Here is a 143,609-nt window from a genome sequence, read left to right on the forward strand (position 1 = left end):
GGAGGGATTGGTAGAGAGGGGTGGAGGACACTGAATGGAGGTCAGTGGAGGGATTGGTAGAGAGGGGTGGAGGACACTGAATGGAGGCCAGTGGAGGGATTGGTAGAGAGGGGTGGAGGACACTGAATGGAGGCCAGTGGAGGGATTGGTAGAGAGGGGTGGAGGACACTGAATGGAGGTCAGTGAGTGGATTGGTAGAGAGGGGTGGAGGACACTGAATGGAGGTCAGTGAGTGGATTGGTAGAGAGGGGTGGAGGACACTGAATGGAGGTCAGTGAGTGGATTGGTAGAGAGGGGTGGAGGACACTGAGTGGAGGTCAGTGGAGGGATTGGTAGAGAGGGGTGGAGGACACTGAATGGAGGTCAGTGGAGGGATTGGTAGAGAGGGGTGGAGGACACTGAATGGAGGTCAGTGGAGGGATTGGTAGAGAGGGGTGGAGGACACTGAATGGAGGTCAGTGGAGGGATTAGTAGAGAGGGGTGGAGGACACTGAATGGAGATCAGTGGAGGGATTGGTAGAGAGGGGTGGAGGACACTGAATGAAGGTCAGTGGAGGGATTGGTAGAGAGGGGTGGAGGACACTGAATGGAGGTCAGTGGAGGGATTGGTAGAGAGGGGTGGAGGACACTGAATGGAGATCAGTGGAGGGATTGGTAGAGAGGGGTGGAGGACACTGAATGGAGGTCGGTGGAGGGATTGGTAGAGAGGGGTGGAGGACACTGAATGGAGGTCAGTGGAGGGATTGGTAGAGAGGGGTGGAGGACACTGAATGGAGGTCAGTGGAGGGATTGGTAGAGAGGGGTGGAGGACACTGAATGGAGATCAGTGGAGGGATTGGCAGAGAGGGGTGGAGGACACTGAATGGAGGTCAGTGGAGGGATTGGTAGAGAGGGGTGGAGGACACTGAATGGAGGTCAGTGGAGGGATTGGTAGAGAGGGGTGGAGGACACTGAATGGAGGTCAGTGGAGGGATTGGTAGAGAGGGGTGGAGGACACTGAATGTAGGTCAGTGGAGGGATTGGTAGAGAGGGGTGGAGGACACTGAATGGAGGTCAGTGGAGGGATTGGTAGAGAGAGGTGGAGGACACTGAATGGAGGTCAGTGGAGGGATTGGTAGAGAGGGGTAGAGGACACTGAATGGAGGTCAGTGGAGGGATTGGTAGAGAGAGGTGGAGGACACTGAATGGAGGTCAGTGGAGGGATTGGTAGAGAGGGGGGGAGGACACTGAATGGAGATCAGTGGAGGGATTGGTAGAGAGGGGTGGAGGACACTGAATGGAGGCCAGTGGAGGGATTGGTAGAGAGGGGTGGAGGACACTGAATGGAGGTCAGTGGAGGGATTGGTAGAGAGGGGTGGAGGACACTGAATGGAGGCCAGTGGAGGGATTGGTAGAGAGGGGTGGAGGACACTGAATGGAGGTCAGTGGAGGGATTGGTAGAGAGGGGTGGAGGACACTGAATGGAGGTCAGTGGAGGGATTGGTAGAAAGGGGTGGAGGACACTGAATGGAGGTCAGTGGAGGGATTGGTAGAGAGGGGTGGAGGACACTGAATGGAGGCCAGTGGAGGGATTGGTAGAGAGGGGTGGAGGACACTGAATGGAGGCCAGTGGAGGGATTGGTAGAGAGGGGTGGAGGACACTGAATGGAGGTCAGTGGAGGGATTGGTAGAGAGGGGTGGAGGACACTGAATGGAGATCAGTGGAGGGATTGGCAGAGAGGGGTGGAGGACACTGAATGGAGGTCAGTGGAGGGATTGGTAGAGAGGGGTGGAGGACACTGAATGGAGGTCAGTGGAGGGATTGGTAGAGAGGGGTGGAGGACACTGAATGGAGGCCAGTGGAGGGATTGGTAGAGAGGGGTGGAGGACACTGAATGGAGGTCAGTGGAGGGATTGGTAGAGAGGGGTGGAGGACACTGAATGGAGACCAGTGGAGGGATTGGTAGAGAGGGGTGGAGGACACTGAATGGAGATCAGTGGAGGGATTGGCAGAGAGGGGTGGAGGACACTGAATGGAGGTCAGTGGAGGGATTGGTAGAGAGGGGTGGAGGACACTGAATGGAGGTCAGTGGAGGGATTGGTAGAGAGGGGTGGAGGACACTGAATGGAGGCCAGTGGAGGGATTGGTAGAGAGGGGTGGAGGACACTGAATGGAGGCCAGTGGAGGGATTGGTAGAGAGGGGTGGAGGACACTGAATGGAGGTCAGTGGAGGGATTGGTAGAGAGGGGTGGAGGACACTGAATGGAGATCAGTGGAGGGATTGGCAGAGAGGGGTGGAGGACACTGAATGGAGGTCAGTGGAGGGATTGGTAGAGAGGGGTGGAGGACACTGAATGGAGGTCAGTGGAGGGATTGGTAGAGAGGGGTGGAGGACACTGAATGGAGGTCAGTGGAGGGATTGGTAGAGAGGGGTGGAGGACACTGAATGGAGACCAGTGGAGGGATCGGTAGAGAGGGGTGGAGGACACTGAATGGAGGTCAGTGGAGGGATTGGTAGAGAGGGGGGGAGGACACTGAATGGAGGCCAGTGGAGGGATTGGCAGAGAGGGGTGGAGGACACTGAATGGAGGTCAGTGGAGGGATTGGTAGAGAGGGGTGGAGGACACTGAATGGAGGTCAGTGGAGGGATTGGTAGAGAGGGGTGGAGGACACTGAATGGAGGTCAGTGGAGGGATTGGTAGAGAGGGGTGGAGGACACTGAATGGAGGTCGGTGGAGGGATTGGTAGAGAGGGGGGGAGGACACTGAATGGAGGCCAGTGGAGGGATTGGTAGAGAGGGGTGGAGGACACTGAATGGAGGCCAGTGGAGGGATTGGTAGAGAGGGGGGGAGGACACTGAATGGAGATCAGTGGAGGGATTGGTAGAGAGGGGTGGAGGACACTGAATGGAGGCCAGTGGAGGGATTGGCAGAGAGGGGTGGAGGACACTGAATGGAGGTCAGTGGAGGGATTGGTAGAGAGGGGTGGAGGACACTGAATGGAGGTCAGTGGAGGGATTGGTAGAGAGGGGTGGAGGACACTGAATGGTGGTCAGTGGAGGGATTGGTAGAGAGGGGTGGAGGACACTGAATGGAGATCAGTGGAGGGATTGGCAGAGAGGGGTGGAGGACACTGAATGGAGGTCAGTGGAGGGATTGGTAGAGAGGGGTGGAGGACACTGAATGGAGGCCAGTGGATGGATTGGTAGAGAGGGGTGGAGGACACTGAATGGAGATCACTGGAGGGATTGGCAGAGAGGGGTGGAGGACACTGAATGGAGGCCAGTGGAGGGATTGGTAGAGAGGGGTGGAGGACACTGAATGGAGGCCAGTGGAGGGATTGGTAGAGGGGGGTGGAGGACACTGAATGGAGGCCAGTGGAGGGATTGGTAGAGAGGGGTGGAGGACACTGAATGGAGGTCAGTGGAGGGATTGGTAGAGAGGGGTGGAGGACACTGAATGGAGGTCAGTGGAGGGATTGGTAGAGAGGGGTGGAGGACACTGAATGGAGATCAGTGGAGGGATTGGTAGAGAGGGGTGGAAGACACTGAATGGAGGTCAGTGGAGGGATTGGTAGAGAGGGGTGGAGGACACTGAATGGAGGTCAGTGGAGGGATTGGTAGAGAGGGGTGGAGGACACTGAATGGAGGTCAGTGGAGGGATTGGTAGAGAGGGGTGGAGGACACTGAATGGAGACCAGTGGAGGGATTGGTAGAGAGGGGTGGAAGACACTGAATGGAGGTCAGTGGAGGGATTGGTAGAGAGGGGTGGAGGACACTGAATGGAGGTCAGTGGAGGGATTGGTAGAGAGGGGTGGAGGACACTGAATGGTGGTCAGTGGAGGGATTGGTAGAGAGGGGTGGAGGACACTGAATGGAGGTCAGTGGAGGGATTGGTAGAGAGGGGTGGAGGACACTGAATGGAGGTCAGTGGAGGGATTGGCAAAGAGGGGTGGAGGACACTGAATGGAGGTCAGTGGAGGGATTGGTAGAGAGGGGTGGAGGACACTGAATGGAGGTCAGTGGAGGGATTGGTAGAGAGGGGTGGAGGACACTGAATGGAGGTCAGTGGAGGGATTGGTAGAGAGGGGTGGAGGACACTGAATGGAGGTCAGTGGAGGGATTGGTAGAGAGAGGTGGAGGACACTGAATGGAGGTCAGTGGAGGGATTGGTAGAGAGGGGTGGAGGACACTGAATGGAGGTCAGTGGAGGGATTGGTAGAGAGGGGTGGAGGACACTGAATGGAGGTCAGTGGAGGGATTGGTAGAGAGGGGTGGAGGACACTGAATGGAGGCCAGTGGAGGGATTGGTAGAGAGGGGTGGAGGACACTGAATGGAGGCCAGTGGAGGGATTGGTAGAGAGGGGTGGAGGACACTGAATAGAGGTCAGTGGAGGGATTGGCAAAGAGGGGTGGAGGACACTGAATGGAGGTCAGTGGAGGGATTGGTAGAGAGGGGTGGAGGACACTGAATGGAGGTCAGTGGAGGGATTGGTAGAGAGGGGTGGAGGACACTGAATGGAGGTCAGTGGAGGGATTGGTAGAGAGGGGTGGAGGACACTGAATGGAGGTCAGTGGAGGGATTGGTAGAGAGGGGTGGAGGACACTGAATGGAGGCCAGTGGAGGGATTGGTAGAGAGGGGTGGAGGACACTGAATGGAGGTCAGTGGAGGGATTGGTAGAGAGGGGTGGAGGACACTGAATGGAGGTCAGTGGAGGGATTGGTAGAGAGGGGTGGAGGACACTGAATGGAGGTCAGTGGAGGGATTGGTAGAGAGGGGTGGAGGACACTGAATGGAGGCCAGTGGAGGGATTGGTAGAGAGGGGTGGAGGACACTGAATGGAGGCCAGTGGAGGGATTGGTAGAGAGGGGTGGAGGACACTGAATAGAGGTCAGTGGAGGGATTGGCAAAGAGGGGTGGAGGACACTGAATGGAGGTCAGTGGAGGGATTGGTAGAGAGGGGTGGAGGACACTGAATGGAGGTCAGTGGAGGGATTGGTAGAGAAGGGTGGAGGACACTGAATGGAGGTCAGTGGAGGGATTGGTAGAGAGGGGTGGAGGACACTGAATGGAGGTCAGTGGAGGGATTGGTAGAGAGGGGTGGAGGACACTGAATGGAGGCCAGTGGAGGGATTGGTAGAGAGGGGTGGAGGACACTGAATGGAGGCCAGTGGAGGGATTGGTAGAGAGGGGTGGAGGACACTGAATGGAGGTCAGTGGAGGGATTGGCAAAGAGGGGTGGAGGACACTGAATGGAGGTCAGTGGAGGGATTGGTAGAGAGGGGTGGAGGACACTGAATGGAGGTCAGTGGAGGGATTGGTAGAGAGGGGTGGAGGACACTGAATGGAGGTCAGTGGAGGGATTGGTAGAGAGGGGTGGAGGACACTGAATGGAGGTCAGTGGAGGGATTGGTAGAGAGGGGTGGAGGACACTGAATGGAGGCCAGTGGAGGGATTGGTAGAGAGGGGTGGAGGACACTGAATGGAGGCCAGTGGAGGGATTGGTAGAGAGGGGTGGAGGACACTGAATGGAGGCCAGTGGAGGGATTGGTAGAGAGGGGTGGAGGACACTGAATGGAGGTCAGTGGAGGGATTGGTAGAGAGGGGTGGAGGACACTGAATGGAGATCAGTGGAGGGATTGGCAGAGAGGGGTGGAGGACACTGAATGGAGGTCAGTGGAGGGATTGGTAGAGAGGGGTGGAGGACACTGAATGGAGGTCAGTGGAGGGATTGGTAGAGAGGGGTGGAGGACACTGAATGGAGGTCAGTGGAGGGATTGGTAGAGAGGGGTGGAGGACACTGAATGGAGGCCAGTGGAGGGATTGGTAGAGAGGGGTGGAGGACACTGAATGGAGGTCAGTGGAGGGATTGGTAGAGAGGGGTGGAGGACACTGAATGGAGGTCAGTGGAGGGATTGGTAGAGAGGGGTGGAGGACACTGAATGGAGACCAGTGGAGGGATTGGTAGAGAGGGGTGGAGGACACTGAATGGAGATCAGTGGAGGGATTGGTAGAGAGGGGTGGAGGACACTGAATGGAGGTCAGTGGAGGGATTGGTAGAGAGGGGTGGAGGACACTGAATGGAGGTCAGTGGAGGGATTGGTAGAGAGGGGTGGAGGACACTGAATGTAGGCCAGTGGAGGGATTGGTAGAGAGGGGTAGAGGACACTGAATGGAGACCAGTGGAGGGATCGGTAGAGAGGGGTGGAGGACACTGAATGGAGGCCAGTGGAGGGATTGGTAGAGAGGGGTGGAGGACACTGAATGGAGGTCGGTGGAGGGATTGGTAGAGAGGGGGGGAGGACACTGAATGGAGATCAGTGGAGGGATTGGTAGAGAGGGGTGGAGGACACTGAATGGAGGTCAGTGGAGGGATTGGTAGAGAGGGGTGGAGGACACTGAATGGAGGTCAGTGGAGGGATTGGTAGAGAGGGGTGGAGGACACTGAATGGAGGTCAGTGGAGGGATTGGTAGATAGGGGTGGAGGACACTGAATGGAGACCAGTGGAGGGATTGGTAGAGAGGGGTGGAGGACACTGAATGGAGACCAGTGGAGGGATTAGTAGAGAGGGGTGGAGGACACTGAATGGAGGCCAGTGGAGGGATTGGTAGAGAGGGGTGGAGGACACTGAATGGAGGTCAGTGGAGGGATTGGTAGAGAGGGGTGGAGGACACTGAATGGAGGTCAGTGGAGGGATTGGTAGAGAGGGGTGGAGGACACTGAATGGAGGTCAGTGGAGGGATTGGTAGAGAGGGGTGGAGGACACTGAATGGAGGCCAGTGGAGGGATTGGTAGAGAGGGGTGGAGGACACTGAATGGAGGCCAGTGGAGGGATTGGTAGAGAGGGGTGGAGGACACTGAATGGAGGTCAGTGGAGGGATTGGTAGAGAGGGGTGGAGGACACTGAATGGAGATCAGTGGAGGGATTGGCAGAGAGGGGTGGAGGACACTGAATGGAGGTCAGTGGAGGGATTGGTAGAGAGGGGTGGAGGACACTGAATGGAGGTCAGTGGAGGGATTGGTAGAGAGGGGTGGAGGACACTGAATGGAGGCCAGTGGAGGGATTGGTAGAGAGGGGTGGAGGACACTGAATGGAGGCCAGTGGAGGGATTGGTAGAGAGGGGTGGAGGACACTGAATGGAGGTCAGTGGAGGGATTGGTAGAGAGGGGTGGAGGACACTGAATGGAGATCAGTGGAGGGATTGGTAGAGAGGGGTGGAGGACACTGAATGGAGGTCAGTGGAGGGATTGGCAGAGAGGGGTGGAGAACACTGAATGGAGGTCAGTGGAGGGATTGGTAGAGAGGGGTGGAGGACACTGAATGGAGGTCAGTGGAGGGATTGGTAGAGAGGGGTGGAGGACACTGAATGGAGGTCAGTGGAGGTTTTGGTAGAGAGGGGTGGAGGACACTGAATGGAGGTCAGTGGAGGGATTGGTAGAGAGGGGTGGAGGACACTGAATGGAGGTCAGTGGAGGGATTGGTAGAGAGGGGGGAAGGACACTGAATGGAGGCCAGTGGAGGGATTGGTAGAGAGGGGTGGAGGACACTGAATGGAGGCCAGTGGAGGGATTGGTAGAGAGGGGGGGAGGACACTGAATGGAGATCAGTGGAGGGATTGGTAGAGAGGGGTGGAGGACACTGAATGGAGGTCAGTGGAGGGATTGGTAGAGAGGGGTGGAGGACACTGAATGGAGGCCAGTGGAGGGATTGGCAGAGAGGGGTGGAGGACACTGAATGGACGTCAGTGGAGGGATTGGTAGAGAGGGGTGGAGGACACTGAATAGAGGTCAGTGGAGGGATTGGCAGAGAGGGGTGGAGGACACTGAATGGAGGTCAGTGGAGGGATTGGTAGAGAGGGGTGGAGGACACTGAATGGAGGCCAGTGGATGGATTGGTAGAGAGGGGTGGAGGACACTGAATGGAGATCACTGGAGGGATTGGCAGAGAGGGGTGGAGGACACTGAATGGAGGCCAGTGGAGGGATTGGTAGAGAGGGGTGGAGGACACTGAATGGAGGCCAGTGGAGGGATTGGTAGAGGGGGGTGGAGGACACTGAATGGAGATCAGTGGAGGGATTGGTAGAGAGGGGTGGAGGACACTGAATGGAGGCCAGTGGAGGGATTGGTAGAGAGGGGTGGAGGACACTGAATGGAGGCCAGTGGAGGGATTGGTAGAGGGGGGTGGAGGACACTGAGTAGAGGTCAGTGGAGGGATTGGTAGAGAGGGGTGGAGGACACTGAATGGAGACCAGTGGAGGGATTAGTAGAGAGGGGTGGAGGACACTGAATGGAGATCAGTGGAGGGATTGGTAGAGAGGGGTGGAGGACACTGAATGGAGGCCAGTGGAGGGATTGGTAGAGGGGGGTGGAGGACACTGAATGGAGGCCAGTGGAGGGATTGGTAGAGGGGGGTGGAGGACACTGAATAGAGGTCAGTGGAGGGATTGGTAGAGAGGGGTGGAGGACACTGAATGGAGACCAGTGGAGGGATTGGTAGAGAGGGATGGAGGACACTGAATGGAGGTCAGTGGAGGGATTGGTAGAGAGGGGTGGAGGACACTGAATGGAGTTCAGTGGAGGGATTGGTAGAGAGGGGTGGAGGACACTGAATGGAGACCAGTGGAAGGATTGGTAGAGAGGGGTGGAGGACACTGAATGGAGGCCAGTGGATGGATTGGTAGAGAGGAGTGGAGCACACTGGATGGAGGTCAGTGGGGGGATTGGTAGAGAGGGGTGGAGGACACTGAATGGAGGTCAGTGGAGGGATTGGTAGAGAGGGGTGGAGGACACTGAATGGAGATCAGTGGAGGGATTGGTAGAGAGGAGTGGAGGACACTGAATGGAGGTCAGTGGAGGGATTAGTAGAGAGGGGTGGAGGACACTGAATGGAGGCCAGTGGATGGATTGGTAGAGAGGAGTGGAGCACACTGGATGGAGGCCAGTGGAGGGATTGGTAGAGAGGGGTGGAGGACACTGAATGGAGGTCAGTGGAGGGATTGGTAGAGAGGGGTGGAGGACACTGAATGGAGATCAGTGGAGGGATTGGTAGAGAGGAGTGGAGGACACTGAATGGAGGCCAGTGGATGGATTGGTAGAGAGGAGTGGAGCACACTGGATGGAGGTCAGTGGGGGGATTGGTAGAGAGGGGTGGAGGACACTGAATGGAGGTCAGTGGAGGGATTGGTAGAGAGGAGTGGAGGACACTGAATGGAGGTCAGTGGAGGGATTAGTAGAGAGGGGTGGAGGACACTGAATGGAGGTCAGTGGAGGGATTAGTAGAGAGGGGTGGAGGACACTGAATGGAGGTCAGTGGAGGGATTGGCAAAGAGGGGTGGAGGACACTGAATGGAGACCAGTGGAGGGATTGGCAGAGAGGGGTGGAGGACACTGAATGGAGGCCAGTGGAGGGATTGGCAGAGAGGGGTGGAGGACACTGGATGGAGGCCAGTGGAGGGATTGGTAGAGAGGGGTGGAGGACCCTGAATGGAGACCAGTGGAGGGATTGGTAGAGAGGGGTGGAGGACACTGAATGGAGATCAGTGGAGGGATTGGTAGAGAGGGGTGGAGGACACTGAATGGAGACCAGTGGAGGGATTGGCAGAGAGGGGTGGAGGACACTGAATGGAGACCAGTGGAGGGATTGGCAGAGAGGGGTGGAGGACACTGGATGGAGGCCAGTGGAGGGATTGGTAGAGAGGGGTGGAGGACACTGAATGGAGATCAGTGGAGGGATTGGTAGAGAGGGGTGGAGGACACTGAATGGAGACCAGTGGAGGGATTGGTAGAGAGGGGTGGAGGACACTGAATGGAGGTCAGTGGAGGGATTGGCAGAGAGGGGTGGAGGACACTGAATGGAGGTCAGTGGAGGGATTGGTAGAGAGGGGTGGAGGACACTGAATGGAGGTCAGTGAAGGGATTGGCAGAGAGGGATGGAGGACACTGAATGGAGACCAGTGGAGGGATTGGCAGAGAGGGGTGGAGGACACTGAATGGAGGTCAGTGGAGGGATTGGTAGAGAGGGGTGGAGGACACTGAATGGAGGTCAGTGGAGGGATTGGCAGAGAGGGGTGGAGGACACTGAATGGAGGTCAGTGGAGGGATTGGTAGAGAGGGGTGGAGGACACTGGATGGAGGCCAGTGGAGGGATTGGTAGAGAGGGGTGGAGGACACTGAATGGAGGTCAGTGGTGGGATTGGTAGAGAGGGGTGGAGGACACTGAATGGAGATCAGTGGAGGGATTGGCAGAGAGGGGTGGAGGACACTGAATGGAGGTCAGTGGAGGGATTGGTAGAGAGGGATGGAGGACACTGAATGGAGGTCAGTGGAGGGATTGGTAGAGAGGGGTGGAGGACACTGAATGGAGGCCAGTGGAGGGATTGGTAGAGAGGGGTGGAGGACACTGAATGGAGGTCAGTGGGGGGATTGGCAGAGAGGGGTGGAGGGCACTGAATGGAGACCAGTGGGGGGATTGGTAGAGAGGGGTGGAGGGCACTGAATGGAGGTCAGTGGGGGGATTAGTAGAGAGGGGTGGAGGACACTGAATGGAGGTCAGTGGAGGGATTGGTAGAGAGGGGTGGAGGGCACTGAATGGAGGTCAGTGGGGGGATTAGTAGAGAGGGGTGGAGGACACTGAATGGAGGTCAGTGGAGGGATTGGTAGAGAGGGGTGGAGGGCACTGAATGGAGGTCAGTGGGGGGATTAGTAGAGAGGGGTGGAGGACAGTGAATGGAGGCCAGTGGAGGGATTGGTAGAGAGGGGTGGAGAACACCGAATGGAGGTCAGTGGAGGGATTGGTAGAGAGGGGTGGAGGACACTGAATGGAGGCCAGTGGAGGGATTGGCAGAGAGGGGTGGAGGACACTGAATGGAGACCAGTGGAGGGATTGGTAGAGAGGGGTGGAGGACACTGAATGGAGGTCAGTGGAGGGATTGGCAGAGAGGGATGGAGGACACTGAATGGAGACCAGTGGAGGGATTGGCAGAGAGGGGTGGAGGACACTGAATGGAGGTCAGTGGAGGGATTGGTAGAGAGAGATGGAGGACACTGAATGGAGACCAGTGGAGGGATTGGCAGAGAGGGGTGGAGGACACTGAATGGAGGTCAGTGGAGGGATTGGTAGAGAGGGGTGGAGGACACTGAATGGAGGTCAGTGGAGGGATTGGCAGAGAGGAGTGGAGGACACTGAATGGAGATCAGTGGAGGGATTGGCAGAGAGGGGTGGAGGACACTGAATGGAGGTCAGTGGAGGGATTGGTAGAGAGGGATGGAGGACACTGAATGGAGGTCAGTGGAGGGATTGGTAGAGAGGGGTGGAGGACACTGAATGGAGGCCAGTGGAGGGATTGGTAGAGAGGGGTGGAGGACACTGAATGGAGGTCAGTGGAGGGATTGGTAGAGAGGGGTGGAGGACACTGAATGGAGGCCAGTGGAGGGATTGGTAGAGAGGGGTGGAGAACACTGAATGGAGACCAGTGGGGGGATTGGCAGAGAGGGGTGGAGGGCACTGAATGGAGGTCAGTGGGGGGATTAGTAGAGAGGGGTGGAGGACAGTGAATGGAGGCCAGTGGAGGGATTGGTAGAGAGGGGTGGAGAACACTGAATGGAGGTCAGTGGAGGGATTGGTAGAGAGGGGTGGAGGACACTGAATGGAGGTCAGTGGAGGGATTGGCAGAGAGGGGTGGAGGACACTGAATGGAGACCAGTGGAGGGATTGGTAGAGAGGGGTGGAAGACACTGAATGGAGGTCAGTGGAGGGATTAGTAGAGAGGGGTGGAGGACACTGAATGGAGGTCAGTGGAGGGATTAGTAGAGAGGGGTGGAGGACACTGAATGGAGGTCAGTGGAGGGATTAGTAGAGAGGGGTGGAGGACACTGAATGGAGGTCAGTGGAGGGATTGGTAGAGAGAGGTGGAGGACACTGAATGGAGACCAGTGGAGGGATTGGCAGAGAGGGGTGGAGGACACTGAATGGAGGTCAGTGGAGGGATTGGTAGAGAGGGATGGAGGACACTGAATGGAGGTCAGTGGAGGGATTGGTAGAGAGGGGTGGAGGACACTGAATGGAGGCCAGTGGAGGGATTGGCAGAGAGGGGTGGAGGACACTGAATGGAGGTCAGTGGATGGATTGATAGAGAGGGGTGGAGGACACTGAATGGAGACCAGTGGAGAGATTGGTAGAGAGGAGTGGAGGACACTGAATGGAGGTCAGTGGGGGGATTGGTAGAGAGGGGTGGAGGACACTAAATGGAGGTCGGTGGAGGGATTGGTAGAGAGGGGTGGAGGACACTGAATGGAGGTCAGTGGAGGGATTGGTGGAGAGGGGTGGAGAACACTGAATGGAGGTCAGTGGAGGGATTGGTAGAGAGGGGTGGAGGACACTGAATGGAGGTCAGTGGAGGGATTGGTAGAGAGGGGTGGAGGACACTAAATGGAGGTCGGTGGAGGGATTGGTAGAGAGGGGTGGAGGACACTGAATGGAGGTCAGTGGAGGGATTGGTGGAGAGGGGTGGAGAACACTGAATGGAGGTCAGTGGAGGGATTGGTAGAGAGGGGTGGAGGACACTGAATGGAGGTCAGTGGAGGGATTGGTGGAGAGGGGTGGAGAACACTGAATGGAGGTCAGTGGAGGGATTGGTAGAGAGGGGTGGAGGACACTGAATGGAGGTCAGTGGAGGGATTGGTAGAGAGGGGTGGAGGACACTGAATGGAGATCAGTGGAGGGATTGGTAGAGAGGGGTGGAGGACACTGAATGGAGGTCAGTGGAGGGATTGGTAGAGAGGGGTGGAGGACACTGAATAGAGGTCAGTGGAGGGATTGGTAGAGAGGGGTGGAGGACACTGAATGGAGGCCAGTGGAGGGATTGGTAGAGAGGGGTGGAGGACACTGAATGGAGGCCAGTGGAGGGATTGGTAGAGGGGGGTGGAGGACACTGAATGGAGGTCAGTGGAGGGCTTGGTAGAGAGGGGTGGAGGACACTGAATGGAGACCAGTGGAGGGATTGGTAGAGAGGGGTGGAGGACACTGAATGGAGATCAGAGGAGGGATTGGTACAGAGGGGTGGAGGACACTGAATGGAGACCAGTGGAAGGATTGGTAGAGAGGGGTGGAGGACACTGAATGGAGGCCAGTGGATGGATTGGTAGAGAGGAGTGGAGGACACTGAATGGAGGTCAGTGGAGGGATTGGTAGAGAGGGGTGGAGGACACTGAATGGAGGTCAGTGGAGGGAGTGGTAGAGAGGGTTGGAGGACACTGAATGGAGGTCAGTGGAGGGATTGGTAGAGAGGGGTGGAGGACACTGAATGGAGGTCAGTGGAGGGATTGGCAGAGAGGGATGGAGGACACTGAATGGAGACCAGTGGAGGGATTGGCAGAGAGGGGTGGAGGACACTGAATGGAGGTCAGTGGAGGGATTGGTAGAGAGAGATGGAGGACACTGAATGGAGACCAGTGGAGGGATTGGCAGAGAGGGGTGGAGGACACTGAATGGAGGTCAGTGGAGGGATTGGTAGAGAGGGGTGGAGGACACTGAATGGAGGTCAGTGGAGGGATTGGCAGAGAGGAGTGGAGGACACTGAATGGAGATCAGTGGAGGGATTGGCAGAGAGGGGTGGAGGACACTGAATGGAGGTCAGTGGAGGGATTGGTAGAGAGGGATGGAGGACACTGAATGGAGGTCAGTGGAGGGATTGGTAGAGAGGGGTGGAGGACACTGAATGGAGGCCAGTGGAGGGATTGGTAGAGAGGGGTGGAGGACACTGAATGGAGGTCAGTGGAGGGATTGGTAGAGAGGGGTGGAGGACACTGAATGGAGGCCAGTGGAGGGATTGGTAGAGAGGGGTGGAGAACACTGAATGGAGACCAGTGGGGGGATTGGCAGAGAGGGGTGGAGGGCACTGAATGGAGGTCAGTGGGGGGATTAGTAGAGAGGGGTGGAGGACAGTGAATGGAGGCCAGTGGAGGGATTGGTAGAGAGGGGTGGAGAACACTGAATGGAGGTCAGTGGAGGGATTGGTAGAGAGGGGTGGAGGACACTGAATGGAGGTCAGTGGAGGGATTGGCAGAGAGGGGTGGAGGACACTGAATGGAGACCAGTGGAGGGATTGGTAGAGAGGGGTGGAAGACACTGAATGGAGGTCAGTGGAGGGATTAGTAGAGAGGGGTGGAGGACACTGAATGGAGGTCAGTGGAGGGATTAGTAGAGAGGGGTGGAGGACACTGAATGGAGGTCAGTGGAGGGATTAGTAGAGAGGGGTGGAGGACACTGAATGGAGGTCAGTGGAGGGATTGGTAGAGAGAGGTGGAGGACACTGAATGGAGACCAGTGGAGGGATTGGCAGAGAGGGGTGGAGGACACTGAATGGAGGTCAGTGGAGGGATTGGTAGAGAGGGATGGAGGACACTGAATGGAGGTCAGTGGAGGGATTGGTAGAGAGGGGTGGAGGACACTGAATGGAGGCCAGTGGAGGGATTGGCAGAGAGGGGTGGAGGACACTGAATGGAGGTCAGTGGATGGATTGATAGAGAGGGGTGGAGGACACTGAATGGAGACCAGTGGAGAGATTGGTAGAGAGGAGTGGAGGACACTGAATGGAGGTCAGTGGGGGGATTGGTAGAGAGGGGTGGAGGACACTAAATGGAGGTCGGTGGAGGGATTGGTAGAGAGGGGTGGAGGACACTGAATGGAGGTCAGTGGAGGGATTGGTGGAGAGGGGTGGAGAACACTGAATGGAGGTCAGTGGAGGGATTGGTAGAGAGGGGTGGAGGACACTGAATGGAGGTCAGTGGAGGGATTGGTAGAGAGGGGTGGAGGACACTAAATGGAGGTCGGTGGAGGGATTGGTAGAGAGGGGTGGAGGACACTGAATGGAGGTCAGTGGAGGGATTGGTGGAGAGGGGTGGAGAACACTGAATGGAGGTCAGTGGAGGGATTGGTAGAGAGGGGTGGAGGACACTGAATGGAGGTCAGTGGAGGGATTGGTGGAGAGGGGTGGAGAACACTGAATGGAGGTCAGTGGAGGGATTGGTAGAGAGGGGTGGAGGACACTGAATGGAGGTCAGTGGAGGGATTGGTAGAGAGGGGTGGAGGACACTGAATGGAGATCAGTGGAGGGATTGGTAGAGAGGGGTGGAGGACACTGAATGGAGGTCAGTGGAGGGATTGGTAGAGAGGGGTGGAGGACACTGAATAGAGGTCAGTGGAGGGATTGGTAGAGAGGGGTGGAGGACACTGAATGGAGGCCAGTGGAGGGATTGGTAGAGAGGGGTGGAGGACACTGAATGGAGGCCAGTGGAGGGATTGGTAGAGGGGGGTGGAGGACACTGAATGGAGGTCAGTGGAGGGCTTGGTAGAGAGGGGTGGAGGACACTGAATGGAGACCAGTGGAGGGATTGGTAGAGAGGGGTGGAGGACACTGAATGGAGATCAGAGGAGGGATTGGTACAGAGGGGTGGAGGACACTGAATGGAGACCAGTGGAAGGATTGGTAGAGAGGGGTGGAGGACACTGAATGGAGGCCAGTGGATGGATTGGTAGAGAGGAGTGGAGGACACTGAATGGAGGTCAGTGGAGGGATTGGTAGAGAGGGGTGGAGGACACTGAATGGAGGTCAGTGGAGGGAGTGGTAGAGAGGGTTGGAGGACACTGAATGGAGGTCAGTGGAGGGATTGGTAGAGAGGGGTGGAGGACACTGAATGGAGGTCAGTGGAGGGATTGGCAGAGAGGGGTGGAGCACACTGAATGGAGGCCAGTGGAGGGATTGGCAGAGAGGGGTGGAGGACACTGAATGGAGGTCAGTGGATGGATTGATAGAGAGGGGTGGAGGACACTGAATGGAGGTCAGTGAGTGGATTGGTAGAGAGGGGTGGAGGACACTGAATGGAGGTCAGTGAGTGGATTGGTAGAGAGGGGTGGAGGACACTGAATGGAGGTCAGTGGGGGGATTGGCAGAGAGGGGTGGAGGACACTAAATGGAGGTCGGTGGAGGGATTGGTAGAGAGGGGTGGAGGACACTGAATGGAGGTCGGTGGAGGGATTGGTAGAGAGGGGTGGAGGACACTGAATGGAGGCCAGTGGGTGGATTGGTAGAGAGGGGTGGAGGATATTGAATGGAGGTCAGTGGGGGGATTGGCAGAGAGGGGTGGAGGACACTAAATGGAGGTCGGTGGAGGGATTGGTAGAGAGGGGTGGAGGACACTGAATGGTGGTCAGTGGGGGGATTAGTAGAGAGGGAAGGAGGACATTGAATGGAGACCAGTGGAGAGATTGGTAGAGAGGGGTGGAGGACACTGAATGGAGGTCAGTGGGGGGATTGGCAGAGAGGGGTGGAGGGCACTGAATGGAGGTCAGTGGGGGGATTGGCAGAGAGGGGTGGAGGGCACTGAATGGAGACCAGTGGGGGGATTAGTAGAGAGGGGTTGAGGGCACTGAATGGAGGTCAGTGGGGGGATTAGTAGAGAGGGGTGGAGGACAGTGAATGGAGGCCAGTGGAGGGATTGGTAGAGAGGGGTGGAGAACACTGAATGGAGGTCAGTGGAGGGATTGGTAGAGAGGGGTGGAGGACACTGAATGGAGGCCAGTGGAGGGATTGGCAGAGAGGGGTGGAGGATACTGAATGGAGACCAGTGGAGGGATTGGCAGAGAGGGGTGGACGACACTGAATGGAGGTCAGTGGAGGGATTGGTAGAGAGGGGTGGAGGACACTGAATGGAGGTCAGTGGAGGGATTGGCAGAGAGGGGTGGAGGACACTGAATGGAGACCAGTGGAGGGATTGGTAGAGAGGGGTGGAGAACACTGAATGGAGGTCAGTGGAGGGATTGGTAGAGAGGGGTGGAGGACACTGAATGGAGGTCAGTGGAGGGATTGGTAGAGAGGGGTGGAGGACACTGAATGGAGGTCAGTGGAGGGATTGGTAGAGAGGGGTGGAGGACACTGAATGGAGGTCAGTGGGGGGATTGGTAGAGAGGGGTGGAGGGCACTGAATGGAGACCAGTGGAGGGATTGGTAGAGAGGGGTGGAGGGCATTGAATGGAGGTCAGTGGAGGGATTGGTAGAGAGGGGTGGAGGACACTGAATGGAGGTCGGTGGAGGGATTGGTAGAGAGGGGTGGAAGACACAGAATGGAGGGCAGTGGAGGGATTGGTAGAGAGGGGTGGAGGACACTGAATGGAGGTCAGTGGAGGGATTGGTAGAGAGAGGTGGAGGACACTGAATGGAGACCAGTGGAGGGATTGGTGGAGAGGGTTGGAGGACACTGAATGGAGGGCAGTGGAGGGATTGGTAGAGAGGGGTGGAGGACACTGAATGGAGGTCAGTGGAGGGATTGGTAGAGAGGGGTGGAGGACACTGAATGGAGGTCAGTGGAGGGATTGGCAGAGAGGAGTGGAGGACACTGAATGGAGGCCAGTGGAGGGATTGGTAGAGAGGGGTGGAGAACACTGAATGGAGGTCAGTGGAGGGATTGGTAGAGAGGGGTGGAGGACACTGAATGGAGGCCAGTGGAGGGATTGGCAGAGAGGGGTGGAGGATACTGAATGGAGACCAGTGGAGGGATTGGCAGAGAGGGGTGGACGACACTGAATGGAGGTCAGTGGAGGGATTGGTAGAGAGGGGTGGAGGACACTGAATGGAGGTCAGTGGAGGGATTGGCAGAGAGGGGTGGAGGACACTGAATGGAGACCAGTGGAGGGATTGGTAGAGAGGGGTGGAGAACACTGAATGGAGGTCAGTGGAGGGATTGGTAGAGAGGGGTGGAGGACACTGAATGGAGGTCAGTGGAGGGATTGGTAGAGAGGGGTGGAGGACACTGAATGGAGGTCAGTGGAGGGATTGGTAGAGAGGGGTGGAGGACACTGAATGGAGGTCAGTGGGGGGATTGGTAGAGAGGGGTGGAGGGCACTGAATGGAGACCAGTGGAGGGATTGGTAGAGAGGGGTGGAGGGCATTGAATGGAGGTCAGTGGAGGGATTGGTAGAGAGGGGTGGAGGACACTGAATGGAGGTCGGTGGAGGGATTGGTAGAGAGGGGTGGAAGACACAGAATGGAGGGCAGTGGAGGGATTGGTAGAGAGGGGTGGAGGACACTGAATGGAGGTCAGTGGAGGGATTGGTAGAGAGAGGTGGAGGACACTGAATGGAGACCAGTGGAGGGATTGGTGGAGAGGGTTGGAGGACACTGAATGGAGGGCAGTGGAGGGATTGGTAGAGAGGGGTGGAGGACACTGAATGGAGGTCAGTGGAGGGATTGGTAGAGAGGGGTGGAGGACACTGAATGGAGGTCAGTGGAGGGATTGGCAGAGAGGAGTGGAGGACACTGAATGGAGGTCAGTGGAGGGATTGGTAGAGAGGGGTGGAGGGCACTGAATGGAGATCAGTGGGGGGATTAGTAGAGAGGGATGGAGGGCACTGAATGGAGGTCAGTGGGGGGATTAGTAGAGAGGGGTGGAGGACAGTGAATGGAGGCCAGTGGAGGGATTGGTAGAGAGGGGTGGAGAACACTGAATGGAGGTCAGTGTAGGGATTGGCAGAGAGGGGTGGAGGACACTGAATGGAGACCAGTGGAGAGATTGGTAGAGAGGGGTGGAGGACACTGAATGGAGACCAGTGGAGGGATTGGTAGAGAGGGGTGGAAGACACAGAATGGAGGTCAGTGGAGGGATTAGTAGAGAGGGGTGGAGGACACTGAATGGAGGTCAGTGGAGGGATTAGTAGAGAGGGGTGGAGGACACTGAATGGAGACCAGTGGAGGGATTGGCAGAGAGGGGTGGAGGACACTGGATGGAGGCCAGTGGAGGGATTGGTAGAGAGGGGTGGAGGACACTGAATGGAGACCAGTGGAGGGATTGGTAGAGAGCGGTGGAGGACAATGAATGGAGGTCGGTGGAGGGATTGGTAGAGAGGGGTGGAGGACACTGAATGGAGGTCGTGGAGGGATTGGTAGAGAGGGGTGGAGGACACTGAATGGAGACCAGTGGAGGGATTGGCAGAGGGGGGGGGAAGAAAATGGATGGAGGCCAGTGGAGGGATTGGTAGAGAGGGGTGGAGGACACTGAATGGAGATCAGTGGAGGGATTGGTAGAGAGGGGTGGAGGACATTGAATGGAGATCAGTGGAGGGATTGGTAGAGAGGGGTGGAGGACACTGAATAGAGGTCAGTGGAGGGATTGGTAGAGAGGGGTGGAGGATACTGAGTGGAGGCCAGTGGAGGGATTGGCAGAGAGGGGTGGAGGACACTGAATGGAGGTCGGTGGAGGGATTGGTAGAGAGGGGTGGAGGACATTGAATGGAGATCAGTGGAGGGATTGGCAAAGAGGGGTGGAGGACACTGAATGGAGGTCAGTGGAGGGATTGGTAGAGAGGGGTGGAGGACACTGAATAGAGGTCAGTGGAGGGATTGGCAGAGAGGGGTGGAGGACACTGAATGGAGGTCAGTGGAGGGATTGGTAGAGAGGGGTGGAGGACACTGAATGGAGGTCGGTGGAGGGATTGGTAGAGAGGGGTGGAGGACACTGAATGGAGGTCGTGGAGGGATTGGTAGAGAGGGGTGGAGGACACTGAATGGAGGCCATTGGATGGATTGGTAGAGAGGGGTGGAGGACACTGAATGGAGATCAGTGGAGGGATTGGCAGAGAGGGGTGGAGGACACTGAATGGAGGCCAGTGGAGGGATTGGTAGAGAGGGGTGGGGGACACTGAATGGAGGCCAGTGGAGGGATTGGTAGAGAGGGATGGAGGACACTGAATGGAGATCAGTGGAGGGATTGGTAGAGAGGGGTGGAGGACACTGAATGGAGGTCAGTAGAGGGATTGGTAGAGAGGGGTGGAGGACACTGAATGGAGACCAGTGGAGGGATTGGTAGAGAGGGGTGGAGGACACTGAATGGAGGTCAGTGGAGGGATTGGTAGAGAGGGGTGGAGGACACTGAATGGAGGTCAGTAGAGGGATTGGTAGAGAGGGGTGGAGGACACTGAATGGAGACCAGTGGAGGGATTGGTAGAGAGGGGTGGAGGACACTGAATGGAGGTCAGTGGAGGGATTGGTAGAGAGGGGTGGAGGACACTGAATGGAGACCAGTGGAGGGATTGGCAGAGAGGAGTGGAGGACACTGAATGGAGGTCAGTGGAGGGATTGGTAGAGAGGGGTGGAGGACACTGAATGGAGACCAGTGGAGGGATTGGTAGAGGGGGGTGGAGGACACTGAATGGAGGTCAGTGGAGGGATTGGTAGAGAGGGGTGGAGGACACTGAATGGAGACCAGTGGAGGGATTGGTAGAGAAGGGTGGAGGACACTGAATGGAGGCCAGTGGAGGGATTGGTAGAGAGGGGTGGAGGACACTGAATGGAGGCCAGTGGAGGGATTGGTAGAGGGGGGTGGAGGACACTGAATGGAGGTCAGTGGAGGGCTTGGTAGAGAGGGGTGGAGGACACTGAATGGAGACCAGTGGAGGGATTGGTAGAGAGGGGTGGAGGACACTGAATGGAGATCAGTGGAGGGATTGGTACAGAGGGGTGGAGGACACTGAATGGAGACCAGTGGAAGGATTGGTAGAGAGGGGTGGAGGACACTGAATGGAGGCCAGTGGATGGATTGGTAGAGAGGAGTGGAGGACACTGAATGGAGGTCAGTGGAGGGATTGGTACAGAGGGGTGGAGGACACTGAATGGAGACCAGTGGAAGGATTGGTAGAGAGGGGTGGAGGACACTGAATGGAGGCCAGTGGATGGATTGGTAGAGAGGAGTGGAGGACACTGAATGGAGGTCAGTGGAGGGATTGGTAGAGAGGGGTGGAGGACACTGAATGGAGGTCAGTGGAGGGATTGGTAGAGAGGGGTGGAGGACACTGAATGGAGGTCAGTGGAGGGAGTGGTAGAGAGGGTTGGAGGACACTGAATGGAGGTCAGTGGAGGGATTGGTAGAGAGGGGTGGAGGACACTGAATGGAGGTCAGTGGAGGGATTGGCAGAGAGGGGTGGAGCACACTGAATGGAGGCCAGTGGAGGGATTGGCAGAGAGGGGTGGAGGACACTGAATGGAGGTCAGTGGATGGATTGATAGAGAGGGGTGGAGGACACTGAATGGAGGTCAGTGGGTGGATTGGTAGAGAGGGGTGGAGGATATTGAATGGAGGTCAGTGGGGGGATTGGCAGAGAGGGGTGGAGGACACTAAATGGAGGTCGGTGGAGGGATTGGTAGAGAGGGGTGGAGGACACTGAATGGAGGTCGGTGGTGGGATTGGTAGAGAGGGGAGGAGGACACTGAATGGAGGTCAGTGGAGGGATTGGTACAGAGGGGTGGAGGACAATGAATGGAGACCAGTGGAAGGATTGGTAGAGAGGGGTGGAGGACACTGAATGGAGGCCAGTGGATGGATTGGTAGAGAGGAGTGGAGGACACTGAATGGAGGTCAGTGGAGGGATTGGTACAGAGGGGTGGAGGACACTGAATGGAGACCAGTGGAAGGATTGGTAGAGAGGGGTGGAGGACACTGAATGGAGGCCAGTGGATGGATTGGTAGAGAGGAGTGGAGGACACTGAATGGAGGTCAGTGGAGGGATTGGTAGAGAGGGGTGGAGGACACTGAATGGAGGTCAGTGGAGGGAGTGGTAGAGAGGGTTGGAGGACACTGAATGGAGGTCAGTGGAGGGATTGGTAGAGAGGGGTGGAGGACACTGAATGGAGGTCAGTGGAGGGATTGGCAGAGAGGGGTGGAGCACACTGAATGGAGGCCAGTGGAGGGATTGGCAGAGAGGGGTGGAGGACACTGAATGGAGGTCAGTGGATGGATTGATAGAGAGGGGTGGAGGACACTGAATGGAGGTCAGTGGGTGGATTGGTAGAGAGGGGTGGAGGATATTGAATGGAGGTCAGTGGGGGGATTGGCAGAGAGGGGTGGAGGACACTAAATGGAGGTCGGTGGAGGGATTGGTAGAGAGGGGTGGAGGACACTGAATGGAGGTCGGTGGAGGGATTGGTAGAGAGGGGTGGAGGACACTGAATGGAGGCCAGTGGATGGATTGGTAGAGAGGGGTGGAGGACACTGAATGGAGGTCAGTGGAGGGATTGGTAGAGAGGGGTGGAGGACACTGAATGGAGGTCGGTGGAGGGATTGGTAGAGAGGGGTGGAGGACACTGAATGGAGGTCAGTGGAAGGATTGGTAGAGAGGGGTGGAGGACACTGAATGGAGATCAGTGGAGGGATTGGCAGAGAGGGGTGGAGGACACTGAATGGAGGCCAGTGGAGGGATTGGTAGAGAGGGGTGGAGGACACTGAATGGTGGTCAGTGGGGGGATTAGTAGAGAGGGGTGGAGGACATTGAATGGAGGTCAGTGGGGGGATTGGCAGAGAGGGGTGGAGAACACTGAATGGAGGTCAGTGGAGGGATTGGTAGAGAGGGGTGGAGGACACTGAATGGAGGCCAGTGGAGGGATTGGCAGAGAGGGGTGGAGGACACTGAATGGAGACCAGTGGAGGGATTGGTAGAGAGGGGTGGAAGACACTGAATGGAGGTCAGTGGGGGGATTAGTAGAGAGGGGTGGAGGACAGTGAATGGAGGCCAGTGGAGGGATTGGTAGAGAGGGGTGGAGAACACTGAATGGAGGTCAGTGGAGGGATTGGTAGAGAGGGGTGGAGGACACTGAATGGAGGCCAGTGGAGGGATTGGCAGAGAGGGGTGGAGGACACTGAATGGAGACCAGTGGAGGGATTGGTAGAGAGGGGTGGAAGACACTGAATGGAGGTCAGTGGAGGGATTAGTAGAGAGGGGTGGAGGACACTGAATGGAGGTCAGTGGAGGGATTAGTAGAGAGGGGTGGAGGACACTGAATGGAGGTCAATGGAGGGATTAGTAGAGAGGGGTGGAGGACACTGAATGGAGGTCAGTGGAGGGATTGGTAGAGAGAGGTGGAGGACACTGAATGGAGACCAGTGGAGGGATTGGCAGAGAGGGGTGGAGGACACTGAATGGAGGTCAGTGGAGGGATTTGTAGAGAGGGGTGGAGGACACTGAATGGAGGTCAGTGGAGGGATTGGTAGAGAGGGGTGGAGGACACTGAATGGAGGTCAGTGGAGGGATTGGCAGAGAGGAGTGGAGGACACTGAATGGAGATCAGTGGAGGGATTGGCAGAGAGGGGTGGAGGACACTGAATGGAGGTCAGTGGAGGGATTGGTAGAGAGGGATGGAGGACACTGAATGGAGACCAGTGGAGGGATTGGTAGAAAGGGATGGAGGACACTGAATGGAGACCAGTGGAGGGATTGGCAGAGAGGGGTGGAGGACACTGAATGGAGGTCAGTGGAGGGATTGGTAGAGAGGGGTGGAGGACACTGAATGGAGGTCAGTGGAGGGATTGGCAGAGAGGAGTGGAGGACACTGAATGGAGATCAGTGGAGGGATTGGCAGAGAGGGGTGGAGGACACTGAATGGAGGTCAGTGGAGGGATTGGTAGAGAGGGGTGGAGGACACTGAATGGAGGTCAGTGGAGGGATTGGTAGAGAGGGGTGGAGGACACTGAATGGAGACCAGTGGAGGGAATGGCAGAGAGGGGTGGAGGACACTGAATGGAGGTCAGTGGAGGGATTGGTAGAGAGGGGTGGAGGAAACTGAATGGAGGTCAGTGGAGGGATTGGTAGAGAGGGGTGGAGGACACTGAATGGAGGCCAGTGGAGGGAATGGCAGAGAGGGGTGGAGGACACTGAATGGAGGTCAGTGGATGGATTGATAGAGAGGGGTGGAGGACACTGAATGGAGATCAGTGGGGGGATTAGTAGAGAGGGGTTTAGGGCACTAAATGGAGGTCAGTGGGGGGATTAGTAGAGAGGGGTGGAGGACACTGAATGGAGGTCAGTGGAGGGATTGGCAGAGAGGAGTGGAGGACACTGAATGGAGGTCAGTGGAGGGATTGGCAGAGAGGGGTGGAGGACACTGAATGGAGGTCAGTGGAGGGATTGGTAGAGAGGGATGGAGGACACTGAATGGAGACCAGTGGAGGGATTGGTAGAGAGGGGTGGAGGACACTGAATGGAGGTCAGTGGAGGGATTGGCAGAGAGGGGTGGAGGACACTGAATGGAGGTCAGTGGAGGGATTGGTAGAGAGGGATGGAGGACACTGAATGGAGACCAGTGGAGGGATTGGCAGAGAGGGGTGGAGGACACTGAATGGAGGTCAGTGGAGGGATTGGTAGAGAGGGGTGGAGGACACTGAATGGAGATCAGTGGAGGGATTGGCAGAGAGGGGTGGAGGGCACTGAATGGAGGTTAGTGGGGGGATTAGTAGAGAGGGGTGGAGGACAGTGAATGGAGGCCAGTGGAGGGATTGGTAGAGAGGGGTGGAGAACACTGAATGGAGGTCAGTGGAGGGATTGGGAGAGAGGGGTGGAGGACACTGAATGGAGACCAGTGGAGAGATTGGCAGAGAGGGGTGGAGGACACTGAATGGAGGTCAGTGGAGGGATTGGTAGAGAGGGGTGGAGGACACTGAATGGAGGTCAGTGGAGGGATTGGCAGAGAGGAGTGGAGGACACTGAATGGAGATCAGTGGAGGGATTGGCAGAGAGGGGTGGAGGACACTGAATGGAGGTCAGTGGGTGGATTGGTAGAGAGGGGTGGAGGATATTGAATGGAGGTCAGTGGGGGGATTGGCAGAGAGGGGTGGAGGACACTAAATGGAGGTCGGTGGAGGGATTGGTAGAGAGGGGTGGAGGACACTGAATGGAGGTCGGTGGAGGGATTGGTAGAGAGGGGTGGAGAACACTGAATGGAGGTCAGTGGATGGATTGGTAGAGAGGGGTGGAGGACACTGAATGGAGATCAGTGGAGGGATTGGCAGAGAGGGGTGGAGGACACTGAATGGAGACCAGTGGAGGGATTGGTAGATAGGGGTGGAAGACACTGAATGGAGGTCAGTGGAGGGATTAGTAGAGAGGGGTGGAGGACACTGAATGGAGGTCAGTGGAGGGATTAGTAGAGAGGGGTGGAGGACACTGAATGGAGGTCAATGGAGGGATTAGTAGAGAGGGGTGGAGGACACTGAATGGAGGTCAGTGGAGGGATTGGTAGAGAGGGGTGGAGGACACTGAATGGAGGTCAGTGGAGGGATTGGTAGAGAGAGGTGGAGGACACTGAATGGAGACCAGTGGAGGGATTGGCAGAGAGGGGTGGAGGACACTGAATGGAGGTCAGTGGAGGGATTGGTAGAGAGGGGTGGAGGACACTGAATGGAGGTCAGTGGAGGGATTGGCAGAGAGGAGTGGAGGACACTGAATGGAGATCAGTGGAGGGATTGGCAGAGAGGGGTGGAGGACACTGAATGGAGGTCAGTGGAGGGATTGGTAGAGAGGGATGGAGCACACTGAATGGAGACCAGTGGAGGGATTGGTAGAGAGGGATGGAGGACACTGAATGGAGACCAGTGGAGGGATTGGCAGAGAGGGGTGGAGGACACTGAATGGAGGTCAGTGGAGGGATTGGCAGAGAGGGGTGGAGGACACTGGATGGAGGCCAGTGGAGGGATTGGTAGAGAGGGGTGGAGGACACTGAATGGAGGCCAGTGGAGGGATTGGTAGAGAGGGGTGGAGGACACTGAATGGAGACCAGTGGAGGGATTGGTAGAGAGGGGTGGAGGACACTGAATGGAGACCAGTGGAGGGATTGGCAGAGAGGGGTGGAGGACACTGAATGGAGATCAGTGGAGGGATTGGTAGAGAGGGTTGGAGGACACTGAATGGAGGTCAGTGGAGGGATTGGCAGAGAGGGGTGGAGGACACTGAATGGAGACCAGTGGAGGGATTGGCAGAGAGGGGTGGAGGACACTGGATGGAGGCCAGTGGAGGGATTGGTAGAGAGGGGTGGAGGACACTGAATGGAGATCAGTGGAGGGATTGGTAGAGAGGGGTGGAGGACACTGAATGGAGATCAGTGGAGGGATTGGTAGAGAGGGGTGGAGGACACTGAATGGAGGTCAGTGGGGGGATTAGTAGAGAGGGGTGGAGGACACTGAATGGAGGTCAGTGGAGGGATTGGTAGAGAGGGGTGGAGGACACTGAATAGAGGTCAGTGGAGGGATTGGTAGAGAGGGGTGGAGGATACTGAGTGGAGGCCAGTGGAGGGATTGGCAGAGAGGGGTGGAGGACACTGAATGGAGGTCGGTGGAGGGATTGGTAGAGAGGGGTGGAGGACATTGAATGGAGATCAGTGGAGGGATTGGCAAAGAGGGGTGGAGGACACTGAATGGAGGTCAGTGGAGGGATTGGTAGAGAGGGGTGGAGGACACTGAATAGAGGTCAGTGGAGGGATTGGCAGAGAGGGGTGGAGGACACTGAATGGAGGTCGGTGGAGGGATTGGTAGAGAGGGGTGGAGGACACTGAATGGAGGTCGTGGAGGGATTGGTAGAGAGGGGTGGAGGGCACTGAATGGAGGCCAGTGGATGGATTGGTAGAGAGGGGTGGAGGACACTGAATGGAGATCAGTGGAGGGATTGGCAGAGAGGGGTGGAGGACACTGAATGGAGGCCAGTGGATGGATTGGTAGAGAGGAGTGGAGGACACTGAATGGAGGTCAGTGGAGGGATTGGTAGAGAGGGGTGGAGGACACTGAATGGAGGTCAGTGGAGGGAGTGGTAGAGAGGGTTGGAGGACACTGAATGGAGGTCAGTGGAGGGATTGGTAGAGAGGGGTGGAGGACACTGAATGGAGGTCAGTGGAGGGATTGGCAGAGAGGGGTGGAGCACACTGAATGGAGGTCAGTGGAGGGATTGGCAGAGAGGGGTGGAGGACACTGAATGGAGGTCAGTGGATGAATTTATAGAGAGGGGTGGAGGACACTGAATGGAGGTCAGTGGGTGGATTGGTAGAGAGGGGTGGAGGATATTGAATGGAGGTCAGTGGGGGGATTGGCAGAGAGGGGTGGAGGACACTAAATGGAGGTCGGTGGAGGGATTGGTAGAGAGGGGTGGAGGACACTGAATGGAGGTCGGTGGATGGATTGGTAGAGAGGGGTGGAGGACACTGAATGGAGATCAGTGGAGGGATTGGCAGAGAGGGGTGGAGGACACTGAATGGAGGCCAGTGGAGGGATTGGTAGAGAGGGGTGGAGGACACTGAATGGTGGTCAGTGGGGGGATTGGTAGAGAGGGGTGGAGGACATTGAATGGAGGTCAGTGGGGGGATTGGCAGAGAGGGGTGGAGGGCACTGAATGGAGACCAGTGGGGGGATTAGTAGAGAGGGGTGGAGGGCACTGAATGGAGGTCAGTGGGGGGATTAGTAGAGAGGGGTGGAGGACAGTGAATGGAGGCCAGTGGAGGGATTGGTAGAGAGGGGTGGAGAACACTGAATGGAGGTCAGTGGAGGGATTGGTAGAGAGGGGTGGAGGACACTGAATGGAGGCCAGTGGAGGGATTGGCAGAGAGGGGTGGAGGACACTGAATGGAGGTCAGTGGAGGGATTAGTAGAGAGGGGTGGAGGACACTGAATGGAGGTCAATGGAGGGATTAGTAGAGAGGGGTGGAGGACACTGAATGGAGGTCAGTGGAGGGATTGGTAGAGAGAGGTGGAGGACACTGAATGGAGACCAGTGGAGGGATTGGCAGAGAGGGGTGGAGGACACTGAATGGAGGTCAGTGGAGGGATTTGTAGAGAGGGGTGGAGGACACTGAATGGAGGTCAGTGGAGGGATTGGTAGAGAGGGGTGGAGGACACTGAATGGAGGTCAGTGGAGGGATTGGCAGAGAGGAGTGGAGGACACTGAATGGAGATCAGTGGAGGGATTGGCAGAGAGGGGTGGAGGACACTGAATGGAGGTCAGTGGAGGGATTGGTAGAGAGGGATGGAGGACACTGAATGGAGACCAGTGGAGGGATTGGTAGAGAGGGATGGAGGACACTGAATGGAGACCAGTGGAGGGATTGGCAGAGAGGGGTGGAGGACACTGAATGGAGGTCAGTGGAGGGATTGGTAGAGAGGGGTGGAGGACACTGAATGGAGGTCAGTGGAGGGATTGGCAGAGAGGAGTGGAGGACACTGAATGGAGATCAGTGGAGGGATTGGCAGAGAGGGGTGGAGGACACTGAATGGAGGTCAGTGGAGGGATTGGTAGAGAGGGGTGGAGGACACTGAATGGAGATCAGTGGAGGGATTGGCAGAGAGGGGTGGAGGACACTGAATGGAGGTCAGTGGATGGATTGATAGAGAGGGGTGGAGGACACTGAATGGAGATCAGTGGGGGGATTAGTAGAGAGGGGTGGAGGGCACTAAATGGAGGTCAGTGGGGGGATTAGTAGAGAGGGGTGGAGGACACTGAATGGAGGTCAGTGGAGGGATTGGCAGAGAGGAGTGGAGGACACTGAATGGAGGTCAGTGGAGGGATTGGCAGAGAGGGGTGGAGGACACTGAATGGAGGTCAGTGGAGGGATTGGTAGAGAGGGATGGAGGACACTGAATGGAGACCAGTGGAGGGATTGGTAGAGAGGGGTGGAGGACACTGAATGGAGGTCAGTGGAGGGATTGGCAGAGAGGGGTGGAGGACACTGAATGGAGGTCAGTGGAGGGATTGGTAGAGAGGGATGGAGGACACTGAATGGAGACCAGTGGAGGGATTGGCAGAGAGGGGTGGAGGACACTGAATGGAGGTCAGTGGAGGGATTGGTAGAGAGGGGTGGAGGACACTGAATGGAGATCAGTGGAGGGATTGGCAGAGAGGGGTGGAGGGCACTGAATGGAGGTTAGTGGGGGGATTAGTAGAGAGGGGTGGAGGACAGTGAATGGAGGCCAGTGGAGGGATTGGTAGAGAGGGGTGGAGAACACTGAATGGAGGTCAGTGGAGGGATTGGTAGAGAGGGGTGGAGGACACTGAATGGAGGTCAGTGGAGGGATTGGTAGAGAGGGGTGGAGGACACTGAATGGAGGTCAGTGGAGGGATTGGCAGAGAGGAGTGGAGGACACTGAATGGAGATCAGTGGAGGGATTGGCAGAGAGGGGTGGAGGGCACTGAATGGAGGTTAGTGGGGGGATTAGTAGAGAGGGGTGGAGGACAGTGAATGGAGGCCAGTGGAGGGATTGGTAGAGAGGGGTGGAGAACACTGAATGGAGACCAGTGGAGGGATTGGTAGAGAGGGGTGGAGGACACTGAATGGAGGTCAGTGGAGGGATTGGTAGAGAGGGGTGGAGGACACTGAATGGAGGTCAGTGGAGGGATTGGGAGAGAGGGGTGGAGGACACTGAATGGAGACCAGTGGAGAGATTGGTAGAGAGGGGTGGAGGACACTGAATGGAGGTCAGTGGAGGGATTGGTAGAGAGGGGTGGAGGACACTGAATGGAGATCAGTGGAGGGATTGGCAGAGAGGGGTGGAGGACACTGAATGGAGGTCAGTGGAGGGATTGGTAGAGAGGGGTGGAGGACACTGAATGGAGGTCAGTGGAGGGATTGGTAGAGAGGGGTGGAGGACACTGAATGTAGGCCAGTGGAGGGATTGGTAGAGAGGGGTGGAGGACACTGAATGGAGACCAGTGGAGGGATCGGTAGAGAGGGGTGGAGGACACTGAATGGAGGCCAGTGGAGGGATTGGTAGAGAGGGGTGGAGGACACTGAATGGAGGTCAGTGGAGGGATTGGTAGAGAGGGGGGGAGGACACTGAATGGAGATCAGTGAAGGGATTGGTAGAGAGGGGTGGAGGACACTGAATGGAGGCCAGTGGAGGGATTGGTAGAGAGGGGTGGAGGACACTGAATGGAGGCCAGTGGAGGGATTGGTAGAGAGGGGGGGAGGACACTGAATGGAGATCAGTGGAGGGATTGGTAGAGAGGGGTGGAGGACACTGAATGGAGGTCAGTGGAGGGATTGGTAGAGAGGGGTGGAGGACACTGAATGGAGGTCAGTGGAGGGATTGGTAGAGAGGGGTGGAGGACACTGAATGGAGGCCAGTGGAGGGATTGGTAGAGAGGAGTGGAGGACACTGAATGGAGGTCAGTGGAGGGATTGGTAGAGAGGGGTGGAGGACACTGAATGGAGGTCAGTGGAGGGATTGGTAGAGAGGGGTGGAGGACACTGAATGGAGGTCAGTGGAGGGATTGGTAGAGAGGGGTGGAGGACACTGAATGGAGGCCAGTGGAGGGATTGGTAGAGAGGGGTGGAGGACACTGAATGGAGGCCAGTGGAGGGATTGGTAGAGAGGGGTGGAGGACACTGAATGGAGGTCAGTGGAGGGATTGGTAGAGAGGGGTGGAGGACACTGAATGGAGATCAGTGGAGGGATTGGCAGAGAGGGGTGGAGGACACTGAATGGAGGCCAGTGGAGGGATTGGTAGAGAGGGGTGGAGGACAATGAATGGAGGTCAGTGGAGGGATTGGTAGAGAGGGGTGGAGGACATTGAATGGAGATCAGTGGAGGGATTGGTAGAGAGGGGTGGAGGACACTGAATGGAGGTCAGTGGAGGGATTGGTAGAGAGGGGTGGAGGACACTGAATGGAGATCAGTGGAGGGATTGGCAGAGAGGGGTGGAAGACACTGAATGGAGACCAGTGGAGGGATTGGCAGAGAGGGGTGGAGGACACTGAATGGAGGTCAGTGGAGGGATTGGTAGAGAGGGGTGGAGGACACTGAATGGAGGTCAGTGGAGGGATTGGTAGAGAGGGGTGGAGGACACTGAATGGAGGTCAGTGGAGGGATTGGTAGAGAGGGGTGGAGGACACTGAATGGAGGCCAGTGGAGGGATTGGTAGAGAGGGGTGGAGGACACTGAATGGAGGCCAGTGGAGGGATTGGTAGAGAGGGGTGGAGGACACTGAATGGAGGTCAGTGGAGGGATTGGTAGAGAGGGGTGGAGGACACTGAATGGAGGTCAGTGGAGGGATTGGTAGAGAGGGGTGGAGGACACTGAATGGAGGTCAGTGGAGGGATTGGTAGAGAGGGGTGGAGGACACTGAATGGAGGCCAGTGGAGGGATTGGTAGAGAGGGGTGGAGGACACTGAATGGAAGCCAGTGGAGGGATTGGTAGAGAGGGGTGGAGGACACTGAATGGAGGTCAGTGGAGGGATTGGTAGAGAGGGGTGGAGGACACTGAATGGAGGTCAGTGGAGGTTTTGGTAGAGAGGGGTGGAGGACACTGAATGGAGGTCAGTGGAGGGATTGGTAGAGAGGGGTGGAGGACACTGAATGGAGGCCAGTGGAGGGATTGGCAGAGAGGGGTGGAGGACACTGAATGGACGTCAGTGGAGGGATTGGTAGAGAGGGGTGGAGGACACTGAATGGAGAACAGTGGAGGGATTGGTAGAGAGGGGTGGAGGACACTGAATGGAGGTCAGTGGAGGGATTGGCAGAGAGGGGTGGAGGACAATGAATGGAGGTCAGTGGAGGGATTGGTAGAGAGGGGTGGAGGACATTGAATGGAGATCAGTGGAGGGATTGGTAGAGAGGGGTGGAGGACACTGAATGGAGGTCAGTGGAGGGATTGGTAGAGAGGGGTGGAGGACACTGAATAGAGGTCAGTGGAGGGATTGGCAGAGAGGGGTGGAGGACACTGAATGGAGGTCAGTGGAGGGATTGGTAGAGAGGGGTGGAGGACACTGAATGGAGGCCAGTGGAGGGATTGGTAGAGAGGGGTGGAGGACACTGAATGGAGGCCAGTGGAGGGATTGGTAGAGGGGGGTGGAGGACACTGAATGGAGATCAGTGGAGGGATTGGTAGAGAGGGGTGGAGGACACTGAATGGAGGTCAGTGGAGGGATTGGTAGAGAGGGGTGGAGGACACTGAATGGAGACCAGTGGAGGGATTGGTAGAGAGGGGTGGAGGACACTGAATGGAGGCCAGTGGAGGGATTGGTAGAGAGGGGTGGAGGACACTGAATGGAGGCCAGTGGAGGGATTGGTAGAGGGGGGTGGAGGACACTGAATAGAGGTCAGTGGAGGGATTGGTAGAGAGGGGTGGAGGACACTGAATGGAGACCAGTGGAGGGATTGGTAGAGAGGGGTGGAGGACACTGAATGGAGATCAGTGGAGGGATTGGTAGAGAGGGGTGGAGGACACTGAATGGAGGCCAGTGGAGGGATTGGTAGAGGGGGGTGGAGGACACTGAATGGAGGCCAGTGGAGGGATTGGTAGAGGGGGGTGGAGGACACTGAATAGAGGTCAGTGGAGGGATTGGTAGAGAGGGGTGGAGGACACTGAATGGAGACCAGTGGAGGGATTGGTAGAGAGGGGTGGAGGACACTGAATGGAGATCAGTGGAGGGATTGGTAGAGAGGGGTGGAGGACACTGAATGGAGACCAGTGGAGGGATTGGTAGAGAGGGGTGGAGGACACTGAATGGAGGCCAGTGGATGGATTGGTAGAGAGGAGTGGAGGACACTGAATGGAGGTCAGTGGAGGGATTGGTAGAGAGGGGTGGAGGACACTGAATGGAGGTCAGTGGAGAGATTGGTAGAGAGGGGTGGAGGACACTGAATGGAGGTCAGTGGAGGGATTGGTAGAGAGGGGTGGAGGACACTGAATGGAGATCAGTGGAGGGATTGGCAGAGAGGGGTGGAGGACACTGAATGGAGACCAGTGGAGGGATTGGCAGAGAGGGGTGGAGGACACTGAATGGAGACCAGTGGAGGGATTGGCAGAGAGGGGTGGAGGACACTGAATGGAGACCAGTGGAGGGATTGGCAGAGAGGGGTGGAGGACACTGGATGGAGGCCAGTGGAGGGATTGGTAGAGAGGGGTGGAGGACACTGAATGGAGATCAGTGGAGGGATTGGCAGAGAGGGGTGGAGGACACTGAATGGAGATCAGTGGAGGGATTGGTAGAGAGGGGTGGAGGACACTGAATGGAGGTCAGTGGAGGGATTGGTAGAGAGGGGTTGAGGACATTGAATGGAGACCAGTGGAGGGATTGGTAGAGAGGGGTGGAGGACACTGAATGGAGGTCAGTGGGGGGATTAGTAGAGAGGGGTGGAGGACACTGAATGGAGGTCAGTGGAGGGATTGGTAGAGAGGGGTGGAGGACACTGAATAGAGGTCAGTGGAGGGATTGGTAGAGAGGGGTGGAGGATACTGAGTGGAGGCCAGTGGAGGGATTGGCAGAGAGGGGTGGAGGACACTGAATGGAGGTCAGTGGAGGGATTGGTAGAGAGGGGTGGAGGACATTGAATGGAGATCAGTGGAGGGATTGGCAGAGAGGGGTGGAGGACACTGAATGGAGGTCAGTGGAGGGATTGGTAGAGAGGGGTGGAGGACACTGAATAGAGGTCAGTGGAGGGATTGGCAGAGAGGGGTGGGGGACACTGAATGGAGGTCAGTGGAGGGATTGGTAGAGAGGGGTGGAGGACATTGAATGGAGATCAGTGGAGGGATTGGCAGAGAGGGGTGGAGGACACTGAATGGAGGTCAGTGGAGGGATTGGTAGAGAGGGGTGGAGGACACTGAATAGAGGTCAGTGGAGGGATTGGCAGAGAGGGGTGGAGGACACTGAATGGAGGTCGGTGGAGGAATTGGTAGAGAGGGGTGGAGGACACTGAATGGAGGTCGGTGGAGGGATTGGTAGAGAGGGGTGGAGGACACTGAATGGAGGTCGTGGAGGGATTGGTAGAGAGGGGTGGAGGACACTGAATGGAGGCCAGTGGATGGATTGGTAGAGAGGGGTGGAGGACACTGAATGGAGATCAGTGGAGGGATTGGCAGAGAGGGGTGGAGGACACTGAATGGAGGCCAGTGGAGGGATTGGTAGAGAGGGGTGGGGGGACACTGAATGGAGGCCAGTGGAGGGATTGGTAGAGGGGGGTGGAGGACACTGAATGGAGATCAGTGGAGGGATTGGTAGAGAGGGGTGGAGGACACTGAATGGAGGTCAGTGGAGGGATTGGTAGAGAGGGGTGGAGGACACTGAATGGAGACCAGTGGAGGGATTGGTAGAGAGGGGCGGAGGACACTGAATGGAGGCCAGTGGAGGGATTGGTAGAGGGGGGTGGAGGACACTGAATGGAGGTCAGTGGAGGGATTGGTAGAGAGGGGTGGAGGACACTGAATGGAGACCAGTGGAGGGATTGGTAGAGAGGGGTGGAGGACACTGAATGGAGGCCAGTGGAGGGATTGGTAGAGAGTGGTGGAGGACACTGAATGGAGGCCAGTGGAGGGATTGGTAGAGGGGGGTGGAGGACACTGAATGGAGGTCAGTGGAGGGATTGGTACAGAGGGGTGGAGGACACTGAATGGAGGTCAGTGGAGGGATTGGTAGAGAGGGGTGGAGGACACTGAATGGAGGTCAGTGGAGGGATTGGTAGAGAGGGGTGGAGGACACTGAGTGGAGGCCAGTGGAGGGATTGGTAGAGAGGTGTGGAGGACACTGAATGGAGACCAGTGGAAGGATTGGTAGAGAGGGGTGGAGGACACTGAATGGAGGCCAGTGGATGGATTGGTAGAGAGGGGTGGAGGACACTGAATGGAGGTCAGTGGAGGGATTGGCAGAGAGGGGTGGAGCACACTGAATGGAGGCCAGTGGAGGGATTGGCAGAGAGAGGTGGAGGACACTGAATGGAGGTCAGTGGATGGATTGATAGAGAGGGGTGGAGGACACTGAATGGAGGTCAGTGGGTGGATTGGTAGAGAGAGGTGGAGGATATTGAATGGAGGTCAGTGGGGGGATTAGTAGAGAGGGGTTGAGGACACTGAATGGAGATCAGTGGAGGGATTGGTAGAGAGGGGTGGAGGACACTGAATGGAGACCAGTGGGGGGATTAGTAGAGAGGGGTGGAGGACAGTGAATGGAGGGCAGTGGAGGGATTGGTAGAGAGGGGTGGAGAACACTGAATGGAGGTCAGTGGAGGGATTGGTAGAGAGGGGTGGAGGACACTGAATGGAGGCCAGTGGAGGGATTGGCAGAGAGGGGTGGAGGACACTGAATGGAGGTCAGTGGAGGGATTGGTAGAGAGAGGTGGAGGACACTGAATGGAGACCAGTGGAGGGATTGGCAGAGAGGGGTGGAGGACACTGAATGGAGGTCAGTGGAGGGATTGGTAGAGAGGGATGGAGGACACTGAATGGAGACCAGTGGAGGGATTGGCAGAGAGGGGTGGAGGACACTGAATGGAGGTCAGTGGAGGGATTGGTAGAGAGGGGTGGAGGACACTGAATGGAGGTCAGTGGAGGGATTGGCAGAGAGGAGTGGAGAACACTGAATGGAGATCAGTGGAGGGATTGGCAGAGAGGGGTGGAGGACACTGAATGGAGGTCAGTGGAGGGATTGGTAGAGAGGGATGGAGGACACTGAATGGAGGTCAGTGGAGGGATTGGTAGAGAGGGGTGGAGGACACTGAATGGAGGCCAGTGGAGGGATTGGTAGAGAGGGGTGGAGGACACTGAATGGAGGTCAGTGGGGGGATTGGCAGAGAGGGGTGGAGGGCACTGAATGGAGACCAGTGGGGGGATTAGTAGAGAGGGGTGGAGGGCACTGAATGGAGGTCAGTGGGGGGATTAGTAGAGAGGGGTGGAGGACACTGAATGGAGGTCAGTGGAGGGATTGGTAGAGAGGGATGGAGGACACTGAATGGAGGTCAGTGGAGGGATTGGTAGAGAGGGGTGGAGGACACTGAATGGAGGCCAGTGGAGGGATTGGCAGAGAGGGGTGGAGGACACTGAATGGAGGTCAGTGGATGGATTGATAGAGAGGGGTGGAGGACACTGAATGGAGGTCAGTGGGGGGATTGGTAGAGAGGGGTGGAGGACATTGAATGGAGGTCAGTGGGGGGATTGGCAGAGAGGGGTGGAGGGCACTGAATGGAGATCAGTGGGGGGATTAGTAGAGAGGGGTGGAGGGCACTGAATGGAGGTCAGTGGGGGGATTAGTAGAGAGGGGTGGAGGACAGTGAATGGAGGCCAGTGGAGGGATTGGCAGAGAGGGGTGGAGGACACTGAATGGAGGTCAGTGGGGGGATTAGTAGAGAGGGGTGGAGGACATTGAATGGAGGTCAGTGGGGGGATTGGCAGAGAGGGGTGGAGGGCACTGAATGGAGATCAGTGGGGGGATTAGTAGAGAGGGGTGGAGGGCACTGAATGGAGGTCAGTGGGGGGATTAGTAGAGAGGGGTGGAGGACAGTGAATGGAGGCCAGTGGAGGGATTGGTAGAGAGGGGTGGAGAACACTGAATGGAGGTCAGTGTAGGGATTGGCAGAGAGGGGTGGAGGACACTGAATGGAGACCAGTGGAGAGAATGGTAGAGAGGAGTGGAGGACACTGAATGGAGACCAGTGGAGGGATTGGTAGAGAGGGGTGGAAGACACTGAATGGAGGTCAGTGGAGGGATTAGTAGAGAGGGGTGGAGGACACTGAATGGAGGTCAGTGGAGGGATTAGTAGAGAGGGGTGGAGGACACTGAATGGAGACCAGTGGAGGGATTGGCAGAGAGGGGTGGAGGACACTGGATGGAGGCCAGTGGAGGGATTGGTAGAGAGGGGTGGAGGACACTGAATGGAGATCAGTGGAGGGATTGGTAGAGAGGGGTGGAGGACACTGAATGGAGACCAGTGGAGGGATTGGTAGAGAGGGGTGGAGGACACTGAATGGAGATCAGTGGAGGGATTGGTAGAGAGGGGTTGAGGACACTGAATGGAGACCAGTGGAGGGATTGGCAGAGAGGGGTGGAGGACACTGAATGGAGACCAGTGGAGGGATTGGCAGGGAGGGGTGGAGGACACTGGATGGAGGCCAGTGGAGGGATTGGTAGAGAGGGGTGGAGGACACTGAATGGAGGTCAGTGGAGGGATTGGTAGAGAGGGGTGGAGGACACTGAATGGAGACCAGTGGAGGGATTGGCAGAGAGGGGTGGAGGACACTGGATGGAGGCCAGTGGAGGGATTGGTAGAGAGGGGTGGAGGACACTGAATGGAGATCAGTGGAGGGATTGGTAGAGAGGGGTGGAGGACACTGAATGGAGATCAGTGGAGGGATTGGTAGAGAGGGGTTGAGGACATTGAATGGAGACCAGTGGAGGGATTGGTAGAGAGGGGTGGAGGACACTGAATGGAGACCAGTGGAGGGACTGGTAGAGAGGGGTGGAGGACACTGAATGGAGGTCAGTGGAGGGATTGGTAGAGAGGGGTGGAGGACACTGAATGGAGGTCAGTGGAGAGATTGGTAGAGAGGGGTGGAGGACACTGAATGGAGGCCAGTGGTGGGATTGGTAGAGAGGGCTGGAGGACACTGAATGGAGGTCAGTGGAGGGATTGGTAGAGAGGGGTGGAGGACACTGAATGGTGGTCAGTGGAGGGATTAGTAGAGAGGGGTGGAGGACACTGAATGGAGGTCAGTGGGGGGATTAGTAGAGAGGGGTGGAGGACACTGAATGGAGGTCAGTGGAGGGATTGGTAGAGAGGGGTGGAGGATACTGAGTGGAGGCCAGTGGAGGGATTGGCAGAGAGGGGTGGAGGACACTGAATGAAGGTCGGTGGAGGGATTGGTAGAGAGGGGTGGAAGACATTGAATGGAGATCAGTGGAGGGATTGGCAGAGAGGGGTGGAGGACACTGAATGGAGGTCAGTGGAGGGATTGGTAGAGAGGGGTGGAGGACACTGAATAGAGGTCAGTGGAGGGATTGGCAGAGAGGGGTGGAGGACACTGAATGGATGTCGGTGGAGGGATTGGTAGAGAGGGGTGGAGGACACTGAATGGAGGTCGTGGAGGGATTGGTAGAGAGGGGTGGAGGACACTGAATGGAGGCCAGTGGAGGGATTGGTAGAGAGGGGTGGGGGACACTGAATGGAGGCCAGTGGAGGGATTGGTAGAGAGGGATGGAGGACACTGAATGGAGATCAGTGGAGGGATTGGTAGAGAGGGGTGGAGGACACTGAATGGAGACCAGTGGAGGGATTGGTAGAGAGGGGTGGAGGACACTGAATGGAGGCCAGTGGAGGGATTGGTAGAGGGGGGTGGAGGACACTGAATGGAGGTCAGTGGAGGGATTGGTAGAGAGGGGTGGAGGACACTGAATGGAGACCAGTGGAGGGATTGGTAGAGAGGGGTGGAGGACACTGAATGGAGGCCAGTGGAGGGATTGGTAGAGAGGGGTGGATGACACTGAATGGAGGCCAGTGGAGGGATTGGTAGAGGGGGGTGGAGGACACTGAATGGAGGTCAGTGGAGGGCTTGGTAGAGAGGGGTGGAGGACACTGAATGGAGACCAGTGGAGGGATTGGTAGAGAGGGGTGGAGGACACTGAATGGAGGTCAGTGGAGGGATTGGTACAGAGGGGTGGAGGACACTGAATGGAGACCAGTGGAAGGATTGGTAGAGAGGGGTGGAGGACACTGAATGGAGGCCAGTGGATGGATTGGTAGAGAGGAGTGGAGGACACTGAATGGAGGTCAGTGGAGGGATTGGTAGAGAGGGGTGGAGGACACTGAATGGTGGTCAGTGGAGGGAGTGGTAGAGAGGGTTGGAGGACACTGAATGGAGGTCAGTGGAGGGATTGGCAGAGAGGGTTGGAGGACACTGAATGGAGGTCAGTGGAGGGATTGGCAGAGAGGGGTGGAGGACACTGAATGGAGGTCAGTGGAGGGATTGGCAGAGAGGGGTGGAGCACACTGAATGGAGGCCAGTGGAGGGATTGGCAGAGAGGGGTGGAGGACACTGAATGGAGGTCAGTGGATGGATTGATAGAGAGGGGTGGAGGACACTGAATGGAGGTCAGTGGGTGGATTGGTAGAGAGGGGTGGAGGATATTGAATGGAGGTCAGTGGGGGGATTGGCAGAGAGGGGTGGAGGACACTAAATGGAGGTCGGTGGAGGGATTGGTAGAGAGGGGTGGAGGACACTGAATGGAGGTCGGTGGAGGGATTGGTAGAGAGGGGTGGAGGACACTGAATGGAGGCCAGTGGGTGGATTGGTAGAGAGGGGTGGAGGATATTGAATGGAGGTCAGTGGGGGGATTGGCAGAGAGGGGTGGAGGACACTGAATGGTGGTCAGTGGGGGGATTAGTAGAGAGGGGTGGAGGGCACTGAATGGAGGTCAGTGGGGGGATTAGTAGAGAGGGGTGGAGGACACTAAATGGAGGTCGGTGGAGGGATTGGTAGAGAGGGGTGGAGGACACTGAATGGTGGTCAGTGGGGGGATTAGTAGAGAGGGGTGGAGGGCACTGAATGGAGGTCAGTGGGGGGATTAGTAGAGAGGGGTGGAGGACAGTGAATGGAGGCCAGTGGAGGGATTGTTAGAGAGGGGTGGAGAACACTGAATGGAGGTCAGTGGAGGGATTGGTAGAGAGGGGTGGAGGACACTGAATGGAGGCCAGTGGAGGGATTGGCAGAGAGGGGTGGAGGATACTGAATGGAGACCAGTGGAGGGATTGGTAGAGAGGGGTGGAAGACACTGAATGGAGGTCAGTGGAGGGATTAGTAGAGAGGGGTGGAGGACACTGAATGGAGGTCAGTGGAGGGATTAGTAGAGAGGGGTGGAGGACACTGAATGGAGGTCAGTGGAGGGATTGGCAGAGAGGAGTGGAGGACACTGAATGGAGGTCAGTGGAGGGATTGGTAGAGAGGGGTGGAGGACACTAAATGGAGGTCGGTGGAGGGATTGGTAGAGAGGGGTGGAGGACACTGAATGGTGGTCAGTGGGGGGATTAGTAGAGAGGGGTGGAGGGCACTGAATGGAGGTCAGTGGGGGGATTAGTAGAGAGGGGTGGAGGACAGTGAATGGAGGCCAGTGGAGGGATTGGTAGAGAGGGGTGGAGAACACTGAATGGAGGTCAGTGGAGGGATTGGTAGAGAGGGGTGGAGGACACTGAATGGAGGCCAGTGGAGGGATTGGCAGAGAGGGGTGGAGGATACTGAATGGAGACCAGTGGAGGGATTGGTAGAGAGGGGTGGAAGACACTGAATGGAGGTCAGTGGAGGGATTAGTAGAGAGGGGTGGAGGACACTGAATGGAGGTCAGTGGAGGGATTAGTAGAGAGGGGTGGAGGACACTGAATGGAGGTCAGTGGAGGGATTAGTAGAGAGGGGTGGAGGACACTGAATGGAGGTCAGTGGAGGGATTGGTAGAGAGAGGTGGAGGACACTGAATGGAGACCAGTGGAGGGATTGGCAGAGAGGGGTGGAGGACACTGAATGGAGGTCAGTGGAGGGATTGGTAGAGAGGGGTGGAGGACACTGAATGGAGGTCAGTGGAGGGATTGGCAGAGAGGAGTGGAGGACACTGAATGGAGGTCAGTTGAGGGATTGGTAGAGAGGGGTGGAGGACACTGAATGGAGGTCAGTGGAGGGATTGGTAGAGAGGGGTGGAGGGCACTGAATGGAGGTCAGTGGAGGGATTGGTAGAGAGGGGTGGAGGACACTGAATGGAGGTCAGTGGAGGGATTGGCAGAGAGGAGTGGAGGACACTGAATGGAGGTCAGTGGAGGGATTGGTAGAGAGGGGTGGAGGACACTGAATGGAGGTCAGTGGAGGGATTGGCAGAGAGGAGTGGAGGACACTGAATGGAGGTCAGTGGAGGGATTGGTAGAGAGGGGTGGAGGACACTGAATGGAGGTCAGTGGAGGGATTGGTAGAGAGGGGTGGAGGGCACTGAATGGAGGTCAGTGGAGGGATTGGTAGAGAGGGGTGGAGGACACTGAATGGAGGTCAGTGGAGGGATTGGTAGAGAGGGGTGGAGGGCACTGAATGGAGATCAGTGGGGGGATTAGTAGAGAGGGATGGAGGGCACTGAATGGAGGTCAGTGGGGGGATTAGTAGAGAGGGGTGGAGGACAGTGAATGGAGGTCAGTGGAGGGATTGGCAGAGAGGAGTGGAGGACACTGAATGGAGGTCAGTGGAGGGATTGGTAGAGAGGGGTGGAGGACACTGAATGGAGGTCAGTGGAGGGATTGGTAGAGAGGGGTGGAGGGCACTGAATGGAGATCAGTGGGGGGATTAGTAGAGAGGGGTGGAGGACAGTGAATGGAGGCCAGTGGAGGGATTGGTAGAGAGGGGTGGAGGACACTGAATGGAGGTCAGTGGGGGGATTAGTAGAGAGGGGTGGAGGACAGTGAATGGAGGCCAGTGGAGGGATTGGCAGAGAGGGGTGGAGGACACTGAATGGAGGGCAGTGGAGGGATTGGTAGAGAGGGGTGGAGGACACTGAATGGAGACCAGTGGAGGGATTGGTAGAGAGGGGTGGAAGACACTGAATGGAGGTCAGTGGAGGGATTAGTAGAGAGGGGTGGAGGACACTGAATGGAGGTCAGTGGAGGGATTGGCAGAGAGGGGTGGAGGACACTGGATGGAGGCCAGTGGAGGGATTGGTAGAGAGGGGTGGAGGACACTGAATGGAGACCAGTGGAGGGATTGGCAGAGAGGGGTGGAGGACACTGGATGGAGGCCAGTGGAGGGATTGGTAGAGAGGGGTGGAGGACACTGAATGGAGACCAGTGGAGGGATTGGTAGAGAGGGGTGGAGGACACTGAATGGAGGTCAGTGGAGGGATTGGTAGAGAGGGGTGGAGGACACTGAATGGAGATCAGTGGAGGGATTGGTAGAGAGGGTTGGAGGACACTGAATGGAGGTCAGTGGAGGGATTGGCAGAGAGGGGTGGAGGACACTGAATGGAGACCAGTGGAGGGATTGGCAGAGAGGGGTGGAGGACACTGGATGGAGGCCAGTGGAGGGATTGGTAGAGAGGGGTGGAGGACACTGAATGGAGATCAGTGGAGGGATTGGTAGAGAGGGGTGGAGGACACTGAATGGAGATCAGTGGAGGGATTGGTAGAGAGGGGTGGAGGACACTGAATGGAGGTCAGTGGGGGGATTAGTAGAGAGGGGTGGAGGACACTGAATGGAGGTCAGTGGAGGGATTGGTAGAGAGGGGTGGAGGACACTGAATAGAGGTCAGTGGAGGGATTGGTAGAGAGGGGTGGAGGATACTGAGTGGAGGTCAGTGGAGGGATTGGTAGAGAGGGGTGGAGGACACTGAATAGAGGTCAGTGGAGGGATTGGCAGAGAGGGGTGGAGGACACTGAATGGAGGTCGGTGGAGGGATTGGTAGAGAGGGGTGGAGGACACTGAATGGAGGTCGTGGAGGGATTGGTAGAGAGGGGTGGAGGGCACTGAATGGAGGCCAGTGGATGGATTGGTAGAGAGGGGTGGAGGACACTGAATGGAGATCAGTGGATTGATTGGCAGAGAGGGGTGGAGGACACTGAATGGAGGTCAGTAGAGGGATTGGTAGAGAGGGGTGGAGGACACTGAATGGAGACCAGTGGAGGGATTGGTAGAGAGGGGTGGAGGACACTGAATGGAGGCCAGTGGAGGGATTGGTAGAGGGGGGTGGAGGACACTGAATGGAGGTCAGTGGAGGGATTGGTAGAGAGGGGTGGAGGACACTGAATGGAGACCAGTGGAGGGATTGGTAGAGAAGGGTGGAGGACACTGAATGGAGGCCAGTGGAGGGATTGGTAGAGAGGGGTGGAGGACACTGAATGGAGGCCAGTGGAGGGATTGGTAGAGGGGGGTGGAGGACACTGAATGGAGGTCAGTGGAGGGCTTGGTAGAGAGGGGTGGAGGACACTGAATGGAGACCAGTGGAGGGATTGGTAGAGAGGGGTGGAGGACACTGAATGGAGATCAGTGGAGGGATTGGTACAGAGGGGTGGAGGACACTGAATGGAGACCAGTGGAAGGATTGGTAGAGAGGGGTGGAGGACACTGAATGGAGGCCAGTGGATGGATTGGTAGAGAGGAGTGGAGGACACTGAATGGAGGTCAGTGGAGGGATTGGTAGAGAGGGGTGGAGGACACTGAATGGAGGTCAGTGGAGGGAGTGGTAGAGAGGGTTGGAGGACACTGAATGGAGGTCAGTGGAGGGATTGGTAGAGAGGGGTGGAGGACACTGAATGGAGGTCAGTGGAGGGATTGGCAGAGAGGGGTGGAGCACACTGAATGGAGGCCAGTGGAGGGATTGGCAGAGAGGGGTGGAGGACACTGATTGGAGGTCAGTGGATGGATTTATAGAGAGGGGTGGAGGACACTGAATGGAGGTCAGTGGGTGGATTGGTAGAGAGGGGTGGAGGATATTGAATGGAGGTCAGTGGGGGGATTGGCAGAGAGGGGTGGAGGACACTAAATGGAGGTCGGTGGAGGGATTGGTAGAGAGGGGTGGAGGACACTGAATGGAGGTCGGTGGAGGGATTGGTAGAGAGGGGTGGAGGACACTGAATGGAGGTCAGTGGATGGATTGGTAGAGAGGGGTGGAGGACACTGAATGGAGATCAGTGGAGGGATTGGCAGAGAGGGGTGGAGGACACTGAATGGTGGTCAGTGGGGGGATTAGTAGAGAGGGGTGGAGGACATTGAATGGAGGTCAGTGGAGGGATTGGTAGAGAGGGGTGGAGGACACTGAATGGAGGCCAGTGGAGGGATTAGTAGAGAGGGGTGGAGGACACTGAATGGAGGTCAGTGGAGGGATTGGTAGAGAGGGGTGGAGGACACTGAATGGAGGCCAGTGGAGGGATTGGCAGAGAGGGGTGGAGGACACTGAATGGAGACCAGTGGAGGGATTGGTAGATAGGGGTGGAAGACACTGAATGGAGGTCAGTGGAGGGATTAGTAGAGAGGGGTGGAGGACACTGAATGGAGGTCAGTGGAGGGATTGGTAGAGAGGGGTGGAGGACACTGAATGGAGGCCAGTGGAGGGATTGGCAGAGAGGGGTGGAGGACACTGAATGGAGACCAGTGGAGGGATTGGTAGATAGGGGTGGAAGACACTGAATGGAGGTCAGTGGAGGGATTAGTAGAGAGGGGTGGAGGACACTGAATGGAGGTCAGTGGAGGGATTAGTAGAGAGGGGTGGAGGACACTGAATGGAGGTCAATGGAGGGATTAGTAGAGAGGGGTGGAGGACACTGAATGGAGGTCAGTGGAGGGATTGGTAGAGAGGGGTGGAGGACACTGAATGGAGGTCAGTGGAGGGATTGGTAGAGAGAGGTGGAGGACACTGAATGGAGACCAGTGGAGGGATTGGCAGAGAGGGGTGGAGGACACTGAATGGAGGTCAGTGGAGGGATTGGTAGAGAGGGGTGGAGGACACTGAATGGAGGTCAGTGGAGGGATTGGCAGAGAGGGGTGGAGGACACTGGATGGAGGCCAGTGGAGGGATTGGTAGAGAGGGGTGGAGGACACTGAATGGAGACCAGTGGAGGGATTGGCAGAGAGGGGTGGAGGACACTGAATGGAGATCAGTGGAGGGATTGGTAGAGAGGGTTGGAGGACACTGAATGGAGGTCAGTGGAGGGATTGGTAGAGAGGGGTGGAGGACACTGAATGGAGGTCAGTGGAGGGATTGGCAGAGAGGGGTGGAGGACACTGAATGGAGGTCAGTGGAGGGATTGGCAGAGAGGGGTGGAGGACACTGAATGGAGACCAGTGGAGGGATTGGCAGAGAGGGGTGGAGGACACTGGATGGAGGCCAGTGGAGGGATTGGTAGAGAGGGGTGGAGGACACTGAATGGAGATCAGTGGAGGGATTGGTAGAGAGGGGTGGAGGACACTGAATGGAGATCAGTGGAGGGATTGGTAGAGAGGGGTGGAGGACACTGAATGGAGGTCAGTGGGGGGATTAGTAGAGAGGGGTGGAGGACACTGAATGGAGGTCAGTGGAGGGATTGGTAGAGAGGGGTGGAGGACACTGAATAGAGGTCAGTGGAGGGATTGGTAGAGAGGGGTGGAGGATACTGAGTGGAGGCCAGTGGAGGGATTGGCAGAGAGGGGTGGAGGACACTGAATGGAGGTCGGTGGAGGGATTGGTAGAGAGGGGTGGAGGACATTGAATGGAGATCAGTGGAGGGATTGGCAAAGAGGGGTGGAGGACACTGAATGGAGGTCAGTGGAGGGATTGGTAGAGAGGGGTGGAGGACACTGAATAGAGGTCAGTGGAGGGATTGGCAGAGAGGGGTGGAGGACACTGAATGGAGGTCGGTGGAGGGATTGGTAGAGAGGGGTGGAGGACACTGAATGGAGGTCGTGGAGGGATTGGTAGAGAGGGGTGGAGGGCACTGAATGGAGGCCAGTGGATGGATTGGTAGAGAGGGGTGGAGGACACTGAATGGAGATCAGTGGAGGGATTGGCAGAGAGGGGTGGAGGACACTGAATGGAGGCCAGTGGATGGATTGGTAGAGAGGAGTGGAGGACACTGAATGGAGGTCAGTGGAGGGATTGGTAGAGAGGGGTGGAGGACACTGAATGGAGGTCAGTGGAGGGAGTGGTAGAGAGGGTTGGAGGACACTGAATGGAGGTCAGTGGAGGGATTGGTAGAGAGGGGTGGAGGACACTGAATGGAGGTCAGTGGAGGGATTGGCAGAGAGGGGTGGAGCACACTGAATGGAGGTCAGTGGAGGGATTGGCAGAGAGGGGTGGAGGACACTGAATGGAGGTCAGTGGATGAATTTATAGAGAGGGGTGGAGGACACTGAATGGAGGTCAGTGGGTGGATTGGTAGAGAGGGGTGGAGGATATTGAATGGAGGTCAGTGGGGGGATTGGCAGAGAGGGGTGGAGGACACTAAATGGAGGTCGGTGGAGGGATTGGTAGAGAGGGGTGGAGGACACTGAATGGAGGTCGGTGGAGGGATTGGTAGAGAGGGGTGGAGGACACTGAATGGAGGCCAGTGGATGGATTGGTAGAGAGGGGTGGAGGACACTGAATGGAGATCAGTGGAGGGATTGGCAGAGAGGGGTGGAGGACACTGAATGGAGGCCAGTGGAGGGATTGGTAGAGAGGGGTGGAGGACACTGAATGGTGGTCAGTGGGGGGATTGGTAGAGAGGGGTGGAGGACATTGAATGGAGGTCAGTGGGGGGATTGGCAGAGAGGGGTGGAGGGCACTGAATGGAGACCAGTGGGGGGATTAGTAGAGAGGGGTGGAGGGCACTGAATGGAGGTCAGTGGGGGGATTAGTAGAGAGGGGTGGAGGACAGTGAATGGAGGCCAGTGGAGGGATTGGTAGAGAGGGGTGGAGAACACTGAATGGAGGTCAGTGGAGGGATTGGTAGAGAGGGGTGGAGGACACTGAATGGAGGCCAGTGGAGGGATTGGCAGAGAGGGGTGGAGGACACTGAATGGAGACCAGTGGAGGGATTGGTAGATAGGGGTGGAAGACACTGAATGGAGGTCAGTGGAGGGATTGGTAGAGAGGGGTGGAGGACACTGAATGGAGGCCAGTGGAGGGATTGGCAGAGAGGGGTGGAGGACACTGAATGGAGACCAGTGGAGGGATTGGTAGAGAGGGGTGGAGGACACTGAATGGAGGTCAGTGGAGGGATTAGTAGAGAGGGGTGGAGGACACTGAATGGAGACCAGTGGAGGGATTGGCAGAGAGGGGTGGAGGACACTGAATGGAGGTCAGTGGAGGGATTGGTAGAGAGGGGTGGAGGACACTGAATGGAGGTCAGTGGAGGGATTGGCAGAGAGGAGTGGAGGACACTGAATGGAGATCAGTGGAGGGATTGGCAGAGAGGGGTGGAGGACACTGAATGGAGGTCAGTGGAGGGATTGGTAGAGAGGGATGGAGGACACTGAATGGAGGTCAGTGGGGGGATTGGTAGAGAGGGGTGGAGGACACTGAATGGAGGCCAGTGGAGGGAATGGCAGAGAGGGGTGGAGGACACTGAATGGAGGTCAGTGGATGGATTGGCAGAGAGGGGTGGAGGGCACTGAATGGAGGTCAGTGGAGGGATTGGCAGAGAGGAGTGGAGGACACTGAATTGAGGTCAGTGGAGGGATTGGCAGAGAGGAGTGGAGGACACTGAATGGAAATCAGTGGAGGGATTGGCAGAGAGGGGTGGAGGACACTGAATGGAGGTCAGTGGAGGGATTGGTAGAGAGGGATGGAGGACACTGAATGGAGACCAGTGGAGGGATTGGTAGAGAGGGATGGAGGACACTGAATGGAGACCAGTGGAGGGATTGGCAGAGAGGGGTGGAGGACACTGAATGGAGACCAGTGGAGGGATTGGTAGAGAGGGGTGGAGGACACTGAATGGAGGTCAGTGGAGGGATTGGTAGAGAGGGGTGGAGGACACTGAATGGAGGTCAGTGGAGGGATTGGTAGAGAGGGGTGGAGGACACTGAATGGAGGTCAGTGGAGGGATTGGTAGAGAGGGGTGGAGGACACTGAATGGAGACCAGTGGAGGGATTGGTAGAGAGGGGTGGAGGACACTGAATGGAGGCCAGTGGAGGGATTGGTAGAGGGGGGTGGAGGACACTGAATGGAGGTCAGTGGAGGGATTGGTAGAGAGGGGTGGAGGACACTGAATGGAGACCAGTGGAGGGATTGGTAGAGAGGGGTGGAGGACACTGAATGGAGGCCAGTGGAGGGATTGGTAGAGAGGGGTGGAGGACACTGAATGGAGGCCAGTGGAAGGATTGGTAGAGAGGGGTGGAGGACACTGAATGGAGGCCAGTGGATGGATTGGTAGAGAGGAGTGGAGGACACTGAATGGAGGTCAGTGGAGGGATTGGTAGAGAGGGGTGGAGGACACTGAATGGAGGTCAGTGGAAGGATTGGTAGAGAGGGGTGGAGGACACTGAATGGAGGCCAGTGGAAGGATTGGTAGAGAGGAGTGGAGGACACTGAATGGAGGTCAGTGGAGGGATTGGTAGAGAGGGGTGGAGGACACTGAATGGAGGTCAGTGGAGGGAGTGGTAGAGAGGGGTGGAGGACACTGAATGGAGGCCAGTGGATGGATTGGTAGAGAGGAGTGGAGGACACTGAATGGAGGTCAGTGGAGGGATTGGTAGAGAGGGGTGGAGGACACTGAATGGAGGTCAGTGGAGGGATTGGTAGAGAGGGGTGGAGGACACTGAATGGAGACCAGTGGAGGGATTGGTAGAGAGGGGTGGAGGACACTGAATGGAGGTCAGTGGAGGGATTGGTAGAGAGGGGTGGAGGACACTGAATGGAGGTCAGTGGAGGGATTGGCAGAGAGGGGTGGAGCACACTGAATGGAGGCCAGTGGAGGGATTGGCAGAGAGGGGTGGAGGACACTGAATGGAGGTCAGTGGATGGATTGATAGAGAGGGGTGGAGGACACTGAATGGAGGTCAGTGGGTGGATTGGTAGAGAGGGGTGGAGAATATTGAATGGAGGTCAGTGGGGGGATTGGCAGAGAGGGGTGGAGGACACTGAATGGAGGTCGGTGGAGGGATTGGTAGGGAGGGGTGGAGGACACTGAATGGAGGTCGGTGGAGGGATTGGTAGAGAGGGGTGGAGGACACTGAATGGAGGCCAGTGGATAGATTGGTAGAGAGGGGTGGAGGACACTGAATGGAGATCAGTGGAGGGATTGGCAGAGAGGGGTGGAGGACACTGAATGGAGGCCAGTGGAGGGATTGGTAGAGAGGGGTGGAGGACACTGAATGGTGGTCAGTGGGGGGATTAGTAGAGAGGGGTGGAGGACATTGAATGGAGGTCAGTGGGGGGATTGGCAGAGAGGGGTGGAGGGCACTGAATGGAGACCAGTGGGGGGATTAGTAGAGAGGGGTGGAGGGCACTGAATGGAGGTCAGTGGGGGGATTGGTAGAGAGGGGTGGAGGACAGTGAATGGAGGCCAGTGGAGGGATTGGTAGAGAGGAGTGGAGAACACTGAATGGAGGTCAGTGGAGGGATTGGTAGAGAGGGGTGGAGGACACTGAATGGAGGCCAGTGGAGGGATTGGCAGAGAGGGGTGGAGGACACTGAATGGAGACCAGTGGAGGGATTGGTAGAGAGGGGTGGAAGACACTGAATGGAGGTCAGTGGAGGGATTAGTAGAGAGGGGTGGAGGACACTGAATGGAGGTCAGTGGAGGGATTAGTAGAGAGGGGTGGAGGACACTGAATGGAGGTCAGTGGAGGGATTAGTAGAGAGGGGTGGAGGACACTGAATGGAGGTCAGTGGAGGGATTGGTAGAGAGATGTGGAGGACACTGAATGGAGGTCAGTGGAGGGATTGGTGGAGAGGGGTGGAGGACACTGAATGGAGATCAGTGGAGGGATTGGTAGAGAGGGGTGGAGGACACTGAATGGAGACCAGTGGAGGGATTGGCAGAGAGGGGTGGAGGACACTGAATGGAGGTCAGTGGAGGGATTGGTAGAGAGGGGTGGAGGACACTGGATGGAGGTCAGTGGAGGGATTGGCAGAGAGGAGTGGAGGACACTGAATGGAGACCAGTGGAGGGATTGGCAGAGAGGGGTGGAGGACACTGAATGGAGACCAGTGGAGGGATTGGTAGAGAGGGGTGGAGGACACTGAATGGAGGTCAGTGGAGGGATTGGTAGAGAGGGATGGAGGACACTGAATGGAGACCAGTGGAGGGATTGGTAGAGAGGGGTGGAGGACACTGAATGGAGATCAGTGGAGGGATTGGTAGAGAGGGGTGGAGGACACTGAATGGAGGTCAGTGGAGGGATTGGTAGAGAGGGGTGGAGGACATTGAATGGAGATCAGTGGAGGGAATGGCAGAGAGGGGTGGAGGACACTGAATGGAGATCAGTGGGGGGATTAGTAGAGAGGGGTGGAGGGCACTGAATGGAGGTCAGTGGGGGGATTAGTAGAGAGGGGTGGAGGACAGTGAATGGAGGCCAGTGGAGGGATTGGTAGAGAGGGGTGGAGAACACTGAATGGAGGTCAGTGTAGGGATTGGCAGAGAGGGGTGGAGGACACTGAATGGAGACCAGTGGAGAGATTGGTAGAGAGGGGTGGAGGACACTGAATGGAGACCAGTGGAGGGATTGGTAGAGAGGGGTGGAAGACACTGAATGGAGGTCAGTGGAGGGATTAGTAGAGAGGGGTGGAGGACACTGAATGGAGGTCAGTGGAGGGATTGGTAGAGAGGGGTGGAGGACACTGAATGGAGGTCAGTGGAGGGATTGGTAGAGAGGGGTGGAGGACACTGAATGGAGGTCAGTGGAGGGATTGGTAGAGAGGGGTGGAGGACACTGAATGGAGACCAGTGGAGGGATTGGTAGAGAGGGGTGGAGGACACTGAATGGAGACCAGTGGAGGGATTGATAGAGAGGGGTGGAGGACACTGAATGGAGGTCAGTGGAGGGATTAGTAGAGAGGGGTGGAGGACACTGAATGGAGGTCAGTGGAGGGATTGGTAGAGAGAGGTGGAGGACACTGAATGGAGACCAGTGGAGGGATTGGCAGAGAGGGGTGGAGGACACTGGATGGAGGCCAGTGGAGGGATTGGTAGAGAGGGGTGGAGGACACTGAATGGAGACCAGTGGAGGGATTGGCAGAGAGGGGTTGAGGACACTGAATGGAGACCAGTGGAGGGATTGGCAGAGAGGGGTGGAGGTCACTGAATGGAGACCAGTGGAGGGATTGGTAGAGAGGGGTGGAGGACACTGAATGGAGGTCAGTGGAGGGATTGGTAGAGAGGGGTGGAGGACACTGAATGGATACCAGTGGGGGGATTGGTAGAGAGGGGTGGAGGACACTGGATGGAGGCCAGTGGAGGGATTGGTAGAGAGGGGTGGAGGACACTGAATGGAGACCAGTGGAGGGATTGGTAGAGAGGGGTGGAGGACACTGAATGGAGATCAGTGGAGGGATTGGTAGAGAGGGGTGGAGGACACTGAATGGAGGTCAGTGTAGGGATTGGTAGAGAGGGGTGGAGGACACTGAATGGAGGTCAGTGGAGGGATTGGTAGAGAGGGGTGGAGGACACTGAGTGGAGACCAGTGGAGGGATTGGTAGAGAGGGGTGGAGGACACTGAATGGAGATCAGTGGAGGGATTGGTAGAGAGGGGTTGAGGACACTGAATGGAGACCAGTGGAGGGATTGGCAGAGAGGGGTGGAGGACACTGGATGGAGGCCAGTGGAGGGATTGGCAGAGAGGGGTGGAAGACACTGAATGGAGGTCAGTGGAGGGATTGGTAGAGAGGGTTGGAGGACACTGAATGGAGATCAGTGGAGGGATTGGTAGAGAGGGGTGGAGGACACTGAATGGAGATCAGTGGAGGGATTGGTAGAGAGGGGTGGAGGACACTGAATGGAGATCAGTGGAAGGATTGGTAGAGAGGGGTGGAGGACACTGAATGGAGGTCGGTGGAGGGATTGGTAGAGAGGGGTGGAGGACACTGAATGGAGGCCAGTGGAGGGATTGGTAGAGAGGGGTGGAGGACACTGAATGGAGGTCAGTGGATGGATTGATAGAGAGGGGTGGAGGACAGTGAATGGAGGTCAGTGGAGGGATTGGTAGAGAGGGGTGGAGGACACTGAATGGTGGTCAGTGGAGGGATTGGTAGAGAGGGGGGGAGGACACTGAATGGAGGTCAGTGGGGGTATTGGTAGAGAGGGGTGGAGGATACTGAGTGGAGGCCAGTGGAGGGATTGGCAGAGAGGGGTGGAGGACACTGAATGGAGGTCAGTGGAGGGATTGGTAGAGAGGGGTGGAGGACACTGAATAGAGGTCAGTGGAGGGATTGGCAGAGAGGGGTGGAGGACACTGAATGGAGGTCGGTGGAGGGATTGGTAGAGAGGGGTGGAGGACACTGAATGGAGGTCGTGGAGGGATTGGTAGAGAGGGGTGGAGGACACTGAATGGAGGCCAGTGGATGGATTGGTAGAGAGGGGTGGAGGACACTGAATGGAGATCAGTGGAGGGATTGGCAGAGAGGGGTGGAGGACACTGAATGGAGGCCAGTGGAGGGATTGGTAGAGAGGGGTGGGGGACACTGAATGGAGGCCAGTGGAGGGATTGGTAGAGAGGGATGGAGGACACTGAATGGAGATCAGTGGAGGGATTAGTAGAGAGGGGTGGAGGACACTGAATGGAGGTCGTGGAGGGATTGGTAGAGAGGGGTGGAGGACACTGAATGGAGGCCAGTGGAGGGATTGGTAGAGGGGGGTGGAGGACACTGAATGGAGGTCAGTGGAGGGATTGGTAGAGAGGGGTGGAGGACACTGAATGGAGACCAGTGGAGGGATTGGTAGAGAGGGGTGGAGGACACTGAATGGAGGTCAGTGGAGGGATTGGTAGAGAGGGGTGGAGGACACTGAATGGAGGTCAGTGGAGGGAGTGGTAGAGAGGGGTGGAGGACACTGAATGGAGGTCAGTGGAGGGATTGGTAGAGAGGGGTGGAGGACACTGAATGGAGGTCAGTGGAGGGATTGGCAGAGAGGGGTGGAGCACACTGAATGGAGGCCAGTGGAGGGATTGGCAGAGAGGGGTGGAGGACACTGAATGGAGGTCAGTAGATGGATTGATAGAGAGGGGTGGAGGACACTGAATGGAGGTCAGTGGGTGGATTGGTAGAGAGGGGTGGAGGATATTGAATGGAGGTCAGTGGGGGGATTGGCAGAGAGGGGTGGAGGACACTGAATGGAGGTCGGTGGAGGGATTGGTAGAGAGGGGTGGAGGACACTGAATGGAGGTCGGTGGAGGGATTGGTAGAGAGGGGTGGAGGACACTGAATGGAGGCCAGTGGATGGATTGGTAGAGAGGGGTGGAGGACACTGAATGGAGATCAGTGGAGGGATTGGCAGAGAGGGGTGGAGGACACTGAATGGAGGCCAGTGGAGGGATTGGTAGAGAGGGGTGGAGGGCACTGAATGGAGGTCAGTGGGGGGATTAGTAGAGAGGGGTGGAGGGCACTGAATGGAGGTCAGTGGGGGGATTAGTAGAGAGGGGTGGAGGACAGTGAATGGAGGCCAGTGGAGGGATTGGTAGAGAGGGGTGGAGAACACTGAATGGAGGTCAGTGGAGGGATTGGTAGAGAGGGGTGGAGGACACTGAATGGAGGCCAGTGGAGGGATTGGCAGAGAGGGGTGGAGGACACTGAATGGAGACCAGTGGAGGGATTGGTAGAGAGGGGTGGAAGACACTGAATGGAGGTCAGTGGAGGGATTAGTAGAGAGGGGTGGAGGACACTGAATGGAGGTCAGTGGGGGGATTAGTAGAGAGGGGTGGAGGACACTGAATGGAGGTCAGTGGAGGGATTGGTAGAGAGAGGTGGAGGACACTGAATGGAGGTCAGTGGAGGGATTGGTAGAGAGAGGTGGAGGACACTGAATGGAGACCAGTGGAGGGATTGGCAGAGAGGGGTGGAGGACACTGAATGGAGGTCAGTGGAGGGATTGGTAGAGAGGGGTGGAGGACACTGAATGGAGGTCAGTGGAGGCATTGGCAGAGAGGAGTGGAGGACACTGAATGGAGGTCAGTGGAGGGATTGGTAGAGAGGGATGGAGGACACTGGATGGAGGCCAGTAGAGGGATTGGCAGAGAGGGGTGGAGGACACTGAATGGAGGTCAGTGGAGGGATTGGTAGAGAGGGATGGAGGACACTGGATGGAGGCCAGTGGAGGGATTGGCAGAGAGGAGTGGAGGACACTGAATGGAGATCAGTGGAGGGATTGGCAGAGAGGGGTGGAGGACACTGAATGGAGGTCAGTGGAGGGATTGGTAGAGAGGGATGGAGGACACTGAATGGAGGTCAGTGGAGGGATTGGTAGAGAGGGGTGGAGGACACTGAATGGAGGTCAGTGGAGGGATTGGTAGAGAGAGGTGGAGGACACTGAATGGAGACCAGTGGAGGGATTGGCAGAGAGGGGTGGAAGACACTGAATGGAGGCCAGTGGAGGGATTAGTAGAGAGGGGTGGAGGTCACTGAATGGAGACCAGTGGAGGGATTGGCAGAGAGGGGTGGAGGACACTGGATGGAGGCCAGTGGAGGGATTGGCAGAGAGGGGTGGAGGACACTGAATGGAGGTCAGTGGAGGGATTGGCAGAGAGGGGTGGAAGACACTGAATGGAGGTCAGTGGAGGGATTGGTAGAGAGGGGTGGAGGACACTGAATGGAGACCAGTGGAGGGATTGGTAGAGAGGGGTGGAGGACACTGAATGGAGGTCAGTGGAGGGAGTTGTAGAGAGGGGTGGAGGACACTGAATGGAGATCAGTGGAGGGATTGGCAGAGAGGGGTGGAGGACACTGAATGGAGGTCAGTGGAGGGATTGGTAGAGAGGGGTGGAGGACACTGAATGGAGGTCAGTGGAGGGATTGGTAGAGAGGGGTGGAGGACACTGAATGGAGGTCAGTGGAGGGAGTGGTAGAGAGGGGTGGAGGACACTGAATGGAGGTCAGTGGAGGGATTGGTAGAGAGGGGTGGAGCACACTGAATGGAGGCCAGTGGAGGGATTGGTAGAGAGGGGTGGAGCACACTGAATGGAGGTCAGTAGATGGATTGATAGAGAGGGGTGGAGGATATTGAATGGAGGTCAATGGGGGGATTGGCAGAGAGGGGTGGAGGACACTGAATGGAGGTCGGTGGAGGGATTGGTAGAGAGGGGTGGAGGACACTGAATGGAGGTCGGTGGAGGGATTGGTAGAGAGGGGTGGAGGACACTGAATGGAGGTCGGTGGAGGGATTGGTGGAGAGGGGTGGAGGACACTGAATGGAGGCCAGTGGATGGATTGGTAGAGAGGGGTGGAGGACACTGAATGGAGATCAGTGGAGGGATTGGCAGAGAGGGGTGGAGGACACTGAATGGAGGCCAGTGGAGGGATTGGTAGAGAGGGGTGGAGGACACTGAATGGTGGTCAGTGGGGGGATTAGTAGAGAGGGGTGGAGGACATTGAATGGAGGTCAGTGGGGGGATTGGCAGAGAGGGGTGGAGGGCACTGAATGGAGACCAGTGGGGGGATTAGTAGAGAGGGGTGGAGGGCACTGAATGGAGGTCAGTGGGGGGATTAGTAGAGAGGGGTGGAGGACAGTGAATGGAGGCCAGTGGAGGGATTGGTAGAGAGGGGTGGAGAACACTGAATGGAGGTCAGTGGAGGGATTGGTAGAGAGGGGTGGAGGACACTGAATGGAGGCCAGTGGAGGGATTGGCAGAGAGGGGTGGAGGACACTGAATGGAGACCAGTGGAGGGATTGGTAGAGAGGGGTGGAAGACACTGAATGGAGGTCAGTGGAGGGATTAGTAGAGAGGGGTGGAGGACACTGAATGGAGGTCAGTGGAGGGATTAGTAGAGAGGGGTGGAGGACACTGAATGGAGGTCAGTGGAGGGATTAGTAGAGAGGGGTGGAGGACACTGAATGGAGGTCAGTGGAGGGATTGGTAGAGAGAGGTGGAGGACACTGAATGGAGACCAGTGGAGGGATTGGCAGAGAGGGGTGGAGGACACTGAATGGAGGTCAGTGGAGGGATTGGTAGAGAGGGGTGGAGGACACTGAATGGAGGTCAGTGGAGGGATTGGTAGAGAGGGGTGGAGGACACTGAATGGAGGTCAGTGGAGGGATTGGCAGAGAGGAGTGGAGGACACTGAATGGAGATCAGTGGAGGGATTGGCAGAGAGGGGTGGAGGACACTGAATGGAGGTCAGTGGAGGGATTGGTAGAGAGGGATGGAGGACACTGAATGGAGACCAGTGGAGGGATTGGTAGAGAGGGGTGGAAGACACTGAATGGAGACCAGAGGAGGGATTAGTAGAGAGGGGTGGAGGACACTGAATGGAGGTCAGTGGAGGGATTAGTAGAGAGGGGTGGAGGACACTGAATGGAGGTCAGTGGAGGGATTGGCAGAGAGGGGTGGAGGACACTGAATGGAGGTCAGTGGAGGGATTGGTAGAGAGGGGTGGAGGACACTGAATGGAGGTCAGTGGAGGGATTGGCAGAGAGGAGTGGAGGACACTGAATGGAGATCAGTGGAGGGATTGGCAGAGAGGGGTGGAGGACACTGAATGGAGGTCAGTGGAGGGATTGGTAGAGAGGGGTGGAGGACACTGAATGGAGACCAGAGGAGGGATTGGCAGAGAGGGGTGGAGGACACTGAATGGAGGTCAGTGGAGGGATTGGTAGAGAGGGGTGGAGGACACTGAATGGAGGTCAGTGGAGGGATTGGCAGAGAGGAGTGGAGGACACTGAATGGAGATCAGTGGAGGGATTGGCAGAGAGGGGTGGAGGACACTGAATGGAGGTCAGTGGAGGGATTGGTAGAGAGGGATGGAGGACACTGAATGGAGGTCAGTGGAGGGATTGGTAGAGAGGGGTGGAGGACACTGAATGGAGGTCAGTGGAGGGATTGGTAGAGAGAGGTGGAGGACACTGAATGGAGACCAGTGGAGGGATTGGCAGAGAGGGGTGGAAGACACTGAATGGAGGCCAGTGGAGGGATTAGTAGAGAGGGGTGGAGGTCACTGAATGGAGACCAGTGGAGGGATTGGCAGAGAGGGGTGGAGGACACTGGATGGAGGCCAGTGGAGGGATTGGCAGAGAGGGGTGGAGGACACTGAATGGAGGTCAGTGGAGGGATTGGCAGAGAGGGGTGGAAGACACTGAATGGAGGTCAGTGGAGGGATTGGTAGAGAGGGGTGGAGGACACTGAATGGAGACCAGTGGAGGGATTGGTAGAGAGGGGTGGAGGACATTGAATGGAGACCAGTGGAAGGATTGGTAGAGAGGGGTGGAGGACACTGAATGGAGGTCGGTGGAGGGATTGGCAGAGAGGGGTGGAGGACACTGAATGGAGGCCAGTGGAGGGATTGGTAGAGAGGGGTGGAGGACACTGAATGGAGGTCAGTGGATGGATTGATAGAGAGGGGTGGAGGACAGTGAATGGAGGTCAGTGGAGGGATTGGTAGAGAGCGGTTGAGGACATTGAATGGAGACCAGTGGAAGGATTGGCAGAGAGGGGTGGAGGACACTGAATGGAGACCAGTGGAGGGATTGGTAGAGAGGGGTGGAGGACACTGAATGGAGGTCAGTGGAGGGATTGGTAGAGAGAGGTGGAGGACACTGAATGGAGACCAGTGGAGGGATTGGCAGAGAGGGGTGGAGGACACTGAATGGAGGTCAGTGGAGGGATTGGTAGAGAGGGGTGGAGGACACTGAATGGAGGTCAGTGGAGGGATTGGTAGAGAGGGGTGGAGGACACTGAATGGAGATCAGTGGAGGGATTGGCAGAGAGGGGTGGAGGACACTGAATGGAGGTCAGTGGAGGGATTGGTAGAGAGGGGTGGAGGACACTGAATGGAGATCAGTGGAGGGATTGGCAGAGAGGGGTGGAGGACACTGAATGGAGGTCAGTGGAGGGATTGGTAGAGAGGGATGGAGGACACTGAATGGAGGTCAGTGGAGGGATTGGTAGAGAGGGGTGGAGGACACTGAATGGAGATCAGTGGAGGGATTGGCAGAGAGGGGTGGAGGACACTGAATGGAGGTCAGTGGAGGGATTGGTAGAGAGGGATGGAGGACACTGAATGGAGGTCAGTGGAGGGATTGGTAGAGAGGGGTGGAGGACACTGAATGGAGATCAGTGGAGGGATTGGCAGAGAGGGGTGGAGGACACTGAATGGAGGTCAGTGGAGGGATTGGTAGAGAGGGATGGAGGACACTGAATGGAGACCAGTGGAGGGATTGGTAGAGAGGGATGGAGGACACTGAATGGAGACCAGTGGAGGGATTGGCAGAGAGGGGTGGAGGACACTGAATGGAGGTCAGTGGAGGGATTGGTAGAGAGGGGTGGAGGACACTGAATGGAGGTCAGTGGAGGGATTGGCAGAGAGGAGTGGAGGACACTGAATGGAGATCAGTGGAGGGATTGGCAGAGAGGGGTGGAGGACACTGAATGGAGGTCAGTGGAGGGATTGGTAGAGAGGGATGGAGGACACTGAATGGAGGTCAGTGGAGGGATTGGTAGAGAGGGGTGGAGGACACTGAATGGAGATCAGTGGGGGGATTAGTAGAGAGGGGTGGAGGGCACTGAATGGAGGTCAGTGGGGGGATTGGCAGAGAGGGGTGGAGGTCACTGAATGGAGACCAGTGGAGGGATTGGCAGAGAGGGGTGGAGGACACTGGATGGAGGCCAGTGGAGGGATTGGCAGAGAGGGGTGGAAGACACTGAATGGAGGTCAGTGGAGGGATTGGTAGAGAGGGGTGGAGGACACTGAATGGAGACCAGTGGAGGGATTGGTAGAGAGGGGTGGAGGACATTGAATGGAGACCAGTGGAAGGATTGGTAGAGAGGGGTGGAGGACACTGAATGGAGGTCGGTGGAGGGATTGGTAGAGAGGGGTGGAGGACACTGAATGGAGGCCAGTGGAGGGATTGGTAGAGAGGGGTGGAGGACACTGAATGGAGACCAGTGGAAGGATTGGTAGAGAGGGGTGGAGGACACTGAATGGAGACCAGTGGAGGGATTGGTAGAGAGGGGTGGAGGACACTGAATGGAGACCAGTGGAGGGATTGGTAGAGAGGGGTGGAGGGCACTGAATGGAGGTCAGTGGGGGGATTAGTAGAGAGGGGTGGAGGACACTGAATGGAGGTCAGTGGAGGGATTGGTAGAGAGGGGTGGAGGACACTGAATGGAGGTCAGTGGAGGGATTGGTAGAGAGGGGTGGAGAACACTGAATGGAGGTCAGTGGAGGGATTGGTAGAGAGGGGTGGAGGACACTGAATGGAGGCCAGTGGAGGGATTGGCAGAGAGGGGTGGAGGACACTGAATGGAGACCAGTGGAGGGATTGGTAGAGAGGGGTGGAAGACACTGAATGGAGGTCAGTGGGGGGATTAGTAGAGAGGGGTGGAGGACACTGAATGGAGGTCAGTGGAGGGATTAGTAGAGAGGGGTGGAGGACACTGAATGGAGGTCAGTGGGGGGATTAGTAGAGAGGGGTGGAGGACACTGAATGGAGGTCAGTGGAGGGATTAGTAGAGAGGGGTGGAGGACACTGAATGAAGGTCAGTGGAGGGATTGGTAGAGAGAGGTGGAGGACACTGAATGGAGACCAGTGGAGGGATTGGCAGAGAGGGGTGGAGGACACTGAATGGAGGTCAGTGGAGGGATTGGTAGAGAGGGGTGGAGGACACTGAATGGAGGTCAGTGGAGGGATTGGCAGAGAGGAGTGGAGGACACTGAATGGAGATCAGTGGAGGGATTGGCAGACAGGGGTGGAGGACACTGAATGGAGGTCAGTGGAGGGATTGGTAGAGAGGGATGGAGGACACTGGATGGAGGCCAGTGGAGGGATTGGCAGAGAGGGGTGGAAGACACTGAATGGAGGTCAGTGGAGGGATTGGTAGAGAGGGGTGGAGGACACTGAATGGAGGTCAGTGGAGGGATTAGTAGAGAGGGGTGGAGGACACTGAATGGAGATCAGTGGAGGGATTGGTAGAGAGGGGTGGAGGACACTGAATGGAGACCAGTGGAGGGATTGGTAGAGAGGGGTGGAAGACACTGAATGGAGGTCAGTGGAGGGATTAGTAGAGAGGGGTGGAGGACACTGAATGGAGGTCAGTGGAGGGATTAGTAGAGAGGGGTGGAAGACACTGAATGGAGGTCAGTGGAGGGATTGGTAGAGAGGGGTGGAGGACACTGAATGGAGATCAGTGGAGGGATTGGTAGAGAGGGGTGGAGGACACTGAATGGAGACCAGTGGAGGGATTGGTAGAGAGGGGTGGAGGACATTGAATGGAGACCAGTGGAGGGATTGGTAGAGAGGGGTGGAGGACACTGAATGGAGGCCAGTGGAGGGATTGGTAGAGAGGGGTGGAGGACACTGAATGGAGGCCAGTGGAGGGATTGGTAGAGAGGGGTGGAGGACACTGAATGGAGGTCAGTGGATGGATTGATAGAGAGGGGTGGAGGACAGTGAATGGAGGTCAGTGGAGGGATTGGTAGAGAGGGGTGGAGGACACTGAATGGAGGCCAGTGGAGGGATTGGTAGAGGGGGGTGGAGGACACTGAATGGAGGTCAGTGGAGGGATTGGTAGAGAGGGGTGGAGGACACTGAATGGAGACCAGTGGAGGGATTGGTACAGAGGGATGGAGGACACTGAATGGAGACCAGTGGAAGGATTGGTAGAGAGGGGTGGAGGACACTGAATGGAGGCCAGTGGATGGATTGGTAGAGAGGAGTGGAGGACACTGAATGGAGGTCAGTGGAGGGATTGGTAGAGAGGGGTGGAGGACACTGAATGGAGGTCAGTGGAGGGAGTGGTAGAGAGGGGTGGAGGACACTGAATGGAGGTCAGTGGAGGGATTGGTAGAGAGGGGTGGAGCACACTGAATGGAGGCCAGTGGAGGGATTGGCAGAGAGGGGTGGAGGACACTGAATGGAGGTCAGTAGATGGATTGATAGAGAGGGGTGGAGGACACTGAATGGAGGTCAGTGGGTGGATTGGTAGAGAGGGGTGGAGGATATTGAATGGAGGTCAGTGGGGGGATTGGCAGAGAGGGGTGGAGGACACTGAATGGAGGTCGGTGGAGGGATTGGTAGAGAGGGGTGGAGGACACTGAATGGAGGTCGGTGGAGGGATTGGTGGAGAGGGGTGGAGGACACTGAATGGAGGCCAGTGGATGGATTGGTAGAGAGGGGTGGAGGACACTGAATGGAGATCAGTGGAGGGATTGGCAGAGAGGGGTGGAGGACACTGAATGGAGGCCAGTGGAGGGATTGGTAGAGAGGGGTGGAGGACACTGAATGGTGGTCAGTGGGGGGATTAGTAGAGAGGGGTGGAGGACATTGAATGGAGGTCAGTGGGGGGATTGGCAGAGAGGGGTGGAGGGCACTGAATGGAGACCAGTGGGGGGATTAGTAGAGAGGGGTGGAGGGCACTGAATGGAGGTCAGTGGGGGGATTAGTAGAGAGGGGTGGAGGACAGTGAATGGAGGCCAGTGGAGGGATTGGTAGAGAGGGGTGGAGAACACTGAATGGAGGTCAGTGGAGGGATTGGTAGAGAGGGGTGGAGGACACTGAATGGAGGTCAGTGGAGGGATTGGTAGAGAGGAGTGGAGGACACTGAATGGAGATCAGTGGAGGGATTGGTAGAGAGGGGTGGAGGACACTGAATGGAGGCCAGTGGAGGGATTGGCAGAGAGGGGTGGAGGACACTGAATGGAGGTCAGTGGAGGGATTGGTAGAGAGGGGTGGAGGACACTGAATGGAGGTCAGTGGAGGGATTGGTAGAGAGGGGTGGAAGACACTGAATGGAGGTCAGTGGAGGGATTGGTAGAGAGGGGTGGAGGACACTGAATGGAGGTCAGTGGAGGGATTGGCAGAGAGGAGTGGAGGACACTGAATGGAGGTCAGTGGAGGGATTGGTAGAGAGGGATGGAGGACACTGAATGGAGACCAGTGGAGGGATTGGTAGAGAGGGATGGAGGACACTGAATGGAGGTCAGTGGAGGGATTGGTAGAGAGGGGTGGAGGACACTGAATGGAGGTCAGTGGAGGGATTGGTAGAGAGGGATGGAGGACACTGAATGGAGGTCAGTGGAGGGATTGGTAGAGAGGGGTGGAGGACACTGAATAGAGACCAGTGGAGGGATTGGCAGAGAGGGGTGGAGGACACTGAATGGAGGTCAGTGGAGGGATTGGTAGAGAGGGGTGGAGGACACTGAATGGAGGTCAGTGGAGGGATTGGCAGAGAGGAGTGGAGGACACTGAATGGAGATCAGTGGAGGGATTGGTAGAGAGGGGTGGAGGACACTGAATGGAGGTCAGTGGAGGGATTGGTAGAGAGGGGTGGAGGACACTGAATGGAGGTCAGTGGAGGGATTGGTAGAGAGGGATGGAGGACACTGAATGGAGGTCAGTGGAGGGATTGGTAGAGAGGGGTGGAGGACACTGAATGGAGGTCAGTGGAGGGATTGGTAGAGAGGGATGGAGGACACTGAATGGAGGTCAGTGGAGGGATTAGTAGAGAGGGGTGGAGGGCACTGAATGGAGGTCAGTGGGGGGATTAGTAGAGAGGGGTGGAGGACACTGAATAGAGACCAGTGGAGGGATTGGCAGAGAGGGGTGGAGGTCACTGAATGGAGACCAGTGGAGGGATTGGCAGAGAGGGGTGGAGGACACTGGATGGAGGCCAGTGGAGGGATTGGCAGAGAGGGGTGGAAGACACTGAATGGAGGTCAGTGGAGGGATTGGTAGAGAGGGGTGGAGGACACTGAATGGAGACCAGTGGAGGGATTGGTAGAGAGGGGTGGAGGACACTGAATGGAGACCAGTGGAGGGATTGGTAGAGAGGGGTGGAGGACATTGAATGGAGACCAGTGGAAGGATTGGTAGAGTGGGGTGGAGGACACTGAATGGAGGTCGGTGGAGGGATTGGTAGAGAGGGGTGGAGGACACTGAATGGAGGTCAGTGGATGGATTGATAGAGAGGGGTGGAGGACATTGAATGGAGGTCAGTGGAGGGATTGGTAGAGAGCGGTTGAGGACATTGAATGGAGACCAGTGGAAGGATTGGCAGAGAGGGGTGGAGGACACTGAATGGAGGCCAGTGGAGGGATTGGTAGAGAGGGGTGGGGGACACTGAATGGAGGTCAGTGGAGGGATTGGTAGAGAGGGGTGGAGGACACTGAATGGAGACCAGTGGAGGGATTGGTAGAGAGGGGGGGAGGACACTGAATGGAGGTCAGTGGAGGGATTGGTAGAGAGGGGTGGAGGACATTGAATGGAGACCAGTGGAAGGATTGGTAGAGAGGGGTGGAGGACACTGAATGGAGGCCAGTGGAGGGATTGGCAGAGAGGGGTGGAGGACACTGAATGGAGACCAGTGGAGGGATTGGTAGAGAGGGGTGGAAGACACTGAATGGAGGTCAGTGGAGGGATTAGTAGAGAGGGGTGGAGGACACTGAATGGAGGTCAGTGGAGGGATTAGTAGAGAGGGGTGGAGGACACTGAATGGAGGTCAGTGGAGGGATTGGTAGAGAGAGGTGGAGGACACTGAATGGCGACCAGTGGAGGGATTGGCAGAGAGGGGTGGAGGACACTGAATGGAGGTCAGTGGAGGGATTGGTAGAGAGGGGTGGAGGACACTGAATGGAGGTCAGTGGAGGGATTGGCAGAGAGGAGTGGAGGACACTGAATGGAGGTCAGTGGAGGGATTGGTAGAGAGGGATGGAGGACACTGGATGGAGGCCAGTAGAGGGATTGGCAGAGAGGGGTGGAGGACACTGAATGGAGGTCAGTGGAGGGATTGGTAGAGAGGGGTGGAGGACACTGAGTGGAGGGATTGGTAGAGAGGAGTGGAGGACACTGAATGGAGGTCAGTGGAGGGATTGGTAGAGAGGGATGGAGGACACTGAATGGAGGTCAGTGGAGGGATTGGTAGAGAGGGGTGGAGGACACTGAATGGAGGTCAGTGGAGGGATTGGCAGAGAGGAGTGGAGGACACTGAATGGAGGTCAGTGGAGGGATTGGTAGAGAGGGATGGAGGACACTGGATGGAGGCCAGTAGAGGGATTGGCAGAGAGGGGTGGAGGACACTGAAAGGAGACCAGTGGAGGGATTGGTAGAGAGGGGTGGAGGACACTGAGTGGAGGGATTGGTAGAGAGGAGTGGAGGACACTGAATGGAGGTCAGTGGAGGGATTGGTAGAGAGGGATGGAGGACACTGAATGGAGGTCAGTGGAGGGATTGGTAGAGAGGGGTGGAGGACACTGAATGGAGGTCAGTGGAGGGATTGGTAGAGAGGGGTGGAGGACACTGAATGGAGATCAGTGGAGGGATTGGTAGAGAGGGGTGGAGGACACTGAAAGGAGACCAGTGGAGGGATTGGTAGAGAGGGGTGGAGGACACTGAATGGAGGCCAGTGGAGGGATTGGTAGAGAGGGGTGGAGGACATTGAATGGAGGCCAGTGGGGGGATTGGTAGAGAGGAGTGGAGGACACTGAATGGAGGTCAGTGGAGGGATTGGTAGAGAGGGGTGGAGGACACTGAATGGAGACCAGTGGAGAGATTGGTAGAGAGGGGTGGAGGACACTGAATGGAGGCCAGTGGAGGGATTGGTAGAGAGGGGTGGAGGACATTGAATGGAGGTCAGTGGAGGGATTGGTAGAGAGGGGTGGAGGACACTGAATGGAGACCAGTGGAGTGATTGGTAGAGAGGGGTGGAGGACACTGAATGGAGGCCAGTGGAGGGATTGGTAGAGAGGGGTGGAGGACACTGAATGGAGGTCAGTGGAGGGATTGGTAGAGAGGGGTGGAGGACATTGAATGGAGGTCAGTGGAGGGATTGGTAGAGAGGGGTGGAGGACACTGAATGGAGGTCAGTGGAGGGATTGGTAGAGAGGGATGGAGGACACTGAATGGAGGTCAGTGGAGGGATTGGTAGAGAGGGATGGAGGACACTGAATGGAGGCCAGTGGAGGGATTGGTAGAGAGGGGTGGAGGACATTGAATGGAGGTCAGTGGAGGGATTGGTAGAGAGGGGTGGAGGACACTGAATGGAGACCAGTGGAGTGATTGGTAGAGAGGGGTGGAGGACACTGAATGGAGGCCAGTGGAGGGATTGGTAGAGAGGGGTGGAGGACACTGAATGGAGGTCAGTGGAGGGATTGGTAGAGAGGGGTGGAGGACACTGAATGGAGGTCAGTGGAGGGATTGGTAGAGAGGGGTGGAGGACACTGAATGGAGATCAGTGGAGGGATTGGTAGAGAGGGGTGGAGGACACTGAATGGAGACCAGTGGAGGGATTGGTAGAGAGGGGTGGAGGACATTGAATGGAGACCAGTGGAGGGATTGGTAGAGAGGGGTGGAGGACACTGAATGGAGGCCAGTGGAGGGATTGGTAGAGAGGGGTGGAGGACACTGAATGGAGGCCAGTGGAGGGATTGGTAGAGAGGGGTGGAGGACACTGAATGGAGGTCAGTGGAGGGATTGGTAGAGAGGGGTTGAGGACATTGAATGGAGACCAGTGGAAGGATTGGTAGAGAGGGGTGGAGGACACTGAATGGAGGCCAGTGGAGGGATTGGTAGAGGGGGGTGGAGGACACTGAATGGAGGTCAGTGGAGGGATTGGTAGAGAGGGGTGGAGGACACTGAATGGAGACCAGTGGAGGGATTGGTAGAGAGGGGTGGAGGACACTGAATGGAGATCAGTGGAGGGATTGGTAGAGAGGGGTGGAGGACACTGAATGGAGGCCAGTGGATGGATTGGTAGAGAGGAGTGGAGGACACTGAATGGAGGTCAGTGGAGGGATTGGTAGAGAGGGGTGGAGGACACTGAATGGAGGTCAGTGGAGGGAGTGGTAGAGAGGGGTGGAGGACACTGAATGGAGGTCAGTGGAGGGATTGGTAGAGAGGGGTGGAGGACACTGAATGGAGGTCAGTGGAGGGATTGGCAGAGAGGGGTGGAGCACACTGAATGGAGGCCAGTGGAGGGATTGGCAGAGAGGGGTGGAGGACACTGAATGGAGGTCAGTAGATGGATTGATAGAGAGGGGTGGAGGACACTGAATGGAGGTCAGTGGGTGGATTGGTAGAGAGGGGTGGAGGATATTGAATGGAGGTCAGTGGGGGGATTGGCAGAGAGGGGTGGAGGACACTGAATGGAGGTCGGTGGAGGGATTGGTAGAGAGGGGTGGAGGACACTGAATGGAGGTCGGTGGAGGGATTGGTAGAGAGGGGTGGAGGACACTGAATGGAGGTCGGTGGAGGGATTGGTGGAGAGGGGTGGAGGACACTGAATGGAGGCCAGTGGAGGGATTGGTAGAGAGGGGTGGAGGACACTGAATGGTGGTCAGTGGGGGGATTAGTAGAGAGGGGTGGAGGACATTGAATGGAGGTCAGTGGGGGGATTGGCAGAGAGGGGTGGAGGGCACTGAATGGAGACCAGTGGGGGGATTAGTAGAGAGGGGTGGAGGGCACTGAATGGAGGTCAGTGGGGGGATTAGTAGAGAGGGGTGGAGGACAGTGAATGGAGGCCAGTGGAGGGATTGGTAGAGAGGGGTGGAGAACACTGAATGGAGGTCAGTGGAGGGATTGGTAGAGAGGGGTGGAGGACACTGAATGGAGGCCAGTGGAGGGATTGGCAGAGAGGGGTGGAGGACACTGAATGGAGACCAGTGGAGGGATTGGTAGAGAGGGGTGGAAGACACTGAATGGAGGTCAGTGGAGGGATTAGTAGAGAGGGGTGGAGGACACTGAATGGAGGTCAGTGGAGGGATTAGTAGAGAGGGGTGGAGGACACTGAATGGAGGTCAGTGGAGGGATTAGTAGAGAGGGGTGGAGGACACTGAATGGAGGTCAGTGGAGGGATTGGTAGAGAGAGGTGGAGGACACTGAATGGAGACCAGTGGAGGGATTGGCAGAGAGGGGTGGAGGACACTGAATGGAGGTCAGTGGAGGGATTGGTAGAGAGGGGTGGAGGACACTGAATGGAGGTCAGTGGAGGGATTGGCAGAGAGGAGTGGAGGACACTGAATGGAGATCAGTGGAGGGATTGGCAGAGAGGGGTGGAGGACACTGAATGGAGGTCAGTGGAGGGATTGGTAGAGAGGGATGGAGGACACTGAATGGAGACCAGTGTAGGGATTGGTAGAGAGAGGTGGAGGACACTGAATGGAGGTCAGTGGAGGGATTGGTAGAGAGGGGTGGAGGACACTGAATGGAGGTCAGTGGAGGGATTGGCAGAGAGGAGTGGAGGACACTGAATGGAGATCAGTGGAGGGATTGGCAGAGAGGGGTGGAGGACACTGAATGGAGGTCAGTGGAGGGATTGGTAGAGAGGGATGGAGGACACTGAATGGAGGTCAGTGGAGGGATTGGTAGAGAGGGGTGGAGGACACTGAATGGAGATCAGTGGGGGGATTAGTAGAGAGGGGTGGAGGGCACTGAATGGAGGTCAGTGGGGGGATTAGTAGAGAGGGGTGGAGGACACTGAATAGAGACCAGTGGAGGGATTGGCAGAGAGGGGTGGAGGTCACTGAATGGAGACCAGTGGAGGGATTGGCAGAGAGGGGTGGAGGACACTGGATGGAGGCCAGTGGAGGGATTGGCAGAGAGGGGTGGAAGACACTGAATGGAGGTCAGTGGAGGGATTGGTAGAGAGGGGTGGAGGACACTGAATGGAGACCAGTGGAGGGATTGGTAGAGAGGGGTGGAGGACATTGAATGGAGACCAGTGGAAGGATTGGTAGAGAGGGGTGGAGGACAGTGAATGGAGGTCAGTGGAGGGATTGGTAGAGAGCGGTTGAGGACATTGAATGGAGACCAGTGGAAGGATTGGTAGAGAGGGGTGGAGGACAGTGAATGGAGGTCAGTGGAGGGATTGGTAGAGAGGGGTGGAGGACACTGAATGGAGGTCAGTGGAGGGATTGGCAGAGAGGGGTGGAGGACACTGAATGGAGACCAGTGGAGGGATTGGTAGAGAGGGGTGGAGGACACTGAATGGTGGTCAGTGGGGGGATTAGTAGAGAGGGGTGGAGGACACTGAATGGAGACCAGTGGAGGGATTGGTAGAGAGGGGTGGAGGACACTGAATGGAGACCAGTGGAGGGATTGGTAGAGAGGGGTGGAAGACACTGAATGGAGGTCGTGGAGGGATTGGTAGAGAGGGGTGGAGGACACTGAATGGAGGTCGGTGGAGGGATTGGTAGAGAGGGGTGGAGGACACTGAATGGAGGCCAGTGGAGGGATTGGTAGAGAGGGGTGGAGGACACTGAATGGAGGTCAGTGGATGGATTGATAGAGAGGGGTGGAGGACAGTGAATGGAGGTCAGTGGAGGGATTGGTAGAGAGCGGTTGAGGACATTGAATGGAGACCAGTGGAGGGATTGGTAGAGAGGGGTGGAGGACACTGAATGGAGGTCAGTGGAAGGATTGGCAGAGAGGGGTGGAGGACACTGAATGGAGACCAGTGGAAGGATTGGTAGAGAGGGGTGGAGGACACTGAATGGAGACCAGTGGAGGGATTGGTAGAGAGGGGTGGAGGACACTGAATGGAGACCAGTGGAGGGATTGGTAGAGAGGGGTGGAGGACACTGAATGGAGGTCAGTGGAGGGATTGGTAGAGAGAGGTGGAGGACACTGAATGGAGGTCAGTGGAGGGATTGGTAGAGAGGGGTGGAGGACACTGAATGGAGATCAGTGGAGGGATTGGTAGAGAGGGGTAGAGGACACTGAATGGAGGTCAGTGGAGGGATTGGTAGAGAGGGGTGGAGGACACTGAATGGAGATCAGTGGAGGGATTGGCAGAGAGGGGTGGAGGACACTGAATGGAGGTCAGTGGAGGGATTGGTAGAGAGGGATGGAGGACACTGAATGGAGACCAGTGAAGGGATTGGTAGAGAGGGGTGGAGGACACTGAATGGAGGTCAGTGGAGGGATTGGCAGAGAGGAGTGGAGGACACTGAATGGAGATCAGTGGAGGGATTGGCAGAGAGGGGTGGAGGACACTGAATGGAGGTCAGTGGAGGGATTGGCAGAGAGGAGTGGAGGACACTGAATGGAGATCAGTGGAGGGATTGGTAGAGAGGGGTGGAGGACACTGAATGGAGACCAGTGGAGGGATTGGCAGAGAGGGGTGGAGGACACTGAATGGAGGTCAGTGGAGGGATTGGTAGAGAGGGGTGGAGGACACTGAATGGAGGTCAGTGGAGGGATTGGCAGAGAGGAGTGGAGGACACTGAATGGAGATCAGTGGAGGGATTGGCAGAGAGGGGTGGAGGACACTGAATGGAGGTCAGTGGAGGGATTGGTAGAGAGGGATGGAGGACACTGAATGGAGGTCAGTGGAGGGATTGGTAGAGAGGGGTGGAGGACACTGAATGGAGGTCAGTGGAGGGATTGGTAGAGAGGGGTGGAGGACACTGAATGGAGATCAGTGGGGGGATTAGTAGAGAGGGGTGGAGGACACTGAATGGAGGTCAGTGGAGGGATTGGTAGAGAGGGGTGGAGGACACTGAATGGAGGTCAGTGGAGGGATTGGTAGAGAGGGGTGGAGGACACTGAATGGAGATCAGTGGGGGGATTAGTAGAGAGGGGTGGAGGACACTGAATGGAGATCAGTGGAGGGATTGGCAGAGAGGGGTGGAGGACACTGAATGGAGGTCAGTGGAGGGATTGGTAGAGAGGGATGGAGGACACTGAATGGAGACCAGTGGAGGGATTGGTAGAGAGGGATGGAGGACACTGAATGGAGACCAGTGGAGGGATTGGCAGAGAGGTGTGGAGGACACTGAATGGAGGTCAGTGGAGGGATTGGTAGAGAGGGGTGGAGGACACTGAATGGAGGTCAGTGGAGGGATTGGCAGAGAGGAGTGGAGGACACTGAATGGAGATCAGTGGAGGGATTGGCAGAGAGGGGTGGAGGACACTGAATGGAGGTCAGTGGAGGGATTGGTAGAGAGGGATGGAGGACACTGAATGGAGGTCAGTGGAGGGATTGGTAGAGAGGGGTGGAGGACACTGAATGGAGATCAGTGGGGGGATTAGTAGAGAGGGGTGGAGGGCACTGAATGGAGGTCAGTGGGGGGATTAGTAGAGAGGGGTGGAGGACACTGAATAGAGACCAGTGGAGGGATTGGCAGAGAGGGGTGGAGGTCACTGAATGGAGACCAGTGGAGGGATTGGCAGAGAGGGGTGGAGGACACTGGATGGAGGCCAGTGGAGGGATTGGCAGAGAGGGGTGGAAGACACTGAATGGAGGTCAGTGGAGGGATTGGTAGAGAGGGGTGGAGGACACTGAATGGAGACCAGTGGAGGGATTGGTAGAGAGGGGTGGAGGACATTGAATGGAGACCAGTGGAAGGATTGGTAGAGAGGGGTGGAGGACACTGAATGGAGGCCAGTGGAGGGATTGGTAGAGAGGGGTGGAGGACACTGAATGGAGGTCAGTGGATGGATTGATAGAGAGGGGTGGAGGACAGTGAATGGAGGTCAGTGGAGGGATTGGTAGAGAGCGGTTGAGGACATTGAATGGAGACCAGTGGAAGGATTGGCAGAGAGGGGTGGAGGACACTGAATGGAGACCAGTGGAAGGATTGGTAGAGAGGGGTGGAGGACACTGAATGGAGACCAGTGGAGGGATTGGTAGAGAGGGGTGGAGGACACTGAATGGAGACCAGTGGAGGGATTGGTAGAGAGGGGTGGAGGACACTGAATGGAGGTCAGTGGAGGGATTGGTAGAGAGAGGTGGAGGACACTGAATGGAGGTCAGTGGAGGGATTGGTAGAGAGGGGTGGAGGACACTGAATGGAGATCAGTGGAGGGATTGGTAGAGAGGGGTAGAGGACACTGAATGGAGGTCAGTGGAGGGATTGGTAGAGAGGGGTGGAGGACACTGAATGGAGATCAGTGGAGGGATTGGCAGAGAGGGGTGGAGGACACTGAATGGAGGTCAGTGGAGGGATTGGTAGAGAGGGATGGAGGACACTGAATGGAGACCAGTGGAGGGATTGGTAGAGAGGGGTGGAGGACACTGAATGGAGGTCAGTGGAGGGATTGGCAGAGAGGAGTGGAGGACACTGAATGGAGATCAGTGGAGGGATTGGCAGAGAGGGGTGGAGGACACTGAATGGAGGTCAGTGGAGGGATTGGCAGAGAGGAGTGGAGGACACTGAATGGAGATCAGTGGAGGGATTGGTAGAGAGGGGTGGAGGACACTGAATGGAGACCAGTGGAGGGATTGGCAGAGAGGGGTGGAGGACACTGAATGGAGGTCAGTGGAGGGATTGGTAGAGAGGGGTGGAGGACACTGAATGGAGGTCAGTGGAGGGATTGGCAGAGAGGAGTGGAGAACACTGAATGGAGATCAGTGGAGGGATTGGCAGAGAGGGGTGGAGGACACTGAATGGAGGCCAGTGAAGGGATTGGCAGAGAGGGGTGGAGGACACTGAATGGAGACCAGTGGAGGGATTGGTAGAGAGGGGTGGAGGACACTGAATGGAGACCAGTGGAGGGATTGGTAGAGAGGGGTGGAGGACACTGAATGGAGACCAGTGGAGGGATTGGCAGAGAGGGGTGGAGGACACTGAATGGAGGTCAGTGGAGGGATTGGTAGAGAGGGGTGGAGGACACTGAATGGAGGTCAGTGGAGGGATTGGTAGAGAGGGATGGAGGACACTGAATGGAGGTCAGTGGAGGGATTGGTAGAGAGGGGTGGAGGACACTGAATGGAGGTCAGTGGAGGGATTGGTAGAGAGGGGTGGAGGACACTGAATGGAGATCAGTGGGGGGATTAGTAGAGAGGGGTGGAGGACACTGAATGGAGGTCAGTGGAGGGATTGGTAGAGAGGGGTGGAGGACACTGAATGGAGGTCAGTGGAGGGATTGGTAGAGAGGGGTGGAGGACACTGAATGGAGATCAGTGGGGGGATTAGTAGAGAGGGGTGGAGGGCACTGAATGGAGGTCAGTGGGGGGATTAGTAGAGAGGGGTGGAGGACACTGAATAGAGACCAGTGGAGGGATTGGCAGAGAGGGGTGGAGGTCACTGAATGGAGGTCAGTGGAGGGATTGGCAGAGAGGGGTGGAGGACACTGGATGGAGGCCAGTGGAGGGATTGGCAGAGAGGGGTGGAAGACACTGAATGGAGGTCAGTGGAGGGATTGGTAGAGAGGGGTGGAGGACACTGAATGGAGACCAGTGGAGGGATTGGTAGAGAGGGGTGGAGGACATTGAATGGAGACCAGTGGAAGGATTGGTAGAGAGGGGTGGAGGACACTGAATGGAGGTCGGTGGAGGGATTGGTAGAGAGGGGTGGAGGACACTGAATGGAAGCCAGTGGAGGGATTGGTAGAGAGGGGTGGAGGACACTGAATGGAGGTCAGTGGAGGGATTGGTAGAGAGCGGTTGAGGACATTGAATGGAGACCAGTGGAGGGATTGGTAGAGAGGGGTGGATGACACTGAATGGAGACCAGTGGAAGGATTGGCAGAGAGGGGTGGAGGACACTGAATGGAGACCAGTGGAAGGATTGGTAGAGAGGGGTGGAGGACACTGAATGGAGACCAGTGGAGGGATTGGAAGAGAGGGGTGGAGGGCACTGAATGGAGGTCAGTGGGGGGATTAGTAGAGAGGGGTGGAGGGCACTGAATGGAGGTCAGTGGGGGGATTAGTAGAGAGGGGTGGAGGACAGTGAATGGAGGCCAGTGGAGGGATTGGTAGAGAGGGGTGGAGAACACTGAATGGAGGTCAGTGGAGGGATTGGTAGAGAGGGGTGGAGGACACTGAATGGAGGCCAGTGGAGGGATTGGCAGAGAGGGGTGGAGGACACTGAATGGAGACCAGTGGAGGGATTGGTAGAGAGGGGTGGAAGACACTGAATGGCGGTCAGTGGAGGGATTAGTAGAGAGGGGTGGAGGACACTGAATGGAGGTCAGTGGGGGGATTAGTAGAGAGGGGTGGAGGACACTGAATGGAGGTCAGTGGAGGGATTAGTAGAGAGGGGTGGAGGACACTGAATGGAGGTCAGTGGAGGGATTGGTAGAGAGAGGTGGAGGACACTGAATGGAGACCAGTGGAGGGATTGGCAGAGAGGGGTGGAGGACACTGAATGGAGGTCAGTGGAGGGATTGGTAGAGAGGGGTGGAGGACACTGAATGGAGATCAGTGGAGGGATTGGCAGAGAGGGGTGGAGGACACTGAATGGAGGTCAGTGGAGGGATTGGTAGAGAGGGATGGAGGACACTGGATGGAGGCCAGTGGAGGGATTGGCAGAGAGGGGTGGAAGACACTGAATGGAGGTCAGTGGAGGGATTGGTAGAGAGGGGTGGAGGACACTGAATGGAGATCAGTGGAGGGATTGGTAGAGAGGGGTGGAGGACATTGAATGGAGACCAGTGGAGGGATTGGTAGAGAGGGGTGGAGGACACTGAATGGAGGCCAGTGGAGGGATTGGTAGAGAGGGGTGGAGGACACTGAATGGAGGCCAGTGGAGGGATTGGTAGAGAGGGGTGGAGGACACTGAATGGAGGTCAGTGAAGGGATTGGTAGAGAGGGGTGGAGGACACTGAATGGAGACCAGTGGAGGGATTGGTAGAGAGGGGTGGAGGACATTGAATGGAGACCAGTGGAGGGATTGGTAGAGAGGGGTGGAGGACACTGAATGGAGGCCAGTGGAGGGATTGGTAGAGAGGGGTGGAGGACACTGAATGGAGGCCAGTGGAGGGATTGGTAGAGAGGGGTGGAGGACACTGAATGGAGGTCAGTGGATGGATTGATAGAGAGGGGTGGAGGACAGTGAATGGAGGTCAGTGGAGGGATTGGTAGAGAGGGGTTGAGGACATTGAATGGAGACCAGTGGAAGGATTGGTAGAGAGGGGTGGAGGACACTGAATGGAGGCCAGTGGAGGGATTGGTAGAGGGGGGTGGAGGACACTGAATGGAGGTCAGTGGAGGGATTGGTAGAGAGGGGTGGAGGACACTGAATGGAGACCAGTGGAGGGATTGGTAGAGAGGGGTGGAGGACACTGAATGGAGGTCAGTGGAGGGAGTGGTAGAGAGGGGTGGAGGACACTGAATGGAGGTCAGTGGAGGGATTGGTAGAGAGGGGTGGAGCACACTGAATGGAGGCCAGTGGAGGGATTGGCAGAGAGGGGTGGAGGACACTGAATGGAGGTCAGTAGATGGATTGATAGAGAGGGGTGGAGGACACTGAATGGAGGTCAGTGTGTGGATTGGTAGAGAGGGGTGGAGGATATTGAATGGAGGTCAGTGGGGGGATTGGCAGAGAGGGGTGGAGGACACTGAATGGAGGTCGGTGGAGGGATTGGTAGAGAGGGGTGGAGGACACTGAATGGAGGTCGGTGGAGGGATTGGTGGAGAGGGGTGGAGGACACTGAATGGAGGCCAGTGGATGGATTGGTAGAGAGGGGTGGAGGACACTGAATGGAGATCAGTGGAGGGATTGGCAGAGAGGGGTGGAGGACACTGAATGGAGGCCAGTGGAGGGATTGGTAGAGAGGGGTGGAGGACATTGAATGGAGGTCAGTGGGGGGATTGGTAGAGAGGGGTGGAGAACACTGAATGGAGGTCAGTGGAGGGAATGGTAGAGAGGGGTGGAGGACACTGAATGGAGGTCAGTTGAGGGATTGGTAGAGAGGGGTGGAGGACACTGAATGGAGGTCAGTGGAGGGATTGGCAGAGAGGAGTGGAGGACACTGAATGGAGATCAGTGGAGGGATTGGCAGAGAGGGGTGGAGGACACTGAATGGAGATCAGTGGAGGGATTTGTAGAGAGGGGTGGAGGACACTGAATGGAGGTCAGTGGAGGGATTGGTAGAGAGGGATGGAGGACACTGAATGGAGATCAGTGGAGGGATTTGTAGAGAGGGGTGGAGGACACTGAATGGAGGTCAGTGGAGGGATTGGTAGAGAGGGATGGAGGACACTGAATGGAGACCAGTGGAGGGATTTGTAGAGAGGGGTGGAGGACACTGAATGGAGGTCAGTGGAGGGATTGGTAGAGAGGGGTGGAGGACACTGAATGGAGGCCAGTGGAGGGATTGGTAGAGAGGGGTGGAGGACACTGAATGGAGGTCAGTGGAGGGATTGGTAGAGAGGGGTGGAGGACACTGAATGGAGGCCAGTGGAGGGATTGGTAGAGAGGGGTGGAGGACACTGAATGGAGGTCAGTGGAGGGATTGGTAGAGAGGGATGGAGGACACTGAATGGAGATCAGTGGAGGGATTTGTAGAGAGGGGTGGAGGACACTGAATGGAGGTCAGTGGAGGGATTAGTAGAGAGGGGTGGAGGACACTGAATGGAGGTCAGTGGAGGGATTGGTAGAGAGATGTGGAGGGCACTGAATGGAGGTCAGTGGAGGGATTGGCAGAGAGGGGTGGAGGACACTGGATGGAGACCAGTGGAGGGATTGGCAGAGAGGGGTGGAGGACACTGGATGGAGGCCAGTGGAGGGATTGGCAGAGAGGGGTGGAGGACACTGAATGGAGATCAGTGGAGGGATTTGTAGAGAGGGGTGGAGGACACTGAATGGAGGTCAGTGTAGGGATTGGTAGAGAGGGGTGGAGGACACTGAATGGAGGTCAGTGGAGGGATTGGTAGAGAGGGATGGAGGACACTGAATGGAGACCAGTGGAGGGATTGGTAGAGAGGGATGGAGGACACTGAATGGAGACCAGTGGAGGGATTGGCAGAGAGGGGTGGAGGACACTGAATGGAGGTCAGTGGAGGGATTGGTAGAGAGGGGTGGAGGACACTGAATGGAGGTCAGTGGAGGGATTGGCAGAGAGGAGTGGAGGACACTGAATGGAGATCAGTGGAGGGATTGGCAGAGAGGGGTGGAGGACACTGAATGGTGGTCAGTGGGGGGATTAGTAGAGAGGGGTGGAGGGCACTGAATGGAGGTCAGTGGGGGGATTAGTAGAGAGGGGTGGAGGACAGTGAATGGAGGCCAGTGGAGGGATTGGTAGAGAGGGGTGGAGAACACTGAATGGAGGTCAGTGGAGGGATTGGTAGAGAGGGGTGGAGGACACTGAATGGAGGCCAGTGGAGGGATTGGCAGAGAGGGGTGGAGGATACTGAATGGAGACCAGTGGAGGGATTGGTAGAGAGGGGTGGAAGACACTGAATGGAGGTCAGTGGAGGGATTAGTAGAGAGGGGTGGAGGACACTGAATGGAGGTCAGTGGAGGGATTAGTAGAGAGGGGTGGAGGACACTGAATGGAGACCAGTGGAGGGATTGGTAGAGAGGGGTGGAGGACACTGAATGGAGGTCAGTGGAGGGATTAGTAGAGAGGGGTGGAGGACACTGAATGGAGGTCAGTGGAGGGATTGGTAGAGAGAGGTGGAGGACACTGAATGGAGGTCAGTGGAGGGATTGGTAGAGAGGGGTGGAGGACACTGAATGGAGACCAGTGGAGGGATTGGCAGAGAGGGGTGGAGGACACTGAATGGAGGTCAGTGGAGGGATTGGTAGAGAGGGGTGGAGGACACTGAATGGAGGTCAGTGGAGGGATTGGCAGAGAGGAGTGGAGGACACTGAATGGAGGTCAGTGGAGGGATTGGTAGAGAGGGGTGGAGGACACTGAATGGAGGTCAGTGGAGGGATTGGCAGAGAGGAGTGGAGGACACTGAATGGAGGTCAGTTGAGGGATTGGTAGAGAGGGGTGGAGGACACTGAATGGAGATCAGTGGAGGGATTGGCAGAGAGGGGTGGAGGACACTGAATGGAGGTCAGTGGAGGGATTGGTAGAGAGGGGTGGAGGACACTGAATGGAGGTCAGTGGATGGATTGATAGAGAGGGGTGGAGGACAGTGAATGGAGGTCAGTGGAGGGATTGGTAGAGAGCGGTTGAGGACATTGAATGGAGACCAGTGGAAGGATTGGCAGAGAGGGGTGGAGGACACTGAATGGAGACCAGTGGAAGGATTGGTAGAGAGGGGTGGAGGACACTGAATGGAGACCAGTGGAGGGATTGGTAGAGAGGGGTGGAGGACACTGAATGGAGACCAGTGGAGGGATTGGTAGAGAGGGGTGGAGGACACTGAATGGAGGTCAGTGGAGGGATTGGTAGAGAGAGGTGGAGGACACTGAATGGAGGTCAGTGGAGGGATTGGTAGAGAGGGGTGGAGGACACTGAATGGAGATCAGTGGAGGGATTGGTAGAGAGGGGTAGAGGACACTGAATGGAGGTCAGTGGAGGGATTGGTAGAGAGGGGTGGAGGACACTGAATGGAGATCAGTGGAGGGATTGGCAGAGAGGGGTGGAGGACACTGAATGGAGGTCAGTGGAGGGATTGGTAGAGAGGGATGGAGGACACTGAATGGAGACCAGTGGAGGGATTGGTAGAGAGGGGTGGAGGACACTGAATGGAGGTCAGTGGAGGGATTGGCAGAGAGGAGTGGAGGACACTGAATGGAGATCAGTGGAGGGATTGGCAGAGAGGGGTGGAGGACACTGAATGGAGGTCAGTGGAGGGATTGGCAGAGAGGAGTGGAGGACACTGAATGGAGATCAGTGGAGGGATTGGTAGAGAGGGGTGGAGGACACTGAATGGAGACCAGTGGAGGGATTGGCAGAGAGGGGTGGAGGACACTGAATGGAGGTCAGTGGAGGGATTGGTAGAGAGGGGTGGAGGACACTGAATGGAGGTCAGTGGAGGGATTGGCAGAGAGGAGTGGAGGACACTGAATGGAGATCAGTGGAGGGATTGGCAGAGAGGGGTGGAGGACACTGAATGGAGGCCAGTGAAGGGATTGGCAGAGAGGGGTGGAGGACACTGAATGGAGACCAGTGGAGGGATTGGTAGAGAGGGGTGGAGGACACTGAATGGAGACCAGTGGAGGGATTGGTAGAGAGGGGTGGAGGACACTGAATGGAGACCAGTGGAGGGATTGGCAGAGAGGGGTGGAGGACACTGAATGGAGGTCAGTGGAGGGATTGGTAGAGAGGGGTGGAGGACACTGAATGGAGGTCAGTGGAGGGATTGGTAGAGAGGGATGGAGGACACTGAATGGAGGTCAGTGGAGGGATTGGTAGAGAGGGGTGGAGGACACTGAATGGAGGTCAGTGGAGGGATTGGTAGAGAGGGGTGGAGGACACTGAATGGAGATCAGTGGGGGGATTAGTAGAGAGGGGTGGAGGACACTGAATGGAGGTCAGTGGAGGGATTGGTAGAGAGGGGTGGAGGACACTGAATGGAGGTCAGTGGAGGGATTGGTAGAGAGGGGTGGAGGACACTGAATGGAGATCAGTGGGGGGATTAGTAGAGAGGGGTGGAGGGCACTGAATGGAGGTCAGTGGGGGGATTAGTAGAGAGGGGTGGAGGACACTGAATAGAGACCAGTGGAGGGATTGGCAGAGAGGGGTGGAGGTCACTGAATGGAGGTCAGTGGAGGGATTGGCAGAGAGGGGTGGAGGACACTGGATGGAGGCCAGTGGAGGGATTGGCAGAGAGGGGTGGAAGACACTGAATGGAGGTCAGTGGAGGGATTGGTAGAGAGGGGTGGAGGACACTGAATGGAGACCAGTGGAGGGATTGGTAGAGAGGGGTGGAGGACATTGAATGGAGACCAGTGGAAGGATTGGTAGAGAGGGGTGGAGGACACTGAATGGAGGTCGGTGGAGGGATTGGTAGAGAGGGGTGGAGGACACTGAATGGAAGCCAGTGGAGGGATTGGTAGAGAGGGGTGGAGGACACTGAATGGAGGTCAGTGGAGGGATTGGTAGAGAGCGGTTGAGGACATTGAATGGAGACCAGTGGAGGGATTGGTAGAGAGGGGTGGATGACACTGAATGGAGACCAGTGGAAGGATTGGCAGAGAGGGGTGGAGGACACTGAATGGAGACCAGTGGAAGGATTGGTAGAGAGGGGTGGAGGACACTGAATGGAGACCAGTGGAGGGATTGGAAGAGAGGGGTGGAGGGCACTGAATGGAGGTCAGTGGGGGGATTAGTAGAGAGGGGTGGAGGGCACTGAATGGAGGTCAGTGGGGGGATTAGTAGAGAGGGGTGGAGGACAGTGAATGGAGGCCAGTGGAGGGATTGGTAGAGAGGGGTGGAGAACACTGAATGGAGGTCAGTGGAGGGATTGGTAGAGAGGGGTGGAGGACACTGAATGGAGGCCAGTGGAGGGATTGGCAGAGAGGGGTGGAGGACACTGAATGGAGACCAGTGGAGGGATTGGTAGAGAGGGGTGGAAGACACTGAATGGCGGTCAGTGGAGGGATTAGTAGAGAGGGGTGGAGGACACTGAATGGAGGTCAGTGGGGGGATTAGTAGAGAGGGGTGGAGGACACTGAATGGAGGTCAGTGGAGGGATTAGTAGAGAGGGGTGGAGGACACTGAATGGAGGTCAGTGGAGGGATTGGTAGAGAGAGGTGGAGGACACTGAATGGAGACCAGTGGAGGGATTGGCAGAGAGGGGTGGAGGACACTGAATGGAGGTCAGTGGAGGGATTGGTAGAGAGGGGTGGAGGACACTGAATGGAGATCAGTGGAGGGATTGGCAGAGAGGGGTGGAGGACACTGAATGGAGGTCAGTGGAGGGATTGGTAGAGAGGGATGGAGGACACTGGATGGAGGCCAGTGGAGGGATTGGCAGAGAGGGGTGGAAGACACTGAATGGAGGTCAGTGGAGGGATTGGTAGAGAGGGGTGGAGGACACTGAATGGAGATCAGTGGAGGGATTGGTAGAGAGGGGTGGAGGACATTGAATGGAGACCAGTGGAGGGATTGGTAGAGAGGGGTGGAGGACACTGAATGGAGGCCAGTGGAGGGATTGGTAGAGAGGGGTGGAGGACACTGAATGGAGGCCAGTGGAGGGATTGGTAGAGAGGGGTGGAGGACACTGAATGGAGGTCAGTGAAGGGATTGGTAGAGAGGGGTGGAGGACACTGAATGGAGACCAGTGGAGGGATTGGTAGAGAGGGGTGGAGGACATTGAATGGAGACCAGTGGAGGGATTGGTAGAGAGGGGTGGAGGACACTGAATGGAGGCCAGTGGAGGGATTGGTAGAGAGGGGTGGAGGACACTGAATGGAGGCCAGTGGAGGGATTGGTAGAGAGGGGTGGAGGACACTGAATGGAGGTCAGTGGATGGATTGATAGAGAGGGGTGGAGGACAGTGAATGGAGGTCAGTGGAGGGATTGGTAGAGAGGGGTTGAGGACATTGAATGGAGACCAGTGGAAGGATTGGTAGAGAGGGGTGGAGGACACTGAATGGAGGCCAGTGGAGGGATTGGTAGAGGGGGGTGGAGGACACTGAATGGAGGTCAGTGGAGGGATTGGTAGAGAGGGGTGGAGGACACTGAATGGAGACCAGTGGAGGGATTGGTAGAGAGGGGTGGAGGACACTGAATGGAGGTCAGTGGAGGGAGTGGTAGAGAGGGGTGGAGGACACTGAATGGAGGTCAGTGGAGGGATTGGTAGAGAGGGGTGGAGCACACTGAATGGAGGCCAGTGGAGGGATTGGCAGAGAGGGGTGGAGGACACTGAATGGAGGTCAGTAGATGGATTGATAGAGAGGGGTGGAGGACACTGAATGGAGGTCAGTGTGTGGATTGGTAGAGAGGGGTGGAGGATATTGAATGGAGGTCAGTGGGGGGATTGGCAGAGAGGGGTGGAGGACACTGAATGGAGGTCGGTGGAGGGATTGGTAGAGAGGGGTGGAGGACACTGAATGGAGGTCGGTGGAGGGATTGGTGGAGAGGGGTGGAGGACACTGAATGGAGGCCAGTGGATGGATTGGTAGAGAGGGGTGGAGGACACTGAATGGAGATCAGTGGAGGGATTGGCAGAGAGGGGTGGAGGACACTGAATGGAGGCCAGTGGAGGGATTGGTAGAGAGGGGTGGAGGACATTGAATGGAGGTCAGTGGGGGGATTGGTAGAGAGGGGTGGAGAACACTGAATGGAGGTCAGTGGAGGGATTGGTAGAGAGGGGTGGAGGACACTGAATGGAGGTCAGTGGAGGGATTGGTAGAGAGGGGTGGAGGACACTGAATGGAGGTCAGTGGAGGGATTGGCAGAGAGGAGTGGAGGACACTGAATGGAGATCAGTGGAGGGATTGGCAGAGAGGGGTGGAGGACACTGAATGGAGGTCAGTGGAGGGATTTGTAGAGAGGGGTGGAGGACACTGAATGGAGGTCAGTGGAGGGATTGGTAGAGAGGGATGGAGGACACTGAATGGAGATCAGTGGAGGGATTTGTAGAGAGGGGTGGAGGACACTGAATGGAGGTCAGTGGAGGGATTGGTAGAGAGGGATGGAGGACACTGAATGGAGACCAGTGGAGGGATTTGTAGAGAGGGGTGGAGGACACTGAATGGAGGTCAGTGGAGGGATTAGTAGAGAGGGGTGGAGGACACTGAATGGAGGTCAGTGGAGGGATTGGTAGAGAGATGTGGAGGGCACTGAATGGAGGTCAGTGGGGGGATTAGTAGAGAGGGGTGGAGGACACTGAATAGAGACCAGTGGAGGGATTGGCAGAGAGGGGTGGAGGTCACTGAATGGAGACCAGTGGAGGGATTGGCAGAGAGGGGTGGAGGACACTGGATGGAGGCCAGTGGAGGGATTGGCAGAGAGGGGTGGAGGACACTGAATGGAGATCAGTGGAGGGATTTGTAGAGAGGGGTGGAGGACACTGAATGGAGGTCAGTGTAGGGATTGGTAGAGAGGGGTGGAGGACACTGAATGGAGGTCAGTGGAGGGATTGGTAGAGAGGGATGGAGGACACTGAATGGAGACCAGTGGAGGGATTGGTAGAGAGGGATGGAGGACACTGAATGGAGACCAGTGGAGGGATTGGCAGAGAGGGGTGGAGGACACTGAATGGAGGTCAGTGGAGGGATTGGTAGAGAGGGGTGGAGGACACTGAATGGAGGTCAGTGGAGGGATTGGCAGAGAGGAGTGGAGGACACTGAATGGAGATCAGTGGAGGGATTGGCAGAGAGGGGTGGAGGACACTGAATGGTGGTCAGTGGGGGGATTAGTAGAGAGGGGTGGAGGGCACTGAATGGAGGTCAGTGGGGGGATTAGTAGAGAGGGGTGGAGGACAGTGAATGGAGGCCAGTGGAGGGATTGGTAGAGAGGGGTGGAGAACACTGAATGGAGGTCAGTGGAGGGATTGGTAGAGAGGGGTGGAGGACACTGAATGGAGGCCAGTGGAGGGATTGGCAGAGAGGGGTGGAGGATACTGAATGGAGACCAGTGGAGGGATTGGTAGAGAGGGGTGGAAGACACTGAATGGAGGTCAGTGGAGGGATTAGTAGAGAGGGGTGGAGGACACTGAATGGAGGTCAGTGGAGGGATTAGTAGAGAGGGGTGGAGGACACTGAATGGAGACCAGTGGAGGGATTGGTAGAGAGGGGTGGAGGACACTGAATGGAGGTCAGTGGAGGGATTAGTAGAGAGGGGTGGAGGACACTGAATGGAGGTCAGTGGAGGGATTGGTAGAGAGAGGTGGAGGACACTGAATGGAGGTCAGTGGGGGGATTAGTAGAGAGGGGTGGAGGACACTGAATAGAGACCAGTGGAGGGATTGGCAGAGAGGGGTGGAGGTCACTGAATGGAGGTCAGTGGAGGGATTGGCAGAGAGGGGTGGAGGACACTGGATGGAGGCCAGTGGAGGGATTGGCAGAGAGGGGTGGAAGACACTGAATGGAGGTCAGTGGAGGGATTGGTAGAGAGGGGTGGAGGACACTGAATGGAGACCAGTGGAGGGATTGGTAGAGAGGGGTGGAGGACATTGAATGGAGACCAGTGGAAGGATTGGTAGAGAGGGGTGGAGGACACTGAATGGAGGTCGGTGGAGGGATTGGTAGAGAGGGGTGGAGGACACTGAATGGAAGCCAGTGGAGGGATTGGTAGAGAGGGGTGGAGGACACTGAATGGAGGTCAGTGGAGGGATTGGTAGAGAGCGGTTGAGGACATTGAATGGAGACCAGTGGAGGGATTGGTAGAGAGGGGTGGATGACACTGAATGGAGACCAGTGGAAGGATTGGCAGAGAGGGGTGGAGGACACTGAATGGAGACCAGTGGAAGGATTGGTAGAGAGGGGTGGAGGACACTGAATGGAGACCAGTGGAGGGATTGGAAGAGAGGGGTGGAGGGCACTGAATGGAGGTCAGTGGGGGGATTAGTAGAGAGGGGTGGAGGGCACTGAATGGAGGTCAGTGGGGGGATTAGTAGAGAGGGGTGGAGGACAGTGAATGGAGGCCAGTGGAGGGATTGGTAGAGAGGGGTGGAGAACACTGAATGGAGGTCAGTGGAGGGATTGGTAGAGAGGGGTGGAGGACACTGAATGGAGGCCAGTGGAGGGATTGGCAGAGAGGGGTGGAGGACACTGAATGGAGACCAGTGGAGGGATTGGTAGAGAGGGGTGGAAGACACTGAATGGCGGTCAGTGGAGGGATTAGTAGAGAGGGGTGGAGGACACTGAATGGAGGTCAGTGGGGGGATTAGTAGAGAGGGGTGGAGGACACTGAATGGAGGTCAGTGGAGGGATTAGTAGAGAGGGGTGGAGGACACTGAATGGAGGTCAGTGGAGGGATTGGTAGAGAGAGGTGGAGGACACTGAATGGAGACCAGTGGAGGGATTGGCAGAGAGGGGTGGAGGACACTGAATGGAGGTCAGTGGAGGGATTGGTAGAGAGGGGTGGAGGACACTGAATGGAGATCAGTGGAGGGATTGGCAGAGAGGGGTGGAGGACACTGAATGGAGGTCAGTGGAGGGATTGGTAGAGAGGGATGGAGGACACTGGATGGAGGCCAGTGGAGGGATTGGCAGAGAGGGGTGGAAGACACTGAATGGAGGTCAGTGGAGGGATTGGTAGAGAGGGGTGGAGGACACTGAATGGAGATCAGTGGAGGGATTGGTAGAGAGGGGTGGAGGACATTGAATGGAGACCAGTGGAGGGATTGGTAGAGAGGGGTGGAGGACACTGAATGGAGGCCAGTGGAGGGATTGGTAGAGAGGGGTGGAGGACACTGAATGGAGGCCAGTGGAGGGATTGGTAGAGAGGGGTGGAGGACACTGAATGGAGGTCAGTGAAGGGATTGGTAGAGAGGGGTGGAGGACACTGAATGGAGACCAGTGGAGGGATTGGTAGAGAGGGGTGGAGGACATTGAATGGAGACCAGTGGAGGGATTGGTAGAGAGGGGTGGAGGACACTGAATGGAGGCCAGTGGAGGGATTGGTAGAGAGGGGTGGAGGACACTGAATGGAGGCCAGTGGAGGGATTGGTAGAGAGGGGTGGAGGACACTGAATGGAGGTCAGTGGATGGATTGATAGAGAGGGGTGGAGGACAGTGAATGGAGGTCAGTGGAGGGATTGGTAGAGAGGGGTTGAGGACATTGAATGGAGACCAGTGGAAGGATTGGTAGAGAGGGGTGGAGGACACTGAATGGAGGCCAGTGGAGGGATTGGTAGAGGGGGGTGGAGGACACTGAATGGAGGTCAGTGGAGGGATTGGTAGAGAGGGGTGGAGGACACTGAATGGAGACCAGTGGAGGGATTGGTAGAGAGGGGTGGAGGACACTGAATGGAGGTCAGTGGAGGGAGTGGTAGAGAGGGGTGGAGGACACTGAATGGAGGTCAGTGGAGGGATTGGTAGAGAGGGGTGGAGCACACTGAATGGAGGCCAGTGGAGGGATTGGCAGAGAGGGGTGGAGGACACTGAATGGAGGTCAGTAGATGGATTGATAGAGAGGGGTGGAGGACACTGAATGGAGGTCAGTGTGTGGATTGGTAGAGAGGGGTGGAGGATATTGAATGGAGGTCAGTGGGGGGATTGGCAGAGAGGGGTGGAGGACACTGAATGGAGGTCGGTGGAGGGATTGGTAGAGAGGGGTGGAGGACACTGAATGGAGGTCGGTGGAGGGATTGGTGGAGAGGGGTGGAGGACACTGAATGGAGGCCAGTGGATGGATTGGTAGAGAGGGGTGGAGGACACTGAATGGAGATCAGTGGAGGGATTGGCAGAGAGGGGTGGAGGACACTGAATGGAGGCCAGTGGAGGGATTGGTAGAGAGGGGTGGAGGACATTGAATGGAGGTCAGTGGGGGGATTGGTAGAGAGGGGTGGAGAACACTGAATGGAGGTCAGTGGAGGGATTGGTAGAGAGGGGTGGAGGACACTGAATGGAGGTCAGTGGAGGGATTGGTAGAGAGGGGTGGAGGACACTGAATGGAGGTCAGTGGAGGGATTGGCAGAGAGGAGTGGAGGACACTGAATGGAGATCAGTGGAGGGATTGGCAGAGAGGGGTGGAGGACACTGGATGGAGGCCAGTGGAGGGATTGGCAGAGAGGGGTGGAGGACACTGAATGGAGATCAGTGGAGGGATTTGTAGAGAGGGGTGGAGGACACTGAATGGAGGTCAGTGTAGGGATTGGTAGAGAGGGGTGGAGGACACTGAATGGAGGTCAGTGGAGGGATTGGTAGAGAGGGATGGAGGACACTGAATGGAGACCAGTGGAGGGATTGGTAGAGAGGGATGGAGGACACTGAATGGAGACCAGTGGAGGGATTGGCAGAGAGGGGTGGAGGACACTGAATGGAGGTCAGTGGAGGGATTGGTAGAGAGGGGTGGAGGACACTGAATGGAGGTCAGTGGAGGGATTGGCAGAGAGGAGTGGAGGACACTGAATGGAGATCAGTGGAGGGATTGGCAGAGAGGGGTGGAGGACACTGAATGGTGGTCAGTGGGGGGATTAGTAGAGAGGGGTGGAGGGCACTGAATGGAGGTCAGTGGGGGGATTAGTAGAGAGGGGTGGAGGACAGTGAATGGAGGCCAGTGGAGGGATTGGTAGAGAGGGGTGGAGAACACTGAATGGAGGTCAGTGGAGGGATTGGTAGAGAGGGGTGGAGGACACTGAATGGAGGCCAGTGGAGGGATTGGCAGAGAGGGGTGGAGGATACTGAATGGAGACCAGTGGAGGGATTGGTAGAGAGGGGTGGAAGACACTGAATGGAGGTCAGTGGAGGGATTAGTAGAGAGGGGTGGAGGACACTGAATGGAGGTCAGTGGAGGGATTAGTAGAGAGGGGTGGAGGACACTGAATGGAGACCAGTGGAGGGATTGGTAGAGAGGGGTGGAAGACACTGAATGGAGGTCAGTGGAGGGATTAGTAGAGAGGGGTGGAGGACACTGAATGGAGGTCAGTGGAGGGATTGGTAGAGAGAGGTGGAGGACACTGAATGGAGGTCAGTGGAGGGATTGGTAGAGAGGGGTGGAGGACACTGAATGGAGACCAGTGGAGGGATTGGCAGAGAGGGGTGGAGGACACTGAATGGAGGTCAGTGGAGGGATTGGTAGAGAGGGGTGGAGGACACTGAATGGAGGTCAGTGGAGGGATTGGCAGAGAGGAGTGGAGGACACTGAATGGAGGTCAGTGGAGGGATTGGTAGAGAGGGGTGGAGGACACTGAATGGAGGTCAGTGGAGGGATTGGCAGAGAGGAGTGGAGGACACTGAATGGAGGTCAGTTGAGGGATTGGTAGAGAGGGGTGGAGGACACTGAATGGAGGTCAGTGGAGGGATTGGTAGAGAGGGGTGGAGGGCACTGAATGGAGGTCAGTGGAGGGATTGGTAGAGAGGGGTGGAGGACACTGAATGGAGGTCAGTGGAGGGATTGGCAGAGAGGAGTGGAGGACACTGAATGGAGGTCAGTGGAGGGATTGGTAGAGAGGGGTGGAGGACACTGAATGGAGGTCAGTGGAGGGATTGGCAGAGAGGAGTGGAGGACACTGAATGGAGGTCAGTGGAGGGATTGGTAGAGAGGGGTGGAGGACACTGAATGGAGGTCAGTGGAGGGATTGGTAGAGAGGGGTGGAGGGCACTGAATGGAGGTCAGTGGAGGGATTGGTAGAGAGGGGTGGAGGACACTGAATGGAGGTCAGTGGAGGGATTGGTAGAGAGGGGTGGAGGGCACTGAATGGAGATCAGAGGGGGGATTGGTAGAGAGGGATGGAGGGCACTGAATGGAGGTCAGTGGGGGGATTAGTAGAGAGGGGTGGAGGACAGTGAATGGAGGTCAGTGGAGGGATTGGCAGAGAGGAGTGGAGGACACTGAATGGAGGTCAGTGGAGGGATTGGTAGAGAGGGGTGGAGGACACTGAATGGAGGTCAGTGGAGGGATTGGTAGAGAGGGGTGGAGGGCACTGAATGGAGATCAGTGGGGGGATTAGTAGAGAGGGATGGAGGGCACTGAATGGAGGTCAGTGGGGGGATTAGTAGAGAGGGGTGGAGGACAGTGAATGGAGGCCAGTGGAGGGATTGGTAGAGAGGGGTGGAGGACACTGAATGGAGGTCAGTGGGGGGATTAGTAGAGAGGGGTGGAGGACAGTGAATGGAGGCCAGTGGAGGGATTGGTAGAGAGGGGTGGAAGACACTGAATGGAGGTCAGTGGAGGGATTGGTAGAGAGGGCTGGAAGACACTGAATGGAGGTCAGTGGAGGGATTAGTAGAGAGGGGTGGAGGACACTGAATGGAGACCAGTGGAGGGATTGGTAGAGAGGGCTGGAAGACACTGAATGGAGGTCAGTGGAGGGATTAGTAGAGAGGGGTGGAGGACACTGAATGGAGGTCAGTGGAGGGATTAGTAGAGAGGGGTGGAGGACACTGAATGGAGGTCAGTGGAGGGATTGGTAGAGAGGGATGGAGGACACTGAATGGAGGTCAGTGGAGGGATTGGTAGAGAGGGGTGGAGGACACTGAATGGAGGCCAGTGGAGGGATTGGTAGAGAGGGGTGGAGGACACTGAATGGAGACCAGTGGAGGGATTGGCAGAGAGGGGTGGAGGACACTGGATGGAGGCCAGTGGAGGGATTGGTAGAGAGGGGTGGAGGACACTGAATGGAGACCAGTGGAGGGATTGGTAGAGAGGGGTGGAGGACACTCAATGGAGGTCAGTGGAGGGATTGGTAGAGAGGGTTGGAGGACACTGAATGGAGATCAGTGGAGGGATTGGTAGAGAGGGTTGGAGGACACTGAATGGAGGTCAGTGGAGGGATTGGCAGAGAGGGTTGGAGGACACTGAATGGAGATCAGTGGAGGGATTGGTAGAGAGGGTTGGAGGACACTGAATGGAGGTCAGTGAAGGGATTGGCAGAGAGGGGTGGAGGACACTGAATGGAGACCAGTGGAGGGATTGGCAGAGAGGGGTGGAGGACACTGGATGGAGGCCAGTGGAGGGATTGGTAGAGAGGGGTGGAGGACACTGAATGGAGATCAGTGGAGGGATTGGTAGAGAGGGGTGGAGGACACTGAATGGAGATCAGTGGAGGGATTGGTAGAGAGGGGTGGAGGACACTGAATGGAGGTCAGTGGGGGGATTAGTAGAGAGGGGTGGAGGACACTGAATGGAGGTCAGTGGAGGGATTGGTAGAGAGGGGTGGAGGACACTGAATAGAGGTCAGTGGAGGGATTGGTAGAGAGGGGTGGAGGATACTGAGTGGAGGTCAGTGGAGGGATTGGTAGAGAGGGGTGGAGGACACTGAATAGAGGTCAGTGGAGGGATTGGCAGAGAGGGGTGGAGGACACTGAATGGAGGTCGGTGGAGGGATTGGTAGAGAGGGGTGGAGGACACTGAATGGAGGTTGTGGAGGGATTGGTAGAGAGGGGTGGAGGGCACTGAATGGAGGCCAGTGGATGGATTGGTAGAGAGGGGTGGAGGACACTGAATGGAGATCAGTGGAGGGATTGGCAGAGAGGGGTGGAGGACACTGAATGGAGGCCAGTGGAGGGATTGGTAGAGAGGGGTGGGGGACACTGAATGGAGGCCAGTGGAGGGATTGGTAGAGAGGGATGGAGGACACTGAATGGAGATCAGTGGAGGGATTGGTAGAGAGGGGTGGAGGACACTGAATGGAGGTCAGTAGAGGGATTGGTAGAGAGGGGTGGAGGACACTGAATGGAGACCAGTGGAGGGATTGGTAGAGAGGGGTGGAGGACACTGAATGGAGGCCAGTGGAGGGATTGGTAGAGGGGGGTGGAGGACACTGAATGGAGACCAGTGGAGGGATTGGTAGAGAGGGGTGGAGGACACTGAATGGAGGTCAGTGGAGGGATTGGTAGAGAGGGGTGGAGGACACTGAATGGAGACCAGTGGAGGGATTGGTAGAGAGGGGTGGAGGACACTGAATGGAGGTCAGTGGAGGGATTGGTAGAGAGGGGTGGAGGACACTGAATGGAGGTCAGTGGAGGGATTGGCAGAGAGGGGTGGAGCACACTGAATGGAGGCCAGTGGAGGGATTGGCAGAGAGGGGTGGAGGACACTGAATGGAGGTCAGTGGGTGGATTGGTAGAGAGGGGTGGAGGATATTGAATGGAGGTCAGTGGGGGGATTGGCAGAGAGGGGTGGAGGACACTGAATGGAGGTCGGTGGAGGGATTGGTAGGGAGGGGTGGAGGACACTGAATGGAGGTCGGTGGAGGGATTGGTAGAGAGGGGTGGAGGACACTGAATGGAGGCCAGTGGATGGATTGGTAGAGAGGGGTGGAGGACACTGAATGGAGATCAGTGGAGGGATTGGCAGAGAGGGGTGGAGGACACTGAATGGAGGCCAGTGGAGGGATTGGTAGAGAGGGGTGGAGGACACTGAATGGTGGTCAGTGGGGGGATTGGCAGAGAGGGGTGGAGGGCACTGAATGGAGACCAGTGGGGGGATTAGTAGAGAGGGGTGGAGGGCACTGAATGGAGGCCAGTGGAGGGATTGGTAGAGAGGGGTGGAGGACACTGAATGGAGGCCAGTGGAGGGATTGGCAGAGAGGGGTGGAGGACACTGAATGGAGACCAGTGGAGGGATTGGTAGAGAGGGGTGGAAGACACTGAATGGAGGTCAGTGGAGGGATTAGTAGAGAGGGGTGGAGGACACTGAATGGAGGTCAGTGGAGGGATTAGTAGAGAGGGGTGGAGGACACTGAATGGAGGTCAGTGGAGGGATTGGTAGAGAGATGTGGAGGACACTGAATGGAGGTCAGTGGAGGGATTGGTGGAGAGGGGTGGAGGACACTGAATGGAGATCAGTGGAGGGATTGGTAGAGAGGGGTGGAGGACACTGAATGGAGACCAGTGGAGGGATTGGCAGAGAGGGGTGGAGGACACTGAATGGAGGTCAGTGGAGGGATTGGTAGAGAGGGGTGGAGGACACTGAATGGAGGCCAGTGGAGGGATTGGTAGAGAGGAGTGGAGAACACTGAATGGAGGTCAGTGGAGGGATTGGTAGAGAGGGGTGGAGGACACTGAATGGAGGCCAGTGGAGGGATTGGCAGAGAGGGGTGGAGGACACTGAATGGAGACCAGTGGAGGGATTGGTAGAGAGGGGTGGAAGACACTGAATGGAGGTCAGTGGAGGGATTAGTAGAGAGGGGTGGAGGACACTGAATGGAGGTCAGTGGAGGGATTAGTAGAGAGGGGTGGAGGACACTGAATGGAGGTCAGTGGAGGGATTGGTAGAGAGATGTGGAGGACACTGAATGGAGGTCAGTGGAGGGATTGGTGGAGAGGAGTGGAGAACACTGAATGGAGGTCAGTGGAGGGATTGGTAGAGAGGGGTGGAGGACACTGAATGGAGGCCAGTGGAGGGATTGGCAGAGAGGGGTGGAGGACACTGAATGGAGACCAGTGGAGGGATTGGTAGAGAGGGGTGGAAGACACTGAATGGAGGTCAGTGGAGGGATTAGTAGAGAGGGGTGGAGGACACTGAATGGAGGTCAGTGGAGGGATTAGTAGAGAGGGGTGGAGGACACTGAATGGAGGTCAGTGGAGGGATTGGTAGAGAGATGTGGAGGACACTGAATGGAGGTCAGTGGAGGGATTGGTGGAGAGGGGTGGAGGACACTGAATGGAGATCAGTGGAGGGATTGGTAGAGAGGGGTGGAGGACACTGAATGGAGACCAGTGGAGGGATTGGCAGAGAGGGGTGGAGGACACTGAATGGAGGTCAGTGGAGGGATTGGTAGAGAGGGGTGGAGGACACTGAATGGAGACCAGTGGAGGGATTGGTAGAGAGGGGTGGAGGACACTGAATGGAGATCAGTGGAGGGATTGGTAGAGAGGGGTGGAGGACACTGAATGGAGGTCAGTGGAGGGATTGGTAGAGAGGGATGGAGGACACTGAATGGAGACCAGTGGAGGGATTGGTAGAGAGGGGTGGAGGACACTGAATGGAGATCAGTGGAGGGATTGGTAGAGAGGGGTGGAGGACACTGAATGGAGGTCAGTGGAGGGATTGGTAGAGAGGGGTGGAGGACACTGAATGGAGATCAGTGGGGGGATTAGTAGAGAGGGGTGGAGGGCACTGAATGGAGGTCAGTGGGGGGATTAGTAGAGAGGGGTGGAGGACAGTGAATGGAGGCCAGTGGAGGGATTGGTAGAGAGGGGTGGAGAACACTGAATGGAGGTCAGTGTAGGGATTGGCAGAGAGGGGTGGAGGACACTGAATGGAGACCAGTGGAGGGATTGGTAGAGAGGGGTGGAAGACACTGAATGGAGGTCAGTGGAGGGATTAGTAGAGAGGGGTGGAGGACACTGAATGGAGGTCAGTGGAGGGATTGGTAGAGAGGGGTGGAGGACACTGAATGGAGGTCAGTGGAGGGATTGGTAGAGAGGGGTGGAGGACACTGAATGGAGGTCAGTGGAGGGATTGGTAGAGAGGGGTGGAGGACACTGAATGGAGGTCAGTGGAGGGATTGGTAGAGAGGGGTGGAGGACACTGAATGGAGACCAGTGGAGGGATTGATAGAGAGGGGTGGAGGACACTGAATGGAGGTCAGTGGAGGGATTAGTAGAGAGGGGTGGAGGACACTGAATGGAGGTCAGTGGAGGGATTGGTAGAGAGAGGTGGAGGACACTGAATGGAGACCAGTGGAGGGATTGGCAGAGAGGGGTGGAGGACACTGGATGGAGGCCAGTGGAGGGATTGGCAGAGAGGGGTTGAGGACACTGAATGGAGACCAGTGGAGGGATTGGCAGAGAGGGGTGGAGGTCACTGAATGGAGACCAGTGGAGGGATTGGTAGAGAGGGGTGGAGGACACTGAATGGAGGTCAGTGGAGGGATTGGTAGAGAGGGGTGGAGGACACTGAATGGAGACCAGTGGGGGGATTGGTAGAGAGGGGTGGAGGACACTGGATGGAGGCCAGTGGAGGGATTGGTAGAGAGGGGTGGAGGACACTGAATGGAGACCAGTGGAGGGATTGGTAGAGAGGGGTGGAGGACACTGAATGGAGATCAGTGGAGGGATTGGTAGAGAGGGGTGGAGGACACTGAATGGAGGTCAGTGTAGGGATTGGTAGAGAGGGGTGGAGGACACTGAATGGAGGTCAGTGGAGGGATTGGTAGAGAGGGGTGGAGGACACTGAATGGAGGTCAGTGGAGGGATTGGTAGAGAGGGGTTGAGGACACTGAATGGAGACCAGTGGAGGGATTGGCAGAGAGGGGTGGAGGACACTGGATGGAGGCCAGTGGAGGGATTGGCAGAGAGGGGTGGAAGACACTGAATGGAGGTCAGTGGAGGGATTGGTAGAGAGGGTTGGAGGACACTGAATGGAGATCAGTGGAGGGATTGGTAGAGAGGGGTGGAGGACACTGAATGGAGATCAGTGGAGGGATTGGTAGAGAGGGGTGGAGGACACTGAATGGAGATCAGTGGAGGGATTGGTAGAGAGGGGTGGAGGACACTGAATGGAGGTCGGTGGAGGGATTGGTAGAGAGGGGTGGAGGACACTGAATGGAGGCCAGTGGAGGGATTGGTAGAGAGGGGTGGAGGACACTGAATGGAGGTCAGTGGATGGATTGATAGAGAGGGGTGGAGGACAGTGAATGGAGGTCAGTGGAGGGATTGGTAGAGAGGGGTGGAGGACACTGAATGGTGGTCAGTGGAGGGATTGGTAGAGAGGGGGGGAGGACACTGAATGGAGGTCAGTGGGGGGATTGGTAGAGAGGGGTGGAGGATACTGAGTGGAGGCCAGTGGAGGGATTGGCAGAGAGGGGTGGAGGACACTGAATGGAGGTCAGTGGAGGGATTGGTAGAGAGGGGTGGAGGACACTGAATGGAGGTCGGTGGAGGGATTGGTAGAGAGGGGTGGAGGACACTGAATGGAGGTCGTGGAGGGATTGGTAGAGAGGGGTGGAGGACACTGAATGGAGGTCGTGGAGGGATTGGTAGAGAGGGGTGGAGGACACTGAATGGAGGCCAGTGGATGGATTGGTAGAGAGGGGTGGAGGACACTGAATGGAGATCAGTGGAGGGATTGGCAGAGAGGGGTGGAGGACACTGAATGGAGGCCAGTGGAGGGATTGGTAGAGAGGGGTGGGGGACACTGAATGGAGGCCAGTGGAGGGATTGGTAGAGAGGGATGGAGGACACTGAATGGAGATCAGTGGAGGGATTGGTAGAGAGGGGTGGAGGACACTGAATGGAGGTCGTGGAGGGATTGGTAGAGAGGGGTGGAGGACACTGAATGGAGGCCAGTGGAGGGATTGGTAGAGGGGGGTGGAGGACACTGAATGGAGGTCAGTGGAGGGATTGGTAGAGAGGGGTGGAGGACACTGAATGGAGACCAGTGGAGGGATTGGTAGAGAGGGGTGGAGGACACTGAATGGAGGTCAGTGGAGGGATTGGTAGAGAGGGGTGGAGGACACTGAATGGAGGTCAGTGGAGGGAGTGGTAGAGAGGGGTGGAGGACACTGAATGGAGGTCAGTGGAGGGATTGGTAGAGAGGGGTGGAGGACACTGAATGGAGGTCAGTGGAGGGATTGGCAGAGAGGGGTGGAGCACACTGAATGGAGGCCAGTGGAGGGATTGGCAGAGAGGGGTGGAGGACACTGAATGGAGGTCAGTAGATGGATTGATAGAGAGGGGTGGAGGACACTGAATGGAGGTCAGTGGGTGGATTGGTAGAGAGGGGTGGAGGATATTGAATGGAGGTCAGTGGGGGGATTGGCAGAGAGGGGTGGAGGACACTGAATGGAGGTCGGTGGAGGGATTGGTAGAGAGGGGTGGAGGACACTGAATGGAGGTCGGTGGAGGGATTGGTAGAGAGGGGTGGAGGACACTGAATGGAGGCCAGTGGATGGATTGGTAGAGAGGGGTGGAGGACACTGAATGGAGATCAGTGGAGGGATTGGCAGAGAGGGGTGGAGGACACTGAATGGAGGCCAGTGGAGGGATTGGTAGAGAGGGGTGGAGGGCACTGAATGGAGGTCAGTGGGGGGATTAGTAGAGAGGGGTGGAGGGCACTGAATGGAGGTCAGTGGGGGGATTAGTAGAGAGGGGTGGAGGACAGTGAATGGAGGCCAGTGGAGGGATTGGTAGAGAGGGGTGGAGAACACTGAATGGAGGTCAGTGGAGGGATTGGTAGAGAGGGGTGGAGGACACTGAATGGAGGCCAGTGGAGGGATTGGCAGAGAGGGGTGGAGGACACTGAATGGAGACCAGTGGAGGGATTGGTAGAGAGGGGTGGAAGACACTGAATGGAGGTCAGTGGAGGGATTAGTAGAGAGGGGTGGAGGACACTGAATGGAGGTCAGTGGGGGGATTAGTAGAGAGGGGTGGAGGACACTGAATGGAGGTCAGTGGAGGGATTAGTAGAGAGGGGTGGAGGACACTGAATGGAGGTCAGTGGAGGGATTGGTAGAGAGAGGTGGAGGACACTGAATGGAGACCAGTGGAGGGATTGGCAGAGAGGGGTGGAGGACACTGAATGGAGGTCAGTGGAGGGATTGGTAGAGAGGGGTGGAGGACACTGAATGGAGGTCAGTGGAGGCATTGGCAGAGAGGAGTGGAGGACACTGAATGGAGGTCAGTGGAGGGATTGGTAGAGAGGGATGGAGGACACTGGATGGAGGCCAGTAGAGGGATTGGCAGAGAGGGGTGGAGGACACTGAATGGAGGTCAGTGGAGGGATTGGTAGAGAGGGATGGAGGACACTGGATGGAGGCCAGTGGAGGGATTGGCAGAGAGGGGTGGAAGACACTGAATGGAGGTCAGTGGAGGGATTGGTAGAGAGGGGTGGAGGACACTGAATGGAGGCCAGTGGAGGGATTGGTAGAGAGGGATGGAGGACACTGAATGGAGATCAGTGGAGGGATTGGTAGAGAGGGGTGGAGGACACTGAATGGAGGTCGTGGAGGGATTGGTAGAGAGGGGTGGAGGACACTGAATGGAGGCCAGTGGAGGGATTGGTAGAGGGGGGTGGAGGACACTGAATGGAGGTCAGTGGAGGGATTGGTAGAGAGGGGTGGAGGACACTGAATGGAGACCAGTGGAGGGATTGGTAGAGAGGGGTGGAGGACACTGAATGGAGGTCAGTGGAGGGATTGGTAGAGAGGGGTGGAGGACACTGAATGGAGGTCAGTGGAGGGAGTGGTAGAGAGGGGTGGAGGACACTGAATGGAGGTCAGTGGAGGGATTGGTAGAGAGGGGTGGAGGACACTGAATGGAGGTCAGTGGAGGGATTGGCAGAGAGGGGTGGAGCACACTGAATGGAGGCCAGTGGAGGGATTGGCAGAGAGGGGTGGAGGACACTGAATGGAGGTCAGTAGATGGATTGATAGAGAGGGGTGGAGGACACTGAATGGAGGTCAGTGGGTGGATTGGTAGAGAGGGGTGGAGGATATTGAATGGAGGTCAGTGGGGGGATTGGCAGAGAGGGGTGGAGGACACTGAATGGAGGTCGGTGGAGGGATTGGTAGAGAGGGGTGGAGGACACTGAATGGAGGTCGGTGGAGGGATTGGTAGAGAGGGGTGGAGGACACTGAATGGAGGCCAGTGGATGGATTGGTAGAGAGGGGTGGAGGACACTGAATGGAGATCAGTGGAGGGATTGGCAGAGAGGGGTGGAGGACACTGAATGGAGGCCAGTGGAGGGATTGGTAGAGAGGGGTGGAGGGCACTGAATGGAGGTCAGTGGGGGGATTAGTAGAGAGGGGTGGAGGGCACTGAATGGAGGTCAGTGGGGGGATTAGTAGAGAGGGGTGGAGGACAGTGAATGGAGGCCAGTGGAGGGATTGGTAGAGAGGGGTGGAGAACACTGAATGGAGGTCAGTGGAGGGATTGGTAGAGAGGGGTGGAGGACACTGAATGGAGGCCAGTGGAGGGATTGGCAGAGAGGGGTGGAGGACACTGAATGGAGACCAGTGGAGGGATTGGTAGAGAGGGGTGGAAGACACTGAATGGAGGTCAGTGGAGGGATTAGTAGAGAGGGGTGGAGGACACTGAATGGAGGTCAGTGGAGGGATTGGTAGAGAGGGGTGGAGGACACTGAATGGAGGTCAGTGGAGGGATTGGTAGAGAGGGGTGGAGGACACTGAATGGAGGCCAGTGGAGGGATTGGCAGAGAGGGGTGGAGGACACTGAATGGAGACCAGTGGAGGGATTGGTAGAGAGGGGTGGAGAACACTGAATGGAGGTCAGTGGAGGGATTGGTAGAGAGGGGTGGAGAACACTGAATGGAGGTCAGTGGAGGGATTGGTAGAGAGGGGTGGAGAACACTGAATGGAGGTCAGTGGAGGGATTGGTAGAGAGGGGTGGAGGACACTGAATGGAGGCCAGTGGAGGGATTGGCAGAGAGGGGTGGAGGACACTGAATGGAGGCCAGTGGAGGGATTGGTAGAGAGGGGTGGAGGACACTGAATGGAGGTCAGTGGGGGGATTAGTAGAGAGGGGTGGAGGACACTGAATGGAGGTCAGTGGTGGGATTGGTAGAGAGGGGTGGAGGACACTGAATGGAGGTCAGTGGAGGGATTGGTAGAGAGGGCTGGAGGACACTGAATGGAGACCAGTGGAGGGATTGGCAGAGAGGGGTGGAGGACACTGAATGGAGACCAGTGGAGGGATTGGTAGAGAGGGGTGGAGGACACTGAATGGAGATCAGTGGAGGGATTGGTAGAGAGGGGTGGAGGACACTGAATGGAGACCAGTGGAGGGATTGGTAGAGAGGGGTGGAAGACACTGAATGGAGGTCAGTGGAGGGATTAGTAGAGAGGGGTGGAGGACACTGAATGGAGGTCAGTGGGGGGATTAGTAGAGAGGGGTGGAGGACACTGAATGGAGGTCAGTGGAGGGATTAGTAGAGAGGGGTGGAGGACACTGAATGGAGGTCAGTGGAGGGATTGGTAGAGAGAGGTGGAGGACACTGAATGGAGACCAGTGGAGGGATTGGCAGAGAGGGGTGGAGGACACTGAATGGAGGTCAGTGGAGGGATTGGTAGAGAGGGGTGGAGGACACTGAATGGAGGTCAGTGGAGGCATTGGCAGAGAGGAGTGGAGGACACTGAATGGAGGTCAGTGGAGGGATTGGTAGAGAGGGATGGAGGACACTGGATGGAGGCCAGTAGAGGGATTGGCAGAGAGGGGTGGAGGACACTGAATGGAGGTCAGTGGAGGGATTGGTAGAGAGGGATGGAGGACACTGGATGGAGGCCAGTGGAGGGATTGGCAGAGAGGGGTGGAAGACACTGAATGGAGGTCAGTGGAGGGATTGGTAGAGAGGGGTGGAGGACACTGAATGGAGATCAGTGGAGGGATTGGTAGAGAGGGGTGGAGGACACTGAATGGAGACCAGTGGAGGGATTGGTAGAGAGGGGTGGAGGACATTGAATGGAGACCAGTGGAGGGATTGGTAGAGAGGGGTGGAGGACACTGAATGGAGGCCAGTGGAGGGATTGGTAGAGAGGGGTGGAGGACACTGAATGGAGGCCAGTGGAGGGATTGGTAGAGAGGGGTGGAGGACACTGAATGGAGGTCAGTGGATGGATTGATAGAGAGGGGTGGAGGACAGTGAATGGAGGTCAGTGGAGGGATTAGTAGAGAGGGGTGGAGGACACTGAATGGAGGTCAGTGGGGGGATTAGTAGAGAGGGGTGGAGGACACTGAATGGAGGTCAGTGGAGGGATTAGTAGAGAGGGGTGGAGGACACTGAATGGAGGTCAGTGGAGGGATTGGTAGAGAGAGGTGGAGGACACTGAATGGAGACCAGTGGAGGGATTGGCAGAGAGGGGTGGAGGACACTGAATGGAGGTCAGTGGAGGGATTGGTAGAGAGGGGTGGAGGACACTGAATGGAGGTCAGTGGAGGCATTGGCAGAGAGGAGTGGAGGACACTGAATGGAGGTCAGTGGAGGGATTGGTAGAGAGGGATGGAGGACACTGGATGGAGGCCAGTAGAGGGATTGGCAGAGAGGGGTGGAGGACACTGAATGGAGGTCAGTGGAGGGATTGGTAGAGAGGGATGGAGGACACTGGATGGAGGCCAGTGGAGGGATTGGCAGAGAGGGGTGGAAGACACTGAATGGAGGTCAGTGGAGGGATTGGTAGAGAGGGGTGGAGGACACTGAATGGAGACCAGTGGAGGGATTGGTAGAGAGGGGTGGAGGACATTGAATGGAGACCAGTGGAGGGATTGGTAGAGAGGGGTGGAGGACACTGAATGGAGGCCAGTGGAGGGATTGGTAGAGAGGGGTGGAGGACACTGAATGGAGGCCAGTGGAGGGATTGGTAGAGAGGGGTGGAGGACACTGAATGGAGGTCAGTGGATGGATTGATAGAGAGGGGTGGAGGACAGTGAATGGAGGTCAGTGGAGGGATTGGTAGAGAGGGGTTGAGGACATTGAATGGAGACCAGTGGAAGGATTGGTAGAGAGGGGTGGAGGACACTGAATGGAGGCCAGTGGAGGGATTGGTAGAGGGGGGTGGAGGACACTGAATGGAGGTCAGTGGAGGGATTGGTAGAGAGGGGTGGAGGACACTGAATGGAGACCAGTGGAGGGATTGGTAGAGAGGGGTGGAGGACACTGAATGGAGATCAGTGGAGGGATTGGTACAGCGGGATGGAGGACACTGAATGGAGACCAGTGGAAGGATTGGTAGAGAGGGGTGGAGGACACTGAATGGAGGCCAGTGGATGGATTGGTAGAGAGGAGTGGAGGACACTGAATGGAGGTCAGTGGAGGGATTGGTAGAGAGGGGTGGAGGACACTGAATGGAGGTCAGTGGAGGGAGTGGTAGAGAGGGGTGGAGGACACTGAATGGAGGTCAGTGGAGGGATTGGTAGAGAGGGGTGGAGGACACTGAATGGAGGTCAGTGGAGGGATTGGCAGAGAGGGGTGGAGCACACTGAATGGAGGTCAGTAGATGGATTGATAGAGAGGGGTGGAGGACACTGAATGGAGGTCAGTGGGTGGATTGGTAGAGAGGGGTGGAGGATATTGAATGGAGGTCAATGGGGGGATTGGCAGAGAGGGGTGGAGGACACTGAATGGAGGTCGGTGGAGGGATTGGTAGAGAGGGGTGGAGGACACTGAATGGAGGTCGGTGGAGGGATTGGTAGAGAGGGGTGGAGGACACTGAATGGAGGTCGGTGGAGGGATTGGTGGAGAGGGGTGGAGGACACTGAATGGAGGCCAGTGGATGGATTGGTAGAGAGGGGTGGAGGACACTGAATGGAGATCAGTGGAGGGATTGGCAGAGAGGGGTGGAGGACACTGAATGGAGGCCAGTGGAGGGATTGGTAGAGAGGGGTGGAGGACACTGAATGGTGGTCAGTGGGGGGATTAGTAGAGAGGGGTGGAGGACATTGAATGGAGGTCAGTGGGGGGATTGGCAGAGAGGGGTGGAGGGCACTGAATGGAGACCAGTGGGGGGATTAGTAGAGAGGGGTGGAGGGCACTGAATGGAGGTCAGTGGGGGGATTAGTAGAGAGGGGTGGAGGACAGTGAATGGAGGCCAGTGGAGGGATTGGTAGAGAGGGGTGGAGAACACTGAATGGAGGTCAGTGGAGGGATTGGTAGAGAGGGGTGGAGGACACTGAATGGAGGCCAGTGGAGGGATTGGCAGAGAGGGGTGGAGGACACTGAATGGAGACCAGTGGAGGGATTGGTAGAGAGGGGTGGAAGACACTGAATGGAGGTCAGTGGAGGGATTGGTAGAGAGGGGTGGAGGACACTGAATGGAGGTCAGTGGAGGGATTAGTAGAGAGGGGTGGAGGACACTGAATGGAGGTCAGTGGAGGGATTGGTAGAGAGAGGTGGAGGACACTGAATGGAGACCAGTGGAGGGATTGGCAGAGAGGGGTGGAGGACACTGAATGGAGGTCAGTGGAGGGATTAGTAGAGAGGGGTGGAGGACACTGAATGGAGGTCAGTGGAGGGATTAGTAGAGAGGGGTGGAGGACACTGAATGGAGGTCAGTGGAGGGATTGGTAGAGAGAGGTGGAGGACACTGAATGGAGACCAGTGGAGGGATTGGCAGAGAGGGGTGGAGGACACTGAATGGAGGTCAGTGGAGGGATTGGTAGAGAGGGGTGGAGGACACTGAATGGAGGTCAGTGGAGGGATTGGCAGAGAGGAGTGGAGGACACTGAATGGAGATCAGTGGAGGGATTGGCAGAGAGGGGTGGAGGACACTGAATGGAGGTCAGTGGAGGGATTGGTAGAGAGGGGTGGAGGACACTGAATGGAGACCAGAGGAGGGATTGGCAGAGAGGGGTGGAGGACACTGAATGGAGGTCAGTGGAGGGATTGGTAGAGAGGGGTGGAGGACACTGAATGGAGGTCAGTGGAGGGATTGGCAGAGAGGAGTGGAGGACACTGAATGGAGATCAGTGGAGGGATTGGCAGAGAGGGGTGGAGGACACTGAATGGAGGTCAGTGGAGGGATTGGTAGAGAGGGATGGAGGACACTGAATGGAGGTCAGTGGAGGGATTGGTAGAGAGGGGTGGAGGACACTGAATGGAGGTCAGTGGAGGGATTGGTAGAGAGAGGTGGAGGACACTGAATGGAGACCAGTGGAGGGATTGGCAGAGAGGGGTGGAGGTCACTGAATGGAGACCAGTGGAGGGATTGGCAGAGAGGGGTGGAGGACACTGGATGGAGGCCAGTGGAGGGATTGGCAGAGAGGGGTGGAGGACACTGAATGGAGGTCAGTGGAGGGATTGGCAGAGAGGGGTGGAAGACACTGAATGGAGGTCAGTGGAGGGATTGGTAGAGAGGGGTGGAGGACACTGAATGGAGACCAGTGGAGGGATTGGTAGAGAGGGGTGGAGGACATTGAATGGAGACCAGTGGAAGGATTGGTAGAGAGGGGTGGAGGACACTGAATGGAGGTCGGTGGAGGGATTGGCAGAGAGGGGTGGAGGACACTGAATGGAGGCCAGTGGAGGGATTGGTAGAGAGGGGTGGAGGACACTGAATGGAGGTCAGTGGATGGATTGATAGAGAGGGGTGGAGGACAGTGAATGGAGGTCAGTGGAGGGATTGGTAGAGAGCGGTTGAGGACATTGAATGGAGACCAGTGGAAGGATTGGCAGAGAGGGGTGGAGGACACTGAATGGAGGTCAGTGGAGGGATTGGTAGAGAGGGGTGGAGGACACTGAATGGAGACCAGTGGAAGGATTGGTAGAGAGGGGTGGAGGACACTGAATGGAGGCCAGTGGAGGGATTGGTAGAGAGGGGTGGAGGACACTGAATGGAGACCAGTGGAGGGATTGGTAGAGAGGGGTGGAGGACACTGAATGGAGGTCAGTGGAGGGATTGGTAGAGAGAGGTGGAGGACACTGAATGGAGACCAGTGGAGGGATTGGCAGAGAGGGGTGGAGGACACTGAATGGAGGTCAGTGGAGGGATTGGTAGAGAGGGGTGGAGGACACTGAATGGAGGTCAGTGGAGGGATTGGCAGAGAGGAGTGGAGGACACTGAATGGAGATCAGTGGAGGGATTGGCAGAGAGGGGTGGAGGACACTGAATGGAGGTCAGTGGAGGGATTGGTAGAGAGGGATGGAGGACACTGAATGGAGACCAGTGGAGGGATTGGTAGAGAGGGATGGAGGACACTGAATGGAGACCAGTGGAGGGATTGGCAGAGAGGGGTGGAGGACACTGAATGGAGGTCAGTGGAGGGATTGGTAGTGAGGGGTGGAGGACACTGAATGGAGGTCAGTGGAGGGATTGGCAGAGAGGAGTGGAGGACACTGAATGGAGATCAGTGGAGGGATTGGCAGAGAGGGGTGGAGGACACTGAATGGAGGTCAGTGGAGGGATTGGTAGAGAGGGATGGAGGACACTGAATGGAGGTCAGTGGAGGGATTGGTAGAGAGGGGTGGAGGACACTGAATGGAGATCAGTGGGGGGATTAGTAGAGAGGGGTGGAGGGCACTGAATGGAGGTCAGTGGGGGGATTGGCAGAGAGGGGTGGAGGTCACTGAATGGAGACCAGTGGAGGGATTGGCAGAGAGGGGTGGAGGACACTGGATGGAGGCCAGTGGAGGGATTGGCAGAGAGGGGTGGAAGACACTGAATGGAGGTCAGTGGAGGGATTGGTAGAGAGGGGTGGAGGACACTGAATGGAGACCAGTGGAGGGATTGGTAGAGAGGGGTGGAGGACATTGAATGGAGACCAGTGGAAGGATTGGTAGAGAGGGGTGGAGGACACTGAATGGAGGTCGGTGGAGGGATTGGTAGAGAGGGGTGGAGGACACTGAATGGAGGCCAGTGGAGGGATTGGTAGAGAGGGGTGGAGGGCACTGAATGGAGACCAGTGGAAGGATTGGTAGAGAGGGGTGGAGGACACTGAATGGAGACCAGTGGAGGGATTGGTAGAGAGGGGTGGAGGACACTGAATGGAGACCAGTGGAGGGATTGGTAGAGAGGGGTGGAGGGCACTGAATGGAGGTCAGTGGGGGGATTAGTAGAGAGGGGTGGAGGGCACTGAATGGAGGTCAGTGGGGGGATTAGTAGAGAGGGGTGGAGGACACTGAATGGGGGTCAGTGGAGGGATTGGTAGAGAGGGGTGGAGGACACTGAATGGAGGTCAGTGGAGGGATTGGTAGAGAGGGGTGGAGAACACTGAATGGAGGTCAGTGGAGGGATTGGTAGAGAGGGGTGGAGGACACTGAATGGAGGCCAGTGGAGGGATTGGCAGAGAGGGGTGGAGGACACTGAATGGAGACCAGTGGAGGGATTGGTAGAGAGGGGTGGAAGACACTGAATGGAGGTCAGTGGAGGGATTAGTAGAGAGGGGTGGAGGACACTGAATGGAGGTCAGTGGGGGGATTAGTAGAGAGGGGTGGAGGACACTGAATGGAGGTCAGTGGAGGGATTAGTAGAGAGGGGTGGAGGACACTGAATGGAGGTCAGTGGAGGGATTGGTAGAGAGAGGTGGAGGACACTGAATGGAGACCAGTGGAGGGATTGGCAGAGAGGGGTGGAGGACACTGAATGGAGGTCAGTGGAGGGATTGGTAGAGAGGGGTTGAGGACACTGAATGGAGGTCAGTGGAGGGATTGGCAGAGAGGAGTGGAGGACACTGAATGGAGATCAGTGGAGGGATTGGCAGAGAGGGGTGGAGGACACTGAATGGAGGTCAGTGGAGGGATTGGTAGAGAGGGATGGAGGACACTGGATGGAGGCCAGTGGAGGGATTGGCAGAGAGGGGTGGAAGACACTGAATGGAGGTCAGTGGAGGGATTGGTAGAGAGGGGTGGAGGACACTGAATGGAGATCAGTGGAGGGATTGGTAGAGAGGGGTGGAGGACACTGAATGGAGACCAGTGGAGGGATTGGTAGAGAGGGGTCGAGGACATTGAATGGAGACCAGTGGAGGGATTGGTAGAGAGGGGTGGAGGACACTGAATGGAGGCCAGTGGAGGGATTGGTAGAGAGGGGTGGAGGACACTGAATGGAGGCCAGTGGAGGGATTGGTAGAGAGGGGTGGAGGACACTGAATGGAGGTCAGTGGATGGATTGATAGAGAGGGGTGGAGGACAGTGAATGGAGGTCAGTGGAGGGATTGGTAGAGAGGGGTGGAGGACACTGAATGGAGGCCAGTGGAGGGATTGGTAGAGGGGGGTGGAGGACACTGAATGGAGGTCAGTGGAGGGATTGGTAGAGAGGGGTGGAGGACACTGAATGGAGACCAGTGGAGGGATTGGTAGAGAGGGGTGGAGGACACTGAATGGAGGTCAGTGGAGGGATTGGTACAGAGGGATGGAGGACACTGAATGGAGACCAGTGGAAGGATTGGTAGAGAGGGGTGGAGGACACTAAATGGAGGCCAGTGGATGGATTGGTAGAGAGGAGTGGAGGACACTGAATGGAGGTCAGTGGAGGGATTGGTAGAGAGGGGTGGAGGACACTGAATGGAGGTCAGTGGAGGGAGTGGTAGAGAGGGGTGGAGGACACTGAATGGAGGTCAGTGGAGGGATTGGTAGAGAGGGGTGGAGCACACTGAATGGAGGCCAGTGGAGGGATTGGCAGAGAGGGGTGGAGGACACTGAATGGAGGTCAGTAGATGGATTGATAGAGAGGGCTGGAGGACACTGAATGGAGGTCAGTGGGTGGATTGGTAGAGAGGGGTGGAGGATATTGAATGGAGGTCAGTGGGGGGATTGGCAGAGAGGGGTGGAGGACACTGAATGGAGGTCGGTTGAGGGATTGGTAGAGAGGGGTGGAGGACACTGAATGGAGGTCGGTGGAGGGATTGGTGGAGAGGGGTGGAGGACACTGAATGGAGGCCAGTGGATGGATTGGTAGAGAGGGGTGGAGGACACTGAATGGAGATCAGTGGAGGGATTGGCAGAGAGGGGTGGAGGACACTGAATGGAGGCCAGTGGAGGGATTGGTAGAGAGGGGTGGAGGACACTGAATGGTGGTCAGTGGGGGGATTAGTAGAGAGGGGTGGAGGACATTGAATGGAGGTCAGTGGGGGGATTGGCAGAGAGGGGTGGAGGGCACTGAATGGAGACCAGTGGGGGGATTAGTAGAGAGGGGTGGAGGGCACTGAATGGAGGTCAGTGGGGGGATTAGTAGAGAGGGGTGGAGGACAGTGAATGGAGGCCAGTGGAGGGATTGGTAGAGAGGGGTGGAGAACACTGAATGGAGGTCAGTGGAGGGATTGGTAGAGAGGGGTGGAGGACACTGAATGGAGGTCAGTGGAGGGATTGGTAGAGAGGAGTGGAGGACACTGAATGGAGATCAGTGGAGGGATTGGTAGAGAGGGGTGGAGGACACTGAATGGAGGTCAGTGGAGGGATTGGCAGAGAGGGGTGGAGGACACTGAATGGAGACCAGTGGAGGGATTGGTAGAGAGGGGTGGAAGACACTGAATGGAGGTCAGTGGAGGGATTGGTAGAGAGGGGTGGAGGACACTGAATGGAGGTCAGTGGAGGGATTGGCAGAGAGGAGTGGAGGACACTGAATGGAGATCAGTGGAGGGATTGGCAGAGAGGGGTGGAGGACACTGAATGGAGGTCAGTGGAGGGATTGGTAGAGAGGGATGGAGGACACTGAATGGAGACCAGTGGAGGGATTGGTAGAGAGGGATGGAGGACACTGAATGAAGGTCAGTGGAGGGATTGGTAGAGAGGGGTGGAGGACACTGAATGGAGGTCAGTGGAGGGATTGGTAGAGAGGGATGGAGGACACTGAATGGAGGTCAGTGGAGGGATTGGTAGAGAGGGGTGGAGGACACTGAATAGAGACCAGTGGAGGGATTGGCAGAGAGGGGTGGAGGACACTGAATGGAGGTCAGTGGAGGGATTGGTAGAGAGGGGAGGAGGACACTGAATGGAGGTCAGTGGAGGGATTGGTAGAGAGGGATGGAGGACACTGAATGGAGGTCAGTGGAGGGATTGGTAGAGAGGGGTGGAGGACACTGAATGGAGATCAGTGGGGGGATTAGTAGAGAGGGGTGGAGGGCACTGAATGGAGGTCAGTGGGGGGATTAGTAGAGAGGGGTGGAGGACACTGAATAGAGACCAGTGGAGGGATTGGCAGAGAGGGGTGGAGGTCACTGAATGGAGACCAGTGGAGGGATTGGCAGAGAGGGGTGGAGGACACTGGATGGAGGCCAGTGGAGGGATTGGCAGAGAGGGGTGGAAGACACTGAATGGAGGTCAGTGGAGGGATTGGTAGAGAGGGGTGGAGGACACTGAATGGAGACCAGTGGAGGGATTGGTAGAGAGGGGTGGAGGACATTGAATGGAGACCAGTGGAAGGATTGGTAGAGTGGGGTGGAGGACACTGAATGGAGGTCGGTGGAGGGATTGGTAGAGAGGGGTGGAGGACACTGAATGGAGGCCAGTGGAGGGATTGGTAGAGAGGGGTGGAGGACACTGAATGGAGGTCAGTGGATGGATTGATAGAGAGGGGTGGAGGACAGTGAATGGAGGTCAGTGGAGGGATTGGTAGAGAGCGGTTGAGGACATTGAATGGAGACCAGTGGAAGGATTGGCAGAGAGGGGTGGAGGACACTGAATGGAGGCCAGTGGAGGGATTGGTAGAGAGGGGTGGGGGACACTGAATGGAGGTCAGTGGAGGGATTGGTAGAGAGGGGTGGAGGACACTGAATGGAGACCAGTGGAGGGATTGGTAGAGAGGGGGGGAGGACACTGAATGGAGGTCAGTGGAGGGATTGGTAGAGAGGGGTGGAGGACATTGAATGGAGACCAGTGGAAGGATTGGTAGAGAGGGGTGGAGGACACTGAATGGAGGCCAGTGGAGGGATTGGCAGAGAGGGGTGGAGGACACTGAATGGAGACCAGTGGAGGGATTGGTAGAGAGGGGTGGAAGACACTGAATGGAGGTCAGTGGAGGAATTAGTAGAGAGGGGTGGAGGACACTGAATGGAGGTCAGTGGAGGGATTAGTAGAGAGGGGTGGAGGACACTGAATGGAGGTCAGTGGAGGGATTGGTAGAGAGAGGTGGAGGACACTGAATGGAGACCAGTGGAGGGATTGGCAGAGAGGGGTGGAGGACACTGAATGGAGGTCAGTGGAGGGATTGGTAGAGAGGGGTGGAGGACACTGAATGGAGGTCAGTGGAGGGATTGGCAGAGAGGAGTGGAGGACACTGAATGGAGGTCAGTGGAGGGATTGGTAGAGAGGGATGGAGGACACTGGATGGAGGCCAGTAGAGGGATTGGCAGAGAGGGGTGGAGGACACTGAATGGAGGTCAGTGGAGGGATTGGTAGAGAGGGATGGAGGACACTGGATGGAGGCCAGTGGAGGGATTGGCAGAGAGGGGTGGAAGACACTGAATGGAGGTCAGTGGAGGGATTGGTAGAGAGGGGTGGAGGACACTGAATGGAGATCAGTGGAGGGATTGGTAGAGAGGGGTGGAGGACACTGAATGGAGACCAGTGGAGGGATTGGTAGAGAGGGGTGGAGGACATTGAATGGAGACCAGTGGAGGGATTGGTAGAGAGGGGTGGAGGACACTGAATGGAGGCCAGTGGAGGGATTGGTAGAGAGGGGTGGAGGACACTGAATGGAGGCCAGTGGAGGGATTGGTAGAGAGGGGTGGAGGACACTGAATGGAGGTCAGTGGAGGGATTGGTAGAGAGGGGTTGAGGACATTGAATGGAGACCAGTGGAAGGATTGGTAGAGAGGGGTGGAGGACACTGAATGGAGGCCAGTGGAGGGATTGGTAGAGGGGGTTGAGGACACTGAATGGAGGTCAGTGGAGGGATTGGTAGAGAGGGGTGGAGGACACTGAATGGAGACCAGTGGAGGGATTGGTAGAGAGGGGTGGAGGACACTGAATGGAGATCAGTGGAGGGATTGGTAGAGAGGGGTGGAGGACACTGAATGGAGGCCAGTGGATGGATTGGTAGAGAGGAGTGGAGGACACTGAATGGAGGTCAGTGGAGGGATTGGTAGAGAGGGGTGGAGGACACTGAATGGAGGTCAGTGGAGGGAGTGGTAGAGAGGGGTGGAGGACACTGAATGGAGGTCAGTGGAGGGATTGGTAGAGAGGGGTGGAGGACACTGAATGGAGGTCAGTGGAGGGATTGGCAGAGAGGGGTGGAGCACACTGAATGGAGGCCAGTGGAGGGATTGGCAGAGAGGGGTGGAGGACACTGAATGGAGGTCAGTAGATGGATTGATAGAGAGGGGTGGAGGACACTGAATGGAGGTCAGTGGGTGGATTGGTAGAGAGGGGTGGAGGATATTGAATGGAGGTCAGTGGGGGGATTGGCAGAGAGGGGTGGAGGACACTGAATGGAGGTCGGTGGAGGGATTAGTAGAGAGGGGTGGAGGACACTGAATGGAGGTCGGTGGAGGGATTGGTAGAGAGGGGTGGAGGACACTGAATGGAGGTCGGTGGAGGGATTGGTGGAGAGGGGTGGAGGACACTGAATGGAGGCCAGTGGATGGATTGGTAGAGAGGGGTGGAGGACACTGAATGGAGATCAGTGGAGGGATTGGCAGAGAGGGGTGGAGGACACTGAATGGAGGCCAGTGGAGGGATTGGTAGAGAGGGGTGGAGGACACTGAATGGTGGTCAGTGGGGGGATTAGTAGAGAGGGGTGGAGGACATTGAATGGAGGTCAGTGGGGGGATTGGCAGAGAGGGGTGGAGGGCACTGAATGGAGACCAGTGGGGGGATTAGTAGAGAGGGGTGGAGGGCACTGAATGGAGGTCAGTGGGGGGATTAGTAGAGAGGGGTGGAGGACAGTGAATGGAGGCTAGTGGAGGGATTGGTAGAGAGGGGTGGAGAACACTGAATGGAGGTCAGTGGAGGGATTGGTAGAGAGGGGTGGAGGACACTGAATGGAGGTCAGTGGAGGGATTGGTAGAGAGGGGTGGAGGACACTGAATGGAGGTCAGTGGAGGGATTGGTAGAGAGGGGTGGAGGACACTGAATGGAGGTCAGTGGAGGGATTGGTAGAGAGGGGTGGAGGACACTGAATGGAGGTCAGTGGAGGGATTGGTAGAGAGGGGTGGAGGACACTGAATGGAGGCCAGTGGAGGGATTGGCAGAGAGGGGTGGAGGACACTGAATGGAGACCAGTGGAGGGATTGGTAGAGAGGGGTGGAAGACACTGAATGGAGGTCAGTGGAGGGATTAGTAGAGAGGGGTGGAGGACACTGAATGGAGGTCAGTGGAGGGATTAGTAGAGAGGGGTGGAGGACACTGAATGGAGGTCAGTGGAGGGATTAGTAGAGAGGGGTGGAGGACACTGAATGGAGGTCAGTGGAGGGATTGGTAGAGAGAGGTGGAGGACACTGAATGGAGACCAGTGGAGGGATTGGCAGAGAGGGGTGGAGGACACTGAATGGAGGTCAGTGGAGGGATTGGTAGAGAGGGGTGGAGGACACTGAATGGAGGTCAGTGGAGGGATTGGCAGAGAGGAGTGGAGGACACTGAATGGAGATCAGTGGAGGGATTGGCAGAGAGGGGTGGAGGACACTGAATGGAGGTCAGTGGAGGGATTGGTAGAGAGGGATGGAGGACACTGAATGGAGACCAGTGGAGGGATTGGTAGAGAGGGATGGAGGACACTGAATGGAGACCAGTGGAGGGATTGGCAGAGAGGGGTGGAGGACACTGAATGGAGGTCAGTGGAGGGATTGGTAGAGAGGGGTGGAGGACACTGAATGGAGGTCAGTGGAGGGATTGGCAGAGAGGAGTGGAGGACACTGAATGGAGATCAGTGGAGGGATTGGCAGAGAGGGGTGGAGGACACTGAATGGAGGTCAGTGGATGGATTGATAGAGAGGGGTGGAGGACACTGAATGGAGGTCAGTGGGGGGATTGGTAGAGAGGGGTGGAGGACACTGAATGGAGATCAGTGGAGGGATTGGTAGAGAGGGATGGAGGACACTGAATGGAGGTCAGTGGAGGGATTGGTAGAGAGGGGTGGAGGACACTGAATGGAGATCAGTGGGGGGATTAGTAGAGAGGGGTGGAGGGCACTGAATGGAGGTCAGTGGGGGGATTAGTAGAGAGGGGTGGAGGACACTGAATAGAGACCAGTGGAGGGATTGGCAGAGAGGGGTGGAGGTCACTGAATGGAGACCAGTGGAGGGATTGGCAGAGAGGGGTGGAGGACACTGGATGGAGGCCAGTGGAGGGATTGGCAGAGAGGGGTGGAAGACACTGAATGGAGGTCAGTGGAGGGATTGGTAGAGAGGGGTGGAGGACACTGAATGGAGACCAGTGGAGGGATTGGTAGAGAGGGGTGGAGGACATTGAATGGAGACCAGTGGAGGGATTGGTAGAGAGGGGTGGAGGACACTGAATGGAGGTCAGTGGAAGGATTGGTAGAGAGGGGTGGAGGACACTGAATGGAGGTCGGTGGAGGGATTGGTAGAGAGGGGTGGAGGACACTGAATGGAGGCCAGTGGAGGGATTGGTAGAGAGGGGTGGAGGACACTGAATGGAGGTCAGTGGATGGATTGATAGAGAGGGGTGGAGGACAGTGAATGGAGGCCAGTGGAGGGATTGGTAGAGAGCGGTTGAGGACATTGAATGGAGACCAGTGGAAGGATTGGTAGAGAGGGGTGGAGGACACTGAATGGAGACCAGTGGAGGGATTGGCAGAGAGGAGTGGAGGACACTGAATGGAGACCAGTGGAAGGATTGGTAGAGAGGGGTGGAGGACACTGAATGGAGACCAGTGGAGGGATTGGTAGAGAGGGGTGGAGGACACTGAATGGAGACCAGTGGAAGGATTGGTAGAGAGGGGTGGAGGACACTGAATGGAGACCAGTGGAGGGATTGGTAGAGAGGGGTGGAGGACACTGAATGGAGACCAGTGGAGGGATTGGTAGAGAGGGGTGGAGGACACTGAATGGAGGTCAGTGGAGGGATTGGTAGAGAGAGGTGGAGGACACTGAATGGAGACCAGTGGAGGGATTGGCAGAGAGGAGTGGAGGACACTGAATGGAGGTCAGTGGAGGGATTGGCAGAGAGGGGCGGAGGACACTGAATGGAGATCAGTGGAGGGATTGGCAGAGAGGGGTGGAGGACACTGAATGGAGATCAGTGGAGGGATTGGCAGAGAGGGGTGGAGGACACTGAATGGAGGTCAGTGGAGGGATTGGTAGAGAGGGATGGAGGACACTGAATGGAGACCAGTGGAGGGATTGGTAGAGAGGGGTGGAGGACACTGAATGGAGGTCAGTGGAGGGATTGGCAGAGAGGAGTGGAGGACACTGAATGGAGATCAGTGGAGGGATTGGCAGAGAGGGGTGGAGGACACTGAATGGAGGTCAGTGGAGGGATTGGCAGAGAGGAGTGGAGGACACTGAATAGAGATCAGTGGAGGGATTGGTAGAGAGGGGTGGAGGACACTGAATGGAGACCAGTGGAGGGATTGGCAGAGAGGGGTGGAGGACACTGAATGGAGGTCAGTGGAGGGATTGGTAGAGAGGGGTGGAGGACACTGAATGGAGGTCAGTGGAGGGATTGGCAGAGAGGAGTGGAGGACACTGAATGGAGATCAGTGGAGGGATTGGCAGAGAGGGGTGGAGGACACTGAATGGAGGTCAGTGGAGGGATTGGTAGAGAGGGATGGAGGACACTGAATGGAGGTCAGTGGAGGGATTGGTAGAGAGGGGTGGAGGACACTGAATGGAGGTCAGTGGAGGGATTGGTAGAGAGGGGTGGAGGACACTGAATGGAGATCAGTGGGGGGATTAGTAGAGAGGGGTGGAGGACACTGAATGGAGGTCAGTGGAGGGATTGGTAGAGAGGGGTGGAGGACACTGAATGGAGGTCAGTGGAGGGATTGGTAGAGAGGGGTGGAGGACACTGAATGGAGATCAGTGGGGGGATTAGTAGAGAGGGGTGGAGGACACTGAATAGAGACCAGTGGAGGGATTGGCAGAGAGGGGTGGAGGTCACTGAATGGAGACCAGTGGAGGGATTGGCAGAGAGGGGTGGAGGACACTGGATGGAGGCCAGTGGAGGGATTGGCAGAGAGGGGTGGAAGACACTGAATGGAGGTCAGTGGAGGGATTGGTAGAGAGGGGTGGAGGACACTGAATGGAGACCAGTGGAGGGATTGGTAGAGAGGGGTGGAGGACATTGAATGGAGACCAGTGGAAGGATTGGTAGAGAGGGGTGGAGGACACTGAATGGAGGTCGGTGGAGGGATTGGTAGAGAGGGGTGGAGGACACTGAATGGAAGCCAGTGGAGGGATTGGTAGAGAGGGGTGGAGGACACTGAATGGAGGTCAGTGGATGGATTGATAGAGAGGGGTGGAGGACAGTGAATGGAGGTCAGTGGAGGGATTGGTAGAGAGCGGTTGAGGACATTGAATGGAGACCAGTGGAAGGATTGGCAGAGAGGGGTGGAGGACACTGAATGGAGACCAGTGGAAGGATTGGTAGAGAGGGGTGGAGGACACTGAATGGAGACCAGTGGAGGGATTGGTAGAGAGGGGTGGAGGACACTGAATGGAGACCAGTGGAGGGATTGGTAGAGAGGGGTGGAGGGCACTGAATGGAGGTCAGTGGGGGGATTAGTAGAGAGGGGTGGAGGGCACTGAATGGAGGTCAGTGGGGGGATTAGTAGAGAGGGGTGGAGGACAGTGAATGGAGGCCAGTGGAGGGATTGGTAGAGAGGGGTGGAGAACACTGAATGGAGGTCAGTGGAGGGATTGGTAGAGAGGGGTGGAGGATACTGAGTGGAGGCCAGTGGAGGGATTGATAGAGAGGGGTGGAGGACACTGAATGGAGACCAGTGGAGGGATTGGTAGAGAGGGGTGGAAGACACTGAATGGAGGTCAGTGGAGGGATTAGTAGAGAGGGGTGGAGGACACTGAATGGAGGTCAGTGGGGGGATTAGTAGAGAGGGGTGGAGGACACTGAATGGAGGTCAGTGGAGGGATTAGTAGAGAGGGGTGGAGGACACTGAATGGAGGTCAGTGGAGGGATTGGTAGAGAGGGGTGGAGGACACTGAATGGAGGTGAGTGGAGGGATTGGTAGAGAGGGGTGGAGGACACTGAATGGAGACCAGTGGAGGGATTGGCAGAGAGGGGTGGAGGACACTGAATGGAGGTCAGTGGAGGGATTGGTAGAGAGGGGTGGAGGACACTGAATGGAGATCAGTGGAGGGATTGGCAGAGAGGGGTGGAGGACACTGAATGGAGGTCAGTGGAGGGATTGGTAGAGAGGGATGGAGGACACTGGATGGAGGCCAGTGGAGGGATTGGCAGAGAGGGGTGGAAGACACTGAATGGAGGTCAGTGGAGGGATTGGTAGAGAGGGGTGGAGGACACTGAATGGAGATCAGTGGAGGGATTGGTAGAGAGGGGTGGAGGACATTGAATGGAGACCAGTGGAGGGATTGGTAGAGAGGGGTGGAGGACACTGAATGGAGGCCAGTGGAGGGATTGGTAGAGAGGGGTGGAGGACACTGAATGGAGGTCAGTGAAGGGATTGGTAGAGAGGGGTGGAGGACACTGAATGGAGACCAGTGGAGGGATTGGTAGAGAGGGGTGGAGGACATTGAATGGAGACCAGTGGAGGGATTGGTAGAGAGGGGTGGAGGACACTGAATGGAGGCCAGTGGAGGGATTGGTAGAGAGGGGTGGAGGACACTGAATGGAGGCCAGTGGAGGGATTGGTAGAGAGGGGTGGAGGACACTGAATGGAGGTCAGTGGATGGATTGATAGAGAGGGGTGGAGGACAGTGAATGGAGGTCAGTGGAGGGATTGGTAGAGAGGGGTTGAGGACATTGAATGGAGACCAGTGGAAGGATTGGTAGAGAGGGGTGGAGGACACTGAATGGAGGCCAGTGGAGGGATTGGTAGAGGGGGGTGGAGGACACTGAATGGAGGTCAGTGGAGGGATTGGTAGAGAGGGGTGGAGGACACTGAATGGAGACCAGTGGAGGGATTGGTAGAGAGGGGTGGAGGACACTGAATGGAGGTCAGTGGAGGGAGTGGTAGAGAGGGGTGGAGGACACTGAATGGAGGTCAGTGGAGGGATTGGTAGAGAGGGGTGGAGCACACTGAATGGAGGCCAGTGGAGGGATTGGCAGAGAGGGGTGGAGGACACTGAATGGAGGTCAGTAGATGGATTGATAGAGAGGGGTGGAGGACACTGAATGGAGGTCAGTGTGTGGATTGGTAGAGAGGGGTGGAGGATATTGAATGGAGGTCAGTGGGGGGATTGGCAGAGAGGGGTGGAGGACACTGAATGGAGGTCGGTGGAGGGATTGGTAGAGAGGGGTGGAGGACACTGAATGGAGGTCGGTGGAGGGATTGGTGGAGAGGGGTGGAGGACACTGAATGGAGGCCAGTGGATGGATTGGTAGAGAGGGGTGGAGGACACTGAATGGAGATCAGTGGAGGGATTGGCAGAGAGGGGTGGAGGACACTGAATGGAGGCCAGTGGAGGGATTGGTAGAGAGGGGTGGAGGACATTGAATGGAGGTCAGTGGGGGGATTGGTAGAGAGGGGTGGAGAACACTGAATGGAGGTCAGTGGAGGGATTGGTAGAGAGGGGTGGAGGACACTGAATGGAGGTCAGTGGAGGGATTGGTAGAGAGGGGTGGAGGACACTGAATGGAGGTCAGTGGAGGGATTGGCAGAGAGGAGTGGAGGACACTGAATGGAGATCAGTGGAGGGATTGGCAGAGAGGGGTGGAGGACACTGAATGGAGATCAGTGGAGGGATTTGTAGAGAGGGGTGGAGGACACTGAATGGAGGCCAGTGGAGGGATTGGTAGAGAGGGGTGGAGGACACTGAATAGAGGTCAGTGGAGGGATTGGCAGAGAGGGGTGGAGGACACTGAATGGAGACCAGTGGAGGGATTTGTAGAGAGGGGTGGAGGACACTGAATGGAGGTCAGTGGAGGGATTGGTAGAGAGGGATGGAGGACACTGAATGGAGACCAGTGGAGGGATTTGTAGAGAGGGGTGGAGGACACTGAATGGAGGTCAGTGGAGGGATTGGTAGAGAGGGATGGAGGACACTGAATGGAGACCAGTGGAGGGATTGGTAGAGAAGGATGGAGGACACTGAATGGAGACCAGTGGAGGGATTGGCAGAGAGGGGTGGAGGACACTGAATGGAGGTCAGTGGAGGGATTTGTAGAGAGGGGTGGAGGACACTGAATGGAGGTCAGTGGAGGGATTGGTAGAGAGGGGTGGAGGACACTGAATGGAAGTCAGTGGAGGGATTGGCAGAGAGGAGTGGAGGACACTGAATGGAGGTCAGTGGAGGGATTGGTAGAGAGGGATGGAGGACACTGAATGGAGGTCAGTGGAGGGATTGATAGAGAGGGGTGGAGGACACTGAATGGAGGTCAGTGGAGGGATTGGCAGAGAGGGGTGGAGGACACTGAATGGAGATCAGTGGAGGGATTGGCAGAGAGGGGTGGAGGACACTGAATGGAGGTCAGTGGAGGGATTGGTAGAGAGGGATGGAGGACACTGAATGGAGGTCAGTGGAGGGATTGGTAGAGAGGGGTGGAGGACACTGAATGGAGGTCAGTGGAGGGATTGGTAGAGAGGGATGGAGGACACTGAATGGAGACCAGTGGAGGGATTGGTAGAGAGGGGTGGAGGACACTGAATGGAGGTCAGTGGAGGGATTGGCAGAGAGGAGTGGAGGACACTGAATGGAGATCAGTGGAGGGATTGGCAGAGAGGGGTGGAGGACACTGAATGGAGGTCAGTGGAGGGATTGGCAGAGAGGAGTGGAGGACACTGAATAGAGATCAGTGGAGGGATTGGTAGAGAGGGGTGGAGGACACTGAATGGAGACCAGTGGAGGGATTGGCAGAGAGGGGTGGAGGACACTGAATGGAGGTCAGTGGAGGGATTGGTAGAGAGGGGTGGAGGACACTGAATGGAGGTCAGTGGAGGGATTGGCAGAGAGGAGTGGAGGACACTGAATGGAGATCAGTGGAGGGATTGGCAGAGAGGGGTGGAGGACACTGAATGGAGGTCAGTGGAGGGATTGGTAGAGAGGGATGGAGGACACTGAATGGAGGTCAGTGGAGGGATTGGTAGAGAGGGGTGGAGGACACTGAATGGAGGTCAGTGGAGGGATTGGTAGAGAGGGGTGGAGGACACTGAATGGAGATCAGTGGGGGGATTAGTAGAGAGGGGTGGAGGACACTGAATGGAGGTCAGTGGAGGGATTGGTAGAGAGGGGTGGAGGACACTGAATGGAGGTCAGTGGAGGGATTGGTAGAGAGGGGTGGAGGACACTGAATGGAGATCAGTGGGGGGATTAGTAGAGAGGGGTGGAGGACACTGAATAGAGACCAGTGGAGGGATTGGCAGAGAGGGGTGGAGGTCACTGAATGGAGACCAGTGGAGGGATTGGCAGAGAGGGGTGGAGGACACTGGATGGAGGCCAGTGGAGGGATTGGCAGAGAGGGGTGGAAGACACTGAATGGAGGTCAGTGGAGGGATTGGTAGAGAGGGGTGGAGGACACTGAATGGAGACCAGTGGAGGGATTGGTAGAGAGGGGTGGAGGACATTGAATGGAGACCAGTGGAAGGATTGGTAGAGAGGGGTGGAGGACACTGAATGGAGGTCGGTGGAGGGATTGGTAGAGAGGGGTGGAGGACACTGAAAGGAAGCCAGTGGAGGGATTGGTAGAGAGGGGTGGAGGACACTGAATGGAGGTCAGTGGATGGATTGATAGAGAGGGGTGGAGGACAGTGAATGGAGGTCAGTGGAGGGATTGGTAGAGAGCGGTTGAGGACATTGAATGGAGACCAGTGGAGGGATTGGTAGAGAGGGGTGGATGACACTGAATGGAGACCAGTGGAAGGATTGGCAGAGAGGGGTGGAGGACACTGAATGGAGACCAGTGGAAGGATTGGTAGAGAGGGGTGGAGGACACTGAATGGAGACCAGTGGAGGGATTGGTAGAGAGGGGTGGAGGACACTGAATGGAGACCAGTGGAGGGATTGGTAGAGAGGGGTGGAGGGCACTGAATGGAGGTCAGTGGGGGGATTAGTAGAGAGGGGTGGAGGGCACTGAATGGAGGTCAGTGGGGGGATTAGTAGAGAGGGGTGGAGGACAGTGAATGGAGGCCAGTGGAGGGATTGGTAGAGAGGGGTGGAGAACACTGAATGGAGGTCAGTGGAGGGATTGGTAGAGAGGGGTGGAGGATACTGAGTGGAGGCCAGTGGAGGGATTGATAGAGAGGGGTGGAGGACACTGAATGGAGACCAGTGGAGGGATTGGTAGAGAGGGGTGGAAGACACTGAATGGAGGTCAGTGGAGGGATTAGTAGAGAGGGGTGGAGGACACTGAATGGAGGTCAGTGGGGGGATTAGTAGAGAGGGGTGGAGGACACTGAATGGAGGTCAGTGGAGGGATTAGTAGAGAGGGGTGGAGGACACTGAATGGAGGTCAGTGGAGGGATTGGTAGAGAGGGGTGGAGGACACTGAATGGAGGTGAGTGGAGGGATTGGTAGAGAGGGGTGGAGGACACTGAATGGAGACCAGTGGAGGGATTGGCAGAGAGGGGTGGAGGACACTGAATGGAGGTCAGTGGAGGGATTGGTAGAGAGGGGTGGAGGACACTGAATGGAGATCAGTGGAGGGATTGGCAGAGAGGGGTGGAGGACACTGAATGGAGGTCAGTGGAGGGATTGGTAGAGAGGGATGGAGGACACTGGATGGAGGCCAGTGGAGGGATTGGCAGAGAGGGGTGGAAGACACTGAATGGAGGTCAGTGGAGGGATTGGTAGAGAGGGGTGGAGGACACTGAATGGAGATCAGTGGAGGGATTGGTAGAGAGGGGTGGAGGACATTGAATGGAGACCAGTGGAGGGATTGGTAGAGAGGGGTGGAGGACACTGAATGGAGGCCAGTGGAGGGATTGGTAGAGAGGGGTGGAGGACACTGAATGGAGGTCAGTGAAGGGATTGGTAGAGAGGGGTGGAGGACACTGAATGGAGACCAGTGGAGGGATTGGTAGAGAGGGGTGGAGGACATTGAATGGAGACCAGTGGAGGGATTGGTAGAGAGGGGTGGAGGACACTGAATGGAGGCCAGTGGAGGGATTGGTAGAGAGGGGTGGAGGACACTGAATGGAGGCCAGTGGAGGGATTGGTAGAGAGGGGTGGAGGACACTGAATGGAGGTCAGTGGATGGATTGATAGAGAGGGGTGGAGGACAGTGAATGGAGGTCAGTGGAGGGATTGGTAGAGAGGGGTTGAGGACATTGAATGGAGACCAGTGGAAGGATTGGTAGAGAGGGGTGGAGGACACTGAATGGAGGCCAGTGGAGGGATTGGTAGAGGGGGGTGGAGGACACTGAATGGAGGTCAGTGGAGGGATTGGTAGAGAGGGGTGGAGGACACTGAATGGAGACCAGTGGAGGGATTGGTAGAGAGGGGTGGAGGACACTGAATGGAGGTCAGTGGAGGGAGTGGTAGAGAGGGGTGGAGGACACTGAATGGAGGTCAGTGGAGGGATTGGTAGAGAGGGGTGGAGCACACTGAATGGAGGCCAGTGGAGGGATTGGCAGAGAGGGGTGGAGGACACTGAATGGAGGTCAGTAGATGGATTGATAGAGAGGGGTGGAGGACACTGAATGGAGGTCAGTGTGTGGATTGGTAGAGAGGGGTGGAGGATATTGAATGGAGGTCAGTGGGGGGATTGGCAGAGAGGGGTGGAGGACACTGAATGGAGGTCGGTGGAGGGATTGGTAGAGAGGGGTGGAGGACACTGAATGGAGGTCGGTGGAGGGATTGGTGGAGAGGGGTGGAGGACACTGAATGGAGGCCAGTGGATGGATTGGTAGAGAGGGGTGGAGGACACTGAATGGAGATCAGTGGAGGGATTGGCAGAGAGGGGTGGAGGACACTGAATGGAGGCCAGTGGAGGGATTGGTAGAGAGGGGTGGAGGACATTGAATGGAGGTCAGTGGGGGGATTGGTAGAGAGGGGTGGAGAACACTGAATGGAGGTCAGTGGAGGGATTGGTAGAGAGGGGTGGAGGACACTGAATGGAGGTCAGTGGAGGGATTGGTAGAGAGGGGTGGAGGACACTGAATGGAGGTCAGTGGAGGGATTGGCAGAGAGGAGTGGAGGACACTGAATGGAGATCAGTGGAGGGATTGGCAGAGAGGGGTGGAGGACACTGAATGGAGATCAGTGGAGGGATTTGTAGAGAGGGGTGGAGGACACTGAATGGAGGCCAGTGGAGGGATTGGTAGAGAGGGGTGGAGGACACTGAATAGAGGTCAGTGGAGGGATTGGCAGAGAGGGGTGGAGGACACTGAATGGAGACCAGTGGAGGGATTTGTAGAGAGGGGTGGAGGACACTGAATGGAGGTCAGTGGAGGGATTGGTAGAGAGGGATGGAGGACACTGAATGGAGACCAGTGGAGGGATTTGTAGAGAGGGGTGGAGGACACTGAATGGAGGTCAGTGGAGGGATTGGTAGAGAGGGATGGAGGACACTGAATGGAGACCAGTGGAGGGATTGGTAGAGAAGGATGGAGGACACTGAATGGAGACCAGTGGAGGGATTGGCAGAGAGGGGTGGAGGACACTGAATGGAGGTCAGTGGAGGGATTTGTAGAGAGGGGTGGAGGACACTGAATGGAGGTCAGTGGAGGGATTGGTAGAGAGGGGTGGAGGACACTGAATGGAAGTCAGTGGAGGGATTGGCAGAGAGGAGTGGAGGACACTGAATGGAGGTCAGTGGAGGGATTGGTAGAGAGGGATGGAGGACACTGAATGGAGGTCAGTGGAGGGATTGATAGAGAGGGGTGGAGGACACTGAATGGAGGTCAGTGGAGGGATTGGCAGAGAGGGGTGGAGGACACTGAATGGAGATCAGTGGAGGGATTGGCAGAGAGGGGTGGAGGACACTGAATGGAGGTCAGTGGAGGGATTGGTAGAGAGGGATGGAGGACACTGAATGGAGGTCAGTGGAGGGATTGGTAGAGAGGGGTGGAGGACACTGAATGGAGATCAGTGGGGGGATTAGTAGAGAGGGGTGGAGGGCACTGAATGGAGGTCAGTGGGGGGATTAGTAGAGAGGGGTGGAGGACACTGAATAGAGACCAGTGGAGGGATTGGCAGAGAGGGGTGGAGGTCACTGAATGGAGACCAGTGGAGGGATTGGCAGAGAGGGGTGGAGGACACTGAATGGAGATCAGTGGAGGGATTTGTAGAGAGGGGTGGAGGACACTGAATGGAGGTCAGTGTAGGGATTGGTAGAGAGGGGTGGAGGACACTGAATGGAGGTCAGTGGAGGGATTGGTAGAGAGGGATGGAGGACACTGAATGGAGACCAGTGGAGGGATTGGTAGAGAGGGATGGAGGACACTGAATGGAGACCAGTGGAGGGATTGGCAGAGAGGGGTGGAGGACACTGAATGGAGGTCAGTGGAGGGATTGGTAGAGAGGGGTGGAGGACACTGAATGGAGGTCAGTGGAGGGATTGGCAGAGAGGAGTGGAGGACACTGAATGGAGATCAGTGGAGGGATTGGCAGAGAGGGGTGGAGGACACTGAATGGAGGTCAGTGGAGGGATTGGTAGAGAGGGATGGAGGACACTGAATGGAGGTCAGTGGAGGGATTGGTAGAGAGGGGTGGAGGACACTGAATGGAGATCAGTGGTGGGGATTAGTAGAGAGGGGTGGAGGGCACTGAATGGAGGTCAGTGGGGGGATTAGTAGAGAGGGGTGGAGGACACTGAATGGAGGCCAGTGGAGGGATTGGTAGAGAGGGGTGGAGGACACTGAATGGAGGTCAGTGAAGGGATTGGTAGAGAGGGGTGGAGGACACTGAATGGAGACCAGTGGAGGGATTGGTAGAGAGGGGTGGAGGACATTGAATGGAGACCAGTGGAGGGATTGGTAGAGAGGGGTGGAGGACACTGAATGGAGGCCAGTGGAGGGATTGGTAGAGAGGGGTGGAGGACACTGAATGGAGGCCAGTGGAGGGATTGGTAGAGAGGGGTGGAGGACACTGAATGGAGGTCAGTGGATGGATTGATAGAGAGGGGTGGAGGACAGTGAATGGAGGTCAGTGGAGGGATTGGTAGAGAGGGGTTGAGGACATTGAATGGAGACCAGTGGAAGGATTGGTAGAGAGGGGTGGAGGACACTGAATGGAGGCCAGTGGAGGGATTGGTAGAGGGGGGTGGAGGACACTGAATGGAGGTCAGTGGAGGGATTGGTAGAGAGGGGTGGAGGACACTGAATGGAGACCAGTGGAGGGATTGGTAGAGAGGGGTGGAGGACACTGAATGGAGGTCAGTGGAGGGAGTGGTAGAGAGGGGTGGAGGACACTGAATGGAGGTCAGTGGAGGGATTGGTAGAGAGGGGTGGAGCACACTGAATAGAGGCCAGTGGAGGGATTGGCAGAGAGGGGTGGAGGACACTGAATGGAGGTCAGTAGATGGATTGATAGAGAGGGGTGGAGGACACTGAATGGAGGTCAGTGTGTGGATTGGTAGAGAGGGGTGGAGGATATTGAATGGAGGTCAGTGGGGGGATTGGCAGAGAGGAGTGGAGGACACTGAATGGAGGTCGGTGGAGGGATTGGTAGAGAGGGGTGGAGGACACTGAATGGAGGTCGGTGGAGGGATTGGTGGAGAGGGGTGGAGGACACTGAATGGAGGCCAGTGGATGGATTGGTAGAGAGGGGTGGAGGACACTGAATGGAGATCAGTGGAGGGATTGGCAGAGAGGGGTGGAGGACACTGAATGGAGGCCAGTGGAGGGATTGGTAGAGAGGGGTGGAGGACATTGAATGGAGGTCAGTGGGGGGATTGGTAGAGAGGGGTGGAGAACACTGAATGGAGGTCAGTGGAGGGATTGGTAGAGAGGGGTGGAGGACACTGAATGGAGGTCAGTGGAGGGATTGGTAGAGAGGGGTGGAGGACACTGAATGGAGGTCAGTGGAGGGATTGGCAGAGAGGAGTGGAGGACACTGAATGGAGATCAGTGGAGGGATTGGCAGAGAGGGGTGGAGGACACTGAATGGAGATCAGTGGAGGGATTTGTAGAGAGGGGTGGAGGACACTGAATGGAGGCCAGTGGAGGGATTGGTAGAGAGGGGTGGAGGACACTGAATAGAGGTCAGTGGAGGGATTGGCAGAGAGGGGTGGAGGACACTGAATGGAGATCAGTGGAGGGATTTGTAGAGAGGGGTGGAGGACACTGAATGGAGGTCAGTGGAGGGATTGGTAGAGAGGGATGGAGGACACTGAATGGAGACCAGTGGAGGGATTTGTAGAGAGGGGTGGAGGACACTGAATGGAGGTCAGTGGAGGGATTGGTAGAGAGGGATGGAGGACACTGAATGGAGACCAGTGGAGGGATTGGTAGAGAAGGATGGAGGACACTGAATGGAGACCAGTGGAGGGATTGGCAGAGAGGGGTGGAGGACACCGAATGGAGGTCAGTGGAGGGATTGGTAGAGAGGGGTGGAGGACACTGAATGGAAGTCAGTGGAGGGATTGGCAGAGAGGAGTGGAGGACACTGAATGGAGATCAGTGGAGGGATTGGCAGAGAGGGGTGGAGGACACTGAATGGAGGTCAGTGGAGGGATTGGTAGAGAGGGATGGAGGACACTGAATGGAGGTCAGTGGAGGGATTGGTAGAGAGGGGTGGAGGACACTGAATGGAGATCAGTGGGGGGATTAGTAGAGAGGGGTGGAGGGCACTGAATGGAGGTCAGTGGGGGGATTAGTAGAGAGGGGTGGAGGACACTGAATAGAGACCAGTGGAGGGATTGGCAGAGAGGGGTGGAGGTCACTGAATGGAGACCAGTGGAGGGATTGGCAGAGAGGGGTGGAGGACACTGGATGGAGGCCAGTGGAGGGATTGGCAGAGAGGGGTGGAGGACACTGAATGGAGATCAGTGGAGGGATTTGTAGAGAGGGGTGGAGGACACTGAATGGAGGTCAGTGTAGGGATTGGTAGAGAGGGGTGGAGGACACTGAATGGAGGTCAGTGGAGGGATTGGTAGAGAGGGATGGAGGACACTGAATGGAGACCAGTGGAGGGATTGGCAGAGAGGGGTGGAGGACACTGAATGGAGGTCAGTGGAGGGATTGGTAGAGAGGGGTGGAGGACACTGAATGGAGGTCAGTGGAGGGATTGGCAGAGAGGAGTGGAGGACACTGAATGGAGATCAGTGGAGGGATTGGCAGAGAGGGGTGGAGGACACTGAATGGAGGTCAGTGGAGGGATTGGTAGAGAGGGATGGAGGACACTGAATGGAGGTCAGTGGAGGGATTGGTAGAGAGGGGTGGAGGACACTGAATGGAGATCAGTGGGGGGATTAGTAGAGAGGGGTGGAGGGCACTGAATGGAGGTCAGTGGGGGGATTAGTAGAGAGGGGTGGAGGACACTGAATGGAGGTCAGTGGAGGGATTGGCAGAGAGGGGTGGAGGTCACTGAATGGAGACCAGTGGAGGGATTGGCAGAGAGGGGTGGAGGACACTGGATGGAGGCCAGTGGAGGGATTGGCAGAGAGGGGTGGAAGACACTGAATGGAGGTCAGTGGAGGGATTGGTAGAGAGGGGTGGAGGACACTGAATGGAGGTCAGTGGAGGGATTGGTAGAGAGGGGTGGAGGACACTGAATGGAGACCAGTGGAGGGATTGGTAGAGAGGGGTGGAGGACACTGAATGGAGACCAGTGGAGGGATTGGTAGAGAGGGGTGGAGGACATTGAATGGAGACCAGTGGAAGGATTGGTAGAGAGGGGTGGAGGACACTGAATGGAGGTCGGTGGAGGGATTGGTAGAGAGGGGTGGAGGACACTGAATGGAGGCCAGTGGAGGGATTGGTAGAGAGGGGTGGAGGACACTGAATGGAGGTCAGTGGATGGATTGATAGAGAGGGGTGGAGGACAGTGAATGGAGGTCAGTGGAGGGATTGGTAGAGAGCAGTTGAGGACACTGAATGGAGGTCAGTGGAGGGATTGGTAGAGAGGGGTGGAGGACACTGAATGGAGGTCAGTGGAGGGATTGGTAGAGAGGGGTGGAGGACACTGAATGGAGACCAGTGGAAGGATTGGCAGAGAGGGGTGGAGGACACTGAATGGAGGCCAGTGGAGGGATTGGTAGAGAGGGGTGGAGGACATTGAATGGAGACCAGTGGAAGGATTGGTAGAGAGGGGTGGAGGACACTGAATGGAGGCCAGTGGAGGGATTGGTAGAGGGGGGTGGAGGACACTGAATGGAGGTCAGTGGAGGGATTGGTAGAGAGGGGTAGAGGACACTGAATGGAGGCCAGTGGAGGGATTGGTAGAGAGGGGGGGAGGACACTGAATGGAGGTCAGTGGAGGGATTGGTAGAGAGGGGTGGAGGACATTGAATGGAGACCAGTGGAAGGATTGGTAGAGAGGGGTGGAGGACACTGAATGGAGGTCGGTGGAGGGATTGGTAGAGAGGGGTGGAGGACACTGAATGGAGGCCAGTGGAGGGATTGGTAGAGAGGGGTGGAGGACACTGAATGGAGGTCAGTGGATGGATTGATAGAGAGGGGTGGAGGACAGTGAATGGAGGTCAGTGGAGGGATTGGTAGAGAGGGGTGGAGGACACTGAATGGAGGTCAGTGGAGGGATTGGTAGAGAGGGGTGGAGGACACTGAATGGAGGTCAGTGGAGGGATTGGTAGAGAGGGGTGGAGGACACTGAATGGAGGTCAGTGGAGGGATTGGTAGAGAGGGGTGGAGGACACTGAATGGAGGTCAGTGGAGGGATTGGCAGAGAGGAGTGGAGGACACTGAATGGAGGTCAGTGGAAGGATTGGTAGAGAGGGGTGGAGGACACTGAATGGAGGCCAGTGGAGGGATTGGTAGAGAGGGGTGGAGGACACTGAATGGAGACCAGTGGAGGGATTGGTAGAGGGGGGTGGAGGACACTGAATGGAGGTCAGTGGAGGGATTGGTAGAGAGGGGTGGAGGACACTGAATGGAGGCCAGTGGAGGGATTGGCAGAGAGGGGTGGAGGACACTGAATGGAGACCAGTGGAGGGATTGGTAGAGAGGGGTGGAGGACACTGAATGGAGGTCAGTGGAGGGATTGGTAGAGAGGGGTGGAGGACACTGAATGGAGGTCAGTGGAGGGATTGGTAGAGAGGGGTGGAGGACACTGAATGGAGGTCAGTGGAGGGATTGGTAGAGAGGAGTGGAGGACACTGAATGGAGGCCAGTGGAGGGATTGGTAGAGGGGGGTGGAGGACACTGAATGGAGGTCAGTGGAGGGATTGGTAGAGAGGGGTGGAGGACACTGAATGGAGGTCAGTGGAGGGATTGGCAGAGAGGGGTGGAGGACACTGAATGGAGGTCAGTGGAGGGATTGGTAGAGAGGGGTGGAGGACACTGAATGGAGGTCAGTGGAGGGATTGGTAGAGAGGGGTGGAGGACACTGAATGGAGGTCAGTGGAGGGATTGGTAGAGAGGGGTGGAGGACACTGAATGGAGGTCAGTGGAGGGATTGGTAGAGAGGGGTGGAGGACACTGAATGGAGGCCAGTGGAGGGATTGGTAGAGGGGGGTGGAGGACACTGAATGGAGGTCAGTGGAGGGATTGGTAGAGAGGGGTAGAGGACACTGAATGGAGGCCAGTGGAGGGATTGGTAGAGAGGGGTGGAGGACACTGAATGGAGGTCAGTGGAGGGATTGGTAGAGAGGGGTAGAGGACACTGAATGGAGATCAGTGGGGGGATTAGTAGAGAGGGGTGGAGGACACTGAATGGAGGTCAGTGGAGGGATTGGTAGAGAGGGGTGGAGGACACTGAATGGAGGTCAGTGGAGGGATTGGTAGAGAGGGGTGGAGGACACTGAATGGAGGTCAGTGGAGGGATTGGTAGAGAGGGGTGGAGGACACTGAATGGAGGCCAGTGGAGGGATTGGTAGAGGGGGGTGGAGGACACTGAATGGAGGTCAGTGGAGGGATTGGTAGAGAGGGGTAGAGGACACTGAATGGAGATCAGTGGAGGGATTGGTAGAGGGGGGTGGAGGACACTGAATGGAGGTCAGTGGAGGGATTGGTAGAGAGGGGTAGAGGACACTGAATGGAGGTCAGTGGAGGGATTGGTAGAGAGGGGTGGAGGACACTGAATGGAGGTCAGTGGGGGGATTAGTAGAGAGGGGGGGAGGACACTGAATGGAGGTCAGTGGAGGGATTGGTAGAGAGGGGTGGAGGACATTGAATGGAGGTCAGTGGGGGGATTAGTAGAGATGAGTATCAGACACTGAGTGGTTGGTAAGGTGGATGAGTCTGGCAGCATTCATGATGGACTGGGGGCGTGGCCTATGTGAAGAGAAGCCAATGAGGATGGAGTTACAGTAGTGGAGATAACAAGGGAGTGGATTAGGAGATTATGGTTGGACCATCGATCTTGGCAGAGAAGTCAGGGGAGGAAATATCATGAGCTCGGGTTTGGATAGATTGAGGAAATGGTGTGATATCCAGGCTGATATGTCTTTTAGTAAATCAGTGATACTGGAGGAGTGGGCTGAGGGGTGGTGATAGAGGAGATAGATGTGGGAGTCATCAGTATAGAAATTATATTGAAAGCTATGAATGGATGGATGGATGATGAATGGATGTAGACATGGATGGATGAATGGATGGAGACATGGATGGATGAATGGATGAAGACATGGATGGATGGATGGAGACATGGATGGATGAATGGATGGAGACATGGATGGATGAATGGATGAAGACATGGATGGATGGATGGAGACATGGATGGATGAATGGATGGAGACATGGATGGATGAATGGATGAAGACATGGATGGATGGATGGAGACATGGATGGGTGGATGGATGTATGATAGATGGATGGATGGATGGATGGAGGATGGATGAATGGATGGAGACATGGATGGATGATGGATGGATGGAGACATGGATGGATGATGGATGGATGGAGACATGGATGGATGGAGAAATGGATGGATGGATGATGGATGGAGACATGGATGGAGACATGGATGGATGGATGATGGATGGAGACATGGATGGAGACATGGATGGATGGATGGATGGAGACATGGATGAATGGATGATGGATGGATGGAGACATGGATGAATGGATGATGGATGGATGGAGACATGGATGGATGGATGTTGGATGGAGACATGGATGGATGGATGGATGGAGACATGGATGGATGGATGATGAATGGATGGAGACATGGATGGATGGAGACATGGATGGATGGATGATGGATGGATGATGAATGGATGAAGACATGAATGGATGATGGATGGATGGATGATGGATGGATGGATGAATGGATGAATGATGGATGGATGATGAATGAATGGATGGAAACATGGATGATGGATGGATGGATAATGGATGGATAATGGATGGATGGATAAATGGATGGATGGATAAATGGATGGATGGATGAATGGATGGATGATGGATGGATGGATAATGGATGGATAATGGATGGATGGATAAATGGATGGATGGATGAATGGATGGATGATGGATGGATGAATGGATGGATGATGGATGGATGGATGGATAATGATGGATAATGGATGGATGATGGATGGATGGATGATGAATGGATGGATGATGGATGGATGAATGGATGGATGATGGATGGATGGATGGATAATGATGGATAATGGATGGATGATGGATGGATGGATGATGAATGGATGGATGATGGATGGATGAATGGATGGATGATGGATGGATGGATGGATGGATGATGGATGGATGGATGATGAATGGATGGAAACATGGATGATGGATGGATGGATAATGGATGGATGGATGGATGAATGGATGGATGATGGATGGATGGATAATGATGGATAATGGATGGATGATGGATGGATGGATGATGAATGGATGGAAACATGGATGATGGATGGATGGATAATGGATGGATGGATGGATGGATGGATGGATGGATGGATGGATGATGGATGGATGGATAATGATGGATAATGGATGGATGATGGATGGATGGATGGATGGATGATGGATGGATGATGGATGGATGGATGATGAATGGATGGAAACATGGATGATGGATGGATGGATAATGGATGGATGATGGCTGGATGGATGGATGGATGGATGAATGGATGGATGATGGATGGATGGATAATGGATGGATGGATGGATGATGGATGGATGGATAATGGATGGATGGATGGATGATGGATGGATGGATGGATGATGGATGGATGGATGGATGATGGATGAATGGATGGATGATGGATGGATGGATGGATGATGGATGGATGGATGATGGATGAATGGATGGATGATGGATGGATGGATGGATGATGGATGGATGGATAATGGATGGATGGATGGATGATGGATGGATGGATGATGGATGGATGGATGGATGATGGATGAATGGATGGATGATGGATGGATGGATGGATGATGGATGGATGGGGGAGTTTGTTTTTAATATAAAAAAATGAATAAAATAGTGTTTCAGTTTGTGGTGATCAGATAGTTTAGTTTCAGAAAATGTAGAGAGGGAACAATAAAACATCCCATTCTGGGTAGCATGTTAGCGCTCGGGGCACCGTACATGGTGAGGTGGGCGTCTGTGCGGTGTCGGTGTCGGTGTGTCTATGAGGGTGCACGGGCGCCGCCCCCTCTCTCCTGCCGCCCCCTTTAGCACCAATAGATAGATTCATGCTATACATGAATCTATCTATGGCTGACGCTGTCACCCCCTATTCTGGCGCCCGGCCCCTTTTCAGACACCGGGCCCCTGAATTACAGCGGCGGGGGATGTTTTTGAAGCACCTGATTGGATCCATAGGCTCTAATAGGCATCAAAACGGGTGACCTGTGAGCGCTATGCTGGGTCCTCTCAGGTCACTCGGCTGTATTAGAAAAGCAAATGAATATTCACTTTCCTGACACTAAACTGCCTCTCCATCAATCAGGTGCTCAGATCTGTTACCCTTCACCTGATTGCCTGAAACAGTAGGTGCTGTGATTGGCTATTGCAATATTGCCTATCAGGCATCCAATCATAGCAGAGGATGGGAAGAGAGGACAGGAGAAGACATTGAGGAGCTGAGACAGGGTAAGTGCAGACAGCGGGCGAGGGACACCCTGGCAGCATTTGATATGGCAGAGTGGCTGCGATTGATGGGCACAGTGGCTGCGATTGATGGGCACAGTGGCTGCATTTGAAGTTACAGTGGCTGCAATTGATGGGCACATTGGGTGCAATTGATGGGCACAGTGGCTGCAATTGATGGCACAGTGGCTGCGATTGATGGGCACAGTGGCTGCATTTGAAGTTACAGTGGCTGCAATTGATGGGCACATTGGGTGCAATTGATGGGCACAGTGGCTGCAATTGATGGGCACAGTGGCTGCAATTGATGGCACAGTGGCTGCGATTGATGGGCACAGTGGCTGCAATTGATGGCACAGTGGCTGCGATTGTTTTTTTTTCAGCATTTTTCAGTTTGTTTGCCCCCCAAAAAATAAATAAATTGAGCACCAGCCGCCACTGCATATGAGTCTCTTCTTCATGCCTTCTCCATGTTTTTTTTCCTGGTCATGTGATCAGAGAGCTGTCATGTGATCATGTGACGGTTACATGTTTACAGACAATTAGAGAACATGTTTTAGAATAGTTTAGAAAAATGGGGGGGGGGGGGGGGGGGTCTAAAGTCCTAAAAGACTAGGGGCCCCTCTGGGCACATAGATTCAAATGTTGGGGGGGGGGGGGGGCTGGTAGGTTACCACGATGACCACTTTGGATCAAATCCAAGATTAACATTTTCTTTTTAACTGAACAAAAGATGAATTGGTCTGAAAACTGGAATGTTACATTATGATGACACAATACACAAGAACTGGATTGAAAAGTAGATAAAACCTACAATGTTTCAAAACTGCAGAGTCTGTCTCCATATCTCGGAGGAAGCCCGGGGCACTTAGTAGAAGACCTGGGGCATGTGTCCTTGGTGCCAGGGTCTAGCAACACCCTGCTGTTGACTTGTCATTGATTAGTGTTCCATTGTCATAATCCTTCTTATAGATAATGCCACACTATATATAACTCAGTATTGTATCACTTTTACTTTTATAAAACTGGTAAAAATGTAAAAAGTAGAAATATTCGGCACACTGACGGTCAGGGAAAACTGATTCCGCGTTGTACTTTGTAGAGTGGATACCACATAACGGCAAAGACTGTCTCCATATCTCAAAGGAGGCCTGGTGGAACGCAGTGGAAGACCTGGGGCATGTGCCCTGGGTGTCAGGATCTAGCACAGCCTTTTTCAACCAGAGATGCCCGGGTACCCGGGATATCTCCAGGGGGGCTTTAGCAAAATGCCTAAAAAACTGGCCAAAAATTGTATTACAAGGCGACGGGTGGAGCAAACCTGCCTTTTAGTTACACAAAGCCACAGATTTTCAATGTCCACGATTACAACCTTCTAGCCACCGGAGTCCTAACAACCAATGACATCATCAGTTAATAAGGATAACGTTGGATGCCTTCTTGCTAGCCCCTCCCCCACCCCTCCCCACAAGAACCGGGCTCACAGTGAGGGAGAAGAAAGACATTGGAATACTTGTAGGCAGGTGCAATCTATCTTCTCCACCTCCGGGGACCTCTTCCACAGAGGCACTGTTTTTGGATTGGAAGTCAAGAGGAACAAGGTTCCTGTATGGTTTCCTTGGCCACTGGGGAGGCTATCCCATTGGATGCTGTCGCCCTATGTAACTCTAGCAGCTATCTTGTGTCAGGCAGAGCCTATTCAAGGCCCTGGCTCCAGGGTTTGACACGCATTTTGTAAATTTGTAGGGTAGGGACAGGCACCCCGTCATTTAGGGACAGAAATGGCATTAACAGAAAGGTTCCTGACGGGGAGGGAAAGCCTAATGTTTCTACTCCTTGGACATCTTCCCACTTGGGCACAAGATGGTCAGGCCACACCCTGATCTCTTTACAGATGCTCTCTTCACATTACTGAAAACTGAGTACATCCGGTTCAGCAACTTTCCCACCGGGTTTGTGGTTAACTGTCACTGTGCTATTACAATTGGGGATGCACCGATACCATTTTTTTTACAGCAAGTACAATTACCGATACAATTACTGCCATAAATACCGACACAATTACCGACACAATTACCGACACAAGTACCGACACAAGTGCCGACACAAGTACCGATACAAGTATCAACATAAGTACCAATACAAGTACCAATACAAGTACCAATACAATTACCGACACAAGTACCGATACAATTATCAATACAATTACCGACACAAGGACCGACACAAGCACCGATACAAGTGACAAGTTGTCAGATAAACCGATTTCTTTTTATGAGGTGGTAAATAAAACCTTGGACATAAGGGTGGCGGTGGACGTGGTACACTTGGACAGAGGGGTGGCTGTGGACGTGGTATACTTGGACAGAGGGGTGGCAGTGGACGTGGTATACTTGGACAGAGGGGTGGCGGTGGATGTGGTATACTTGGACAGAAGGGTGGTGGTGGACGTGGTATACTTGGACAGAGGGGTGGCGGTGGACGTGGTACACATGGACAGAGGGGTGGCGGTGGACATGGTATACTTGGACAGAGGGGTGGCGGTGGACGTGGTATACTTAGACAGAGGAGGGCAGTGGACGTGGTATACTTGGACAGAGGGGTGGCGGTGGACGTGGTATACTTGGACAGAGGGGTGGCGGTGGATGTGGTATACTTGGACAGAAGGGTGGTGGTGGACGTGGTATACTTGGACAGAGGGGTGGCGATGGACGTGGTACACATGGACAGAGGGGTGGCGGTGGACGTGGTATACTTGGACAGAGGGGTGACGGTGGACGTGGTATACTTGGACAGATGGGTGGCTGTGAACGTAGTATACTTGGACAGAGGGGTGGCTGTGGACGTGGTATACTTGGACAGAGGGGTGGTGGTGGACGTGGTACACTTGGACAGAGGGGTGGCGGTGGACATGGTACACTTGGACAGAGGGGTGGCGGTGGACGTGGTATACTTGGACAGAGGGGTGGCGGTGGACGTGGTATACTTGGATTTTGCAAAAGCGTTGGATACAGTTGCGCACACACGGCTCATGTGTAAGATAAAGTCTACAGGTTTGGAAATATCAGTTTTTAAATGGATAGAAAATTGGCTAAAAGACAGAATTCAGAGAGTAGTGGTTAATGATTCTTACTCTGAATGGTCTGAGGTTATCAGTGTTGTACCCCAAGGTTCAGTGCTGGGACCCTTACTTTTTAATACCTTTATAAATGATATGGGGTCTGGGATTTCCGTCTTTGCAGATAACACCGAGCTATGGAGTGGAATAACCTCCTTCCAGGATGTCTCCAATTTACAAGCCGACCTCAATGCTCTGTCTAATTGGGCGACTATGTGGCAGATGAGGTTTAATGTGGATAAATGTAAAGTTCTGCACTTGGGGGCTAAGAATATGCATCATACATACTAGGGGGAGTACAACTGGGGGAATCCATAGTGGAGAAGGATCTGGGGGGGGTCCATGGTGGAGAAGGATCTGGGGGATCCATAGTGGAGAAGGATCTGGGGGGATCCGTAGTAGAGAAGGATCTGGGGGGATCCATAGTGGAGAAGGATCTGGGGGGATCCATAGTGGAGAAGGATCTGGGGGATCCATAGTGGAGAAAGATCTGGGGGGATCCATAGTAGTGGAGAAGGATCTGGGGGGGTCCATAGTGGAGAAGGATCTGGGGGGATCCATAGTGGAGAAGGATCTGGGGGGGTCCGTAGTGGAGAAGGATCTGGGGGGATCCGTAGTGGAGAAGGATCTGGGGGGATCCATAGCGGAGAAGGATCTGGGGGGATCCATAGTGGAGAAGGATCTGGGGGGTCTGTAGTGGAGAAGGATCTGGTGGATCCATAGTGGAGAAGGATCTGGGGGATCCATATTGGAGAATGATCTGGAGGGATCCATAGTGAAGAAGGATCTGGGGGGATCCATAGTGGAGAAGGATCTGGGGGGATCCATAGTGGAGAAGGATCTGGGGGGATCCATAGCAGAGAAGGATCTGGGGATCCATAGCGGAGAAGGATCTGGGGGATTCATAGCGGAGAAGGATCTGGGGGGATACATAGCGGAGAAGGATCTGGGGGGATCCATAGTGGAGAAGGATCTGGGGGGGTCCGTAGTGGAGAAGGATCTGGGGGATCCATAGTGGAGAAGGATCTGGGGGGATCCATAGCGGAGAAGGATCTGGGGGATCCATAGCGGAGAAGGATCTGGGGGATCCATAGCGGAGAAGGATCTGGAGGATCCATAGCAGAGAAGGATCTGGGGGATCCATAGCAGAGAAGGATCTGGGGGGGGCCCATAGTGGAGAAGTATCTGGGGGGGCCCATAGTGGAGAAGGATCTGGGGGGTCCGTAGTGGAGAAGGATCTGGGGGATCCGTAGTGGAGAAGGATCTGGGGGGATCCATAGCGGAGAAGGATCTGGGGGATCCATAGCGGAGAAGGATCTGGGGGATCCATAGCGGAGAAGGATCTGGGGGATCCATAGCGGAGAAGGATCTGGGGGATCCATAGCGGAGAAGGATCTGGGGGATCCATAGTGGAGAAGGATCTGGGGGGTCCATAGTGGAGAAGGATCTGGGGGATCCATAGTGGAGAAGGATCTGGGGGTTTTGGTAGATCATAAGCTCAATAATAACATGCAATGCCAAGCTGCGGTTTCCAAGGTGAGCAAAGTCCTTTCTTGTATTAGGAGAGGTATGGACTCCACAGAGAGAGATATCATCTGTACAAATCATTAGTAAGACCTCATCTGGAATATGCAGTTCAGTTTTGGGCTCCAGTTCTCAGAAAGGATATCGGGGAACTGGAGAAAGTGCAGAGAAGGGCAACCAAACTGATAAGAGGCATGGAGGAACTCAGCTATGAGGAAAGATTAGAGGAACTGAATTTATTCTCTCTTGATAAGAGGAGATTAAGGGGGGATATAATCACCATGTACAAATATATAAGGGGTCCATATAGGGAACTTGGTGTTGAGTTATTCACTTTACAGTCATCACAGAGGACAAGGGGGGACGCTTTACGTCTAGAGGAAAAGAGATTTCATCTCCAAATAAGGAAAGGTTTCTTCACAGTAAGCCCTTGTACACGCGGTCGGAGAATCTGTCGGAATGTGTCCTATCGGACCGTGTTGTCGGATAATCCGACTGTGTGTGGTCTCCATCGGACTGATTCCGTTGGAATATCCGTCGGACCTAATTTTCCAACGTGGATCTGGTCAGCTCAGTGGATTGCTTTAAGAAGGGTCTGGATTATTTCCGAAGTGCACAGAATATAACTGGGTGACATTTATAGGTAAAGTTGATCCGGGGAAAATCCGATTGACTCTCGGGGGATCAGGAAGGAATTTTTTCCCCTGCTGTAGCAAATTGGATCATGGCTCTGCTGGGGTTTTTTGCCTTCCTCTGGATCAACTGTATAGAATTGGGTTTATGGGATTGTATGATATTATTATTTTTATTTGTGGTTGAACTGGATGGACTTGTGTCTTTTTTCAACCTGACTAACTATGTAACAAGTATCAATACAATTATTGATACAATTACCGATATAACTACTGATACCTGCCCCAACACTTCAGCTGTCAGCAATGGTACAAAGCATTCAAAAGTTATTTGCAAATTAAATAAATACATTTTTCTTACTTTTTGCGCTTTTTTTCAATGTGAAACTTGTAAATATTTGTTAAAGGTGTAAAAATATTAACAAACAAAGCAAACAAAAAGACATTTCTTAATTATTTATAGTTTATAAACTAGAGAATAGGGATGAGCCGAACACCCCCCGGTTCGGTTCGCACCAGAACTTTCGAACGGACCCCAAATTCGTACCAACTTTAGAACCCCATTGAAGTCTATGGGACTCGAACGTTCGAAATTAAAAGTGCTAATTTTTACGGCTAATATGCAAGATACTGTCCTAAAAAGGGTTTGGGGACCTGGCTCCTGCCCCAGGGGACATGGGTCAATGCCTAAAATGTTTTTAAAAATGGCCGTTTTGGCGGGAGCACTGATTTTAATGACGATTAAAGTGAAAAAAAAAAAGTGAAATATTCCTTTAAATATGGTGCCTGGGGGGTGTCTGTAGTATGCCTGTGAAGTGCCACGTGTTTCCCGTGTTTAGAACAGTCCCTGCACAAAATGACATTTAACGGAAAAAAAGTAATTTAAAACTGCTTGTGGTTTTAATGTTATATCTGGTTCCTGCAATATGGTTGAAAATCATTCAGAAAAATGGCATGGGTAGCCCTCCCTGCCTATTACCAGCCCCTTTAGGTCTTGTACACATATTAAGGGGAACCCCGTACCCATATTAAAAAAAGGAAATGCGTGTGGCCCCCAGGCCCTATATACTCACAGCAGTATACAGGCGGTGCAAACAAGACAGGGACTGTGTAGGTTTGTTGTGTTAAGTTGAATCTGTTTTTAATTTAGAACTGGTACATTTTTAAAGTGTAGCTCCAGTCAAAACAAAACATAGGGAAGGGTTATCACCCCTGTATAATTTGTTTTGTCGTCCATCTTTTTTCATCTCACTTGCTGTTGTCTCCTATCGTTTGCAAGTAGGAGATGTTTGTAAATTGGATGTTTGAAAGTAGGGGCCTGCCCTATATGCTCTGCAGAAATGGCGGAACAAGGTGTTGGTTTTGCCACAACATTGTAAGCCTTTAAAGTGACTCTTGGTGGGCGCTGGAGCGCCCTGCTGTGAACGATTATATCAAGAATTGTAATTACATGCCATTGTTCAACAGTGGTAGAAAAATTGACCTTTGGTGGTTGTGGTGCTGGTGCTACAACACTATAAGGCTGGGTTATCATTGCAGCGATGCGGGAACGCCGCAAATCCGCGGCGGGTTCCCGCATCGCATACCTCCCGGCGGCAGTTCACACTGCCCTATGCGAACTGCTGGGAGTGTCAGTGAAACCTTAATGACACCCCCAGATCAGTTCGCATATCGCAGTGCGATCTGCAAACTCGGACAGGAATCGGATCGCATGGTGTGAACACCCATGCGATCCGATTCTGCTGCGGACCAAAAAAAGGGCCCTGTGCAAGTTTGGGCCGTGTGCGATGCAAATTCAGCCATACTATCTGTATAGCTGAACTCGCATCGCACAGAGATCGGATGTGATTTGCACTGCAGTGCGGTGCGAATCACATCCGTTCTCATAAACCGCTGCAGTGTGAACCCAGCCTAAGTCCTCACAGTTACTCTGGGTGGGCACAGGAATGGGCCCTGCTGTGAAATATTATATCAAGAATTGTAATTACTAGTCCCTGTTAAACAGGGGCTGAAAAATTGGGCTGATGGCATCACCCAGAAACAAAAATGTTCTTCCAACATATTAGCGGAGGAGGAAGAGGATAGACAATCAACATAACAGGACAGTCACTCAGCATCAGCATAGGCAGTCTTGAAGGGATGTGGTATTTCAAAAAAAATTATTCGGTTACATCAGCTTCAGGTGCTTGGTAGCTGTGGGTGATCCAAGACTGATTCATCTTGATGAAGGTCAGTCGATCAACTGAGTCAGTGGACAGGCGCACCCTGTGATCGGTAACAAACCTACCAGCAACACTGAAGGTGCGTTCCAAAAGAACGCTGGATGCAGGACAGGCCAGTAGCTCAATTGCATACTGTGCAAGCTCTGGCCAGTGATCCATCCTCAAGACCCAGTAAGCCAGAGGATTTTCGGTGGGGAAGGTGTCCAAGTCTGATCTTGCCCCTAGGTATTCCTGCACCATGTAAATCAGACGCTGGCGATGGTTGCTGGAACCGATCATACCTTGGGGCTGCGGACTAAAAAATTGTCTGAATGCACTGGTCAGACGGCCACCTTCTCCACCGCTCCTTCTGACCGATGCCTCAGCAACACGTTGTCCAGGACCAGGAGTTTGTAACCTCCCAGTCTCTGGGAATGCGTTGCACAGACCTTTCTGCAAGGCCTCCCGGAGATGTCTCATCCTCTGCTCCCTCTGCGACGGCAAGATAAGGTCGGCAACCTTACCCTTGTACCGTGGATCAAGGAGAGTGGCCAGCCAGTAATGGTCCCTCTCCTTGATCCGAAGAATACGAGGATCCTTCCGCAGGCTTTGCAGGATCAGGGAGGCCATGCAGCGTAGGTTAGCTGAGGCATTCGGTCCGGAGTCCTCTGGGTCACTAAGGGCAACATGATCCGCAGCTACCTCCTCCCAGCCACGTACAAGTCCATGGGTTTCCTGGGACTGTACATCATCCCTACAAGACTGCTGATGCTGATGCTGAGTGCCAGCCTCCACCTCCATCCTGACACAATCATCCTCCTCCTCCTCCTCCTCATCCTCTTCCTGTGTGATGGGTGGCACAGCAGGAACACTGTCTGGATAAAGGGGGCCTTGAGAGGCAAGGAAGTCCTCCTCTTCCTGCCTCTGTTCTGCCTCAAGTGCCCTGTCCATTATTCCACGCAGCGTATGCTCAAGAGGTGGACAAGAGGTACAGTGTCACTGATGCATGCACTGTCACTGCTCACCATCCTTGTGGCCTCCTCAAACGGTGACAGGACAGTGCATGCATCCCTGATCATGCCCCACTGGCGTGGTGAGAAAAAACCGAGCTCCCCTGACCCTGCCCTGGTGACGTAGTCACACAGGTACTCATTGATGGCCCTCTGCTGCGTGTGCAGCCACTGCAGCATGGCCAACGTTGAGTTCCACCTGGTGGGCATGTCACATATAAGGCGGTTCTTGGGCAGGTTCAACTCCTTTTGGAGCTCAGCCAGCCGAGCACAGGCATTAAATGATCGTCGGAAATGCACACAGACTTTCCTGGCCTGCTTCAGGGCATCCTCTAAGCCAGGGTACCTGCCCAAGAACCGCTGCACCACCAGGTTAAGGACGTGAGCCACACAGGGCACATGGGTCAGTTGTCCCTGTTGGAGGGCGGAGAGGAGGTTGGTGCCATTGTCGCAAACCACCATTCCTGGCTTAAGCTGGCATGGCGTCAACCACCTCTCGACCTGCCCCTGCAGAGCTGACAAAACATCTGCCCCAGTGTGGCTCCTGTCCCCCAAACAAACCAGCGCAAGCACGGCATGGCATCGTTTTGCCTGCGTACTTGCGTAGCCCCTGGAACGCCTACAGAGCACCGCTGGTTCTGAGGACAGAGCACTGGAAGAGGCCATGGAGGAAGAAGAAGAGGAGGGGGTGGAGGATAGAGGTGTGTCACAACCAATAGTAGCATTTTGGAGGTGTGGTGGCGGAACAACCTCCAACACTACTGCACCTTGTCCTGCATCCTTCACAGCTGCCAGAAGAGTGACCCAATGGGCCGTGAAAGATGGGTAACGTCCCTGTCCATACCTGCTGGACCATGAGTCCAGCGAGGCAAGGACATTGCCTTCCACATGCCGGTAAAGAGCCGGAATCGCCTTCCGTGAGGAAAGGTGGCGTTTGGGGACCTGCCACTGAGGAACTGCACATTGTACAAACTCACGGAAGGGGGCCGAGTCTACCAACTGAAAAGGCAGCAGTTCACTCCCAGCCATCCACATGCCCAGCGGTTGAAGTGCTAGCAATTTAGCCAAGCTAGCATTCAACCGCTGGGCATGTGGATGGCTGGGAGTGAACTTCTTTCGGCGGTCCAGCAGCTGGGGCAGGGACATTTGCCTGCTATAATCGGACGTGGGTGTACTGCTAGCAGAGTGCCCGGAAGCACTTGGCTGTGACACACCTAATTCTACACCTTCATTCCTCTCAGAGCAGGTTTCAGAGAGGACTGAAGGTCTAGTGGGGTTGGAGATGCCAGCTGATGAGGAGCAAGGAGAGGTCCGCTTTGTTCTTTGGTGTGGGTCTTTGAGGTCCGCTTGCCAAACGAGCTGCATGGCAGGTCAACATACGTCTGGTCAAGCATGTGGTGCCCAAGGGGCTGATGTTTTGGCCACGCGAGATACGCTGGAGACATATGTTGCAAATAGCAGCGGTGCGATCTGATGCACTCGTCTCAAAAAAGGCCCACACCAAAGAACTTTTAGAATAACGCGCAGAGGCAGCGCCCTGCACAGGCGGAGCTCTGCGGTGTGATTCAGTCGGTGTGCTGGCCCTAAGCTGGCCCCTGGAGGGCATCCTGCCTCGTTGGACATGTGCCTCCTTCTCCTCCTCCTCCTCTCTCCTTCCAGGCACCCACGTGGAGTCAGTGCCCTCATCATCCCCTCCCTCTTCATCGCTGGAGCAAACCTGGCAGTATGCTGCAGCTTGTGGAACATGACTGCCAGATTGCTGTCCTTCTTGAGCATCCCCTCTCTCTGCGCTCACGCTACTGCCTTCCTCTAGCTGAGTGTCATCATCAGAGCCTACAAAACACTGGGCATCCTCCTGGAGCATGTACCCAACACTGTGCTCAAAGAGATCAGGAGACTCCTCAGGAGGACATGGTGGGTCTAGGGAAGGAGTCACTGATGATGACATTGAGAGGAGGGAAGACGATGCGTTGGCAGCTACTTTGCTAGTACCCTGAGCCTGGGTGAGAGAGGATGATGAGGATGAAGAGGGCTTGGTCATCCACTCTACCAAGTCGTTGGCATGTTGCGGCTCAACATGTCCAGCTGCCGAAAAGAAGGACAAGCATGTCCCATGGCCACGTGCTGATGATGACGATGCACCGCACCCACGACCAGCACTGTTGTCTCTAGACACAGAGCCTGCTTGCCCTCTTTTTATCGGCTCGTGACTGTCTGCCTCTCCTTGCTGACCTTCCAGAAATGGTAATGGCCTGAAGGGAGATGGGAAAACCAGCAATTGGGTAGTGTATATATTGTGCTGGAGGCACACAACACCCACTAACTCCTGCAGATGGCAGATGGCTCAATTAGAGAAGAGCTATGTAGGTGGATATAATGGTGTATACTGTGGTCAGGGCACGCAGACAACACCCACAATCTCCTACAACTGACTGCAAGCTCTATTTAAAAAGAGCAAGATAGCTAGCTATATAGGTGGATATAACGGTGTATTCTGCAGTTAGGGCACGCAGACAGCACGCACTATCTCCTACAACTGACTGCAAGCTCTATTACAAAAGAGTAATATAGCTAGCTATGTAGGTGGATATAACGGTGTATACTGCGGTCAGGGCACGCAGACAGCACGCACAATCTCCTACAACTGACTGCAAGCTCTATTTAAAAAGAGAAGATAGCTAGCTATATAGGTGGATATAATGGTGTATACTGCACTACAGAAGAGCAAGAACGCAAAATCGTCCGATAACGAATGGTGTATAGTGTGTTGAAGGTACACAGAACACCCACTAACTCCTACAGACGCCAACACACTACACAAGGCTGCCGCGCTGGCGGCCTTATATAGTGTGGGGCGTGTACTACACAGCCTGAGCTATGATTGGCCGCAGGCATCCTGCCTGCGGCCAATCATGGCTCTCCTCGCTGCCGTCGCTGTGATTGGTCAAGCATGCGGGGTCACAGTGCATGCTTGGCCAATCATAAGCCAGCAATGCACTGCGATGGCGCAGTGCATTGTGGGCCGTGAGCGCCACACGAATTTGGTGCGAGCGGCCCATAACGTTCGGTATTCGCTGAACAGGCAAACAGCCGATGTTCGAGTCGAATGTATGTTCGACTCGAACATGAAGCTCATCCCTACTAGAGAACAATAAAAAAAAATCTGCAGGAAAATAATAATTCAATGGAGGGGAATACGGAGTTAATTAAAGCTGATTAGAGTAAATTAAAGCGGGAGTCCGCCAGGAGTTCCGCCGTTTTTTTTTTTAAAAGCCAGCAGCTACAAATACTGCAGCTGCTGACTTTTAAAATAAGGACACTTACCCGCCCAGCGCGCCCGCGATGTCGGCCCCCGAAGCCGATCTCTCGATCATCTCTCGGGTGCTGCCGCCACCATCTTGGGTATGGGAATCAGGAAGTGGAGCCTTTCGGCTTCATTTCCCGGTTCCCTACTGCGCATGCGCGAGTCGCGCTGTGCAATAAGGATGGACCCGCTGCCTCTGGGATCTGTGTGTTTCCCAGCAGGCAGCGGGGGACTTTCGGAAAGGGGCGTGAATCTACGCCCCTTTCCGCAGAGAGCTATCCCGGAAGTGGGTGCAGATACCTGTACTGTACAGGTACCTGCACCCCCCTCCCCCCTGAAAGGTGCCAATTGTGGCGCCGGAGGGGGGGAGGATTCCAATGAGCGGAAGGTCCCCTTTAGGGTGGACCTCCGCTTTAAGGGTTAATAAGGGGTTAAACAGAGGAACATTTAATAGATTTTTTTTTTTTTAATTTAACAGGCTGCTTTAAACTATCTTCATCTTTAGATGGAACTTCACCTCTTTGATCTGTAGATGAATAAACAGAAAGATACACAATGAAACAATGTTTCTGTTTATCTTAGTGTTTCAGGGGCTGAGCAATGTTGTTAACAAACATTACCCAGCATTTTTGTTTTTGACAGCTCCAATTGCCAGACATCTTTAACACTTCGGCTGTCAACAGGAGAACCCCACTGGCAGCTGAATGAGTCACCGGTTGGTAATAACGCATCGGTCCCCGATCCTTAACAACCGATATCTGCTGACTTTTTTTTTCACATTTCAGCTGTCGGCGGGGGAATCCCGTGTTGGGTATCGGAGCATTTTCACGAGTCCCGATACTTGTTCAAACGCTTAGTATTGGCACCAATACCGGTATCGGTGCTACCCTAATCACAATCGATGTTTTCCATTACACCTGACTGTGTGAATTATTGCCGTCGCACCGCACTACACTGAATGGGGGGGCCACAAGATTGTGCAAAAATCTCCCATTAGTATTCGAAAATTCTGGAGTTGTAATACCTCTAAATCTGGTGGCCCTCCAGCTGTTGCAAAACTACAAGTCCCATCATGCCTCTACCTGTGGGGGTGATGCTTGTCACTGTCAGCCTTGCAATGCCTCATGGGACTTGTAGTTTTACAACAGCTGGAGGGCCACCAGTTTGAGACCCCTGATCTAATGGCACGTACACACGACCGGTTTTCCCGTCGGAATAAACTCTGAAGATTTTTCCGACAGGGTTCCGACGGAATTCCGCTGAACCTGTCTTGCGTACACACCATCACACCAAATTCCGACCCTCAAGAACGCAGTGACGTACAACACATACGACGGGACTTGAAAAAGGAAGTTCAATAGCCAGTAACCAATAGCCTCCGTCTCGTACTTGCTTCAGAGCATGCGTCGTTTTTGGTCCGTTGGAACAGCGTACAGACGAGCGGATTTCCCGATAGGAATTGGTTCCATCGGAAAAATATAGAACATTTTCTATTTCTAGGTCCATCAGAATTTTTAGACGCAAAAAAGTCCAATGAGGCCCCACACACGATCGGAATATACGATGAAAAGCTTCCGCCTGACTTTTTCTGACGGACATTCCGCTCGTGTGTACGCGGAATAACACCTTTGGATTTGTGGTCTTCACGATGGAGGTAGAAGGTGCCAGCCTCGGATTCTGGGCAGATCATGAAGCCTCTGCCCCTCCAAAACAACTACGGGGGAAAGCGGTAATCTCCGGTTATTTCACCAGAAAATTAACTCTCTTTCAACTCGGCCTAAAAACACAGAAAATAAAAAGATGGAGATGAAGAAAAGAGGAAAAAGATTATTTTCTTTTCAAAGAGAAGAGAAGATCTGACAGCTGAAATACCCGCCCCGTGCCCGCGTGTGAAATTCCGACCATCAGCTGAGCATCTGACCCGCCAGTCACCTCACACAGCTGGTAAGTCCTTGTCACCGTCTGCCCTCCGGATCTTCAAAGTTATTCTCAATCACACCTTTTTTTTTTTCTGTCTTTACATTCAGAACGTTTGTGATAACATGGGAATCGCCCAGGCATGGCGCCCGCGCCTCACAAGTTCCTTTTTTCTCAACAATTACAGAAACAGTGTTACAGAGTTTCCTTTATCCTGCACCCCTCCATACCTGCCTGATACCCCTTTATATCTGCCTGGTACCCCTTTATATCTGCCTGGTACCCCTCCATACCTGCCTGGCACCCCTCCATACCTGCCTGGTACCCCTTTATATCTGCCTGGTACCCCTTTATATCTGCCTGGTACCCCTCCATACCTGCCTGGCACCCCTCCATACCTGCCTGGTACCCCTTTATATCTGCCTGGTACCCCTCCATACCTGCCTGATACCCCTCCATACCTGCCTGGCACCCCTCCATACCTGCCTGATACCCCTTTATATCTTCCTGGTACCCCTTTATATCTGCCTGGTACCCCTCCATACCTGCCTGGTACTCCTTTATATCTGCCTGGTACCCCTCCATACCTGCCTGGTACTCCTTTATATCTGCCTGGTACCCCTTTATATCTGCCTGGTACCCCTCCATACCTGCCTGATACCCCTCCATACCTGCCTGGCACCCCTCCATACCTGCCTGGTACCCCTTTACATCTGCCTAGTACACCAACATATCTGTCTGGTACCCCGTTATATCTGCCTGGTACCCCTCTATACCTGCATGGTACCCCATTATGTCTACCTGGTACCCCTCCATACCTGCCTGGTACCCCTCCATACCTGCCTGGTACCCCTTTATATCTGCCTGGTACACCAACATATCTGTCTGGCACCCCGTTATATCTGCCTGGTACCCCTCTATACCTGCCTTGTACCCCATTATATCTGCCTGGTACACCAACATATCTGTCTGGTACCCCTTTATATCTGCCTGGTACTCCTCCATATCTGCCTGGTACCCCTTTATATCTGCCTGGTACCCCATCCATACCTGCCTGGTTCCCCTTTATATCTGCCTGGTACCCCTTTATATTTGCCTGGTACCCCTCCATACCTGCCTGGTACCCCTTTATACCTTCCTGGTACCCCTCCATACCTGTCTGGTACCCCTCCATATCTGCCTGGTACCCCTCCATACCTGCCTGGTACCCCATTATATCTGCCTGGTACACCTCCATATTTGTCTGGTACCCCTTTATATCTCCCTGGTACCCCTCCATATCTGCCTGGTTCCCGTTATATCTGCCTGGTACCCCTCTATACCTGCCTGGTACCCCGTTATATCTGCCTGGTACTCCTCCATACCTGCCTGGTACCCCTTTATATCTGCCTGGTACCCCTCCATACCTGCCTGGTACTCCTCCATATCTGCCTGGTACCCCTTTATATCTGCCTGGTACCCCATCCATACCTGCCTGGTACCCCTTTATATCTGCCTGGTACTCCTCCATATCTGCCTGGTACCCCTTTATATTTGCCTGGTACCCCTCCATACCTGCCTGGTACTTCTTTATACCTGCCTGGTACACCTCCACATCTGTCTGGCACCCCTCCATATCTGCTTGGTACCCCTTTATATCTGCCTGGTACCCCTCCATACCTGCCTGGTTCCCCTTTATATCTGCCTGGTACCCCTTTATATTTGCCTGGTACCCCTCCATACCTGCCTGGTACCCCTTTATACCTGCCTGGTACCCCTCCATACCTTTCTGGTACCCCTCCATATCTGCCTGGTACCCCATTATATCTGCCTGGTACACCTCCATATCTGTCTGGTACCCCTTTATATCTGCCTGGTACCCCTTTATACCTGCCTGGTACCCCGTTATATCTGCCTGGTACACCTCCATATCTGTCTGGTAACCCTTTATATCTGCCTGGTACCCCTCCATATCTGCCTGGTACCCCTCCATATCTGCCTGGTTCCCCGTTATATCTGCCTGGTACCCCTCTATACCTGCCTGGTACCCCTTTATATCTGC

Source organism: Lithobates pipiens, unplaced genomic scaffold (genome assembly GCF_037356315.1).
Source record: "Lithobates pipiens isolate NorthernLeopardFrog02 unplaced genomic scaffold, aLitPip1_a1.2 Scaffold_162, whole genome shotgun sequence".
NCBI classification, from domain to species: domain Eukaryota; kingdom Metazoa; phylum Chordata; class Amphibia; order Anura; family Ranidae; genus Lithobates; species Lithobates pipiens.